Consider the following 144,179-nt stretch of genomic DNA (forward strand, 5'->3'; position numbering starts at 1 on the left):
GTAGCGCATGCGGGTGACATGTGAGTATTTACCCCGATGGGGATGTGGGCTGATAATTAATATGGGGGGGGGGGGGCTAGGAATTACCGTTATATACCGTGGAACCGCCAAAAGTTTAAAAAATAACATGATACACACATTTGGTCATACCGCCCAGCCCTAATAACTAGAGTTGAGCGAACTTACAGTAAATTCGATTTGTCACGAACTTCTCGGCTCGGCAGTTGATGACTTATCCTGCATAAATGAGTTCAGCTTTCCGGTGCTCCGGTGGGCTGGAAAAGGTGGAGACTCTTTCCTAGGACTGTATCCACCTTTTCCAGCCCACCGGAGCACCTGAAGGCGGAACTAATTTACGCAGGATAAGTCATCAACTGCCGAGCCGGGAAGTTTGTGCCGAATCGAATTTACTGTAAGTTCGCTCATCTCTACTAATAACAACAAAGATTATCATTCAATACATATTAGATGTGCACATGTTCTGCATAGGGGGGTGGCCCAAAGATTGATGTTCTCTTATTGGGACCAAGCCACCTCAGTCTGATGCTGGTGTTGACTATTATATATTGTAGATATAAATCATTTATTTGTGTCTTTGTCTTTTTTGGCAAAGCAGTTAAAAGAAACTCTATGGGTGGTCTGAAGTAAGACAACAACCGGGTGTGAACTGATACAGCAACTCCTCATGAAAACAGGTGATGTCTACACGTGCATTTCATAAGTCTCGACCACGAAACGGAGCATGATGTTCTATAAAGCCACAATGATACCTTAAAAGGAAAATTCTTTAGTAGAAATCATTTTGTTCTGTATTTTCTATATTTTCTAGAACCAATTTTTAAATCTACATAGAAACCTAGGTATAAAAGTATTATGGAAAATAGCATTAATATCCTAAATAAGCCCCCAAAAATTGATCAGTACAAACTTAAAGGGGTTCTCCACCATAAGGTGATTTTAGTAGGTACCTGGCAGACAGTAATGGACATGCTTAGGAAGGATCTGCGCTTGTCTTGGGGATAAATGGCTATGTTGTGAGATTACCATAACACTGTGGCTAGCTTTTTGTGAACTTGTATTTCCTGTTTGACTTTTCTTTTTTTTTTACTGCAAATCCCACAATTCCATTTTCCTCCCTCCCACACATCAGCCACCCCACCCATTAAAACATAAATGAGCTGCATCCATTCAAATCAGTGTGGTTTTCAATCAGGGTGCCTACGGCTGTTGCAGATTGATCTCTCTCCCACCAAGCGATCGCTCCACCCATTGAAGCGGACAGGCTCCCTGTCATCAGCGGACTAGTGATGTCAGGTCTCGGCTGCATTGCAAGCTGGGAAAAATCTGAGACAACAGTCATTTTGTATGCTGGTAAAAATAAATATTGGGGTGAAAATCACAGAAGAATTGTGAGAAAACCGTCACACACAGGTACAGACACTATATTATGAACTACACTAACTTCACAGCCCCTGTAGCATAGTCAAATAAAAAAGATTCCTGGAATACCCCTTTAAGCTCTATTAAGCAAAAAGAAGATGGTGTTACAGCAATGTATCCACAGCACCTCTCTTATCAATGTGGCTGTGTATGATACTGCAGCTCTTTGCCAGCTCATCCATATTCATGTGTCAGGACCAGGGCTGTTTGAAGGAATTTGGGGGCCCCAAGCAAAATAGACATGAGCCCCCCCCCCTCCTTCTTATTCCCCTCCCCTGTGTCCTTCTTACTCCCTCCTCCCCTTCCCCCTCCCCGTGTCCTTCCTATTCCCCTCCCCCGTGACCTTCTTAATCCCCCCCTCCCCCTCCCTGTGTCCTTCTTCCTCCCCCTCCCTATGTTTTTTTTACTCTTCTCCTCTGTTTTTATCCCCTCCCTACCCTACCTAAGTTCTCTAGCGTGGCCGAGCTCCTCTACCTCCTGGCTGTCACTCAGTGAGGCCGGGTACCACGTGGTACAGGAGATTCAGTTTCCTGTTCTCGGCCAGACTGAAAGGAAGTGAGCACTCAGTATACACTTCCTGTCCGTCCAGACGGGAACAGGAAACTGAATCTCCTGTTCCTGTACCGCGCGGTACCCGGCTGGACAGACAGCCAGGAGGAAGAGGAGCTCGGCCACACTACAGGGAAGGGGAGGAAAGTGGAGGAGCAAACTTCACGCAGTCCCGGATGACTGGAGATGCGGGGTGGAGGCTCGTGACATCATGGCCACACTCCCTCAATGCAAGTCTATGGGAGGGGGCATGACAGATGTCACGGCCCTCTCATAGACTTGCATTGAGGGGGCGTGGCCATTACATCACAAGTGAGGCATAGCCGTGATGTCACGAGCCTCCAGCACTGCACCCGATGCTCTAAACGAACGCCGGGTGCAGCAGAGAGAACGCGGAGGTCCCCAGCGGCGGGACCCCAGCAATCAGACATCTTATCCCCTATCCTTTGGATAGGGGATAAGATGTCTAGGGGCAGAGTACCCTTTGATCTATTATGGTCATGTTTAGTTTTTATTTTGCTCTGATCACATAATTTCAAATGAAAATGCCCTACCCATTGGAGTTCTAGTCTTGCAAAAGGAAGCGGGCGATGGTAGATGTGCAAGTGGGTGATAGATGTGCGGGCGGGTGGGAGAAAGGCTGTGGAGCGCTCCTCTGGCTGCACTCCACAGTCTCTCTTAGCAGCGGAGAGATGTGCAGAGAAACTGTGTCCCTGTCCCTTGAGAGAGGGTAGTGGGGATGGAGTTATTTTCAGCCCCAATTTGTACTATTTTTTGTATCACTATTCAAAAGAAAGTTGATAAGTAAGTTATGGGAAGTGTGCTGGGATCCCCATTGATCACAAGAATGGGGGGGTCCTGAATGTGAGTGCTTATCTTTTAATGAAGTGACTGTCGACTGTTAAATATAGCTGAGAACTGTACTTGACTATCTTTGTCAGTCCTATAGAATTTGAGTCCATACAGACAGGGGATCTTCTGTTCTTGTGATCAGTGGTGGTCCAAGCGCTCAGACCGGCCACCAACCAGACATCTTTTACCTTTGGGTGCTATAACATGGAGCAATTATCAGCCAAACAGGCCGATATCACCCCGTGTATTAGGGCCAGCAACAGCCAACAAACAAGTAAATGCACAGTCATTGGCTAATAGGGTCTTAACCCGTTAAAAATGTGTCAGCCGCACATCTCCCCATGAAAGAAGGGATGTGTGGCACACAACTTATGGCATAAAAAGGGCCACGTGAACGATCCAGCAATCATGTAATGCAGTGGAAAGGCCTGTATAGATGTCAGCATGACATTGGGCCATCTAATAGGGCCATAACTGAGGACAGGACCGAGGTAACTAGTCATCACGTCTCCGTGGCTTCTTACCGCCCTGCTGCCCCTGAGTGATGTGTATCTCCCTATTGATAGTGAGGGAGAGGAGTGTCACTCATCACTTGCAGGGTGGAGAGCAGCCGCAGGGACCCACCCTGGGTTACCCATCAGCAGTTTTAAACTATGATTTCTCTAAAACACCCGAGCATTTCAGAGTAGATCATTGGATGTCTGGATTGCTGTGCCTGCACCAGTTTTTTGCTGTGATTTGGGCAAATTCTCCTTTAACTGATAGTGAGGGGATATGCAACAACCCCCTAAAGGGGTTGTCCACCATAAGGTAATTTTAGTACTTACCTATCAAACAGTAATGGACATGCTTAAGAAGGATCTGTGCTTTTCTTGGGGCTAAACGGTTGTGTTCTGAATCAACCATAATGCTGTGACTATGTTTTTGTGAACTTGCTATTTCCTGTTGGAGTTCCCTCCCTCAAACTGCATGTCCTATAATTCCTTCTTTGTCAGTGTGAGGTCATTTTTCTTCCTCCCACACATCACCCACCCCACCCATTGAAACACACCTGTGCTCCCTTCAATGCAATAGACCAGTGTTTTCTAACCAGGGTACCCGCAGGCTGGCTGTCTCTGGCTCCCTCTTTCAGTTCCTAATCCTGCCCCCACTATTTGCGCTGCGCTCACGTGACCTGTGACTCCACGTCACTAAGACGTGGAGTTGAAGAAAATTAATATTCAAATAGTGGGGGCGGGATTAGGACCTGACAGAGCGAGGCAGAGGCAGCCAGCCAGCAGGGCCCCACCTCCAGCGCGCAACTCCCTGGATTGAGCAACGGAACTTCAAAAGTACAGATCTCAGGACCTACTGGATCAATTGAAATAAGTGACCCCTCTATGGAATCCTGTTCACCTGCACTATAACCCAGTGTATTAGTTTTTTCTTTAAGTAATGTCAATGATAGTCATGTGCACTAAACATCGTTAATAACTTTAAAATGAACCTGGATGTGTGATTCTTCCTTATAAAATGACTCTAACAGTGAATCACAACCAGGTGTTAGATGATAAAAATCACTCCTTTGTAGTGTAATGTTTTTATGTGTACCATGCTCTGTTTACAGTCTACTGAACCTTGTTTGCATTGTACTTTAATATGTCTGTTTATGGTAAAATTAGGCCTTTATTGTACACCCACTACAGTTCTCATTCTGCTCCAAGCGATATTGGAACATTTATTTTACTGTCTTTGTAAGTATCCCATATACAGTATCTTACATAAGTGAGTACACCCCTCAAAATGTTGTAAATATTGTGACGACACTGAAGAAATGCCCCTCTGCTACAATGTAAAGTAGTGAGTGCACGGCCTGTATAACAGTGTTTAAAGGGATATTCCAGGAAAAAACTTTTTTTTTTATCTATGTATATAAAACTCAATGTGTGTGTGTATGTATGTATATATGTATGTATGTGTGTATGTATGTGTGTATGTATGTATGTGTGTATGTATGTGTGTATGTATGTATGTATGTATGTGTGTATGTATGTGTGTATGTATGTATATATGTATGTATGTGTGTATGTATGTGTGTATGTATGTGTGTATGTATGTGTGTATGTATGTATGTATGTATGTGTGTATGTATGTGTGTATGTATGTGTGTATGTATGTATATATGTATGTATGTGTGTATGCATGTATGTATGTATGTATGTATGTATATATGTATGTATGTGTGTATGTATGTGTGTATGTATGTATGTATGTGTGTATGTATGTGTGTATGTATGTATGTATGTATGTATGTGTATATGTATGTGTGTATGTATGTGTGTATGTATGTATATATGTATGTATGTGTGTATGTATGTGTGTATGTATGTGTGTATGTATGTATATATGTATGTATGTGTGTATGTATGTGTGTATGTATGTGTGTATGTATGTATGTATGTATATATGTATGTATGTATGTGTGTATGTATGTATGTAAGTATATATGTATGTGTGTATGTATGTATGCATGTAAGTATATATGTATGTATGTAAGTATATATGTATGTGTGTATGTGTGTATGTATATATGTATGTGTGTATGTTCCACAAAAACTTTCAAACGGCTAAAGATATTAACATGAAACTTGGCACACATGTTACTTATATGTCAGCAACAAACATAGGATAGGTGATTTAACCCTTACTCACCCCCATTTGACAGGGGCGGGGCTTATGTTTAAAGTCCCATACAAGTCTATGGGAAATATATGTTACTGCATAACTTCCAAACGGCTGGAGATATTTCGATAATACTTGGTCACATGTTACTTATATATCCACTTAAAATATAGCATAGTTAATTTAATACTTAACTACCCCCATTTGTGAGGGTCAGGGTTTTTTTTTTTAAAGTCCCATGCAAATCAATGGGAAATGTATGTTCCCAGATAACTTATGTACGGCTGTAGATATTTCATTACCTGGTACATATATTACAGGTCGGGATATGAGGAAGGGATGGGAGGTCGGGATAGGAGGACAGGATATGAGGACGAGATATGAGGTCGGGATAGGAGGTCGGGTAGGAGCTCGGGATAGGATGTCGGAATAGGAGGTTGGGATAGTAGGATGGGATAGGAGGTCAAGATAGGAGGTCGAGATATGAGGATGGGAAAGGAGGTCGGGATAGGAGGTCGGGATAGGAGGACGGGATAGGAGGTCAAGATAGGAGGTCAGGATAGGATGTCAGGATAGGAGGTAGGGATAGGAGGACAAGATAGGAGGACAGGATATGAGGACAGGATAGGAGGTCTGGATAGGAAGTTGGGATAGGAGGTTGAGATAGGAGGACGGGATTGGAGGTCAAGATAGGAGGTCGAGATCCGCCGCTGAGGACCCCCCTGTGATCTTGGCTGCGGCACCCCAGACATCCGGTGCACGGAGTGAACATCGATGACTGGCGATGAGGGATGGAGGCTTGTGATGTCATGGTCATGCCCGCTCGTGATGTTATGGCCACGCCCCCTCAGTGCAAGTCTATAGGATTGGGCGTGTCGGCAGTCACAAGCCCTCCCATAGACTTGCATTGAGGGGGCATGGCCATGACGTAACGAGCCTCCGACGAAACACCCGACGCTCTAAATGAACGCCGGGTGCAGCAGGGAGATCTGAGGATCAGACAAAGGATAGGGGATAAGATGTTTAGGGGCAGAATACCACTTTAATGTCCAAACCTTGGCAACAAAAGGGAGTACAGCCCCCCCCAGTGTCATGTGACTTTTTGTGTTACAAGGTCTTAGGTGTGAATAGAGAGCAGGTGTGTTATCACTCTTTCACTTTCCAATACTGGTCACTGGAAGTAAAACATTGCACCTCATAGCAAAGAACTCTCTGAGGATCGGAAAAAAAGAATTGTAGCTCTGTATAAAGGCCTATAAAGGCTATAAGAAGATTGCCAAGACCATAAAATTTAGCTGCAGCCTGTTGGGCAAGACCATACAGCAGTTGCACAGGACTTGCACTCAGAACAGACCTCACCATGGTTGACCAAAGAAGCTGAGTGAAAGTGCTCAGTGTCATATCCAGAGGTTGTCTTTGGGAAATAGACCTATAAGTGCTGCCAGCATTGCTGCAGAGGTTGAAGGTGTGGGGGTTCAGCCTGTCAGTGCTCAGACCATATGCCGCATACTGAATTAAATTGGTCTGCATGGCTGTCATCCCAGAAGGAAGTCTCTTCTAAAGATCATGCACAAGAAAGGCCACAAACAGTTTACTGAAGACAAGCAGACTAAGGACATGGAGTACTGGAACCATGTCCTGTGGTCTGATGAGACCAAGATAAACTTATTTAATTCAGATGGTGTCAAGTGTGCATGACGGCAACCTGAGGATTTGTTTAAAGACAAGTGTGTCTTGTCTACAATCAAGCATGGTGCTGGGAGTGTTATGGTCTGGGGCTGCATGAGCACTGCTGGCACTGCGGTGATACAGATCATTGAGGGAACCATGAATGTCAACATGTCCTGTGACCTACTGAAGCAGAAGATGATCCCCTCTCTTTGGAGACTGGGTCACAGGGCAGTATTCCAACATGATGACAATCCCAAACACCTCCAAGACCACCACTGCCTTGCTAAAGAAGCGGAGGGTAAAGGAATGGATAGCCCAAGCATGTACCCAGACTGAAACCCTATTGAGCATCTGTGGGGCATCCTTAAAGGGGTATTCCGGTGCTTAAACATCTTATCCCCTATCCAAAGGATAGGGGATAAGATGCCTGATCGCAGGAGTCCCGCAGCTGGGGACCCCCTGGGATCATGCACGTGGCACTCCCTTTGTAATCAGTGCCCGGAGCGTGTTCGCTCCGGGTCTGATTATGGTCGACCGCAGGGCGGGCGGCGTGTGACGTCAAGCCTCCGCCCCTGTGTGATGTCACGCTCCGCCCCTCAATGCAAGCCTACGGGAGGGGGCGTGATAGATATCACGCCCCCTCCCGTCGGCTTGCATTGAGGGGCAGAGCGTGACGTCACACGGGGCGGAGGCGTGACGTCACACGCCGCCGGCCCTGCGGTCGCCGGTAATCAGTCCCGGAGCGAACACGCTCCGGGCACTGATTACAAAGGGGGTGCTGCATGCATGATCCCGGGGGTCCCCAGCTGCTGGACTCCCGCGATCAGGCATCTTATCCCCTAACCTTTGGATAGGGGATAAAATGTTTAAGCACCGGAGAACCCCTTTAAATGGAAGGTGGGGGAGCTCATGGTCTTTAACATCTGCCAGCTCTGTGACGTCATCATGGAAAAGTTGAAGAGGCCTCCAGTGGCAACCTGTGAAGCTCTGGGGAATTCCATGCCCAAGAAGCTTAAAGGGGCATTCCGGCTTTATACATCTACACAGCATTCTGTGCCGGGCGCTGCCTCTAAGGTGGGGGACGTGACGTTGGGCCACGACCCTCCGTTCATGTCTTATTAAGACAATATATTGAACAGAGCAGATTATAAGATTAAGTTATATAATTACATTCATTTGCTATTTAGTGTTTCAGTCATCAATTGGGGGCAGATGTACTGTTGAAACAGGGTTTGTAGGGTGCCATTCAGATCCATCCTATGGCATATCATGCAAAACATTGTGACTTCTGTTATAAAGGAAGGATCTAACACTATAAGTAAGCTCACATTGGGTAAGCTTCTGTGACATCGCATCACAATTGTTTCCATTATGTAAGCTATTATAACATCACAAGTGGGTTTCAGTCAATAAAGCTAATGGGGCATCACAACTGTTTTAGTCCGGTAAGCTATTGCAACTTTACATGTAGGTTTGAACCAGATAAACAGCTGTGACATCACAAGAAGATTTATAGAGTACCTCTCATGATCTTGTAAAATGTTATAATCCTCCCAGTTCCCTGCCCCCATCATGATAAACCACCCTCTGCCTTTATTTTTTTTTTTTTTTTTAGTTTTCTACCTTGATATTGCTCTGTATTTTCTGCTCATTCTCAGTCAGATCCACAGACTGGGAAGGGGCGTTCCCCAGCAGGCTGTGACATCATCTGAAGCCCTACAGGGGAGAACTTCTTCCCTCACTCTGCTACACACAGCCCAGAGCAGTTCAGTGTGAGATGAGCTATGATTGTCTCGAGCTGAATCCCCCCCCCCCCCCCCCTCAGCACTCCAGACTGCATTTCCTGATTTTGGACTTCTGCTAAGCCAGCAGGAGTCCAAAGTCTGTGCAAAAGATGGGAGAAAATGTGCTCTGGACAAGTAGGGAGACACCTAGTGGCAGCTTTTTTTAAACACAAATAAAACATAGAAAACTTCATTTTTTTAACCGTTTAATGATTCAAGACAATTTTCATTTTTGCGCTTTCGTTTTTTTTCCTCCTCCCCTTCTAAAAATCATAAAACTTTCAATTTTGCATCTACAGACCCATATAAGGGCTTTTTTTTTTTTGCATCACCAATTGTACTTTGTAATGACATCACTTATTTTATAACATAATCGTCGGGAAAACACACAAAAAAAATATTTGTGGGATGAAATAAAAAAAATAATGCCATTTTGCAACTTTTGGGGGATTTCGTTTCTACGCAGTGCATTTTTTGTCAAAATGGCACATCATCTTTATTTTGTAGGTCCATATAGTTACAAGGATACCAAATTCATGTAGGTTTTATTTTATTTAACTACTTTAGAAGTTTGTTTAAAATTATCATCTTCTGACCCCTATAACTTTCTTATTTTTCCACATATCGGCTATATGAGGGCTAATTTTTTGCGTTGTGGTCTGTAGTTTTTATCGGTACCATTTTTGTTTTGATGGGACTTTTTGATAGCTTTTTATTAATATTTTTATGGCACCGTATATGAAGTGACCAAAAATGCACAATTTTGGACTTTGGTATTTTTTATGTGTACGCCATCGACCGTGCAGTTTAGTTAACTTTATATTTTAATAGTTTGGACATTTACACAAACGGCAGTACCACATATGATTATTTTTATTCTTTATTACATAATTTTATTTGAAAAATGGGAAAAAGGGGGGTGATTTAAACTTTTAATACAGAAGGGGTTAATTTACTTTTATTAACTTTTTTTTCCTAGCCCCTATAAAGGACTTCAACATATGCTGATCAATGCTATGCCAGTGATCAGTGTGGAGTGTGACGAGGAGAAAGGTGAGGACCCTCCTGTCGTCCAATAAGCTGATTGTGACAATCCAATTATGTCGCGATAGTCCCAATCAGCTCCGCTGGGCTGCCGAAGTGCTTTTGGTTTAGTTTTAGATGCCGCGGTCAACTTTGATTGCGGCATCTAAAGGGTTATTGCCCAGCATCGGCCCCACCGGCCGTGCCCGGCATTAGCCGTGGGTCCTGGCTGTCCTTAGCAACCGGGACCCACTGGGTTTGACCCACTCTCCGCTGGTGAAAATGATTTAAACCCCGTTAACAGGATCAGAGCGTACAGGTATGCCCTGAGTACTCAAAGATTTGGGAACGGGGCGAACGCGTATGCCCTGCGTCCCCAAGGTGTTAAACAAAGTACATGAAAAAGATTTTTTATTTACCGTAAGGAGTTTTTGTTTTAATGATAGTGACTATTTAAGTAATTTTGTGATGTCACTAAAGAGCTTTGAGTGCCACAGCATGACTCAGCTCCTCTCCTCCCAGCCTCTTCTTGATTGTAATCCAAGCCCTATACATCAATCAAGGAAGGTCTGGGAGATTGGGGTGAGCAAGGAAGCATGGCAGGCTGTGGCCCTTTAGCAGTCAGCCCTGCCTCTTTGACACTTGCCAGTGAAATAAGTTTGACAAACACCATCAGCTCCAGTAAAGGTACAGTTTGCTTTTATACCCTAACAGCTATCCTCCGGTGTCTGCAGCTCTTAGCAATAAATACCCATCCCCAGAGAACCCTACTATGACATCACAACCAAGTTTCTGCCAGCTAAGCTTCTGTGACATCACAGGTGTCTTAATTTAAATGTCATGAGCTGCTGTGACATCACAACTATTTAAAGAGGTGCTTCGCCCACAGACATCCAAAGGAAAGGGGATAAGATTACTGTTTGCTGGGGTCCTGTGGATGAGACCCCCCCCCAGCGATCTCCGTCCAGTGCCCCTGCCGCACCTGGCATTCTAAAGATGATGTTTAGAACGCTGGGTATTGGTGGCCGGTGACATGACATCACGCCACACCCCCTCGATTCATGTCTATTGGAGGGGCGTGAAGGCCGTCCCATAGACATGAATGGAGGGGGCGGGGTGTGACATCACAAGGGGGTGTGATGTGACGTCACGTCTCTGGCCGCCCAAACCCAGCGTTCTAAACATCCTGTTTAGAATGCCGGGTGTGGCAGGGGTGCTGCACAGAGATCGATGGGGTCCCAGCCCCAGAACCCTGCAGTCAGACATCTTATCCCCTATCCAAAGGACATCTTATCCCCTATCCAAGACGTCTGTGGGCGGAGTACCCCTTTAGGACATGGGGACACAACTAGTTTTGGTCCAGTAAGCTATCCTAATAGTATAAAAGAGGCGTGACATCACAATTAGGTTTCAGGGGTCAGTCCCTAGTTCATTATGAGGTGATATTTTATACAGGGTTGTTATAACCCCAGTATGTGGAGGAGATGGACTTTCCATTATTATTTCATGATATTGTCGAGGATTTTTGTATTTTAGGAATAGATTAACACTTCCAGAATGTCATAATAGAGATTCAGAAAAAAAAAAAAATAAATAACAGGTTATTACAGTATATTACGTAGATCAAAATAGTGCGTTACTCATAATAAGATAATCCTGTTTTACTAGGATGCGAATGAATGTAGAAAACACTACTGGCTCCTGTGGGCCATGAGCAATGGGACAGATATGTGTGAGGGACTCCGTCATCCCATGATGGCTTATGATGTGCGGGATGATGTGAGAAGCAGGAATTACTGGCACAGGATCTCACCTACCATGGTGTGTGGAGATGTTTTACAAGGCACATAAAACGGAGGCTGTCATGACAGAGTTGTCCATTTTTTGCAGAGTTATTAAGATATGACTGTAAATGAGCATTCAATGTTCTTATGGCTTGAAAATGATGAGTGACAATTTATATGCTTGTTTTTCTCTTTACTGAAGACCGACCACACCAAACACAGGGATTTTTAATAGTGGTGTAAAAAGGGGCGACATACAGAAATTCGAACTCCAAAAACATGCTCCATCACTGAGCTACTGTTCAACCCTCTACTCAATCCTTACATAGTTACATAGTTAGTATTGTTGAAAAAAGACATACGTCCATCAAGTCCAACCAGGTAATTGAAGTGAAGGGTGTAAGGGGATAAGGGGAAGGGATGTAGTTTTATAATTCTGCATAAGCATTAATGTTATTTTGTTCCATGAATGTATCTAACCCTGTTTTAAAGCTGTTAATTGTTCCTGCTGTGACCAGTTCCTGAGGTAGACCGTTCCACAAATTCACAGTCCTCACGGTAAAGAAGGCGTGTCGCCCCTTTAGACTAAACCTTTTCTTCTCCAGACGGAGGGAGTGCCCCCTCGTCCTTTGGGGGGGGGGGGGTTAACCTGGAAGAGTTTTTCTCCATATTTTTTGTATGGTCCACTTATATACTTATATACGTTTATCATATCCCCCCTTAAACATCTCTTCTCAAGACTAAACAATTGTAACTCCTTTAATCGCTCCTCCTTTAATCCTTCAAAACAATACAACTATATGTAATTCCTAAGGATACCCATACACCGGCATATATTATTTGTCTGACACCTATCTATTACCATCTCCCCCACCCTTAGACAAAAATGAACATCTTAGCCTAATGTTTGTGTGCTCTGTATGGAAAGAAAAGAGAAGGAGGCTTGTCTCTCTTACACTCAACCTGGCTCTCTTTTTTTGGTAGAAAGCAGCCACATTTTTCTTGTTCTGAACAACCCTTTAAAGGGGTACTCCGCCCCTAGACATCTCTTCCCCTATCCAAAGCATAGGGGATAAGATGTCTGATTGCGGGGGTCTCGCCGCTTAGAGCGGCGGGTGCATCGCCGGAGGCTCATGAAGTCATAGTCACGCCTTGCTCGTGATGTCAAGGTCACGCTCTCAATGAATGTCTATGAGAGGGGGCGTGGTTTACTATTTTGTTCCTGTTAAAGTCTTAAGGGCCTACATACTGTGAAAGGCCAGCCAAAAGTACACACCGGCTGGTGTTGTACACAAATACTGTTTTAAGCGTACTGGAGCGAATTGTCCTCCCCTCATAAGTTCATACCACATACCTATATATAAGTAGTGTACTATTTTGTTCCTGATAAATTCTTAAGGGCCTAGATACTGTGAAAGGCCAGCAAAAAGTAGACACCGGCTGGTGTTGTACACAAATACTGTTTTAAGCTTAGTGGAGCGCATTGTACTCTCCTCATATATGCACTATGTCAGGCAGAGAAATGCCAGGACATGCTCAGAGGAGTGGCAGAGGCCTAAGTTCATCAGGCAGAGGTCGCAGTAGACTAGGGGCGAGTGGCAGCAGGAGTCACAGTGACAGGCCTGAGCTCCCGGTATCAGCTACCGGTCGTGTCTCGACCAGTAACCCATCTGCCGTCATCGATTGGTTAACATGGTCATCCACTTCATCACAAGTGACATCTGATACCCCCAATCAACAGTTGGTGGGTTTCTCTGACACAACCCTCAGTTGGCATGGCCCGGAAGCAGTCCCTGTCCTCCCATTGCCTCTGTCCTATGCTGTTCCATCCCCCACAGAAGTATCTTATGCTGTGGGTTCAGCTCTACTATTTAGTGAGGCCGATCAAGAGGACAGTCAGCAGCTACTGACCAGCCAAGAAGTGGAGGAGATATCCGCCGCTTCCTCCCCTAGGCGGGCAAGTAGTGATGAGGAGAGTGGCTTGGGAGGTGGTGTTGCAATGGTTCAGGGTCCTAAAGCAGACACTATTGAGGAACCTGAGGAGGACATCAGGGACGTGCAGACACAACTTGATGATGATAAAGCCGATTGCACTTGGGAGCCAGGTGCAGAAGGGGCTTCATCATCATCAGGAGAAGATTGTTGCAGGTTGCCCATGAGGCAGCAACTGAGCCAGCAAGGTGGTAGCATGGTTGGCAGTCAGCATTGTGGCAGAGGTGAAAAGTCTGGATCCAAACATGCCAGGGTAGACCACCTGCTTCGCGGAAGCCTACCTTCCTGGGAGGTAGTGGAACAGGGGTTCCTGGAATCGGCGGCAGTAGCAGTCAATTAATGTGGACTGTTGGGGGCAAAATCAGCTACTCGGCGGTGTGGCAATTTTTCACGAAGCATCTGGAGGAGGTTAACATGGCCACATGCAAGATGTGTCAGCAGAATGTGAAGCTTTGCCGGGGTCCCAATGTTGGCACCACGGCCCTGCGTTAACATATGCAGCATCCCCATACAGCGGCCTGGGAGAACAGTGGCTCCGATGTGGTTGTCCAGCTTGCTGCATCACCCAGTGGCAGCAAGTGGCCGCTCCCTGTTTCAGCCAGCCAAGGCTCCACCACCTCAGCCGAAGGGTACTGTGTGTCATACTCATCTTCTGTCACTCCAGATGCTCCTGCTCCTCCTAATTCCGCCAGCAATCCATCGGCGAAGCCATATCCAAGAGACAACAGTGTGCACCCACTCTGCACTCTGCACCTTTCAGAGAACTGATGCCTTGTGCCAAGCTGAGGCGGAGAGTCCCAAGCCTTCATTTATTTGCAAAGAAGGCAGTACCAGCCCTTCAAAATTTTGTGGAACAGAAGGTGGGTCAGTCCTTGGTCAGGGGCAATACATGTCCTTTACGGCTCACTGTGTGAATGTGGTGTGACAGTGTGTGATTCCACCTCCTCATCCTCCACTGCATGGACAAGTCTCAGTGCCCCTCAGCATACAATGCGTGCAGGGTACGGCGGTGTCACGCTGTTCTTCACATGGTTTGCCTTGGCGAACGGAGTCACACAGGGGAGGAACTGCTAAAAGTCATTCATGAAGAAATTGAATCGTGGCTTACTCCACGAAAACTGGAAATGGGAACCATGGTGACCGACAACAGGAGGAAAATCTTGCCGGCGCTGCGACAAGGAAGCCTGAGCCATGCGTTTGCTCAGGCCCTTTGAGGAAGCCACATTATTAGTCAGAGCCCAGGATTACAGGATGAACGACATCATTCCACTGCTTCATCTACTAAGACATGTGTTGGAAACACTTGCTGGTCAGGGCACTGGAGACGTGGCGCTTACATCTCACGGCCACATGAGCCTATGGTGGCTGAACTGCAGGAGGAGGAAGAGGGGGAGGGGCACAGTAGAGTACAGTTTAGGTTTCGCAAGATGGCCGGTGTTTCTAGTCATTTGACAGGAGAGGAGGAGCAGGAGCAGATAGAGGATCTAGAGGGTTATGAGGAAGGCGAGACAAAGGACCCAGACACACCGTGGCAGTATGCAGTGGAGATGGACGCAGGGAGACCCCCTCCAGTCACTTGCAAAAATGGCACGATGCATGCTCAGTTGCTTGCGTAGTGACCGCTGAATTGTCACCATTCGACAGCGGGATGACTGCTGGCTCTCCACCTTATTGGACCCTCGCTACCGCCACAAAATGGGGGCCTTTTTTACACCCACTGAGAGGGAGGACAAACTGACCTACTACAGAGACATTCTATGTAGTCAGTTGGCTGATGCCTATATGCGCCATCGTCCATCCTCTCATAGGTCTGACTCAGGGGGCCCTCTGCGCTCACCTTCCACTTCCATGGCTGCTGGGGAGGGGTGGGGTGGCAGGAGCAGTACCAGCTCCATCAGCAGCAGCCTAAGTCTACAGTCGCTGATGAGTAGCTTTCTTCACCCGCCTAGTGAAGCAACTCATCAGCAGCAGGTAGACCTGGAGCAGAAACTGATCCAGCAGGTGGTGGCATACCTTGACATGACCATGCCAACACACCTTGAAGATCGGCTGGACTTCTGGGCAGCCAAACTTGATTTGTGGCCGCAACTATCACAGTTTGCCCTGAAAAAGCTGTCCTGCCCGGCCAGTAGTGTGCCATAAGAGTGGGTGTTTAGTGCGGCGGGGGCCATAGTCACCCCAAGGAGAACTCTTCTGTCCACGAAAAATGTGGAGAAACTGACCTTTGTGAAGATGAATCAGGGATGGATCAGCCAGGATTTCCACCCACCAATGCCTGATGCCTCAGAGTAGATTGACCATGGTGCCACATCAACACTTCACAAATATGGATAGTGCAAAACAAATTTAAGGTGCTGCTCCCCAGTTACAAACATTCCTCCGCATCAGATCTCACGTAAGTATTGAGGATATGCATTAGCTAGAACTTTACTTTTAATAATATGTTTATTATTAACTTCCCCGTAATTACGTTTCCCCGTAAGCTTAATAACTTCCCCTGTAAGGCCCTACATGGACAGAGGTGTCAGCAGAGAGCACTGTGGTCAGACAGGAAAGAACAACACAACTTCCTCTGGAACACACAACAGCTGATAAGTACTGGAAGGATTAAGATTTTTTAATAAAAGTAATTTACAAATCTGTTTAACTTTCTGGCGCCAGTTGATTTGAAATAAAAATTGTCTTCCACCGGAGTTTTCCACCCTTTAATACACTTTCTATATACTTGCCTTTAGAATGTGAGTAAATAAGGAGGATAGATTGTATGCTCTACAGATGATAACAATGGATGGAAATGATAATAGTCTATAAGGATGTAAGGGTAAATGTAAAAAATTTAAATATAGATATTTCATCTACTGTTGGATTCAGTGTACAGCCATTTAATTATCTGGAAAGATTTTAGTGTTGAGGCTTGAAATTATACTGTAAAGTGAAATAAATAATTTACCCTATTTTTCGCTCTATAGGACGCACCGGCATATAAGACGCACCCATTTTTAAAGGTGCAAAATCTAGAAAAAAAAGATTCTGCACCCAACAGTGATCTTCAACCTGCAGACCTCCAGATGTTGCAAAACTACAACTCCCAGCATGCCCGGACAGCCGTTGGCTGTCCGGGCATGCTGGGAGTTGTAGTTTTGCAACTTCTGGAGGTCCGCAGGTTGAAGACCACTGGATAGGCGGTAATACTCACATGTCTTCTTCCCCGGGATCCACGCTCTCCGTCGCCGCCATCACGTAACTACGCACGCCGCGCCTATTGGATGACGGGATGGTGTGCACGACGACGTGATGACGTCGAAGGAGAGCGCCGGCCATGCAGGGGATCCCGGCACGGAGCAGACACCGAGGAGGCAGGTAAGGTCCCTCCCAGTGTCCTGTAAGCTGTTCGGGACGCCGCAATTTCACCGTGGCGGTCCCGAACAGCCCGACTGAACTTTCCCTTCAGACGCGGCGGTCAGCTTTGATCGCCGTGTCTGAAGGGTTAATACAGGGCATCACCGCGATCGGTGATGTCCTATATTAGCCGCGGGTCCCGGCCGTTGATGGCTGCAGGGACCGCCGCGATAGGGGTGTATTTGCCGTATAAGACGCACCAACTCCCCCCCCCCCCAGTTTTGTGGAAGAAAAAGTGCGTCTTATACGGCAAAAAATACGGTATATCCTGAGTTAAACACAGGTCCTGTGTGCCCGACAGCTAATTCTACAAAACAGGCAGGTCCCTCATCTCTTATTTATAGGGTGGCATGTGTGATTGTAGGTGGGCATGATGGGTCATTTACACTCAAACTATACAAACTATAGAGGTAGGCTTAGTCTGAGGTAAAGAGGTGATCACCTGAAGAGGTACGGCTGCTTATGTTGACTGGTATTACTTAAAACGTACCCGTCAGATCTAACAAAAAAACATGTTTTTAATATATCACTCAGTACCTAATCCTGACCATGCACATCTAATTTTTATGTGTCTAGCACCTTTATTTATTTTTTTATTACACTTTTAATTTAGCTCACTAGTCTGAATTCCTATCAAAGGGAGGGGGCGTGGCCTCACTGTGCAGGTCTCCGCCCCCTCCCTCAGGATGCTGTCTGCTCACATCTCCCCTAGCATTAGCAAAACTACAACTCCCAGCATGTCCTCACTGACAGTAGCAGGACACAAGCTGACAGTGGGAGGAGCCCTGCACTCACAGCTGTCAATCAAGGAAGTGTGTCCATGACATAGGGGATGACTCATGGACACAGCAGGACTAGTATGTGTCCAAGCAGGCAGGGGGGGCAGTTGTTTGACTGGCTTTTTCAGTATGAAATACTGAACATTTTCTAATGAAAGCAATTGCAAAACTTATTGGTTATACATGCTTTACAACATATCAAAAGTTTTTGTATCCGACAGTGCCCATTTAAGGGCAAATTCAGATGTTCAGTAGGAGAGAAGACAATAAAGCCAAAGATTAAACTTAGCAGAGTTAAAGAAGCACTCTTGAAAAAAATATATATACTCTATGGGGGGAGATTTATCAAACCTGTTTAGAGGAAGAGTGGTGCAGTTGCCCATAGCAACCAATCAGATTGCTTCTTAAATTTTTCACAGGCCTCCCTTAAGGACCAGGCCCATTTTGGCTTTAAGGACCAGGACAATTTTATTTTAGCATTTTTGTTTTTTCCTCCTCATCTTCTATAAATCATAACTCTTTTATATTTCCATCCACAGACCCATATGAGAGCTTGTTTTTCGGGACACCAATTTTACTTTGTAATGACATCACTTATTTTACCATAAAATGTACGTCATTTTTTTACCATAAAATGTACGGAAAATGATAGCAGCCTGGACCTGCCGCGCATGACGAGATCACCGGCCCGGTGCTCACGGTCATGACGAAGCATAAATGTATGTCATAGTGCGTTAAGTACCCCGGCACCATGACGTACATTTATGTCCATTGTCATTAAGGGGTTAAAAATGAAAGAAGCATGCTGATTGGTTGCTATGGGCAACTGCACCACTCTTCCTCTGCACTGGTTTTGATAAATCTCCCCCATATGTGATGTCTCCAGCAAGGGCCAATGTGGAGGTGCATGACACAGGGATTTAGAAAACATCAGGGAATCTCTGGGTAGTTCCAATAAAGTGATGGTATATGGCTAGGATGATGGGACTTTGTGACTAGTACTGAGAACAAAGGGACTGCAGTAATGATTTAGAGATGTGTCCCTTTATTAGGACCCTTTTCCATAGGCCAATAATCAGATGAATAAACGTTCATGGAAACAATTGCCACGTGTATTACCTGATGAACAAGAAGAGGCTGATTTGTCTCTTGTACAGCCAATAAAATCATTGTCATTGGCCTTATGGGCCACCCCAACTATTCAGTGATTCTTCATGTGGCCCAGTTAAGGCTCAGTAAATGAATGCTGATCACCGAGATCATTGCCCATTATGGGGGGGGGGGGGGGGAAGGGGTCTCCACCAGCCTGTCTAAATGGCCCTTAAAGGGGTACTCCACCCCTAGACATCTTATCCCCTATCCAAAGAATAGGGAATAAGTTGTCTGATCATGGGGGTCCCGCCGCTGGGGACCCCCGCGATCTTGGCTGTGGCACCCCAGACTTTCGATTTCCACAACCACATGTGATGGTGCCAAACGTGGCACCTCTCCACCCTTCTTGTAGCACAGGGCTCCCAAGCCAAGCCTAAGCACAACACACCCTATTAGCATGGCATCCAGAACAGAAGCTTTCCTAATGTCTTGTGGTTCAACCACAATGAAGCACAACTGTCAGCTATTACATAAATCAACATAAACAACTATAGATATACATATACATATATATATATATATATATATATATATATATATATATATATATACTGTATCTCAAAATGTGTAGTATGTATTCATGTAAGTATTTATGTACTGTATGTTTCAGTATAACTTCCAAACGGCTTGAGATATTTCAGCTGATACACTTGTTACTTATATGTCAACTAAAAATAATAGAGTTAAATTAACCCTAACCCACTCCCATTTGCGAGGGTGGGGTGTGTGTCTGAAGTCCCATGCAAGTCTATGGGACCTCTGATGCATCTTCTGTCCAGCAGGCAGGTGCAGAGAATAGTTAGTGCGAGGGTTGGGATATGAGGTCTAAATATGAGGACAGGATATGAGGTCAAGATATGAGGTGAGGATATGAGGTCAGGATAGGATATGAGGATGGGATATGAGGTCTAAATATGAGGACAGGATATGAGGTCAAGATATGAGGTCAGGATATGAGGTCAGGATAGGATATGAGGATGGGATATGAGGTCTAAATATGAGGACAGGATATGAGGTCTAAATATGAGAACAAGATATGAGGTCAAAATATGAGGATGGGATATGAGGTCAAGCTATAAGGTCAGGATATGAGAATGGGATATGAGGACAGGATATGAAGTCAGTATATGAGGATAGGAAATGAGGTTGGGATATAGGGGGCATGAGGACAGAATGTGAGGATGGGATATAAGGATTAGTGTTGCTCGCGAATATTCGCAATGCGAATATTATTCACTAATATCGCATATTCGCGAATTCGCGAATTTCGCGAATATAGCGCTATATATTCGTAATTACGAATATTCGTTTTTTTTTTTTCACAGTACTCATCACAGTGATCATCCCTCTCTGCTTCCAGCTTGTGTGGTGTAAAGAAGGCTGTAATACCACTGTATGAGACTGGCGTGCGAAAATTCGCATATGCCAAAATTAGCATATGTTAATATTCGCATATGCGAATTGTCACATATGTTAATTTTCGCATACGCGTATTTTCGCATATGCGAAAATAAAACGAGAATATAACGAATATGCGAATATTCGCGAATATATGACGAATATTCGTCCATATATTCGCGAATATTCGCGAATTCGAATATGGCCTATGCCGCTCAACACTAATAAGGATGCAACATGAGGATAGTATATGAGGATAGAACATAAGGACGGGATATGAGGTCAGCATACAAGGATTTGACGTGAGTACAAGATTTGAGGACAGGATATGAGGACGAGACATGAGGACGGGATATAAGATCAGGATCAGAGGGAGACAAGATATAACAACAAGATGTGGACAGGATATGAGGATGGGCTATGAGGACGGGATATAAAGTGGGGATCAGAGGGCGGGATATGAAGACGATATATAAGGACAAGATATGAGGACAGGATATGAGAATGGGCTATGAGGACGGGATATAAAGTGGGGATCAGAGGGTGGGATATGACGACGATATATAAGGACAAGACATGAGGACAAGATGTGTGAGGACAGGATATGAGGATGGGCTATGAGGACGGGATATAAAGTGGGGATCAGAGGGTGGGATATGACGACAGGATATGAAGACGATATATAAGGACAAGATATGAGGACAAGATGTGAGGACAGGATATGAGGATGGGATATGATGTTAGGTTATGAGGACAGGATATAAAGTCAGGATCAGAGGATGTGATTTCGGGATATAAGCATGAAAGAGTTAATTGAACTACTGCTGGAGAAATCTGGGCAGTCTATTCCTTGCCTCCCTTAAACACGTCCATATAGAGTATTTACAATACAACAATGAAGCACATTAACATAAGCATTGCTATAAAAAATAATGCTCATGATTTAATGCTAGAAAGTTTTAAAGAGTCCACTACTGACAGACGAAATGCAGGTACAGGTGCATGGGAATCGCTATAAAATCTAATTGTCACATGACAAATTTTACAAGTTACACATGTTTTCTAGAGCTCTGTCCAAACAAGCTCGAGTTTTCTTACATAAATTCTTACACACTGAACGTAGTGAAATTGTAAAATGGCGCAGTTTAATCACATGATCTACCTAGCAATTACTCCATAGTTCCTATAGATACAAACCATCCTAATGTAAACAAATCTGAAGTCATCCTATTCAATGCTTTCGATTATATAACATTTTGTTTTGTAGTGATGTCTGACATTTCCCAGGCTTAGGCTCGGTTCGCACTATGATTTCACAGTACGCTGCATGTCTATGTCATCAACCTGTCAACACGTGATAAGTACATGTATACATGAACGTACTGGCATGGGTCCTGTTACTAGTTACTATGTTCGGGTTATGTCCTGAACGAATATATGTATCGTCTGGGATGCAAAAGCAGTGACCGCAACTGGACCCACAGAAGAAGAGGGGCACGTCTGGTGATTTTGGACACATGTCCCAAATCTTAGACCGAGCTTGACTTTCAACTGTGTATGCATCTTCAGTAGGCACACATAGTTGCATTGTTCTATCACCTCAGCCAGGGGGCCTACTACTCAAAGGGGCCAATGTGGGGGCCTATTACTATATGGAGGCAGAATGTGAATCTATTACTATATAGGGGCAGTATGGAGGTCTGTTACTGTATAAGAGGGCAGTATGAGTGTCTACTACTAAATGGGAGCGGTATGGGAGCCTACTACTATGTAGGGGCAGAGAGGATGAGCTGTGGGAGAAGCAGAGTGACAGGGGCTATGGGTAAATGATGGGATAGGGGAGTGATATTTTTTTCCTATGGGGCTTCGACTATATAGGGCACTATCAGGGTCTAATACTACATCAAGGCAGTATGGGGCCTACTATTTAAAGAGACCAATATATACTATATAGGGGCAGAGAGGATGAGCTATGGGAGAAGCAGAGTGACAGAAGCTATGGGGAAATGATGGGATAGGGGAGTGATATTTTTTTCTATGGGGCTACTACTATATAGGGCACTATCAGGGTCTAATACTGCATCAAGGCAGTATGGGGGCCTACTATTTAAAGAGACCAATATGGGGGCCTATTACTATATGGAAGCAATATATTGACCGATTACTATATAGGTGCAGCATGGAGGCTTCTACTAAATGAGGGGGCAGTATGAGGGTCTACTACTAAATGGGGACAATATGGGAGCCTTCTACTTTATGGGGGCAGTAATGGGGGCATAATAATATGCATGGAGAGTTTGTAAAGAGGTGGAGATTGTGCTGGAGAAAGAAGATTAACATTTTGGCCCGTAGAAGTTTTTATGGTGGTCTGGGCACATTAGAGAAAAAAAAAGTAAACATCTCCAGTCAGAAAAGACATCACATGATATCACGTGAGTCAGTGGATGTAGCTGCACTGTAATCACTTATACGGTCTGCAGGGCGCTAGCGCACATGTGGTATCTTGTCACTGTATGTGGGAATATTGGTCTTTATGTAGTGGATTTAATTCAGTACTCCACTACACAGAAGGAAGGTTTTTCGTCTGAGGGATGACGAAGTTTCGGATGAGGGAGCTTCGGACGACGGAGGAGGGAGTTGAGGCTGACACCTGTTGGAGATTGGTCCGATAGAGGAGGCGGGACGCTGTTTTGCCTGACGGAGTTATGGCTGACGACTGATGATGTCCTAAAATTGACACCGTACACCCGATACTACCCAATACTGTCACCACTGATTGGACAATGTCAAACTGTGTAGGGACAGACTCATTGGACTAGGAGAATGGTAATATATTTATGAATATGCAGTAGGAATAATAGAGGAATGATGCAATGAAGACTGGTTAGCCAAAAATGCTTCAGAATTGTTACTGCATGAGGAATACAAGTATTTACTACGACAGACATGTCAGGAATGTTGACGGCTCCTCTTGAAACCCGCCACAACCTTACCGTCTAATTTTACAGTGTAGAACCCAAACCTGAGTCCTACTAAATGCCTACCAAGAGCCTTTTAATGCCACCATGTAATATTTTGATTGTTTCTCTATTTTTGTTGCTCCTTTACATACTTCTTCAGCTGCCACTTGGCATTGAGAGCTGCTTCGTAACTGGTAAAACTTACACTAAAATATCTGACTTTTTCTGTTATCTTTACTATGACTTCCTCTTTCACGCACTAAATTTATCAACATTAAATAATATGACTGCCGGCTTGTTGAGATCTTTCTGATATACAACTACGCTGAGCACAAAGTCATTAATAAAAAACACATTAAGAAGAACTTGGCCCAGCAGGGAATCTTGAGGAATTCCACAGCTAATTTTAGTCCATCAGTAAATAGCATGGAGCAAATGTTCCCATACATTCCCTCCGTAATGTTCCTACTCTTTCTTTCCTATATAATAGGGCATTGCCCGATACTTAAGGTGACCATATACCTTCCTTAAAGGGGTATTCCAGGCAAAACCTTTTTTTTATATATATATATATATATATCAACTGGCTCCGGAAAGTTAAACAGATTTGTAAATTAATTCTATTAAAAAATCTTAATCCTTCCAATAGTTATTAGCTTCTGAAGTTTTCTGTCTAACTGCTCAATGATGATGTCACGTCCCGGGAGCTGTGCATGATGGGAAAATATCCCCATAGGAACTGCACAGCTCCAGGGACGTGAGTCATCAGAAAGCAGTTCGACAGAAAACAACAACTCAACTTCAGAAGCTAATAACTATTGGAAGGATTAAGATTTTTTAATAGAAGTAATTTACAAATCTGTTTATCTTTCCGGAGCCAGTTGATATATAAAAAAAAGTTTTGGCCTGGAATACCCCTTTAACCGTCAGTTAAAGGGGTACTCCACTGCTCAGCATTTGGAACAAACTGGAATCAGCACCGGGAGCTCGTGACATCATAACCCCTCCCCCTCATGATGTCATGCCACCCCCTCAATGCAAGTCTATGGGAGGGGGCGTGACGGCTGTCACGCCCCCTCCCATAGACTTGCATTGAGGGGGCGGGACGTGATGTCATGAGGGGGCGGGTTATGATGTCACAAGCTCCTCAGCGGCTTCAGCATTCGCAACAGCTTGTTCCAAACACTGGAGTACCCCTTTAAGTGTTCAGTTGGCTGATAGCTATCTCTACTGATCTCCCCATACATTCTTACAAGTTTCTGTATGGCCAAATGTTTATGTATTCTCTATAAAGAGAGGAGGGGTAAGCCTCTGCCAGGCAGCTTGTTGAAATCCAACATCCCCTACCCTTGTCTCCTCAACATCATCTGTTGGGCAGGGAAATCAGGAGGGCTCCATACACTTTAGACAGTTGGCTAGTATGCCAATGTCTCTATATCTATTCTTAAAATGGATGCTCTTGTGAAGTCAACACCTTAAAAAAAAAGGCATCCCAGTGATCTACTGATCCCATTGATATGGCACCATTTGTATGGCATCACCAAGCTTTTTTTGTCTCTATGGGAAGCTCTGGTTGGCCACTCTGGGGCTTTTACTTAGTAGCTTTTCACTGTGGCTTGTAGAAGATTTCCATGACAAATGGACTTCTACGTCAACTTACATTTATATTATGGCATGCCAGGTCTTTAAACAAGATTAGAATTTCAGACAGAAGTGTTAATAACAGGTATAGGACTAAGACTACCCTCTCTCAACCTCTAGGATTAAAGGGGTAGTCCAGTGGTAAAAAAAACTTATCCCCTATCCTAAGGATAGGGGATAAGTTTGAGATCGCGGGGGGTCCGACCACTGGGGCCCCCTGCGATCTCTCTGTACCGGGGACAGGCTCTCCGGTCAGATAGCGGGTGTCGACCCCCGTACGAAGCGGCGGCCGACACGCCCCCTCAATACAACTCCATGGCAGAGCCGGAGATTGCCGAAGGCAGCGCTTCGGCTCTGCCATAGAGTTGTTTTGAGGGGGCGTGTCGGCCGCCACTTCGTGCGGACGTCCACACGCCCCCTTCCCGTGGGCTGTCGGGGCCCCGTACAGGAGATCGCAGGGGGCCCCAGCGGTCAGACCCCCCGCGATCTCAAACTTATGCCCTATCCTTAGGATAGGGGATAAGTTGTTCACCACTGGGTCACCACTGGACTACTCCTTTAAAGGGGTACTCCGATGGAAAACTTTTTTTTTTTAAATCACCTGTGCCAGAAAGTTAAACCGATTTATAAATTACTTCTATTTAAAAAATATTAATCCTTCCAGTAATTATTAGCTGCTGAATACTACAGAGGAAATTATTTTCTTTTTTGAACACAGAGCTCTCTGCTGACATCTCTGTCCATTTTAAGAACTGCCCAGATTAGGAGAAAATCCCGATAGCAAACATATGCTGCTCTGGACAGTTCCTAAAATGGATGTCAGCAGAGACCTCTGTGTTCCAAAAAGAAAAGAATTTCCTCTGTAGTATTCAGCAGCTAATAAGTTCTGGAAGGATTAAGATTTTTTAATAGAAGTAATTTACAAATCTGTTTAGTGCTATAATCATGAAACATGTTGTCCATCAATTGTATAACAAATCACTATTTATTATTTTTTACACTATTTGTTATTTATCCGTACCTGCTCACTGGCGCCATCCAGCATCCTCTTCCACAGTTCTTCTGCATCACATCTGCTTCTCGGATGGTTATACCGCTCCTAATCTGGGCTTCAGAACAGATGCAGGCAGTTCCGGGATCTTTGCATATTGAAAAGCGTATACTGGTGTTGTGCCCCTAGCGCAACACCTAAAGGTAAGCACAATATCCCTGTTCCAACACCACTATTGAATTATGCAAAAATGTATTGGTACAATAGCATGCATTCTAGATTAATAGGGTGAATTGGAGTCTCTAGGCCAGATAACAAAAAATATCTTACAGCTCTCATGTTACTTGTGTCTGCTTATGTAGCCGCGGGGGTTGTGGAGGGTGGAAGGCTGCTTCCAGACTTTTATTATGGTGGCATATCTTCCAGAGGAACAAAAGGATAAGGCAAAATAAATAAATAAAAACTAAATAAATCCAACATGTGTGATCCTTATCGCCCCTCTTTCTTCCATCAGGGGGAAGTTGGGAGATAACCATACCAGAATTGGTGGATTTGGCTGTCTAATGTGTGTGACCAGTTTACGTGTGACTGTTGCCTTTGCATCTCTTTTGGTTATAATGGAGATGCATACACATCATCTACATAATAATAATAATGAAGTTATTGAAGTTATAAGAAGACAAGACTGCAGGAATACAAGCTGCTCTGCATTGCCCAGTGGGTCAGTCCGTAGAACATAGTCCTTCCTTTATGGCATGTTTGTCTGCTGTGCACCATGGAGGGGACTCGAGGATCCTTGGAATTATCTCCTCTGGAGGACCCAAGGATCTCTTGCCCAATACTGAACAGCCCATTATGCACAGAACAGGCCAATATTTTCCCCTGTTATAGAACCAGTGACCAGCTGCCGAACGAGCAATGTCCATTGGCCGCACATCTCCCCAAATCACAGGGGGAATAATGGCAGCAAAGGGCTACGGGGATGATCCAGTGATCATTTCTGTGGCCCGGTCCATGTGGCAGTCAAGTCTTGTAATTGTAGCAAACAAGACAGGGCAAAGAGTGGGTCCGGCACTGCAAGCCACCTGAACCCCGTTCCGGGGAATGCCTATTCCGCAACAAAGCCCTGCGGAGCAACACTGAGGGTGCACTCTAAAATGAACAGTATGCGATGTGCAATAAGGAAGAAAGAAAGCAGATGCACTCACTCAGATATTCGTGCCAAATGGAGTCTTTATTCGGTATCCGTAGCAAGGTACAGCGGGTAGACGCAGAGGAGCAGCCTCGCGGCTGCGAGGCTGCTCCTCTGCGTCTACCCGCTGTACCTTGCTACGGATACCGAATAAAGACTCCGTTTGGCACGAATACCTGGGTGAGTGCATCTGCTTTCTTTCTTCCTTATTGCACATAAGTCTTGTAATTGACTTACAAAATAAGATCTGCGCCCATTTAGAGTGTGAATTCGGGTAGAAAACAGACATGGTCGCACATTTACAATCTTGTATAATGATCTGATTGCTTCTCAGCATAATATCAAAAACTTACAGGTTGTTAGTATACATCTTTGATCAAAAAGTAAAAGCCCATTCGCCACGTTAAGGCCACCTATTTAGAGTGGGTCCCTAACGTCCCTAGCATAAAATGGCGTAGCACTGGGCGGCGACCACCACCGCCGCGACACCAGTGCCCATGGGGGGGGAACGACCCACCGGCAGAGCGGCCCCAATGCCACTCAAACCAGTCTATGGGTCGCACCTCCCCACAGACACGGCGCCACGGCAGCAACGGACGCCGCACAGCACCACACCAGTGTTAGAGTGTGCATAGGAGCTAGGGCCCTAACTCAATACCATCATATAGAATTGAAGGCACAATCTTAACCGTAGGCACTGAACAGTTACAGTTCTTGTTCTCTACAGGTGTTATCTTGTGGTTATTACTATACAGAACTATTAAAATGGTTCTTTAGTAAAGCAACTTCTACAGTAAACCATCGAGTCTCCCTGGGGTATGTCTCATGCAAGAACATCCATGGAGAATAGGGCTTTACTTTTATATTTTTAATTTTATTTAATTTTGCAGATATGAATTTTCCGAAGAATGTCGTAGTCCAGAGAGTGCTCTATTTTACTCACGTTCTCTTTTAGATTCTAAGTGGCAAAAATGTTTCCCAAGGCTTCTCCTTAGGGTATATGAGATGACATATTTCTGTAGCCTTGGTGCTAAATACTTTTTATGGTAGCTAAGAGAACTAGAGATGAGCGAACTTACAGTAAATTAGATTTGTCACAAACTTTTCGGCTCGGCAGTTGATGACTTATCCTGCGTAAATTAGTTCAGTCTTCAGGTGCTCCGGTGGGCTGGAAAAGGTGGATACAGTCCTAGGAAAGAGTCTCCTAGGACTGTATCCACCTTTTCCAGCCCACCGGAGCACCAGAAAGCTGAACTCATTTATGCAAGAAAAGTCATCAACTGCCGAGCCGAGAAGTTCGTGACAAATCGAATTTACTGCAAGTTCGCTCATCTCTAAAGAGAACCTTACGTAAACATATGACATTGAATGATAGTGGTGAATCCTGCACTCACCACTAGTGTTGAGCGCAAATATTCGCAGTTCTAATATTTATTGCGATGTTTTGCTTATTCGCGAATATGATAAATATAGCACTATATATTCGCAACTACGAATATTCGTAATTTTTTTCCCCCCAAAGAACACATCACAGTGATCTCGTCCCTCCCTGCTTCCAGCTTGTGGTCTAAAGAAGGCTCCTATACTATTTATGGCCGAAACGCGTCATTTCCGACTTGTACCTGTTGCTTTGGGCGTGATGTTGAAATATCTGGTATATTTGGTCTGCATTTGAGCTGGATTCCGTTCTATTTTTTCATTGTGCTTAAGTGCAAGTCCGCACTTTTCCGTGCTCAATATCCGGACCAGGAGTGAGTTGGCTTTGCCTTAAAGTTACTTCTATACTATTTACCGTATTAGACTGGAGAGAGAATATTCGCGAATATGAGAATATGCAAATATACTCATATTCGCAAATATCGTCACTAAAGAATATTGGGAGATTGATAGATGGATAAATGGATAGATATATAGTATAGATAGAAAGGTAGATAGTTATCCGCATGCGCACATACTCATGTGCATACGCACATGCGAAAATAACCGCAAATATATAGTATACTATATACTCACCGCGTCCATCGCTGCATAATATGAGGCTCCATGGAGGGAGAAGGATGTAGATGGGGGCACAGAGTCAACGGCCGGTGGTTTTGTGCTAATTAGCACTTCCTCCGGCCTCCTCATATTCGCGAATATCGTCACTAAAGAATATTAGGAGATAGGTAGATAGATAGATGGAGATATAGATAGATAGATAATATAGATAGATAATATAGATAGATATGTAGATAGTTATCCGCATGTGCATACGCGAATGCGAAAATCACCACGAATATATAGTATGTTGGAATTTCGCGAATATAGGACGAATATTCGTCCATATATTTGTGAAATATCGTGAATTGGAATATGGCATATGCTGCTCATCACTACTCTTTGTGTCCATCGCTGCATCAAAAGAGGCTCCATGGAGGGAGAAGGATTGTAGACGGGGGCTCAGAGGCAACGGCCGGTGGTTTCGTGCTAATAAGCACTTCATCTGGCCTCCTCATATTCGCGAATATCGTCACTAAAGAATATTAGGAGATAGATAGATGGATAAATAGATAGATAGATAATATATATAGATAGATAATATAGATAAATATGTAGATAGTTATCCACATGTGCACACGCGCATGCGCATACGCACATGCGAAAATAACCACCCCATATATAGTATGTGCGAATTTCAGGAATATTCGTCCATATATTCACAAAATATCGCAAATTCGAATATGGCATATGCTGCTCATCACTACTCACCGCGTCCATCACTGCATCAAACGAGACTCCATGGAGCTAGAAGGATGGTAGACGGGGGCTCAGAGGCAACGATCGGTGGTTTTGTGCCAATTAGCACTTCATCCGGCCTCCTCTGGAGGCCGGATGAAGTGCTAATTAGCACGAAACCACCAGTCGTTGCCTCTGAGCCCCCATCTACAATCCTTCTCCCTCCATGGAGCCTCGTTTGATGCAGCGATGGACGCGGTGAGTGCAGGACTCACCACTATCATTTAATTTATTTTACTCTGCTTTATCCATGCACCACCCATACCATCCTAATATTTTTATGTAGAAGGCTGCATTCACTGGGGACCTCCTCCAACGTGCTGGACTAATTTATCCGTTTGCTTGGAAACGTTGCCTCCTTCTCTTGTTTATGATAGTATTTACGTAAACATATGTTCAGACTGGAAGAAAAAGAAGAGCCCTCATGAGGGTAAGTGTTTCTATACTAAACTTTATTCAGACACCTTTATATCATATTCTTCTGCCTATTTTCAGTGCGGATGAACCTCTTGCATGTTAGTTCTAGTAGACAAGGAGTTAACACCTTTAGACGTGTAATTGTACTCTAGAGTCTGGAGAGCTGCTGCCGAGTTACTTGTGGTAGGTTTCTCAGTGCTGCAAGGATACTGTACTCGTACATGATTCGAGACTTGGCAGAACAGCCTCCACCTCTGACACACCTTGTTGGTATAATGTGAATAAGGGTTAAAAAAAAAAAAAGGAGCGAGTTGTTATTCAAAATAATAACACCAGGGATTGAGCAATGGGAAACGTACTTAATGAGATGACACAACCCTATTTGCCTTGCTAAGCAACTCCCACTCCGAGAGACATAAAGTAGACTAGCGAAGATTGTCTCCTGCTAGAGAGCAGCCGGTTGATGAGAGTTGATCTGTGTTAAAGGTCCTCAACTGATGTGAACATGAGCCACTACACTAGCAGCTTCCTATCGTCATCCCCCTTAGTCAATGGAGGCCTGGGGGGGTCCCATAGCTCTTCATCGTACAGCATTGGTGGAGGAAGTCAGGTCTCAGTATCCAGATCCAGCTCCTTTTCTTCTGGGATCGGAAGCTACAACTACTCCAAGGATTATGGTGAACATCTACTGTCCGGAAATGGCAAGGCGACCATGAAGAATCTAAATGACCGCCTTGCTTCTTACTTGGAAAAGGTTCGATCTCTGGAGGAAGAAAATGCCGATTTAGAGAATAAAATCCAGGAATGGCACAGCAAGAGATCACAGACCAAGAAAAAAGACTACAGTGCATATGAGAAGACCATTGCAGAACTTCAGTCCCAGGTATGAGATGCAAAATGTGCTTTTAAAACATGACCATAGCGGTGGGCCTTTATGATGTAACATACCAGGTATACTGTCTGCATGGTACCATGCTGCGCCTGGTTGGTGTTGTAGGGATACCGGAGGAGTCATGTGTCACTGCTTAACTATGCAAAATAGACATTCAGGTGTCTAGGAAAGCTAAGTAGCAATATATGTGGAAGTCTTGATAATGTCCATGTCAGTTGTTACCAGGCTTTCTAAGAACCAGGCATATCTTATAAACAGCACGTAGAATTTGTGTTTACTAGTTATTCAAGAGCTTTATGCAGCTTTATTCTCGTAAGATGCCTTCTCAGAATCTTACACTGTGATGTCTTGTTGTGTCTGACCCCCTCACTATGCTCAGAATGATGTATTCATGACATCAATCCATTGCCTAATCTCTTAAGATGTGAAAGCTTCTCTTACAGTCTGTCTTTCTGCTCTCATTCTTTTATCTTTCTCATCCATAATCCATAGGTTCATGCAGTCGTTTCAGCAAAGGTTACATATTCATAAATATAGATCTCCTAAAAGGGACAATAAGAGTTTTAGTAGCTTGGAATACAGTTGTTAAAATATTATTCTTCGGTAAATTTATTGTTAGAGAGGCTCGGTGACAACAAACTTGGCGCCATCAATGTTCTACAAAGGTTGTCACCTACTCGATGACTTGACACTTATGAGCAGGAGGATTGGAAGGTGCTAACTAGAAGACCCTCCGCGGAGCACACCTAGGCACTATTACATAGTTTTCTATATATGTTAATGAGGATATGTTGTAAGATGTTAATGATTAGCGTTTATCACGAATATTCGTAATGCGAAATGTTATCGCGAATATCGGCACTTTGCGATTTTAAGAATATTTAGAATATAGTACTATATATTTGTAACAAATTTTCACATGAAAAAAAAAGTGAACGAACATAGCGAATATGGGAATTTCGCAAAAATTGGACGAATAATCGTCAATATATTCGGGAAATATCACAAATTTGAATATGGCCCCTGCCGCTCATCACTCTTAATGATGTGTTCTCCTTAAATATTATAATTCGTAGGCCCAAGTCATACATACTGGTTGTGTTGCTGCACAACTTCTTCCATGTTGGATTCAGTCATAGTTTTGACATACTGTACTGCCCTAGCTTGAGTATCTCAAGGATAAGGTCCAAAAAAAGGACTGTTCTAGTATCACAAACAAAACCAAATGTTGTCCATTGACGTTTGTGAAAATACATGGTAGAAAACCATTGCTTGACTGGACAAAGCTACCTTAAAGGTTTAACAGTTTATATACATATACTTGTTTCTAGATATGGGATTTGTCTAAATGGGGTCCAAATGGAATTAGTACATATACGTGTGAAAAGTATTTGAAACTCAGTTCATATCAGATAAATAACCTAAGGGATATGTTTACTTTCCGGCATAACGGTACCGGTCTATCTCAGTGTACCTGAAATTAACTGAACGTAATCACATACAATCCATTGAAATCAATGAACAAGACACCATTATGCTGGTATGCCAAGTTATCTAGGTATCTTCTCTATGTAGGCTACTTATCTGATGCGAACATCAGGTCCATAAAACAGAACATGCCATAGAACGTATCCCTATTCTTCCTCACATAAAATGTGAAAATTTCCACAGGTCATATATCTAATGAATGGAAAACCAGATAATCTAACATGCAATGATGTAATATATACTGTAATCTTTCATGAAACTCAAAGACAGGGTAAAATGGACAAATATAGAGCATCTGTAGGTAGAACTAAGGCTGGTCATTGGCACCGATAATACCACCAATGGTGGGCGACTGTCCCAATAGTCTGTAGTAGCAATGGATTCCAACTTATGTCTATTTGGCTCACAATGGCCAGATAAACTTTCTAAATACTGTCCGGACCTGATTAACATGTTCTGTAGGAGTGAAGCTTTACAAACGTGACGTGTTCATAAATAGAAACGTAAATTATAATAGGCATGATAAATAAAGCATTCAGTACTTAATACAATGATTAATAAACTGACACCCTGCATTTTTGCGCTAACAAACGTGGTTAAACCTCCTATTAGTCACTACAGGGAACAGTTGCAGGACATGACATAAAATGACAACCTAAAGTACGCCATAAATACATATCAAACTAGCATAATGTCTACTGTACATTATGATCTAAACCCTTTGGAGTAAATCAGTTGACCGTTTTTTGTTCTTATTTCATCTCTTATCCATATTGTTGGTCATGGTGGAAGTCATCAGTAGTCTGGCCATACACATTAGATAGCTGACAGCCAAACGCTGGGTTGGCCAACATCTTTCCCGATCCCCCAATGCTCATGCACACTTGGCTCGGGCTAGTGGGGAAAGGGGAATTAAACTTCTTCCAGACTAATATGGTGGTGGCTTATCTTCTCACAAAAAGAATAAGGTAGTTGAAAAAAATAAGTGGGACCAATCTTCATACACCATTATAAAGCCATTTTAAAAACCATTAAGTTTGTCAATTCTGGATCATAAAATAAAGTTTATAATTGACTAGAGTTATTGAATTTTAGATTTTGGTAGCTTTAAGGAGAACTCCAGCAAAGACTATCTACAGGAAAATGGGATAAGTAGTTGACTGAAGGGGAACCGACTTCAGGGACCCCCAAAAATCTTTAGAAAGTACCCTGGCTCTCTCAGTGAGGATCTACTGGTAGACGACACTGTCACGATTCGGCTTCCAGGTAGTGGATCCTCTGTGTCAGCGAGGGATTGGCGTGGACCGTGCTAGTGGACCGGTTCTAAGAGGCTACTGGTTTTCACCAGAGCCCGCCGCAAAGCGGGATGGTCTTGCTGCGGCAGTAGCAACCAGGTCGTATCCACTAGCAACGGCTCTACCTCGCTGACTGCTGAGAAGGCGTGGGACAGAAGGACTAGGCAGAGGCAAGGTCAGACGTAGCAGAAGGTCGGGGGCAGGCGGCAAGGTTCGTAGTCAGGATGGGTAGCAGAAGTTCAGGTACACAGGCTTTGGACACACTAAACGCTTTCACTGGCACAAGGCAACAAGATCCGGCAAGGGAGTGCATGGGAGGAGGTCAGATAAAGGCAGGGAGCAGGTGGAAGCCAATTAAGCTAATTGGGCCAGGCACCAATCATTGGTGCACTGGCCCTTTAAGTCTCAGAGAGCTGGCGCGCGCGCGCCCTAGAGAGCGGAGCCGCGCGCGCCAGCACATGACAGCAGGGGACCGGGACGGGTAAGTGACCTGGGATGCGATTCGCGAGCGGGCGCGTCCCGCTGTGCGAATCGCATCCCCAACGGCCATGACAGTGCAGCGCTCCCGGTCAGCGGGACTGACCGGGGCGCTGCAGGGAGAAAGACGCCGTGAGCGCTCCGGGGAGGAGCGGGGACCCGGAGCGCTAGGCGTAACAGTACCCCCCCCCTTAGGTCTCCCCTTCTCTTTGTCCGGTAACTGCCTCCCCTGGGATGAGGACACCGGGAAGGAATGGAGGGTTTCCTCAACGGCAGGCAGTACAGCAGGAGTGGGAATGGGGAGGGAGGGCAGAGGGCGAGGCCTGGCACGGGGCAGTGTGACACCAGGACGGGGGCCATGGGGAGGCACAGAGGCTTGCCTGACGGGACTGGGAGGGGGGGAGAGGCACTTCCTGTGGCAGGCAAAGTCCCAGTTCCTGATCTCCCCGGTGGTCCAATCAATGGTGGGGGAATGAAGCCGGAGCCAAGGCAGACCGAGGAGGACCTCAGAGGTACAGTTGGGGAGAATGAAGAACTCAATCCTCTCAAGGTGGGGTCCAATAGACATGAGGAGGGGCTCTGTGCGGTAACGCACGGTGCAGTCCAATCTGGCTCCGTTGACCGCGGAAATGTAGAGCGGCTTAACGAGACGGGTCACCGGGATGCCGAATTTATTAACAAACGACTCCAAAATAAAATTTCCAGAGGCACCGGAGTCCAAGCAGGCCACGGCTGAGAGGGAGGAGTTGGCTGAAGAAGAAATCCGCACGGGTACCGTGAGACGTGGAGGAGCAGACTTGGAACCAAGAGACGCCACACCCACGTGAGCTGGGTGCGTGCGTGCGTTTCCCAGGCGTGGAGGACGGATAGGGCAATCCACCAAGAAATGCTCGGTACTGGCACAGTAAAGACAGAGATTTTCTTCTCTACGGCGATTCCTCTCTTCCTGGGTCAGGCGAGACCGATCCACTTGCATGGCCTCCTCGGCGGGAGGCCCAGGCGAAGACTGCAAAGGATGCTGTGGGAGAGGTGCCCAGAGATCTAAGTCTTTTTCCTGGCGGAGCTCTTGGTGTCGCTCAGAAAAACGCATGTCAATGCGGGTAGCCAAATGGATGAGTTCTTGGAGGTTGGCAGGAATCTCTCGTGCGGCCAGCACATCCTTGATGCGACTGGATAGGCCTTTTTTAAAGGTCGCGCAGAGAGCCTCATTATTCCAGGATAGTTCAGAAGCAAAAGTACGGAATTGTATGGCGTACTCGCCAACGGAAGAATTACCCTGGACCAGGTTCAGCAGGGCAGTCTCGGCAGAAGAAGCTCGGGCTGGCTCCTCGAAGACACTCCGGAGTTCAGCGAAGAAGGCCTGGACTGTGGCTGTGGCAGGATCATTGCGGTCCCAGAGCGGTGTGGCCCAAGACAAGGCCTTTCCTGAAAGAAGGCTTACTACGAACGCCACCTTAGACCGTTCTGAAGGAAACAAGTCCGACAACATCTCCATATGCAGGGAACACTGAGACAAAAATCCACGGCAGAGTTTAGAGTCCCCATCAAATTTGTCCGGCAGGGACAAGCGGAGGTTAGGAGCGGCCACTCGCTGCGGAGGAGGTGCAGGAGCTGGCGGAGGAGATGGTTGCTACTGTAGCAGAGGCAGAAGTTGCTGTAACATGGCGGTCAACTGCGACAGCTGCTGTCCTTGTTGGGCAATCTGCTGCGATTGCTGAGCGACCACCGTGGGAAGATCAGCGAGACTTGGCAGCGGCACCTCAGCGGGATCCATGGCCGGATCTACTGTCACGATTCGGCTTCCAGGTAGTGGATCCTCTGTGTCAGCGAGGGATTGGCGTGGACCGTGCTAGTGGACCGGTTCTAAGAGGCTACTGGTTTTCACCAGAGCCCGCCGCAAAGCGGGATGGTCTTGCTGCGGCCGTAGCAACCAGGTCGTATCCACTAGCAACGGCTCTACCTCGCTGACTGCTGAGAAGGCGTGGGACAGAAGGACTAGGCAGAGGCAAGGTCAGACGTAGCAGAAGGTCGGGGGCAGGCGGCAAGGTTCGTAGTCAGGATGGGTAGCAGAAGTTCAGGTACACAGGCTTTGGACACACTAAACGCTTTCACTGGCACAAGGCAACAAGATCCGGCAAGGGAGTGCATGGGAGGAGGTCAGATAAAGGCAGGGAGCAGGTGGAAGCCAATTAAGCTAATTGGGCCAGGCACCAATCATTGGTGCACTGGCCCTTTAAGTCTCAGAGAGCTGGCGCGCGCGCCCTAGAGAGCGGAGCCGCGCGCGCCAGCACATGACAGCAGGGGACCGGGACGGGTAAGTGACCTGGGATGCGATTCGCGAGCGGGCGCGTCCCGCTGTGCGAATCGCATCCCCAACGGCCATGACAGTGCAGCGCTCCCGGTCAGCGGGACTGACCGGGGCGCTGCAGGGAGAAAGACGCCGTGAGCGCTCCGGGGAGGAGCGGGGACCCGGAGCGCTAGGCGTAACAGACACATGCTTCATTTATTTCTATGGAACTGCCGAAGAGACCCTAGTACAGCACTCGGGCATCATCAGCGTTCCCATAGAAATTATTACCACTGGTAGACAGCACACGCTCCTTCACTGACAGCCAGGGTCTCATTCTGTAGACCACGGGGTGGGGGGAGGGCATTTATTTTATGCCTTTAAATGTTTAAATTTCTTTCTTTCCATGTAAAATAGGGACACCAGGGAAAGAAAGAAAATGGGCATCAGCAAACTTTGTCTTAGTAAACATTGATAAGTATTATTAGATATACTACAGGTGATCTGCTTTGGTTGACATTTGAGCTCTTGGGAAATCTGATCCTATAGAACAAATGTACTTAAACAAATTAATGTAAAGTATCAAAATGACTAAATCCCTCTAACAAGTCTCTTTCAATGATGGAGAACCCTGGGCAGCCAGAAGAGGTAATGGAAAGACATCAAGTGCCAATCATTGGGCAAATGGTCGTGCCTATGAAAGTATTTCCCAGACACTGTCCAGTATAAACACAAATGGAGTGGCCACCAATTGACATCCTTTATCATTGTTGGGTGACCATTTTGGTCACTTACCTGCTCACATAAAAGGATCCTTAGATGTATAATAAAAGATCTTACCAGATTTAAGTCAAAATGCAAAGACTGGATTCACATATTCCTACTTTCTAAAGAGCTTGACTGAAGACGATGATGGCGAGTCTATAAATAGGATTAAGAATTGAGCTCCTAAGGCTCATTAGGAAGTACATGTACATTTTTAGGTTTCATTTTTGTTTCATGTGTCCACCAATGATGGAGGATCATCTTTCCCTTATAACAGTTGCAAAGGTGAAGAATCATGGATAGCCAAAAAAAGATGTTTTAAAAGGCCAAGTGTACACACCCTAGCAATTGGCTTCAAATCAATTAGGGTCCAAGACGTTGGCCCCTATATCAGATCTGATCCTTCTTCTTCTCTTGTCCATATTCCATGTTTTTAGTATAACACCGATGTAGGTCAGATATTCACAAACTGTATTTTAATGAATACATTACCGTATTTTTCGCACTATAAGACGCACCTGACCATAAGACGCACCTAGGTTTTAGAGGAGGAGAACAAGAAAATAAATATTCTGAACCAAACGGGTACTAAAATAATTAGGACCCCCTTGTGGCCAGCAGAACCCCCCTTGTAAACAGCAGGACCCCCCCTTGTGGCCAGCAGAACCCCCCTTGTAGCCAGCAAGCCCCCCCTTGTGGCCATCAGGACCCCCCTTGTAGCCAGCAGAACCCCCCTCGTAAACAGCAGGACCCCCCCTTGTGGCAAGCAGGACCCCTCTTGTGGCCATAAGGACCCCCATGTAGCCAGCAGAACCCCTCTTGTGGCCAGCAGGACCTCCCTTGTAGTTGCTTACCGGTACCGCTGTCCTGTTCTGCCATCCGCATAATGGAGTCTATGAAGGAGCATGTGACAAACACGTCACTCTGCTTCCTCCGTAGCGTTACGCCATTATGCGGACAGGAGAACGGGACAGCGGCATAGCAGAACGGGACAGTGGCATGGCAGTACGGGACAGCGGCATGGAAGTACGGGACAGCAGCATGGCAGAACGGGACAGCGGCATGGCAGAATGGGACAGTGGCATGGCATTACAGGACAGCAGCATGGCAGAACGGGACAGCGGCATGGCAGAACGGGACACCGGCATGGCAGAATGGGACAGTGGCATGGCATTACAGGACAGCAGCATGGCAGAACGGGACAGCGGCATGGCAGGTAAGCTTACCTCTTTGGCAGCCTCCCCTCTGCAGCCTTCCCTGCACTTCGGCACACACACATTCCCTCCATAAGACGCACAGACATTTCCTTCCCACTTTTGGGGGAGAAAAGTGTGTCTTATGGAGCGAAAAATATGGTATATAATAGATTATTATAAAATGCATAGAGGATCCCAGATATTTGATGTTTCATGTAATCCTGGTTGTCAAGAAAACATGTGTAGATGACATGCCTGACAATCTAAAATAAGAAGCTACGTTCTGAAGATATCAAGATAACATTATACTCACAAGAAAATCCTTTTGACATTCGAGTGACTAGGACTACCCCTGAGTTTATCGGAATGTGATCAGTCAGTTTTTTCCAAAAACAAGGTTGTAATGTAGCCGTTCACAGGTATCTATGGTTCCTTGTGTGTGAAAGTTCCTCCTGATGGGGATGTAATTTCAGATGTGCAGAAATTCATAGAACAATGACCCAGCACAATGGTATCGTGTTGACATAGCTTCTTCATTTTCCTACACAGACAATTACTTCTGCTCCAGGCAGAAAGCCAGAGACTTAAGTTGACAATAAAAAGGTCAATGAAGAAAATATGGCTCCTGTATCCTAACACCTCATGAACATGGGCAAACTTTAGATCCATATCGTACAGATCTGTAATAGGCCACTTACAAATTGCTCTAGAGGTTTGCTCTTTGCCCTTCACAGAGAGGACTCCAGAGAAGAATGAAGTCTTGTCAAGGCCACATTAATTGACACATGGAATGCCTATGAGTCGGTACTAAAAGTCCATCGGAACCCAATGTTACACCTTACAGGGCTTGCACATGGGGCTTTGTTGTGTCTTGAGATTTAAAGGGGTACTCCGTAACTCAGCATTTGGAACACACTTTTCCGAACACTAGAGCTGGCGCCGGGAGCTCGTGATGTCATAGCCCGCCCCCTCATGATGTCATGCCCCACCCCCTCAATGCAAGTCTATGGGAGGGGGCGTGACGACTGTCACGCCCCCTCCCTTAGACTTGCATTGTGGGGGCGGGGCGTGACGTCAGGAGGGGGCGAGTCTATGATGTCACAAGCTCCCGGCGCCGGCTCCAGCGTTCGGAACAGTTTGTTTCAAACGATGAGCACCGGAGTACCCCTTTAAGACTCTTTTCTAGTGATTTTATTACATTATAGGAGACACATAGGGTCGTAAAAGGGGGCAGAGATAGCAGTCTTACCCAAGATATGGCACCTGAATGGGTCCTAAGGTAGCTATCGACCTTTAGCTATATCTACCAAAAATAGAGGCTAAATGGAAAGAGCTGTTGGGTTGAAAAACCTTATCAATGGTAGATGATCAACCACCAGGTCACTCAAGCTTTAGTAGTGCCAATTTTTGCTTCAACTTTTTGTAGTCACATCATTTGGAATTTGGATGCCATACAATTTCAAAATGCTAAATCTGCCCAGGTGTCTACTTATAAAACAGATGGCAAACCTGAATAGTTATTAATTGTAGCTCGTATGGAGTTCCTTAGTGTGGAGTTCTCTGGATTTTCTCGAGACTAGAGAAGTAGCAGATAAAAAGGCAAATGTGCATAAAATTTTCAAAAATATAAATCAAATATAATGAGATTAGACAGCACTATATCTTAACAATTAAAAAGTAACCAAAAAGTACTAAAAGTAGACTAAAACCCTAATAAGTTGATCATTCCTAAGACATATTAAATGTCAGACTACTTCCAATCCAGAGTTAATGCTTAAAGGGGTACTCCCGTGGAAAAAAAGTGTTTTTTTAATCAACTGGTGCCAGAAAGTTAAAAAGATTAGTAAATGACTTCTATTAAAAAATCTTGATCCTTCCAGTACTTATTAGCTGCTGAATACTACAGAGGAAATGGTTTTCTTTTTGGAACACAGAGCTCTCTGCTGACATCATGACCACAGTGCTCTCTGCTGACATCTCTGTCCATTTTAAGAACTGTCCAGAGTAGGAGAAAATCCCAATAGAAAACATATGCTGCTCTGGACAGTTCCTAAAATGGACAGAGATGTCAGCAGAGAGCACTGTGGTCATAATGTCAGCAGAGAGCTCTGTGTTCCAAAAAGAAAATAATTTCCTCTGTAGTATTCAGCAGCTAATAAGTACTGGAAGGATCAAGATTTTTTAATAGAAGTCATTTACTAATCTGTTTAACTTTCTGGCACCAGTTAATTAAAAAAAACAAAAAAAGTTTTCCACGGTAATACCCCTTTAAAATGTACAGAAAAGATGAAAATGCAACTAATAAAAAATGTATAAATAGAATAAAGATTGCACAAAAACAAACCCTAGCCATAAACTGATTTATACAAAGAATAACAGAATATAACAGAGTCCATATTGTGTGTCAGACAAGCTAGCCAAGAAAGAAAATTGTAAAGAAAATTGTCTCCAAAATGTGAATAGAGTAGCAGAGAAGATGATTCCTACAAGTCCCTTGCTTAAAGGGGTACTCCGGTGAAAACCTTTTTTCTTTTAAATCAACTGGTGGCAGAAAGTTAAACATATTTGTAAATTACTTCTATTAAAAAATCTTAATCCTTCCAGTACTTATTAGTGGCTGAATGCTACAGAGGAAATTCCTTTCTTCTTGGAACACTGATGACATCACGAGCACAGTGCTCTCTGCTGACATCTCTGTCCATTTTAGCAACCATGCATAGCAGATGCATAGCAGATGTATGCTAAGGGCAGCATGGTGGCTCAGTGGTTAGCACTGAACTTGGGTTCAAATCCCACTAAGGACAACAATAAATAAAGCGTTATTATTATTATAATAACATCAGCAGAGAGAACTGTGCTCGTGATGTCATCAGAGAGCATTCCAAAAAGAAAAGAATTTCCTCTGTAGTGTTCAGCAGCTAATAAGTACAGAAAGGATTAAGATTTTTTAATAGAAGTAATTTACAAATATGTTTAACTTTCTGCCACCAGTTGATTTAAAAGAAAAAAGGTTTTCCCCGGAGTACCCCTTTAATCTGGCAATACACATTAAATTAAAGTCAACCGAACTAGTGATGAGCGGCAGGGGCCATATTCGAATTTGCGATTTTTCACTAATATATGGACGATTTTTTCGTCCAATGTTCGCAAAATTTGCATATTCGCTATGTTCGTTCACTTTTTTTTCCATGTGAACAACAAACAAAATAAAAAAAACAATATTCCTCATTACAAATATATAGCACTATATTCAAAATATTTGCGAAATCGCATTACAAATATTCGTGTTCAACACTAAACCGAACCAGACAATGTTGATTGGATTGGCTAACAATCTAATAACAGATATGTATGACCAGCTTTAGGGCCACTAAACTGAACGTTCCTCAGGATGTCTGATGTCGGTGATAATATATATCTTATTAATAGTAGTCACCAAAATAAGCGGGGTCTACCAATGATATGCCAATAAAAGAGATTTTTAAATGACTTCTATATAAAAATCGTAATCCTTTCAGTACTTATCAGCTGCTGTATGCTCCACAGGAAGTTCTTTTCTTTTTGGATTTCCTTTCTGCCTGACCACAGTGCTCTCTGCTGACACCTCTGCCCATGTCCGGAACTGTCCAGAGTAGGAGCAAATCTCCTGCTCTGGACAGTTCCTGATATGGACAGAGGTGTCAGCAGAGAGCACTGTGGTCAGACAGAAAGGAAATTCAAAAAGAAAATAATTTTCAGTGTAGTATACAGCAGCTGATAAGTACTGGAAGGTTTGAAATTTTTAAATAGAAGTCATTTACAAATCTGTTTAACTTTCTGCCACCAGTTGATTTAAATGGGCACTGTCACCAACTTTATTTTTTGATATGTTGCAGTACTTATGTACTACAACATATCTCTAATATACTTTTATTATTATTATTTTTTTTTTATTAAAAAGGTTTTATTTACATTTAAAAACCGGCCACTGAAAAAGGACTGATTTTGGAGTGGCAATCAGTCCTTTTTCAGTTAGGCTGCACTCGCTCCCTGCCTGTCAATCAGACAGGCGGGAGCGAGCGCATTGGCTCCCCGGCCACTGGCTGGGAGGCCACTTCTCACTGCCGCCGCCTCGTTGCCGCCGCTGTCCCTGCACGCCTGCTGCCGGACTCTGCAGTAACTGCAAGTGTAATGAGGGAACGGGGTATGCAGGGCAGGGGGTTGGGGATTGAGGAGTGTACGGGCTAGTGCCGTAGCGGGGGGGGGGGGGGAACGGGCTAGCAAAAAAAAAAAAAATATGATGGTGGGAGCTACCCTTTAAAGAAAAATAAAAAGTACAAGTGATTGCTTCCAAAGTCTGCTCCAAATGGGGTTGTCTTCTACTTGACCTTTTGGACTTATCATGGTGTTAGGGTCTATTCACATAGCAGAATTTCCACTTGCTGGAAATTTAAGCCCATTGACTTCTATGGGATTCCGCACTCCCATTCACACTTCTGAATTTCCGCTTGCGGAAATTCAGAAGTGTGAATGGGAGTGCGGAATCCCATAGAAGTCTATGGGCTTTAATTTGAGGCGGAATTCCGCAAGCGGAAATTCTGCCGTGTGAATAGACCCTTAAGGCTAGGTTCACACTGCAGAATTTCTGAGCAGAATTTCTGCCGGAGATCGAGGCTGCGGCGATAGGACCGAGCAGACTGCATTGCTGATCCCATAGACTCCTATACATTTCTGGGTGGATCTTTTGGGAGATCTGCTCAGAAATGCATTGCCATCTATGGGGACAGCAATGTAGTCCACGCGGTCCTAGTGCCGCCGACTCGATCTCCGGCAGAAATTCTGCCCAGAAATTCCACAGTGTGAACCTAGCCTAAGAGTCTGTACCAACCTGGGACTACTAGATGGGTGAGTCCAACCCCCTGGTCTTGTGATAATGTACCAAAGAGTGATCCTAGTTCTATGCAGCTAAATATAGAAGATCTATGGGGGAGATTTATCAAAACCTGTCCAGAGGAAAAGGATTGGACAACTGAAATCCGACATGAACAAATCGTCTCTTCCGCAACCATCATTTGTCATAAAATGGGGACATAAAAGAAGATCTAAGGGGAGATTGATCAAAACTTGTCCAGAGGAAAAGTTGCCCAGTTGCCCATAGCAACCAATCAGATTTCTTCTTTCATTTTGCAGAGGCCTTGTTAAAAATGAAAGAAGCGAGCTGATTGGTTGCTATGGGCAACTGGGCAACTTTTCCTCTGGACAGGTTTTAATAAATCACCCCCCCTAAAGTCTATATTAGATGTTAGATCTTCTCTTATTTGTATAGGAGCCTGAAAGCCTTCACTTTGTAGAAGCGGCCACCTTAAAGGGGTACTCCGCTGCTCAGCGTTTGGAACAATCTGTTTCGAATGCTGGAGCCGGCGTTGGGAGCTTGTGACGTCATAGACCCACCCCTTCATGACATTTTGCCCTGCCCCCTCAATGCAAGTCTATGGGAGGGGGCGTGACATCCGTCACGCCCCCTCCCATAGACTTGCTTTGAGGGGGCGGGGTGTGACGTCATAAGGGGACAGGGCTGTGACTTCACCAGCTCCCGGCTCCAGTGTTCGGAACAGTTTGCTCCAAATGCTTTAAGTTGTTGGGTCTGACATGTAAATGTGCATATGACTTCTTCATCGTAGATTTTAATGCATACTGCCTCCGGGATAGAATCGAGTAGATTAGCTCATCTTTGTCGAAATGAATACCTAGCCTTCCCTAATTGGTTAATAAAAACATTTCTATGAATGATGGTATGGATGATATCGGAGATGTGTAAGGTATGATCTAGCCCATCATGGAATGCTGCTAAACACTAGGCATTCCCCGGTGTTACCGCATACATCTATATGTTGACCGTGCCTTGTAATTACCCTAATTGTATACACTTCTAAAAGGCCAAAATAGAAGATTAGTCATAATTACGCTTTTACGAGTTTGTGAACTGTGTGGTTTTGTTGTTCATAGGCTCCCATGGATTATACTATAGCTATGGTACAAAAAGCAGCAAAGCTCCCGGCCCCATTGGGATATACTGCTAAGCTGCTACCATTTGTTTGCATAATAAAGCTGCTTATTTTTTCTATTTAAAATTTTTCTAAAACCGTACCACGCCTGGGTGATTTTCTTCTTAAAATGGTAACTAAACCTAAACTAAATGACTAGTGGAAGTTCAAGTTCAAGAGATTACTTTAATAAGACATATCTACTGTATTTAGATGTATGTCAGTTCATTCTTCACTTTGTAGTAGTTCAAATGTATTGACCTTGCGCCATATTTGGGAGACTCACTCTTACTACTAGCAATACCCTTTATGTAAATATGCTCCATGATATTAAATAAGGGCAATTCTTGTCCCCACATAGTAGCTAGATGCCCTCTGTGCACTGTATAGTAGTCAGGCCTCCTCTGTTCCCCATATAGTATAAGCCCTCTATGTGCTCCATATACAATAGTAGTAAGGTCCCATCTGGACCCTCACATAGTGGTTAGACCCCCTTTGTACCCCCCATATTGTAGTTAGCCCCAACATGGTAAGCCCCCATACTGTGCCTATAGAGTAGTAAGCCTCCCTTGGCCCTCCCACATGGTAGGCCCCCACACTGTTCCCATAGAACAGATACCCCTCTTTTGTTCCCATGTATACTAGTTAGACCTCCTTCTGTGCCCCTACATGGTAGGTCTCCACACTGTGCCTCCATATAGTAGTTAGGCCCTCTCTGTTCCCTCAAATGGTAGGTTCCCACACTGTGCCCCATATACTAGTTAGACTCCCCTCCTGTTCCCCTATATGGTAGGTCTCCACAATGTGCCCCGTATAGTAGTTAGAACCCCTCTGTGACCCCACATGGTAGACCCCACACTGTGTATATAGTAGTTAGATCCCCTCAGTGCCCCTAGCCCCCCCCCCCCACACTGTTCCCATATAGTAGATAGACCCCCTCTGTGCTCCACATGGTAGGCCCCCACACTGTGCCCCCATATAGTAGTAGGGTCCCTTGAAAAAAAAAATCCACATCTCTTTTCTCCACTCCCCTGCAGTTCCTCTCCTCTCTGTGCCCCTAAAGCAGGCAATGTGGTACAATGCTGCTGCCTTTACTAGGAAGTAGAAGTCCCCAGCTGCCTCTTAAATGACTGCACAGGGAGTCCCTCATTCTCTGTCACATCGCTTTTCTCTTATCAACTGTGTGCATGTCCTGAGGATGCGCAAACAGTTATAAGGTGCACTTGCCCCGGAATTCAGGGCATGTGACTCGTTTCCACAAATGGGCCCCCACTTCCCTTTGGGCCCAATTGCAGTTATACCCCCTGCAATTGTTATTGTTATTGTGTATTTTTACGCAATTCATTCTGGTTATAGTAGAAGATGTGTACGGATCTCATTTCAAACATAGACCCTTATTTATTAAGAGTGTTAGTCTTTGTGGGTTTTAATTCCCTAAATTTTTTTTCCACGGTATTTACTAAGATTTCCTTACATTTTCCACTTTCCCTACATTTTGCTTCTTTTACACATGCTCTGATCTGTTGGGTTTTCCTCAGCTGAAATCCACCACATTTTCTGTGGAAACCTTAGTAAATATGTTGTTTTTTTGTGAAAATGTCGGGAACATGCCCCTTTCCGATGACCATGCCCCCTTTTCTCGACGGCCACCCCCTGGGTTTTCTTGGGAAAATGGAGAGTTAGTCAGGGTTTTTTTCAATTCTGGCACTAATTCTGGCGCAGACGGGATTTCTGGAGCATATACAAAAATTAGCATAAACGAAAATTTGCATCTGCGAAAATTAGCATATACAAAAATTAACCTTAACGAAAATTCGCATATGCAAAAATTTGCATATGCGAAAAATCAGCACATGCGAAAATTAGCATATAAAAAAATTAGCATAAACGAAAATTCGCATATGCGAAAATTAGCATATGCGAAAATTTGTACGCCAGTCTCACACAGTAGTATTAGAGCCTTCTTTACACCACACAAGCTGGAAGCAGAGAGGAGTGATCAGTGTGATGTGCACTGTGAAAAAAAAAAAACGAATATTCGTAATTACGAATATATAGTGCTATATTTGCAAATATTCGCGAATATGCGATATTCGCGAATAAAATTTGCATTGCGAATATTCGCGAGCAACACTAGTTAGAATACATTAAATTGGAAACAAATGATAATTTAGCTTTTGGGCACAGTTCTAGTAATCGACCTCATACTGTCGGCTGGTTGAAGCTTCGCGCTTATTCTTCTCTTGCTCAATGTCACTACATGTTTGGAGTTTGCTCATCAGGCAATTATGATCATGTCAATGGCATGTCAGAGATAATTTGGATCTAGGTATTATTCTATAACTTCTTAAACAATGTGAAGACCATCTAGGGAAACTGAGCCAAACTTGAACTTCTTAGCAGTGTCTTAGTTTTTGGATGACTTCTGATGCCAGTCATGGGAAGTAACGTGTGTAATTGGATGTAAGAGACAGCTTTTTTGGGTGTGTCTCTTGCTGAGTGACAGCAGGTATGTAAACAATCGGATGACTGGACACAAATGTAGTATAAGTAATCGACTTGTAAGACTTTGCAAGCAATGTACTGTATATGGAATGAGTTGTCATTTGGCTCGACCATTGTTGGACTGGGCCCGTAAGAGGAGTCAACTCCTGGATTCACAATAGGGGGGTTTACAAAACGAGTCATACTAGGGGGGTTTACAAAATCAAGTTATTGGCCCACATTTATCATTGTAGGTGTAAGTGAAGCATTTTTTTTACACATTTTTTTTGTGTGCTGATAATGTGTACGAACACCAAATTTATTAAATGTTCACAGAGCATTTGATAAATTTTGTGCAGGTTAACATTTTCTAAAATTTCTCTCTTCACATACACTAAAAAGCTACGCCAGGTCTGGGATGGTGTTGTTTTAGAGACTTTTCTGTGGCTTTGCGTCTTTTTTGTGCCTTTTTACAAAAGGCGCAGTTCATAAATCCCTTCTATATCATGTGTATTGCCAAAATCAGTGGATCGCAACTCAAAATCAGTGGATTGCAACTCAAAATCAGCAGAAATGTGTAAACAAAAAGGCGCAAAAATGCGCAAATAAACTCTGCTTGCGCCTTTTTGCGCCTCTTGTAGACACAAAAAACAGTCTAAAGACAATGATAAATGTCGGCCATTGTCTATAACAAACAGATTCCAGCCCTATTTTTTTTCCAGTTTTTCTTCTTCCCATGTGCACAGCAATCTGATTCCGAACGCTGGAGCCGGCGCCAGGAGCTCATGACATCATAGCCCTGCCCCCTCACGATGTTACGCCCCACCCCCTCAATGCAAGTCTATGGGAGGGGGCGTGACGAATGTCACGCCCCATCCCATAGACTTGCATTGAGGGGGCAGGGCATGATGTAATAAGGGGTGGAGCTATGACATCATGATCTCCCGGTGCCGGCTCCAGTGTTCAGAATAGTTTGTTCCAACGGTGAGCAGCAGAGTACTCCTTTAAAGGGGTTGTCCTATTAAGAAAAATAGGTCTGAATTAGCTGCCACGCCCCCTCCCATAGACTTGCATTGAGGGGGCGGGGTGTGACGTAATGAGGGGGCAGGGCTATGATATCACGAGCTCCCAGGTCCAGCGTTCGGAACAGTTTGTTCCAAACGCTGAGCAGTGGAGTACCCAATTAATATCTCTATCTAGTTTGCTTACGCAGATCCGCACCTCAGTCATCTCCGATATACATACTTGACAGAATGGGTTTTGGCTATAAATTATGTTTTAATGTCTAACGCTATTTTGAGATTAAGATAGGATTTATATTGTTGGAGGGAGTCTCCTCGGCTGCACTCAAGAAAACATTAAGAAAAAGCTAAGCCAGTAGTCTTGTAAAGATGGAAGAGCGAATAGTGAGTGTCTAGACCAAATAAACCTCACTGTGGATTATTCAGATTTGTTTGGAGACAGGTCAGACTTCACTTTATTACAAGTTTTTCTTTATAGGTTTTAAAATCTTGTTATCTAAATGAAAGGGGTTTTTCAACTTTTTGTAATAATTTTTAGTAAGGGTCCACCAAAAATAGTCTGTTCTGCTGGGAACCCAAGAGATCAGGTCTAATGCGGCACTCCGATGCTCAGGGTTTGGAAGAAACTGTTCTGAACGCTGGAGTCGGTGCCGGGAGCTCGTGACATCATAACCCCGCCCCCTCATGATGTCACACCCCACCCCCTCAATGCAAGTCTATGGGAGGGGGCGTGACAGCCGTCACGCCCCCTCTTATAGACTTGCATTGAGGGGGCGTGGTGGGGGCGGGGCAATGACATCACAAGCTCCCGGCGCCAGCTCCAGTGTTCGGAACAGTTTGTTCCAAAGGCTGAGCAGCGGAGTACCCCTTTAATCTCTTTGCAAACTCAGCAGCAGCAAGTGTTTAAATTCCCTGCAGCGCCCCCGCAGGGAAAATAAAGTATCACATTGAGCCTATTATTATTATTATTATTAGTATCCACAGTGGATCAGTGACATGGCTCTTCCTCTAATTACCCAGAATTATCTAATAGGCTGAAGTAGTCTAAACAGGCTACACATTTAAAGGGGTAGTATCAACTTGGCATTTAAGGCATGTCCAAAGAACGTATCATAAATGTCTAAGATATAAGCATCCCACCTATGGGACCAACACCTATCTCAAGATCAAGGACCTCCTGGCCTGGTCGGGAAGCTGTATATAGCCAAACGAGAGGTTTTATGGCATTTATGTAACTTTCATTGACTTTTCAGTGTTTACTTAAAGGGGTTCTCCGGTGTTTACACATCTTATCCCCTATCCAAAGGATAGGGGATAAGATGCCTGATCGCGGGAGTCCCGCAGCTGGGGACGCCCGCGATCATGCACACGGCACCCTGTTTGTAATCAGTCCCCGGAGCGTGTTCGCTCCGGGTCTGATTACGGGCGACTACAGGGACGGCGGTGTGTGACATCACACCTCCGCGGTGTGTGACGTCACGCTCTGCCCCTCAATGCAAGCCTACGGGAGGGGGCGTGATAGCTATCACGCCCCCTCCCGTCGGCTTGCATTGAGGGGCGGAGCTTGACGTCACACGGGGGGGGAGGCGTGACATCACACGCCGCTGGCCCTGTAGTCGCCCGTAATCAGACCGGGAGTAAAAACGCTTCGGGGACTGATTATAAATGGGGTGCCGCATGCATGATCGCGGGCGTCCCCAGCTGCGGGACTCCCGTGATCAGGCATCTTATCCCCTATCCTTTGGATATGGGATAAGATGTGTAAGCACTGGAGAACCCCTTTAACTCTTACTAAAGACAATAGGTGTTATGCTAATTGTCAGCAGAACCAAGCTGGAAAGCCCTCGATATGTATAATATCTATTTATAATATAAACAAAATACTTTCCACCATGCCTACCAGTTATGGTTTAAGAAGCCCATGTTCAGATACATATGACCCCACCAGATGCCCCACATCCAAGAATCAGAACGGCTCTTAATTTATAGGTAATATCTGATTCCATTGCTCTTCTTATTGGAATTTTAGCAGTTAAAGGGGTATTCCAGGCCAAAACTTTTTTTTTATATATCAACTGGCTCCGGAAAGTGAAACAGATTTGTAAATTACTTCTATTAAAAAATCTTAATCCTTCCAATAGTTATTAGCTTCTGAAGTTGAGTTGTTGTTTTCTGTCTAACTGCTCTCTGATGACTCACGTCCCGGTAGCTGTGCAGTTCCTATGGGGATATTCTCCCATCATGCACAGCTCCCGGGATGTGACATCATCATTGAGCAGTTAGACAGAAAACTTCAGAAGCTAATAACTATTGAAAAGATTAAGATTTTTTAATAGAAGTAATTCACAAATCTGTTTAACTTTCCGGAGCCAGTTGATAGATATAAAAAAAAAAAGGTTTTGCCTGGAATACCCCTTTAAGACTTGGTTCCCCATCGGCAATAATAGCAGGAAAAAAAACGAAGAAAATTGAACTTTTCAAAGTACCAGACCCCGTCAAGTAGTCAGTCCAACAAAATGTGAACCAGATACATAAAATGGCGTTTATTCAGAGCACATATCAACGCGTTTCTGGCCCGGAGTGGGCCCTTCGTCAGGACGAAGGGCCCACTCCGGGGCAGAAATGCGTTGATATGTGCTCTGAATAAATGCCATTTTATGTATCTGGTTCACACTTTGTTGGACTGACTACCTGACGGGGTCTGGCACTTGGAAAAAGTTCAATTTTCGTCGTTTTTTTCCTCCTACTCCATTACCGAACCAGTAGGCTCCTGGGATCTGAGGGAACCAAGCTGCAGGACCCCACTGTACCCTCTATACGCTAATAGATGTTGTGCTCTCAGAGCAACATCACAGGGTGAGTGTTTCTATCATAGGCGTGTGCAGCCTATTGCATTAGGGTGTGCACCCTAAAGCACACTCTTGCTTGCATGCACACATACATAAACAGACCTGCACTCATATAGGTGCAGTATAAGTCCCCGCATCTTAGGTTGGCAGTATAGTTCCCCCACATTAGGTTGGCAGTATAGTTCCCCCACATTATGTTGGCAGTATAGTTCCCCCATATTAGGTTGGCAGTGTAGTTTCCCCCCACATTAGGTTGGCAGTGTAGTTTCCCCCCACATTAGGTTGACAGTACAGTTCCCCCCACATTAGGTTGGCAGTACAGTTCCCCCCACATTAGGTTGGCAGTACAGTTCCCCCCACATTAGGTGCAGTACAGTTCCCCCACATTAGGTGCAGTACATTTCCCCCACATTAGGTGCAGTACAGTTCCTCTACATTAGGTGCAGTGCATTTCCCCCACATTAGGTGCCATATAGTTCCCCCACAGACATACAGCCTTCAGCCATATACAGTGTATGGCTGGAGGCTGTATGTCCGTGTACTGCCCCACTTCAGTGTTCCGACCACTGCTCCACCGGTCCGGGGTCACGATCTACTGCTATGGCCTATAGATCATAACAGTTGGTCCCGGGACCGGAGGATCGGTGGTCGATCACTGAAGATGACGTGCTGCCACCTGGTGCTGGTGACTTACCATGCCTGCCGGCACACGTCCTCCTCGTCTATGCTCCGCTCCCCCGTTGCTATGGGCGCACGCACGGGACGTCAGTGATGTCCCTGCGTGCGCTACCTCCCAGCGGCCCATGCGTTTTTAAAGTTAACGCGGGGGCCGCCGCAGAAAGGTAACCGAGACATCCTTGTGTCCGGAAAACATCTTTCGGGACACAGGGATGTCCAGAATGTGACGGGGGCCCCTGCGGGTTGCTCAGTGGTGGCCGCGAATCCCCCCCCCCCCCATGGCTTGATTAGGGTGCGCCCAGAAACACCCGGCACACCCCGTGAGCACGCCTATGGTTTCTATCCTGCAATACCATACATGTGCCTGACTTACTTCACCAGGGGTGCTTTTGTGTCTTTCTTTTCTTTTTTCCCCCATGGGCAATAATGGCACAATCAAAGGAAGCCACAATGATCACTGGTGTTCAATGTTATGCACTCTTCTATGTTTATGTGACATGGACTTAATTATATGCTGCTCCACCTACGGTATGCTATTCTAGAAATTTCCCTCTCCTAATAGACCAATCAGTAACCACATTCTCAGTTAATGGAAATTATGTAACCACAGTTTATGTATAGATGGAGCCAGAGGCTTACCTTGGGCCCCAATAAAAGATCTGTAAGAGGCCCACACAGTACCAGGTACCATGTAAAATCCAGGTGTCTTCCACAATGGAAGAACATTGAGCCTTCTCCTTTACACAAAGCCTTGATTCAATTGCTACTTCTGCACCACATGTTCACACTGAGTATTTTAGAATTTCCTCGTGCGGAATTTGTGAACATTACCATTGGTGTAAATGGTGTAAATACCCATTCATATTGCGGAGAATTCTGCCGCTGAAATTGATCTGTGCAAATAATGAACCTGTTCATTCTTGTGCGGAATTCTATAAACACTGCAGTGCTGTCAATGGTGACAGCGTAGAGTGGCGCGGCCCTACCACCTAAAGCTTTCCACGGTGCCCGTTAAATGGAATCTCTGCTGGTGGAATTCTGCGGGCGGAGATTCCGATAAAGTTACTCAATGTGAACGTACCCTGACTCTCCTGGATATAGCAGATCTGATATGGAACATATCACCATGATATAACATTTCAGGACTCTAGCTAATGTTGCTAAATTATTTTATTGGAAGAAGCACCCCCAAGGCGTTAGGTAAAAACTTGAACTTTGCTACATCTGAAAATAGAAACCGGAAGAAGCCATCAGTTGGCGAAACTTCGGGTGGTGACTAGTGTTGGGTGGGAATATTTGCGTTTAGAATTTTTATCGCGAATTCGCGAATATTGCGAATATATTCGCTAGATATTTGAAATTACGAATATTGACTTTTTTCCGCATATTCCTTCTTTTCACTTGTGGGCCAATTAGAATTATGCAAATACACTTGTCAGAGGTTATCAACAACATCCCTAGCAACCAATAGTAAAGTTGCCCACCCCCTCACTCTTTTCTTCCTTGAATACGCGAATATAACAAATACGCAAAATTCTCGAATATAGGACGAATATTCGTCTATATATTCGCGAAATATGGCGAATTCAAATTGGGCCAATGTCGCTCATCACTAGGGGTGACGGGTCACATTTCGCTACTCTCCTAACCACTTGGTAATTATCATTTAGACACTTGTTTTGCCGATAGCACTCTGTTTGCTTATTATTGATCCTATTAGCCACATCCTTTTGGCTGCACTTGCACGTGTTTATGTGTTGCTATTATTTTCTTAGCATATACTACCTATGTGAGCCCTCACTTTTTCGTCAGTTTTTTCAGGCTGGCGTCTCTCCTTTTTGTGCTCCTTCTTTGTAGGGAGCTTATATGTATGTTCCGTATATATATTTTTTATATGTTTTTAACATGATGTATCAAAGTATTTTTTAGATTCCTAACACGCCAATTTCTCTTGTTATTTAGTTTATCTGAAAATATGCAAGAGCATTTGGTTTGTGTTGTTGTTGCTATATTTGAGGTCTTTGGAAACATGATTGCCACATGCACAGTCTTTATATTGCATAATATGGAGTCACTCTAGATTTTACTTGTCTACAATACAGATTCCCATGGGAGGCGTTACGGCTAGTACAAAGCCGTCACGCCTCCTCCCATAGACATGATCGGAGGGTGTGTGACGGTTGTGGTCGCCAGTCATCCGGCACGGAGCGGAGTTTGCTTCGTGCAACGGATAAGTGGGGTGAGGTACCAGAGATCACGTGGGGTCCCAGCAGCCTTATCCCCGCAATCAGACATGGTATCCCCTATCCTTTGAATAGGGGATAAGATGTTTAGGGGAGGAGTACCCCTTTAACAACGGTCCCTGCACCTGAATGTACAGAGTAGCACATCACAGTTGTATTTGATAGCTACATCTGTATGTAATAAATGATAAAAGTGGTTTCACATGGCTATAAATACTTCCGCATTTTAGTATATGTATCACCACAATACCCTGTATTTTCATCTACTTGCTTCTCAGCATAAATTCAAACACTAACAGGTTGTTAGTGTACATTTTGATCAAAAAGTACAAGCCCACTCGCCACGTCAAGGCCACCTATTTAGAGTGGGTCCCCAACCCAACATTGGCGTAGCGTCGAGTGCGACGGCCACCACCACTGTAACGCCATGCCCACAGGGGGAGCGATCCAGTGGTCAGGCAGCCCCACTGCTGCCCGACCAAGCCTCTGGCTCCGGGCCACACCACCCCACAGACAAAGCATCACAGTGACAATGGCCGCCGCAGTGCAACCACACCAATGTGAATACCTACCAAGTGCTCCCTGACAGAGGGCTAGGAGAATGCTGGGAGGAAACCCTATTGCAGTCTCCTACTAATTAATAAATAAATATATATATATATATATATATATATATATATATATATATATATATATCTATATATATATATATATATATATATATATCATACTGTCATAGAAGCCTATGGTAATTTCGAGTTCAAAGCTTAAAGGAGAAATGCGGCAAAAATAAACTCAACCTTTATCCACAGGATTGGGGATAAGTAGCTGATGTCGGGTGGTCCGAGCACTGGGACCCCACGTGATCACTGGGATCGGACCCGGCGCTTAGTGAGAGGCGCGTGCTGCAGATGGCACATGCTCCATTCATCTCTATGGGAGCACCGAAAAGATGCCCCAAGCTCTCGGGCATCATCAGCGCTCCCATAGAAGTGAATGGAGGGCGTGTCGTCACTGAGAAACCCTGAGGGAGCCGTGGTCCTGTCCAGGAGATCACGGGGAGGGAGGGGGGGGGGGGTCTTGGGTCCTAGTGGATGGACCCCCCACGATCACCTACTTATCCACGATCCTGTGGATAGGGGGTACACTTACTTTCGCCATAGCTCTCCTTTAAGCTGCAAGGTAACTGAGAGTTAAACATGACAGATGGTAGAATATAGTGTTTCTATTTCAGTCATCCATTGTCTTTTTTTTCCTCTTCACAGCTTATCAATGGGCAGCTAAATGGCGCCAAATTAACACTACAGATGGAAAATGCCAAACTGGCCTCTGATGACTTCAAGCGCAAGTAAGTAACTTGGTTCCATGTGTAGGTATAATGCCATATTTACTTTATTTTGTTACTTCAGTTTAATAAGATACCTATCATATATGCTACCTCATCCATGCAAATGGCAACGATAACGACTCATGGTATTTGTGAATCAACCTGTAAAATAGAATCCTTAAAGGAGTACTCTGCTGCTCGGCGTTTGGAACAAACTGTTCCGAATGCTGGAGCCGGCGCCGGGAGCTTGTGACTTCATAACCCCACCCTCTCCTGGCATAATAGACCCACCCCCTCAATGCAAGTCTATTGGAGGGGGCATGACTACCGCCACGCCCCCTCCCATAGACTAGGCAGGGCTATGACGTCACAAGCTCCCGGCACTGGCTCCAGTGTTCGGAAGAGTTTGTTCCAAACACTGAGCAGCGGAGTACCCCTTTAATGGCCATCTACTCGGCCATTGAGGCCCACGGTAGTCACGCCCCCTCCCATGGACTTGCATTGAGGGGGCAGGGCTATGACATCATGAGGGGGCAGGGCTATGACGTCACAATCTCCCGGCACTGGCTCCAGCATTCGGAAGAGTTTGTTCCAAACACTGAGCAGCGGAGTACCCCTTTAATGGCCATCTGCCATCTACTCGGCCATTGAGGCCCATTATTGAGTCAGAGCCTGGGCCCACTGAAGAATCTTATGGTACTTTGCAATATGCATATGCAAGTCTAAAAATCTTGTATAGACTCCTATAGACCGTACATAATCTTGTTATATCTGTAACACTGAGACATTTTTAATGCAAAGTTTGATATAGCTGAGCAAACAAAACAACCGGCAGAGCAAGGTAACACACCCTTCTTATATTTAGTCCACTTAGAGTCTAAAGTAGTAGTAATAAGGCTCATCTTGTAATATTGCACATGTCCTTTCAGCCAGTTTTCTACTAAACGCTACAGTAATCTCCCGTCTGGTCACATACTTTAGTGTACTGTACTTATTGCTCACTTTACAGTCATGATCATGTTGTTGAATGTGTTTCATCAAAATAGAACCAAGTTCTCTTAAAGGGGAACTCCGCCCCTAGACATCTTGTCCCCTATCCAAAGGATGGGGGTCCTGCCGCTAGGGTCCCCTGCGATCTCGGCTGCGACACCCCAGTGCATGGATCGAACTTCGCTCTGTGCTGGATGACCGGTGATGTGGAGGCTTTTGACATCACGGTAAAGCCCCCTCAATGCAAGTCTATGGGAGAGGGCGTGACGTCCGTCACGCCCCCTCCCATAGACTTGCATTGAGGGGGCGTGGCCGTGACGTCACGAGATGGGTGCGGCCGTGACGTCACGAGCCTTCGGCGCTTCACTCGATGCTCTGAACGCCAGGTGCAGCGGAGTCTCAAGCGGCGGGATCAGACATCTTTAATCCCCTATCCTTTGGATAGGGGATAAGATGTCTATGGGCGGAGTACATCTTTAAGCCTTGTAGGTGAACATTTTGACCGGGTGTCTGATGCCAAGTGCGGGCCTAAAGAGTTTTTGTGTCATGCCACACCTCCTCAGGCCCTTCACTTAGTGGTCTGCCTATCATGCAGTAAATGGGTCAATATCATTGTAATATGTAACGCACTATATACGGTGCTATGCAATGTGCATCGTGTAGAGTTACCATGTTTATGCCTAGTTACCATGTTTGTACATAACACTGACATCACATGATAGCAAACAGAACTAAACTCCCTCAGGCCTGTTGCTGAAACTTTAGTCTTATTAACCTATTACCGTTCATTTTGTGTAGTTTTCTGCTTAAGATCTTTAACCCCTTGGTGATATATGCCGTACATGTATGGCACAGTTGCCTGGGCTTTGTGGGCGCATGACATGTATGTGTGTCATGCTTTTGCTATTAGACTATAAAGCGAGCTCAGGAGCTGAGCTAGCTTCATAGATGGTGGGTGCCAGCTGCTATCAGCAGCCTGACACTCACCGTTAGGGATGCAATCATGCTGATGTTGGCTATTAACCCCCTTACAGGGGTACTCCGCCCCTAGACATCTTATCCCCAATCTAAAGGATAGGGGATAAGATTTCTGATCACGTGGGGGTCCTGCCTCTGGGACCTCCACTATCTCTGTGCAGCACCCAGTGTTGATTTAGAACACTAGGTGCAGGCGGCTGGGGTCATGACATCACGGGCACGCCCCTCGTGACGTCACACCACACCCCTTAATGAAAGTGTATGGGAGGGGCCGTGGCGGCATTTTGCCCCCATCCACCCTGCTCCCATATGTCTTTCCACCTTAAATATTCATAGACTCTTCAACCATGTGAATATACAAAAAAGTGTGTGTGTGTGTGGGGGGGGGGTCGGGTTAAATGGAAAAATGGGTTTGTATTTACATAGTACCCCCAAAAAAAAGAAAGAAATAAACACTATAAATGGTGCACACCATATCAGTACCATGCAGAATCTTTATTGAAATACAAAACATGTGACAGATAAACATTTAAAATTGGGCATAAAAAAAACAGAGCAAAGTCCACAATCTAAAGGGTAGAGGCCATGAATCCAACCCCAGGGGCACTCACCCTTCACAATAACCAATTAGTATAACCAATTAGAAGGCCTTTGTGCTGGTGATCAGGTAATCTGTTAATAGAGTCTGCTCCAGGCAGACTAACTAGCAGAGTACCAATCTGACTTATCAAAAGTATGCAATAGCATTGCACTGATCAGTATAAGGCTACATTCACACTGCCGTTTGTCTCTGGCAGTGTGGAGCCCATTATTTTAGGATTGAAAAAAATAGTGCTTGCATCTTCTTTTTATCCCGCTATTCTCTCTGAAAATAGCGGCGCCCAACCGACCCCATTGACTATAATGGGGTCCATCGGGACTTGTTATGAGGCGTCAAAATGACGGCCGTCAAACTCCCCCCCCCCCCAAAAAAAAGAGAGTTTGATGGCCGTAATTGACAGGGCATAATGGTAGTGTGAATGGGGCCTAAGCAATCTAATTATTTATTAAAAAAAACATTTTTTATAAAAAGTCCCCTAGGGAAAGTGAATAAAAAGTTTTTACAATTTTTTTAAAGGGTCCTTTCCCAATTTAAAAAAAAAATCAAGTCACCTCCCTTTAACCATAAAAAATAAAAAAATAATAAAAAAAAATACGGTAATATATATATATATATAAAATAAAATAAATAAATGAATTTGGTATCATAGCGCGTGGATAAAATAAAATAAAAATGTTATGGCTCTTAGAAGGAGAGGACAAAAAAAGGGAAGATGCAAACATGAAAATTGACTGTGTTCACAAGCCCAAAATCCACTGTATCCTTAAAGGGGTACTCCACTGGCCCAGCGTTCGGAACATTTCGTTGGGCTGTGGGGATTGTGACATCACGGCCACGCCCCCTCCATAGACTTCCATTGAGGGGGCATGGGCGTGAATGTATCGGTTATCACGCTGCTTGTTAAAGGGGTACTCCGCTGCTCAGCATGTGGAACAAACTGTTCCGAACGCTGGAGCCGGTGCCAGGAGCTTGGGATGTCATAGCCCCGCCCCTCATTATGTCACGCCCCGTCCCCTCAATGCAAGTCTATGGGAGGGGGCGGGGCAGATGCCACGCCCCCTCCCATAGACTTGCATTGAGGGGGTGGGGCGTGACATCATGAGGGGGCGGGCTATGACATCACAAGCTCCCGGCTCCAGCATTTGGAACAGTTTGTTCCAAACACTGAGCAGCGGAGTACCCCTTTAAATGGGCCTCTAACTTTTTGAGACTGTACATGCTTGAGATGTAATGGTCTGTGGATAATTATTTCAGATAAGGAAAAATAAATATAACCTTGGGGCACACATTGTCATTCTGCCAAATTCCTACTTGTGAAATGTTACACCAAGGTTTCGAATGTGACGTTATACTCATAAATGGTCTCACCCAAGGAGTAAAGGAATTCCCAGAATACACTTGCTAAGAAATGGACTCGTTGGGTTTGTCGTTGTTGTGGATACAAAAGAAATGTGGTCATTTTCAGAACCTGGTTTAAGATGCTGGACAGGATTAGAAAATCTTGAAACAGCGCCACACCTGTCAATGGGTTGTGTCTGGTACTGCAGCTCAGCTCCATAGAAATAAATAGGGATCAGTTGCAATACCGTACACAACCTGTGGATAAGTAAAGCACTGTTTTTAGTTGGAACTTGGAAGCAACCATGTCAAGAAGACCAAATTTCCCCTTTTGTTGGTAACTACTATGTATAATTCTCATGGTGCCCTGGTTCTACTGCACAGCTCTCCAGGAGTTACCCATGTAGCCAACCAGTGTCTGAGTGGGGCACTGCTGCAGCCACTCATTGGTTGAGGGGGCAATTCTTAAAGGGGTACTCTGGTGGAAAACTTTTTTTTTAAATCAACTGGTGCCAGAAAGTTGAACAGATTTGTAAATTACTTCTATTAAAAAATCTTAAACCTTCCAGTACTTATTAGCTGCTGAAAACTACAGAGGAAATTATTTTCTTTTTGGAACACAGTGCTCTCTGCTGACATCTCTGTCCATTTTAGGAACTGTCCAGAGCAGCCTATGTTTGCTATGGGGATTTTCTCCTACTCTGGACAGTTCTTAAAATGGACAGAGATGTCAGCAGAGAGCACTGTGCTTGTGATTTAGCAGAGAGCACTGTGTTCCAAAAAGAGAATTTCCTCTGCAGTGTTCAGCAGCTAATAAGTACTGGAAAGCTTAAGATTTTTTAATAGAAGTAATATACAAATCTGTTTAACTTTCTGGCACAGTTGATAAAAAAAACAAAAACAAAAAAAAAAACCTTTTCCACTGGAGTACCCCTTTAATGCTGACCCTGACTATGAAAGTACTGTGTAGCAGTACAGGGCAACATAAGAACAGTGTCTGGGGGGTGGGGAGGGTGTTTTTGCGGAAAGTAGAAATAGGTCACTCCCTAGGGGACAGTCTGAAAACTACGATTCATGTTATATGGTCCACTCATTCTCCTGAAATCTTAAAGGGGTACTCCGCCCCTAGACATCTTATCCCCGATCTGGAGGATCGTGACGTCCTGCCCCCTCGTGACTTGCATTAAGGGGGCGTGACGTCACGAGGGGGGCGGGACTTCACGATCCTCCGGCCCCTGCATGGCCAGTCATCAGGCACCGAGCGAAGCTCGCTCCGTGCACCAGATGACAGGGGTGCTTCAGGAGAGATCACGGGGGTCTGAACGAACGCCGGGTGCAGCAGGGAGATTGCGGGGGTCCTATCCTTTGGATACGGGATAAGATGTTTAGGGGCGGAGTACCCCTTTAAGTTCAGTTGACTTTAAAGGGGTACTCCGCTGCTCGGTGTTTGGAACAAACTGTTCCGAATGCTGGAGCCGGCGCCGGGAGCTCATGAGGTCATATCCCCGCCCCCTCATGACATCACGCCCCGCCCCCTCAATGCAAGTCTATGGGAGGGGGCGTGACGGCCGTCACGCCCCCTCCCAAAGACTTGCATTGAGGGGGCAGGGCGTGATGTCATGAGGGGGCGTGGCAATGATGTCACGAGCTCCCGACTCCACCGTTCTGAACAGTTTGTTCCAAATGCTGAGCAGCGGAGTACCCCTTTAATGAGTACGGTAAGTTTCAGCTTCAATACCAGACACAGCCAACGGACAGGAGTGGAACTATTCCTGAATAGCAAATGGATTTTTACTAATCTAACATAACCCCGATAGGTTCATTTACGTCCCCACTCAAGATTTTTTTTTATTTTGCGTCCCTAGGTATGACACAGAAAAGGCCCTCGGCGCAGCCTTGGAAGTAGACTTGGAAGGTCTTCGGAAAGTCATGGATAATCTCACTATTGTCAGAACAGACCTGGAGATGGAGATCGAAGGGATGAGGAAGCAGCTGATCTACATGAGGAAGAGCCACGAGGAGGTATTGTCTGATTCCATATAACTTCTGTACAGATGTGTTCTCTCTGCTAAGGTGTGGACTCAATAAAATGCTTTGGGTTAAGCCTCACCTAAAAGAACAAAGAAGAAAAAGACACCGAGCTCATGAGTAAGTTCTATATAAACCCGAATGGACAAAAGCAAGTGAACAATTCATAAGACAATATGGCTGAAAGAAGACAAAATAATGATACTACACTTGTGTACACTGAGTCTGGTTTCTATCCATTATCAAGAGGGATAGGATAGAAAAAACAATAGAAGTAATATTATAAGAGAGAAATTAGCTAGTTATGTATTCGATAACTATGGGTCAATTATACCTCCCATGCATATAATGGATTAAAGGGGTACTCCGGTGGAAAACGTTATTATTATTATTATTATTATTATTTTTATTTATTTTTTTAATCAACTGGTGCCAGAAAGTTAAACGGATATGTAAATGACTTCTATTAAAAAAAAAAAAATCTTAATCCTTCCAGTACTTATTAGCTGCTGAATGCTACAGAGAAATGATTTTCTTTGTGGAACACAGAGCTCTCTGCTGACATCACGAGCACAGTGCTCTCTGCTGACCTCTCTGTCCATTTTAAGAACTGTCCAGAGTAGGAGAAAATCCCCATAGAAAACATATGCCGCTCTGGACAGTTCCTAATCTGTTTAACTTATCTGTTTAACTTTCTGGAACCAGTTGATTTTGAAAAAAAAAAAAAAAGTAAACATTTTTTTCCACCAGAGTACCCCTTTAAGAGCCAAGCAGTGTTGGACTTGGGTTTTTGAAGCCAACATATGAAGTGATTCTAAAGGTCCACCTTCCAGTGATAGAGAACATGTTTACACTTAAAGGGGTACTCCTCCCCTAGACATCTTATCGGGGATGTCTGATCGTGGGGGTCCCGCCGCTTGGTACCCCCACGATCTCCGTGCTGCACCCGTCGTTCGTTTAGAAAGTCGGGTTCAGTATTGGAGGCTCATGACGTCACAGCCACGCCCCCTCAATGCAAGTCTATGGGAGGGGGCGTGACGGATGTCACGCCCCCCTCCCATAGACTTGCATTGAGGGGGAGTGGTCGTGATGTCACGAGCCTCCGCCCCCATTGCCAGTCATCGTTCCGTGCATCGGATGTCTGTGTGGCCGCAGCTGAGATCAGACATCTTTGGATAGAGGATAAGATGTCTAGGGATGGAGCACCCCTTTAACTAATCTCATTGGACACACAGGAAATATCAATAAAGTCTAATCGGGTATTTGCAAATAATCAATAAGAAATAGATAATTATGGCAACTGATTAGGTCTAAAGTCACCTCTAAAAGCTCTACAATAAGCCCTTACTGTAGTGCTTGTGCCTACTGGAAACTCCCAGTAACTCTCGGGGGTTTGTCCAACCCTGGCGCTAAGGAACAACAGACAGGACTACCAGGTCTTTAATGCAGTCAGTATTTTTTATTTTAATACTACTTGTTCCTTTTTTAGTAACAGATAATAGTTTTATAAATTTATATATTGAGCGCGAATATTGGAAATGCAAATTTTTACCGCGAATATTGGAACTTCGCGATTTCGCGAATATTTAGAATAGAGTAATATATTTGTAATGACAAATATTAAATTTTTTTTTTTTTGCAAATAGGCGACTTGGAGGGGCACGCTGTGCATAACTAGCTTGCCCCCTGACTGGTGAGCAGTTAAGGGGTTAAGAAATATACAGGCAAGGTTTTTAGCCCCCTCCCCCACCCGTAAAACTTGTTGGTAACTATAGTGGTATGTCCCATGGGTGGGGGGGAAGGAGTGCACCAATCAGGGGTTTAATAGTTTCCTGGGCTTTCAGGGGCCCTCCCCTGGGTATTTATAGCTGTGGTGCCTCCCTTCCCCCCTCAATCTGCCCAGGACCCGGAGTTTTGCCCTCCCTCCCTCCCTTTTTTGTATCTCTGTTTATTGTAAGTCACAGCTTGGCGGTAAGAAGACGGTGAAAGCGGGGTCAACCCGGGGTAGACCTCCACACAGGACAGAGTGGCAGCACCTCTCGGGTTGGCAAGAAGCCAATCGGTGTCTTTGTTACAGTTAAATTGTTATTTATATAAGTAATTTTATAAATAAAGCTGTGGCCGATCCCCACCCATGGAAAAGTTGAATTGTTGTTGTGTCAGTTATTATTTAATTAATTATTGCAAAAAGGGGGAGGGGTAGTTATAGCCGCTAGGAGCTAATTGGGTCTCAACAGTCATGCAAATATTCGCGATTATTGGCACTTCCAGTCGGAGGACACTGATCCCTCCCTTTTTCCCTTTAGGTGACAGATATAATCGGGCATGTGCACTATGCGAATATGCGAATTTCGCGAATATAGGACGAATGTTCGTCCATATACAGTGATCCCTCAACATACGATGGTAATTTGTTCCAAATGAACCATCGTTACTTGAATCCATCGTATGTTGAGGGATCCGTGCAATAATAATATACAAAGTTATACTCACGTGTCCCCACCACTCCGGACCGTCACTGCTGCCCTGGATCGTCGCTGTCCTCACGTCCCCGGGGTGTCCTGGATCGACGCTCTCCATTGCCGTCATCACGTCGCTATGCACGCCACTCCTATTGGATGATGGGACAGCGTGCACAGCGACGTGATGACGACGAAGTAGAGCAACGGCTATGCAGCGGGGTCCGAAGAAGACGGTCCGGAACGTCAGGGACAGGTGACACTCACCAGAGCACACGGGGCACCTTAAACGGCTATTCGGCAACAGCTGAAGCAGTCTGCGCTGCCGGATAGCCGTTTATGCGATGTCCCCGTCATACAAAAGCATCGTATGTTGATGCTGCCTCTAAGAGGCCATCGGATGTTGAAATGATCGTATGTCGGGGCCATCGTAGGTCGGGGGGTCACTGTATTCATGAAATATCGCAAATTCGAATATAGATGTAGTAAAATACATTGGCTCATCTTTCAATTAACCCTTTTATTTCACAGCTAAAGAGCATAAAATGTGTTTTTTATTGATACAGGATATGAGAAGGGCCCAAGCTCGGAAGCAGGGGTCATCAGTCAACGTGGAAGTCGATGCCCCAAAAGGAGCCGATTTAGCCAAAATCATAGCTGATATGAGAAAAGAATATGAAGCCATAATAGATAAAAACCGCAGAGAAGTTGAAGAGTGGTACAAACAACAGGTACGAAAGGGTTAAACATCAGGTGCATACAAAATGGAAGCATTTAGTAGTATAGGCCCTTTGTGTCTCCCCTTTCATCTAAATGTATCCATTCTTCCACTTGCAAACATTGCATGAAAAATGTTGGTATTATTTAGAACTGTGACTGCGTCTGAGGATAGACACTGCAGTTGTTGTGGACTACATGGCCTTTTGTCCTCTTGGGGACATTTTATCTGGTTGTTCTCATTTTTTGCAAGAAGATTGTGGGTATGAGCAGGGCTCAAGTCCTGCAGGAATGCAAGGGAACGGAGTTCCTGCACTTTTTCTATTGAAGGCACACTGTTCCCACTAGCAGGGGTCCTACAGGACCAGCCCTTGAGTGAAAATCATGGGTGAGTTCCCACACTTTTTTTTCTCAGGACCTGACCCCTGAGTATGGATCCTGACCCCTGAGTATGGATCCTGACCCCTGAGTATGGATCCTGACCCCTGAGTATGGATCCTGACCCCTGAGTATGGATCCTGACCCATGAGTATGGATCCTGACCCCTGAGTATGGGACATTTTGGATCCAACCCAACATCTCTCTAAGAAATAAACCTTCCAAATCCAGTTGTGTTACTAGGACTCTCCAAGGCAAAGACCTTGTTTGTACTTTTTTTTCTGGAAAGTATAAGGAGGCTTGATAACCTCATTCCCATTCACTTGATTGACCGATATGCCTCTCAGAAAAATAACCTCTTTCCTTTAAAGGGGTACTCCACTGGTCAGCGTTCGGAAGTAAACGTTCCAAACGCTGTTTTCGTGCTGCTGGGGTCGGCCACGCCCCCCAGTGACATCATAACATGAGAATAAATCCAAACATGCAAAATGAAGAATTGTAGACGGCACTCACCCAGATGGAAGCTTCCAAATATTCTTTATTGAGCAGACAGAGTGGGGGTGTCAGACAGGTAAAGAAACAGGAACGCCGAGGACCTCAGCCTGCAGGCTGAGGTCCTCGGCGTTCCTGTTTCTTTACCTGTCTGACACCCCCACTCTGTCTGCTCAATAAAGAATATTTTGAAGCTTCCATCTGGGTGAGTGCCGTCTACAATTCTTCATTTTGCATGTTTTAATTTACAAATCTGTTTAACTTTTCTGGCACCAGTTGATTTAAAAAAAAAAAAAAAGTTTTCCACGGGAGTACCCCTTTAAGACTTTTCCAATTTATGTAAATAATAATCTTGTTCCCTTAAGTTTATTGGCTTCTTGTTGAAAGCCTGTTAATTGTCATCCAGCACAGTTGGCACCTGAGTGAAGAGAGCCCAGTATTTATCTATAATCTGTGGCATGCATCTACCTGCTCTCCGCATACATTACATTTGTCTTAGCTCCTGTGAAATATCCACTATAGAATTCTCTTCACTTGGCACCAGCTCTGTGCCAACACATGCCGCTCTGATGATTTCGATAGGAAAAAATGTTGTGTTTGTTCCACTTTTAAGGCTTTTCCAATTTAATTCTGACTATAGTTATTTTGGCTTATCGTCAAATTGGAACGCGTTCACTCGCTTGTATTTTACCTGTAGCGATTCAGACACATAACTAATACTATTGTTAATGGAGGAAAAAAAATGTACCGAAAGCCTGTCTTTCATTTCCTCTACATAGATATACATGACATTATAATTAGACAAGACGATGTGATGTCTTATGGTACATCTTCAATGAATGTTACCTGTAAACTAGTCCTTAAAGGGGTACTCCGCTGCTCAGCATTTGGAACAAACTGTTCCGAACGCTGGAGACGGCGCCGGGAGCTCTTGATGTTATATCCCCGTCCCCAAATGAGGTCACACCCCACCCCCTCAATGCAAGTCTATGGGAGGGGGCGTGACAGCTGCCACGCCCCCTCCCATAGACTTGCATTGAGGGGGCGGGGTGTGACATCATGAGGGGACGAGGATATGGCGTCACGAGCTCCAGGTGCCGGCTCCAGCATTCGGAACAGTTTGTTCCAAATGCTGAGCAGCAGAGTACCCCTTAAATTTTTTGAAAAATTCAAGGATAGTTTAAGAAAGGAAATAGAATAGGAAGAGTCTCATAGGAAAGATCAAAATGGTTCCCCTCCATACCCTTTCTATGACCCGCAAAGTCCATGTTTCCCGACCAATGCTATTCTTTTAGAGCAGAGTCCTGCAGAGTCCCTTTCCATATCACTTGACCAATGCTAATTTGCCAGAGAGGGGAATCTCTTGTCACACAATAACAAAAGGGGATGATGTCCACCAGGGCTTGACCCTATCTCACCAGGAACCCCATAACAATTGCATGGGCTGTATGTATAATATGTACACTTGGTTATGTCCTTTAATAAAGTTATCTGGTACAATATTTATAATTTTAATATTGAGGGTGTGTGACCGTGACGTCACGAGCCTCCGCCCTGCATCATCCGGCACGGAGCAAAGTTCGCTCCATGCACCAAATGTCTGGGATGCCGTAGCCAAGATCGCAGGGGGTCCCAAGGGGTAGGACCCCCATAATCAGACATCTTATCCCCTATCCTTAGGATAGGGCATAAGATGTCCAGGGGCGGAGTACCCCTTTAAATATTTGGTAAAAAACAACAACCTGGTCTCTGAGGCGAGTTCCTTACTCCATGTCTATAGGATTGACCTCAGTACCTTATAGATATGTTCAAGAGTGTTCTGACAACGCCTCTATATGTGCCAGCCAATTCCATTATCTGCGATAAACCAACCTGTCTCAGTGCCCGGCTGTGTATCTGGTCATGAAGGAACAACCGCTTGCAGTCACCAACTCAACATGGTAGTGAAAACCCTAACTGGATACATATAGACCCACAATATCACCATATTTCTTGTCTAAACTAGTCATACATATTATATCCTATAACATATTAGAATATCAATGTGGCAAAGAGAAAATGAAAACCGCCCACTCACCATTTCTTGTCTTCAAACTTCTTTATTTGGAGGAAAAGATACTCATAGAGCGTACAAGGGAGAGGGACAAAGTCCAGCAACAGATAGGCAACAAGCTCCGTTTGTTGCCTATCTGTTGCCTATCTGTACCCCCCGGACTTTGTCCCTCTCCCTTGTACGTTATGTAAGTATCTTTTCGTCCAAATAAAGAAGTTTGAAGACAAGAAATGGTGAGTTGTCAGCTTTCATTTTCTCTTTACCACGTTGATATTCTATTATTTTATAGGATATAATATGTATGACTAGCTTAGACAAGAAATATGGTGATATAGGAGATGAATATGCTCTGTGGGTCTATATGTATCCAGTTAGTGGTTATGCTGTGAATTGCAGCCTGCTTAGAATATCAATGTGGCAAAGAGAAAATGAAAACTGGCCACTCACCATTTCTTGTCTTCAAACTTCTTTATTTGGACGAAAAGATACTCATAGAGCGTACAAGGGAGAGGGACAAAGTCCGGCAACAGATAGGCAACAAGCTCCGTTTTGGAGAAGTGGTTCTTTTTACCACTATCAAGAAGCACTTGAGTGCAAAACGGAGCTCGTTGCCTATCTGTTGCCTATCTGTACCCCCACCCCCAGACTTTGTCCCTCTCCCCTGTACGTTATGTGAGTATCTTTTCCTCCAAATAAAGAAGTTTGAAGACAAGAAATGGTGAGTGGCCGGCTTTCATTTTCTCTTTGCCACGTTGATATTCTAATATGTTATAGGATATAATATGTATGATTAGCTTAGACAAGAAATATGGTGATATAGGAGATGAATATGCTATGTGGGTCTATATGTATCCAGTTAGTGGTTATGCTGTGAATTGCAGCCTGCTTAGGGTTTTCACCACCATGTTGAGTTGGTGACTGCAAGAGGTTGGTCCTTCATGACCAGATACACAGCCGGGCACTGAGAGAGGTTGGTTTATCGCAGATAATGTAATTGGCTGGCACATATAGAGGTGTTGTCAGAACACTCTAGAACACATCTATAAGGTACTGAGGTCAATCCTATAGACATGGAGTAAGGAACTCACCTCAGAGACCAGGTTGTTGTTTTTTTTTTTAACCAAATATTTAAAGGAGTACTCCACCCCTGGACATCTTATCCCCTATCCAAAGGATAGGGGATAAGATGTCTGATTTCGGGAGTCCCACCATTGGGGACCCCCTACGATCTTGGCTACGGCACCCCAGACATCTGGTGCACGGTGTGAACTTTGCTCCGTGCCACGTTGCTATTTGTACTCTATCTTTAGCCTGAGCACCGCCATACGTCTATTCTTCAGTGTAAGTTCTAGCTCCAATACCGGATTCCTCGCATTACCGCAGTGCCGAACTAATCTACTTGCTGACATACTAGAATATGTCAGGCCATGAGGAAAGGTAAGGAAAGACATGTGTGGTAGTAGCTTGTTTCGGTAAGAACAGTCAAGCCTCATCCTACTCGACAATATAAATATTGTGTACTACAACCAGGAGAAAAGTACAGAAGTGAACTGTTAGAGGATTGGCACTGGATGAAATACTATACAGGTATGCAATGATCATATATAAGCATTAGGCGGAGAGGTGGTAAAAGTGTCCCGGTATGGATGTGTTGAGTTGTATCACGTCTAAAACAGTATTCAACTAATCGTGACAAAGTGAAGAAAAGGAAAACGGAGCGCTCACAGGATCTGTATCCTTCGGGCTAGGCTCTCAGGTAAGGTCCCCGATAGGGGACCTTACCTGAGAGCCTAGCCCGAAGGATACAGATCGTGTGAGCGTTCCGTTTTCCTTTTCTTCACTTTGTCACGAATATAAATATTGGGCTTTCAAGACAAATACCCAGAAACAGACAAAATGTCTTAAGACTCCTATAATTCGTGATTGATATAATTTGTCCAATTATTTTTCCAGTCATCAACAGTCCAACAGGAAGTAAGTACAAACACCGAAGCCTTACAAAGTAGCAAAAACCAGATCAAGGAGTTAAGGAGGACTCTGCAGGAGCTGGAAATTGAGTTGCAAGCAGAAATCAGTAGGGTAAGTGTCATTGTTTGGTCTATTCTGCCATTTCTCACTAAGCATCTATTTGCCTGTAATGGTCAAGGCCATGACTAACTTGTACGAAATTGCTTATGGAAACCTGTCATAATTTTCATGCTGCCTGAATCACAGATTATTAGGGTGGTTCTCAGCAGTTTCTCCCTGCCCCAGTCTTGAAATCTGATAGATTTCTCCCTGTTTTAGTATAAGAAGAGATAGGGGTTATCCACCATAAGGTGATTTTAGTAGGTACCTGGCAGACAGTAATGGACATGCTTAGGAAGGATCTGCGCTTGTCTTGGGGCTAAATGGCTATGTTGTGAGATTACCATAACACTGTGGCTAGCTTTTTGTGAACTGGTATTTCCTGTTTGAGTTTTCTTCTTTTGCCTACAAATCCCATAATTCCATTTTCCTGCCTCCCACACATCAGCCACCCCACCCATTGAAACATTAATGAGCTGCATCGATTCAAAAGACCTGGGGTTTTCAATCAGGGTGCCTACAGCTGTTGCATTAGTTGCAGATTGATCTCTCTCCCACCAACCGATCCCTCCACCCATTGAAGCGGACAGGCTCCCTGTCATCAGCTGACTAGTGATGTCAGGTCTCGGCTGCATTGCAACCTGGGAAAAATCTGAGACAACAGTAATTTTGTATGCTGTTAAAAATAAATATTGGGGTGAAAATCACAGAAGAATTGTGAGAAAACAGTCACACACAGGTACAGACACTATATTATGAACTACACTAACTTTACGGCCCCTGTAGCATAGTCAAATAAAAAAAATTCTGGCATAGCCCTTTAAGGTCGACAAGGAAGGCTAAAGCCCACTAGCAAATGTCCAGATGATTTGTCGTTCGGGCAGCATAAATTGACAGGTTTCCTTGACATATAACAGACTTGGGTTACAGATAAAATATTTTATATGATCATAATTTCAAAAGCAATTTTTGAAACAAGATAAATCAAATCACCTAAATGGCCACCATAAGGCTGGCTGTGGCATCATTGGGCAAAATCTACTATTTGGCAGGGATGTCAGTAGCTAGAATTTCAACAGTTGCACAGAGTTGGCTCCTATAGGGAAGTGTTTGTTCTTGATGAGACAACACCTTTAAAGGGGTACTCCACTGGCCAGTATTCGGAATGCTGTTTTCACGCTGCCGGGATCGGCCTTGCCCCTCATGACATCATGGCCATGGCCCCTCAATGCAAGTCTATGGGAGGGGGCGTGACGGCCGTCACGCCCCCTCCCATGGACTTGCATTGAGGGGGCATGGCCGTGATGTTATGAGGGGCAAGGCCGACCCCGGCAGCGTGAAAACAGCATTCAAAACATTTCCTTCCGAACGCTGGCCAGTGTAGTACCCCTTTAAGGAAAGAATATCTTAAAATCAATTTGCAAGGTTAAAGGTACAGGAGAAATGTTAGAGATTTTAGCACAAAGTGATTTACAAAAGTAAGGGCATATTTTCTAACATATTACTCCAGAAATTGATTAGACTGTCAACAGCCTTAACTGTTCTACCATCACTTCATACATTTAAAGGGGTACTCCAGGGAAAACATTGTGTTTTTTAATCAACTGGTGCCAGGAAGTTAAACATATTTGTAAAAGACTTCTATTTAAAAATCTTAATCCTTCAAGTACGTATCTGCTGCTAAATGCTCCACAGGAAGTTCTTTTCTTTTTTGAATTTCCTTTCTGTCTGATCACAGTGCTCTCTGCTGACACCTCTGTCCATTTTAGGAACTGTCCAAGGTAGGAGCAAATCCCCATAGCAAACCTATTCTGCTCTGGACAGCTCCTAAAACGAACAGAGGTGTCAGCAGAAAGCACTGTGGTCAGACAGAAAGGAAATTCAAAAAGAAAATAACTTCCTGTGGAACACTTAGCAGTAGATAAGTACTGGAAGGGTTAAGATTTTTAAATAGAAGTCACTTACAAATCTGTTTATAGGGGGTATTCCACTGAAAAACTTTTTCTTTTTTTAAATCATCCATACAGTACTTATCAGCTGCTGTATGCTCCAGAGGTAGTTGTTTAGTTCTTTCCAGTCTGACCACTGTCACGATGCCGGCTGGCAGGTAGTGGACCCTCTGTGCCAGAGAGGGATTGGCGTGGACCGTGCTAGTGGACCGGTTCTAAGCCACTACTGGTTTTCACCAGAGCCCGCCGCAAAGCGGGATGGTCTTGCTGCGGCGGTAGTGACCAGGTCGTATCCACTAGCAACGGCTCACCTCTCTGGCTGCTGAAGATAGGCGCGGTACAAGGGAGTAGGCAGAAGCAAGGTCGGACGTAGCAGAAGGTCGGGGCAGGCAGCAAGGATCGTAGTCAGGGGCAACGGCAGAAGGTCTGGAAACACTGGCAAGGGACACACAAGGAACGCTTTCACTGGCACTAAGGCAACAAGATCCGGCAAGGGAGTGCAAGGGAAGTGAGGTAATATAGGGAGTGCACAGGTGATAACTCTAATTGGAACCACTGCGCCAATCAGCGGCGCAGTGGCCCTTTAAATCGCAGAGACCCGGCGCGCGCGCGCCCTAGGGAGCGGGGCCGCGCGCGCCGGGACAGAACAGACGGGGAGCGAGTCAGGTAGGAGAGCCGGGGTGCGCATCGCGAGCGGGCGCTACCCGCATCGCGAATCGCATCCCGGCTAGCAGCAGGATCGCAGCGCCCCGGGTCAGAGGACGTGACCGGGGCGCTGCAGCGGAGGAGGTGAAGCGAGCGCTCCGGGGAGGAGCGGGAACCCGGAGCGCTCGGCGTAACAGTACCCCCCCCCTTGGGTCTCCCCCTCTTCTTGGAGCCTGAGAACCTGAGGAGCAGACTTTTGTCAAGGATGTTGTCCTCAGGTTCCCAGGATCTCTCTTCAGGACCACAACCCTCCCAGTCTACTAAAAAAAAATTTTTTCCTCTGACCTTTTTGGCAGCCAAAATCTCCTTGACCGAGAAGACGTCCGAGGAGCCGGAAACAGGAGTGGGAGGAACAGATTTGGGAGAAAAACGGTTGAGGATGAGTGGTTTGAGAAGAGAGACGTGAAAGGCATTAGGGATACGAAGAGAAGGAGGAAGAAGAAGTTTATAAGAGACAGGATTAATTTGACACAGAATTTTGAAAGGACCAAGATAGCGTGGTCCCAACTTGTAGCTAGGGACACGGAAGCGGACATATTTAGCGGAGAGCCATACCTTGTCTCCAGGGGAAAAAACGGGGGGAGCTCTTCTTTTCTTATCCGCGAACCTCTTCATGCGTGAAGAAGCCTGTAAGAGAGAATTTTGGGTCTCTCTCCATATAATGGAAAGGTCACGAGAAATTTCATCCACAGCGGGCAGACCAGAGGGCAAGGGGGTAGGGAGGGGGGGAAGAGGGTGACGGCCGTACACCACGAAAAATGGGGATTTGGAGGAAGATTCAGAGACCCTGAAGTTATACGAGAATTCGGCCCATGGAAGGAGATCTGCCCAGTCATCCTGGCGGGAGGAAACAAAATGTCGCAAATAATCACCCAGGATCTGGTTAATTCTTTCTACTTGTCCATTGGACTGGGGATGATATGCAGAGGAAAAATTTAATTTAATCTTGAGTTGTTTACAGAGAGCTCTCCAGAATTTAGACACGAATTGGACCCCTCTATCCGAGACAATCTGCGTAGGCAACCCGTGAAGACGAAAAATGTGTACAAAAAATTGTTTAGCCAACTGAGGCGCAGAAGGAAGACCAGGAAGAGGAATGAAATGTGCCATTTTGGAGAATCGATCAACGACCACCCAAATAACGGTGTTGCCACGGGAAGGGGGTAAATCAGTAATAAAATCCATACCAATCAGAGACCAAGGCTGTTCGGGGACAGGCAGAGGATGAAGAAAACCAGCGGGCTTCTGGCGAGGAGTCTTATCCCGGGCACAGATAGTGCAGGCTCGCACAAAGTCCCCAACATCCGTCTCCAGAGTTGGCCACCAATAGAAGCGGGAGATGAGTTGCACAGATTTCTTGATGCCCGCATGACCTGCGAGATGGGAGGAGTGACCCCATTTGAGGATTCCGAGGCGTTGGCGTGGAGAAACAAAGGTCTTTCCTGGAGGAGTCTGTCTGATGGAGGCAGGAGAAGTGGAGATCAGGCAGTCAGGTGGAATGATGTGTTGCGGAGGGAGATCAACTTCTGAGGCATCCGAGGAACGAGAGAGAGCATCGGCTCTAATGTTCTTATCGGCAGGACGAAAGTGGATCTCAAAATTAAATCGGGCAAAGAACAGAGACCACCGGGCCTGGCGAGGATTCAGCCGTTGGGCCGACTGGAGGTAGGAGAGGTTCTTGTGGTCGGTGTAGATAATAACAGGAAATCTTGATCCCTCCAGCAGATGCCTCCATTCCTCAAGTGCTAATTTAATGGCTAGAAGTTCTCGATCCCCGATGGAGTAGTTCCTCTCCGCTGGAGAGAAGGTCCTAGAGAAAAAACCACAAGTGACAGCATGCCCGGAAGGATTTTTTTGTAGAAGAACAGCTCCAGCTCCTACTGAGGAGGCATCAACCTCCAATAGGAAGGGTTTGGAAGGGTCAGGTCTGGAGAGCACGGGAGCCGAAGAAAAGGCAGACTTGAGTTGTTTAAAGGAGTCTTCTGCTTGAGGAGGCCAGGACTTGGGATCAGCATTTTTCTTGGTTAAAGCCACGATAGGAGCCACAATGGTAGAAAAATGTGGAATAAATTGCCTGTAATAATTGGCGAACCCCAAAAAGCGTTGGATAGCACGGAGTCCGGAGGGGCGTGGCCAATTTAAGACGGCAGAGAGTTTGTCTGGATCCATCTGTAGTCCCTGGCCAGAGACCAAATATCCTAGAAAAGGAAGAGATTGGCATTCAAACAGACATTTCTCAATTTTGGCATAGAGTTGGTTGTCACGAAGTCTCTGAAGAACCATACGGACATGCCGGCGGTGTTCCTCTAGATTGGCAGAAAAAATTAGGATATCGTCCAGATATACCACAACACAGGAGTATAATAGATCACGAAAAATTTCATTGACAAAGTCTTGGAAGACGGCAGGGGCATTGCACAGTCCAAAGGGCATGACCAGATACTCAAAGTGTCCATCTCTGGTGTTAAATGCCGTTTTCCACTCGTCCCCCTCTCTGATGCGGATGAGGTTATAGGCGCCTCTTAAGTCCAATTTAGTGAAGATGTGGGCACCTTGGAGGCGATCAAAGAGTTCAGAGATGAGGGGTAAGGGGTAGCGGTTCTTAACCGTGATTTTATTAAGACCGCGGTAGTCAATGCAAGGACGTAGGGAGCCATCCTTTTTGGAGACAAAGAAAAATCCGGCTCCGGCAGGAGAGGAGGATTTACGGATAAAGCCCCTTTTTAGATTCTCCTGGACGTATTCGGACATGGCAAGAGTCTCTGGGGCAGAGAGAGGATAAATTCTGCCCCGGGGTGGAGTAGTACCCGGGAGGAGGTCGATAGGGCAATCATAAGGCCTGTGAGGAGGTAGAGTCTCAGCTTGTTTTTTGCAGAAAACATCCGCGAAGTCCATATAGGCCTTGGGGAGACCGGTTACTGGAGGAACCACAGAGTTACGGCAAGGGTTACTGGGAACCGGTTTTAGACAGTTCTTGGAACAAGAGGACCCCCAACTCTTGATCTCCCCAGTGGACCAATCCAGGGTTGGGGAATGAAGTTGAAGCCAGGGAAGTCCAAGGAGAATCTCCGAGGTGCAATTGGGGAGGACCAAAAGTTCAATCCTCTCATGATGAGATCCGATGCTCATAAGAAGGGGCTCCGTGCGGAAACGTATGGTACAGTCCAATCTTTCATTATTTACACAATTGATGTAGAGGGGTCTGGCGAGACTGGTCACTGGGATGTTGAACCTGTTGACGAGAGAGGCCAAAATAAAATTTCCTGCAGAACCAGAGTCCAAGAAGGCCACTGTAGAGAAGGAGAAGGCAGAAGCAGACATCCGCACAGGCACAGTAAGACGTGGAGAAGCAGAGTAGACATCAAGGACTGTCTCACCTTTGTGCGGAGTCAGCGTACGTCTTTCCAGGCGGGGAGGACGGATAGGACAATCCCTCAGGAAGTGTTCGGTACTAGCACAGTACAGGCAGAGGTTCTCCATACGGCGTCGTGTCCTCTCTTGAGGTGTCAGGCGAGACCGGTCGACCTGCATAGCCTCCACGGCGGGAGGCACAGGAACAGATTGCAGGGGACCAGAGGAGAGAGGAGCCGAGGAGACGAAACGCCTCGTGCGAACAGAGTCCATATCTTGGCGGAGTTCCTGACGCCTTTCAGAAAAACGCATGTCAATGCGAGTGGCTAGGTGAATAAGTTCATGTAGATTAGCAGGAATTTCTCGTGCGGCCAGAACATCTTTAATGTTGCTGGATAGGCCTTTTTTGAAGGTCGCGCAGAGGGCCTCATTATTCCAGGACAATTCTGAAGCAAGTGTACGGAATTGTACGGCATACTCGCCAACGGAAGAATTACCCTGGACCAGGTTCAACAGGGCAGTCTCAGCAGAAGAGGCTCGGGCAGGTTCCTCAAAGACACTTCGGATTTCCGAGAAGAAGGAGTGTACTGAGGCAGTGACGGGGTCATTGCGGTCCCAGAGCGGTGTGGCCCATGACAGGGCTTTTCCGGACAGAAGACTGACTACGAACGCCACCTTAGACCTTTCAGTGGGAAACAGGTCCGACATCATCTCCAGATGCAGGGAACATTGGGAAAGGAAGCCACGGCAAAACTTAGAGTCCCCATCAAACTTATCCGGCAAGGATAAGCGTATCCCAGGAGCGGCCACTCGCTGCGGAGGAGGTGCAGGAGCTGGCGGAGGAGATGACTGCTGAAGCTGTGGTAGCAACTGTTGTAGCATAACGGTCAGTTGAGACAGCTGTTGGCCTTGTTGCGCAATCTGTTGTGACTGCTGGGCGACCACCGTGGTGAGGTCAGCGACAACTGGCAGAGGAACTTCAGCGGGATCCATGGCCGGATCTACTGTCACGATGCCGGCTGGCAGGTAGTGGACCCTCTGTGCCAGAGAGGGATTGGCGTGGACCGTGCTAGTGGACCGGTTCTAAGCCACTACTGGTTTTCACCAGAGCCCGCCGCAAAGCGGGATGGTCTTGCTGCGGCGGTAGTGACCAGGTCGTATCCACTAGCAACGGCTCACCTCTCTGGCTGCTGAAGATAGGCGCGGTACAAGGGAGTAGGCAGAAGCAAGGTCGGACGTAGCAGAAGGTCGGGGCAGGCAGCAAGGATCGTAGTCAGGGGCAACGGCAGAAGGTCTGGAAACACTGGCAAGGGACACACAAGGAACGCTTTCACTGGCACTAAGGCAACAAGATCCGGCAAGGGAGTGCAAGGGAAGTGAGGTAATATAGGGAGTGCACAGGTGATAACTCTAATTGGAACCACTGCGCCAATCAGCGGCGCAGTGGCCCTTTAAATCGCAGAGACCCGGCGCGCGCGCGCCCTAGGGAGCGGGGCCGCGCGCGCCGGGACAGAACAGACGGGGAGCGAGTCAGGTAGGAGAGCCGGGGTGCGCATCGCGAGCGGGCGCTACCCGCATCGCGAATCGCATCCCGGCTAGCAGCAGGATCGCAGCGCCCCGGGTCAGAGGACGTGACCGGGGCGCTGCAGCGGAGGAGGTGAAGCGAGCGCTCCGGGGAGGAGCGGGAACCCGGAGCGCTCGGCGTAACAACCACAATGCTCTCTGCTGGCACCTCTGTCCATATCAGGAACTGTCCAGAGCAGGAGAGGTTTGCTATGGGGATTTGCTCCTACTCTGGGCAGTTCCTGACATGGACAGAGGTGTCAGCATAGAGCACTGTGGTCAGACTCTAAAGAACTAACCAACTTCCTCTGGAGCATACAGCAGCTCATATGTACTGGAAGGATGAAGATTTTTCAGTAGAAGTCATTTACAAATCTGTTTAACTATCTGGCATAAGTTGATTAACATTTTTTTTTTCTTTTCACCGGAGTACCCCTTTAATACCCAGTCAGGAGCACTAGAATTATAGGACATGCTGTATCCAGTTAATGTTTGCCACATCTTTAACCCCTTGACCCCAAACATGACCCCGATAGATTTGGAGCTTCAGACAAGAATTCCTCACATCTCCTTCTACCGTAAAACATAGAGGGAGATTTATCAAAACCTGTCCAGAGGAAAAGTGGCTGAGTTGCCCATAGCAACCAATCAGATCGCTTCTTTCGTTTTTGGAAAGTCCTCTACAAAATGAAAGGAGCTATGGGATTGGTTGCTATGGGAAACTGGTCAACTTTTCCTCTGGACAGGTTTTGATAAATCTCCCCCGTTGGGGGAGATTTATCAAGACCTGTCCAGAGGAAAAGTTGCTGAGTTGCCCATAGCAACCAATCAGATGGCTTCTTTCATTTTGCAGAGGCCTTTTCAAAAACGAACGAAGCGATCTGATTGGTTGCTATGGGCAACTCAGCCACTTTTCCTCTGGACAGGTCTTGATAAATCTCCCCCAACGGGGGAGATTTATCAAAACCTGTCCAGAGGAAAAGTTGACCAGTTACCCATAGCAACCAATCAGATCGCTCCTTTCATTTTGTAGAGGACTTTTCAAAAACGAAAGAAGCGATCTGATTGGTTGCTATGGGCAACTCAGCCACTTTTCCTCCGGACGGGTTTTGATAAATCTCCCATTTTTTCCCCTATTTCTATTTTCTCTTCCCTTGACTATTCTTGGCAGTAAACTCTCTGTTATGTGTTTTTTTTTTGTAGAAACATGGATTGGAGAAATCCTTACAAGAAACTCAGTGTCACTCGGCAGAACATCTTGAGAAGATCCAGATACTTATCTGCCAGTTTGAGGGCGATTTGAGCAAAGTCAGATATGACCTGGAACGGCAGAACAATGACTATAAGGTTCTTCTGGATATAAAGAGTCGTCTAGAGAACGAAATTAACACATACCGGCGCCTGATTGACGGAAGCAGGTATGACGTGACTCTAAAAAAAAAAAAAAAAGGAATATTAACCCCTTAAGGACCGGGGTTTTTTCCGTTTTTGCATTTTCGTTTTTTGCTCCTTGCCTTTAAAAAATCATAACTCTTTCAATTTTGCACCTAAAAATCCATATGATGGTTTATTGTTTGCGCCACCAATTCTACTTTGTAATGACATCAGTCATTTTGCCCAAAAATCTACGGTGAAACGGGAAACAAAATCATTGTGAGACAAAATTGGAAAAAAAAAACGCCGTAAATTTTGGGGGCTTCCGTTTCTACACAGTGCATTTTTCGGTAAAAATGACACCTGATATTTATTCTGTAGGTCCATACGGTTAAAATGATCCCCTACTTATATAGGTTGGATATTGTCGTACTTCTGGAAAAAATCATAACTTCATGCAGGAAAATTAATACGTTTAAAATTGTAATTTCTGACCCCTATAACTTTTTGATTTTTAGGTGTATGTGGCGGTATGAGGGCTAATTTTTTGCACAATGATCTGAACTTTTTAACGGTACCATTTTTGCATTGATAGGACTTATTGATGGATTGATTGATTGATTTTTTCATGATTATGGGAAAAGGGGGGTGATTCAAACTTTTAATAGGGAAGGGGTTAAATGATATTTATTCACTTTTTTTTCCACTTTTTTTTTGCAGTGTTATAGCTCCCATAGGGACCTATAACACTGCACACACTGATCATTGTTATCCCATAGGGACCTATAACACTGCACACACTGATCTTTGTTATCCCATAGGGACCTATAACACTGCACACACTGATCATTGTTATCCCATAGGGACCTATAACACTGCACACACTGATCTTTTACATTGATCAGTGGTTTCTCATAAGAAACCAGTGATCGATGATTCTGCCGCTTGACTGCTCATGCCTGAATCTCAGGCACTGATCAGTCATTCGGCAATCGGACAGCGAGGAGGCAGGCAAGGGCCCTCCCGCTGTCCTGTAAGCTGTTCGGGATGCCGCAAGTTCGCCGCAGCTATCCCGAACAGCCCACTGAGCTAACTGGCATGGTTTCAGTTTCACTTTAGACGCGGCTTTCAACTTTGAAGTGATCAATGCCGCGCGCTATTAGCCGGGCCCGTACCGCTATGACGAGGGGCCACGTCGTGGCCCCGCGTTATAGATCGGGAGCGGACACATGACGTTCCAGTACGTCATGTGTCCTTAAGGGGTTAAAGGTGTACTCCACTGCCATAGCGTTTGGAACGTTTTGTTCCGAATGCTTGGAGCAGGCGGCGGGGGTCATGACTAGTGTCGAGCACGAATATTCGGAATGCAAATTTTTATTGCGAATATTTAGAATATAGTGATATACAGTGGTCCCTCAAGTTACAATATTAATTGGTTCCAGGACGACCATTGTATGTTGAAACCATTGTATGTTGAGACCAGAACTCTATGGAAACCTGGTAATTGGTTCTGAAGCCACCAAAATGTCATCCAAAAATAGGAAAAAAGTGAGGATTAAATAAAAATAAGTAGATAACTAATACAGATAAAGCAAATCCTTCCATATAAAATTAAGAAAGATCTTCTGGGAGCTGTAAGGGCAGAGTAGGAGCAAATCCCTACTTGCTCTGGACAGTTCCTGCCATGGACAGAGGTGTCAGCAGAGAGCACTGGCTGATCAATAGTGAATTAGAGACAAAGGATTTATGTTTTTTCCGGAAAAATTGCCCCTCTTGTCCAACGGTTGTCTCTGGTATCACAGATCATCTACATTAAAGTAAATGGGCCAAGCTAAAATACAAAGCGTAGGCCATGTAGTGTGGATTCTGATATTTGCATGCAACCATTTGATGAACTAAAAGGGGTACTACAGTGCTCCAGCGTTCTGAACATTTTGTTCAGATTGCTCGCAGCTGAAGGCCGTGAAATCATGGCCACGCCCCCTCATGATGCCAGACCACGCCCCCTCCTTTCATGTCAGGGGGCGTGTCGGCCAACACGCCCCCTCCCATAAACATGAATGGAGAGGAGTGGCGTGGCATCATGAGGGGGTGTGATGTCACAACCACTGCCGCAGGAACCCGGCGATCAGACATCTTATGCCCTATACTTTGAATAGGGGATAAGATGTCTAGCAGCGGAGAACCCCTTTAAAGAGGTTCTCTAGTTTGAACAGTCACTACTTTCAGAAGGGTCTCGTGACAATAAGCTGATCATCAATGATCCATGCTTGGTGGACCACCAGTATTCAGATGTAAACTGTGAAGGAACTTGTCAGTAAAGTGTTTAGTTTTACTGCAGCGCCATCACAGGAGAACTGTAGCATTACACAGTGGCCATTTGAATTAGTGTTGTCTGTGTAATGTAGGACAGAGCAGGTCCTCCACAGCGAGACATGCTCCTTGCACCCGCTAGAAGCAGGATGATCGGGGGATTTAAAGGGGTAGTCTGGTGGAAAACTATATATTTTTTTTAAATAAACTGGTGCCATGAAGTAAAACAGATTTGTAAATTACTTCTATTTAAAAATCTCAATCCTTCCAGTACTTATCAGCTGCTGTATGATCCACAGGAAGTTGTACTTCTTTCTGGAGTTCTTTTCAGTCTGACCACAGTGCTCTCTGCTGACACTTCTGTCCGTATCAGGAACTGTCCAGAACAGGAAAAGTTTGCTCTGGGGATTTGCTTGTACTCTGGACAGTTCCTGACATGTCAGCAGAGAGCACTGTGGTCAGGCAGAAAATGATTCCAGAAAGAAATACAACTTCCTGTGGAGCATATAGCAGCTGATAAGCCCTGTAAGAATTAAGATATTTAAAAAAAAAGTAATTTACAAATCTGTTCAGCTTTCTGGCACCAGTTGTTTTTAATAAAAATATTTTCCACCGGAGTACCCCTTAAAAACAGGGAACCTAACTTTATTGACTCAGAGTTCCCTAACAGTGTAAATAAAAATAGGAAACACAGCTGCTTTCTTTCAAAAAACAGCTCCCTGTCTGTCTCCAGGTTGGGTGTGGTTCTGCAGCTCAGTTCCATTGAAGTAAATGGAGCCAAGTTGTAAAACCACACCCAACCTGGGGACAGACAGGGAGCTGTTTTTAAAAAGAAATTAGCAGTGTTTTTCTATTCCGGATAACCCAATTTAAACGGAACAATCATATTTATTTTGTTTATTTTCTAACTATATTTATATATTTTTAAAACCATATTTATAACTGAAATTGTATTCACCTTTTTTTTTTATTTCTTATTTTAGTGAGAAGTCTACTCAATCTACAGGTAATTTATTTATTTATTTATTTTTTTGTATCCCCCTAAACTAATACAGCGTTGTGCATGATGGTGGTAGGTTTCTAAAAATGTCTAAAATGTCACTTGCAGCAAAAAAGGGAACAATGAAGTTCTAAGTAGCGAGCTCTATCTGTGAATAGTCATGTGGGCGGCCCAGATCTCCTTAGGAGTCAAGCAGTCATGGCTAGACTGACCTACCACAGGTCAACCTACACCACCATGTATGTCATTTGTTGTACCCACTAAAGATGATACTGTAATGACATTTCATGGTCTGTCGGAAATCAATAAAGCCAAGATGGATGGCTTCTCTGAATGCTGGGGTTACCCATATGACTGTTTAAATGGGTACTCCGCTGCTCAGCGTTTGGAACAGTTTGCGCCAGGAGCTCGTGACGTCATAGCCCCCTCCCATAAGCTTGCATTGAGGGCGCGGGGCGCTGGAGCCAGTGCCGGGAGCTCTTGATGCCATAGTCCCGCCCCCTCATTACATCACGCCCCGCCCCCTCAATGCAAGTCTATGGGAGGGGGCGTGACAGCCGTCACGCCCCCTCCCATAGACTTGCATTGAGGGGGTGGGGTGTGACATCCTGAGGAGACGAGGATATGGCGTCACGAGCTCCCGGTGCCAGCTCCAACGTTCGGGACAGTTTGTTCCAAACGCTGAGCAGCAGAGTACCCCTTTAATGTTTAGAAAAATTCAAGGATAGTTTAAGAAAGGAAATAGAAGGGCGGAGCTATGACGTCACAAGCTCCCGTCGCCGGCTCCAGCTTTCGGAACAGTTTGTTCCAAACGCTGAGCAGCGGAGTACCCCAATAAAGGGAATGTGTCATCAGAAAATGGCATATCGTTTAAAGTGAATCTGTCATTATAAAGAAGTTTTAATATGTCATAGAGTGTTGAGACCCCAGTAGAATGATGCAGGAGACATGTTTGCTTAGCGCATTCTCTCCAAGCTTTGTGCCACGTGACCAGGACGGACTCATAATGTAAGTCTATGGGACCATCCTGCTCACATAGAAACAGAGCAGGAAGAGAAGCAGGCAGTAGCGTGGTTCTTAAAGGAGTAGTCCAGTCCTGAAAAACGTATCCCCTATCCTAAGTATAGGGTATGAGTTTCAAATCACGGGGGGTCCGACCGCTGGGGCCCCCTGCAATCTTCTGTATAGGGCGCCAGCCGCTAAAAGCGGCTGCCGACACCCCCCTCAGTACAGCGCTATGGCAGAGCCGGAGATTGCTGAAGACAGGGCTCCGGCTTTTCCATAGAGTTGCATTGAGGGGGAGTGTCAGCCGCCACTTCGTGCAGTGGTCGACACGCCCCCTTCCCGCGGGCTGCCAGGGGCCCGTACGGGAGATTGCGGGGGTCCCAGTGGTCAGACCCCCCGCGACTTGAAACTTATCCCCTATCCTTGGGATAGGGGATACGTTTTTCAAGACTGGAGCTCTCCTTTAATTGATAGATCAGGGTCTGAAAACGCATAACCCAACTGATAAAATTGTTTCACATGTTCCTAGGACATGTCAAAAGTTTATCATGACAGCTACATAGTATACTTCACATAAAGTTTTAATGTTAACTACAAGAATCATTGGTTTTGTTTTGTTTTTTTCGAATTCCGAAATTTCCATTTTGATATATCTATCTATATATATGTATATATATATATATATATATATATATATATATATATATATATATACGGTATATTGAAAATAAAATCCTGAAATCTTGCAATTTCAATTCTGGCCCCTAGGCCAAAGACAAAGCTGAGACTTCCTGTTCTGTATACGTCACTTTACATGTTACTGTACACGTCTCGTCCTTATCAACACAGTATATAGATAAAAGAGGTGCACACAAATAGCTGTTGCTCACAGCTCAGCCTCCCCTACCTCTAGAATGACCATTGCAAAGGTCAACAAGCACACCCAGACACCTTTCCCATTTATAACAATGGGACAGTTTCACTCTATTGTTGCCTATGTCCATAGGGCTTGCTGTAAAGCATATCACTAAATGCTGTTTTAAAAAAAACTTCGTCCAGATGGCTGACCCCCCATAATATTGTACTAAAAAAGAAATAGAAAAACAACAAAATACAATCAGAAAATAGAAACATATTAGAAAAAAAGAACATGTTTTAGTATTTAGCATTTAGCAAGGGTACCAAGTTTCATCCAAATTTTTTTAAATATATTATAGATTAATATATGCAGAATAACTTTCCAATTGCATGTTATTAAAAAAATATGCTTCTTTCTATTTAATTTTCTAATTTGAAAAAAATGACCACTAGGGGTCTCCCTACCAGTCCTGGCTGCAAGCCTTTTTTTTTTATTTTTTTATAGATTTCAGACTCATGTTGGAGTCCTAAATCTCAGATTGCAGCCGGGACACAGACAAGCTCAGCACTGCTCCCTGCTATTGGAAAGTCATTCTGCATATATTAATCTATAATATATCAAAAGTTTTTTTGATGAAAGGTACCCTTTTATCAGTCAAAAAATCTAGGTAATACATTCCCTTTTAAGGCAATAAGTGTATTTTTATAGCCACTATATATTCCCTTTATGCTATACCAAGATCTTTTTTCTCCCGCATAAGATAAGGGTTCTATGGGTCTGACTGCTGGGACCAAAAAAACAGTGTCCCAAGTCTGAATGGAGTGCTGGAGTGCATGTACAATGTTCAAATGGGGAACTCAGTATTCCAGTTCTCTTGCTTTCTCTGGGCCATATCCTGTGGATAGGGGATACATGTGGTTGGTTAAAGAGAAGGTTGATCCACTTGGGACCCACGGGGGTCAAGTCCAAGGGCTGGTTCTGCAGGACTCCTGCTAATGGGAACAGTGTTCTTGCTGTGAAAAAAGTGCAGGAACTCCGTTCCCATGGGCCAGAATGGACAGAATCATTCCAACATTGATGCCACAATAACTCTGTTTCTTCTATTTTAGATACAAACCGAAAGGTCAAGACCATCGTTCAAGACATGGTGAATGGAAGAGTGGTGAACGCCAGAATTTCCGAAATCCCACAGAAACTGTGATAGCCATGAAGACTTAAATCTTGGGATGCAACAAATGTTTTACAGAAGAAGCGGATGACAGATACCCTGTTTACATGTGCCAATATTTATCATTAATGTACAGAGGGACTATTCTAATATGTACCTGTCCAGAGAGATATTTATTGATGAGAACACAGGAGAACCATGTACAGTGTGTCTGCTTAATGCAATAACACAATGATGCCAGACCTTCCCATATTATTATGGTCACATCAACTAGGTTACATTTTTTTAAACATATGCTGGGTCCTTTAGTAAGAGTATCATTTAGGAGCATGTTCCCGGAAATGTGATGATTTTCCTTTTTTTTTTTTCTTTTTTTTTGTTTTGCTTATATCTAAAGCTGGTCTTTCATACTTGTAATATAAACCCCAAGGAGAATAGGTGGAAGTACTTATTATTTTCTATTGAATCGTCTCCTTTTGGAATAGGGGTGTCTGCTTCCGCCACTTTGAAGTACCTTATAAGAGTGTTTTAGTTCAATAGTTGAAGACCCTTACCTCTTAAAGGGGTACTCCACCCCTAGATATCTGATCACCACAGTATAGCAAATATATTGTATATGTCACCTGTTCACACTTGGGCGGGTGTCTTGGGTTTTTCAATAGTGACCCCCACAGTATAGCATGCGGCACCCACCTGTTTCTTGTCTGGAAGCGCTGGAGGGTCTGGGTCGCGACCACGGGAACGGACGTCTGTGACGTCATGACTCCGCCCCCGTGTGACATCATGCCCCGTCTCCTCAATGCAAGTCTATGGGAGAGTCTGGGTCGCGACCACGGGAACGGTAGTCCGTTACGTCATGACTACGCCCCCGTGTGACGTCACGCCCCGTCTCCTCAATGCAAGTCTATGGGAGGGGGCGTGACGGCCGTCACGCCCCCTCCCATAGACTTGCATTGAGGGGACGGGGTGTGACGTCACACGGGGGCGGAGTAATGACATCACGGACTTCCGTTCCCGTGGTCGCGACCCAGACCCTCCAGCGCTTCCTGACAAGAAACAGGTGGGTGCCGCATGCTATACTGCGGGGGTTCCCAGCGGCGGGACCCCCGCGATCAGACATTTTATCCCCTATCCTTTGGATAGGGGATAAGATGTCTAGGGGTGGAGTACACCTTTAAACAAAGAGTGACGATAAAGAGCGTCTATCTCCCTGGAGGACTGAAGAAGGAAGCGCATTGTGTATTGCACAGCTTGCCTACTTGCCTGACTTTAATGGGCACTGTGTAATACCTCATTTCCCCTGTGGGGGAGCTGCAGGGGAACTGAACACTTGCTGACAATTTCCCCACCAGATCACAGCTTATTCCTCGCTGTCCCAGTAGCAGAAAACCCTATGATCAGCTTAGTTTATGGAGACCCTTATAAAACGGAGGTATTATTCAAAGTGGGCTGGCCCTTTAATCTACAATAGCATTGAACCCTAATAAGAAGTATTGACATGACATTCCATGTAAATATATTATTAAAGGGGATGTTTGGGATTAGAAAGCCATGGCTGCGTTCTACCTAAAACAGTGCCACCCCTGTTTGCAGGTGGTGTGTTGTATTACACTGTATCTCTATTTATTTAAAGGGGTGCATAGCCTGTAGAAAGTGCCACACACCTGTCCACAGGCTATGTCTTGTATTGCAGCTCAAATCTATTTAAAGGGGTACTCCAGTGGAAAACGTGTTTTTTTTTTTTTTTAACAGTTAAACAGATTTGTAAATTGCTTCTATTAAAAAATCTCAATCCTTCCAGTACTTATTAGCAGCTGAATACTACAGAGGAAATGGTTTTCTTTTTGGAACACAGAGCTCTCTGCTGACATCACAAGCACAGTGCTCTCTGCTGACATCTCTGTCCATTTTAAGAACTGTCCAGAGTAGGAGAAAATATCCATATGCTGCTCTGGACAGTTCCTAAAATGGACAGAGATGTCATCAGAGAGCACTGTGCTTGTGATGTCAGCAGAGAGCTCTGTGTTCCGAAAAGAAAATAATTTCCTCTGTAGTATTCAGCAGCTAATAAGTACTGGAAGGATTAAGATTTTTTTTATAGAAGTTATTTAAAAATCTGTTTAACTTTCTGACATCAGTTGATTTAAAAAAAAAAAAGGTTTCCACCAGAGTACCCTTTTATATACCGTAGATTTGAGCTGCAATACCAGACATAGCCTGTGGATAGTTGTGTGGCACTGTTTTCGGAAAAAAGTAGCCAAGGGTTTCTAATTTGAGATAGCCCTTTACATATGTATCGATGAATGGATACCGCCAGTATCTGACAGACTCTATTGGTTTATAATGGGATTAGTCAGACTCTGTCCATTATTTTTACAGATCAAAAAGTATTGCATGCAGCATTATTTTCCAAGACTAGGATAAATATATATATATATATATATATATATATATATATATATATATAAAATGTGTTCTCAGACTATTTAAGTGTTAAATGTATCATTTATAGATAGAAACCATAGTTTATAGAATTGTATTTTAATCTGAATTTTTGCTGAATGTTTGATATGTAGAAATACATAAGGCGAGGTGGAGCCACTCATAATAAGAACCATTTAGATTCCACGGCCATTGTTTGGTGATTAAATTTAATTTCCAATAATATTTTTCTATTCATCCATAGCAACCATTTTGGATTTGTGACAGGAAGTGCAGCCATATTGGTTGCCAGGGACTCAGAAAGTGATGGTAAATTATGGGGGAGATTTATCAAAACCCGTCCAGAGGAAAAGTTGCTGAGTTGCCCATAGCAACCAATCAGATCGCTTCTTTCATTTTTGAAAACGCCTCTGAAAAATGAAAGAAGCGATCTGTTTGGTTGCTATGGGCAACTCAGCAACTTTTCCTCTGGACAGGTTTTGATAAATCTCCCCCTATAATTCTGTCATCAAGTTCGATCTATGAAAAGTGTCAGATTTACCATTTCTTTCTATAGAGGTAATTCAAAAGTGACGACCAATATGACAGCACTTCCTGTTGTTCCTTGTTTACAAAATGGCTGCCAAAACCAAACAGGAAATGACCAATATCTCTGGAAGGAAATAAAACAAATGCACCAGACTTTGTCTGCCATTCTAACCTGATAAAGGGGGCACTCCACTGGCCAGCGTTCGGAAGTAAATGTTCCGAACGTTGTTTTCACGCTGCTGGGGTCGGCCACGTGCCTGTGACGTCATGCCCACGCCCCCTGAATGCAAGTCAATGGGAGGGGGCGTGACGGCCGTCACGCCCCCTCCCATTGACTTGCATTCAGGGGGCGTGGACATGACATCACAGGCACGTGGCCGACCCCCAAAACGAATGCTGGCCAGTGGAGTACCCCTTTAACATTTTAGATGGAGGTCCTCAGAAAGGTGCCTTGGTGGAAGACATGGCCGCCAACCATCACTCATTCTCTAGTTGTCATAGTTAAGGTCCATATTGTATCTTATTTTACATTAATATCTCTATTATTTTCATTTTCACGTACTCAACTGCAATTTTTCATATTTTCTTATTTATATTTTCTTAATATTTTAATCAAGTTGATTTTTTAATTTACAAAAAAAAAGTATTTTTCCTCCTATGATTAATTTTTTCTTAGAAATACCGAGATCACTGACTCGGTCTGAAAGTAGTTTAGATAATAGAGTAAATGACATCTAAAATGCTTATTAACCCATGAAGCAGAGCTGAATGTGTCATTTAAGGGTTAATACCATGTTCCTATGGATCACGAGATGACAAATCTTTATGACTAATAGAAAAAGACATTCTGCTCTGCTACATATGTATCCTCCCTGTTTCGCCCATGTGGTATAACATGGATTTTATAAATGCATCCTATGTAAAAAAAATGATTTCAGAATTAGATTAGCCTATTATGGTAAAGCTTAAAGGGGTACTCCGGTGGAAAACGTAATTTTTTTTTTTTTTAAACCAACTGGTGCCAGAAAGTTAAAAAAAAATTGTAAATTACTTCTATTAAAATATCTTAATCCTTCCAGTACTTATTAGCTGCTGAATACTACAGAGGAAATTAATTTTCTTTTTGGAACACAGTGCTCTCTGCTGACACCTCTGTCCATTTTAGGAACTGTCCAGAAAAGGAGAAAATCCCCATAGCAAACATATGCTGCTCTGGGCAGTTCCTAAAATGGACAGAGATGTCAGCAGAGAGCACTGTGTGGTCATGATGTCAGCAGAGAGCACTGTGTTCCAAAAAGAAAAAATAATTTCCTCTGTAGTATTCAGCAGCTAATAAGTACTGGAAGGATTAAGATTTTTTTTTTTTAATAGAAGTCATTTACAAATCTGTTTAACTTTCTGGCACCAGTTGATTTAAAAAAAATAAAAATAAAAGTTTTCCACCGGAGTACTCCTTTAAAGGAGTTGTTCAGGCTTCCCGAAAAAAAAAAAACAGCCCACACCTTTCCCCTGCGTGTCATTGCAGCTCAGCTCTGTTACTTCAATTAAACTAAGGTGCAGTACCAGGCATAAGCTATGGAAGGTGTGGCGCTGTTTATGGGAAAAAGGCAATTCTGAAAAATTCCTTTAGGATTAGACTAAGTCAAACCATGAGGTGTCTATTGGAGACTGCTAAACGTGAGGCCCAAAAATGTATTTTATTTTTTTTACTTTTTTTGTAATTTATATGTGAGGTATACGTTTTATGCTTGGTGAGTCCTTCACCCCCTCTTTTTAATAATTCTATTTACAGATAAAAATGGAGGGTAAGAGTCAAGAATTGTTCTAGAATGTTTAAGCAGACCTACCAAATTCATGCTGACTAGAGATGAGCGGCATTGCCCATATTCAAATTCACGATATTTCGCGAAAATATAGACGAATATCCGTCCTATATTCACGAATTTCGTGTATTCGTTATATTTGCGTATTCGAGGAAGAAAACAGTGAGGGTGGACAACTTTACTATTCGTTGCTAGGGATGTTGTTGACAACCTCTAACAAGTGTATTTTCATCATTCTAATTGGCCTACAAGTGAAAAGAAGGAATATTCGACTATGTGCATATGCGGAAAAAGTGAATATTCGCTATTTCGAATATATAGTGAATATATTCGCAATATTTGCAAATTCGCAAATTTGCAATAAAAATTTGAAATGCGAAAATTCCAACACTAATGCTGATTATGCTGCACTCAGGGATATGTAGCATTCCCATGGTCCCCAGGACCCAAAAAGAGAGCCTGTGAGTCCTGTCCCCAATGGTAAAGAGGGCCTGTGAGTCCTGTCCCCAATGGTAAAGAGGGCCTGTGAGTCCCGTCCCCAATGGTAAAGAGGGCCTGTGAGTCCCGTCCCCAATGGTAAAGAGGGCCTGTGAGTCCCGTCCCCAATGGTAAAGAGGGTCTGTGAGTCCCGTCCCCAATGTTAAAGAGGGCCTGTGAGTCCCGTCCCCAATGGTAAAGAGGGCCTGTGAGTCCCATCCCCTATGGTAAAGAGGGCCTGTGAGTCCTGTCCCCAATGGTAAAGAGGGCCTGTGAGTCCTGTCCCCAATGGTAAAGAGGGCCTGTGAGTCCTCTCTCCATTATGCCTGTAAATAGTGTTTGTCAACTCTCTCAGCATACAACCCAATACAAGAAAAGTTGTTAATTTTTATTTTTCGACTCACAAGCTTCATCTATGAGTGGGTGGAGAAAGCAGGACTCACAGGCTTTGTCTATGAGTGGGCAGAAGAAGCGGGACTTGTAGGCTTTGTCTACCGGTAGGGAGAGGATTTGGAACTCATAAGCTTTTGGGTCTATTCACACGTCATAATTTCCGCACATCTGCACCAATTCCGTTTCCGCATTCATTTGGGTGGTTTCTGCTTTGTGTGGATTTTGTACAGAAAATAACGTAGCGCGCCACTTGCGGTGAAAAATGAGTTCGTTTTTATTCAAGCAATCCAATAATCAAAGTGACGTTTCGGTCAATTAAAGCCCTTCCTCAGACCGAGTGCAGCGGAGGAAACAGGAGTCAAGGGACAGATGACGGTCAGGTACCGTGATGAAGGTAAGTGGCCCTTGTGACATCGGTCGCCTACCACTTACCTCCATCACAGTACCTGACCGTCATCTGTCGGTCTGAGGAAGGTCTTTAATTGACCGAAACGTCACTCTGATTATTGGAATTGTTTGAATAAAAACAAACTAATTTTTCACCGCAAGTGGCGCGCTACGTTATTTTCTCTCTTGAATTAGGGACGGCTAGGGACCCTAACCTAACCACAGTATTTGTGTGGATTTGGTGCGGAATTGGTGCGGAATCCGCATGCGGAAATTCAGAAGTGTGAATGGGAGTGCGGAATCCTGTAGAAGTCTATTAGGCTTTAATTTTTCACATGCCTCTGTGGATAGACTTAAAGAGGTACTCCGCTACTCAGCGTTTGGAACAAACTGTTCCAAACGCTGGAGCTGGCGCCTGGAGCTCGCGATGTCATAGCCCCGCCCCATCATTGTGTCCCACCCCGCCCCCTCAATGCAAGTCTATGGGAGGGGGCGTGACGTCACGCCCCCTCCCATAGACTTGCATTGAGGGGCCGGGCGGTGACATCATGAGGGGGCTATGACATCCCGAGCTCACGGCTCCAGTGTTCGGAACATTTTGTTCCGAAACCTGAGCAGCGGAGTACCCCTTTAAGATCACATGATGTCTTTGTCCTCTTTTTTTTATTTTTCTCCCTGTAATAGATTGATGAACGTTGTCCGGTTTGTAAAGGTTATGATAAAGATCCTTCGTGGAATAGTTTGTATATTTGCAGGTGTAAGAGAGCTGTTCTAAATGTATGTGAGAATTAGAGATGAGCGAACTTACAGTAAATTTGATTCGTCACAAACTTCTCGGCTCGGCAGTTGATGACTTATCCTGCGTAAATTAGTTCAGCTTTCAGGTGCTCCGGTGGGCTGGAAAAGGTGGATACATTCCTAGGAAAGAGTGTTCCAGCCCACCGGAGCACCTGAAAGCTGAACTAATTTATGCAGGAAAAGTAATCAACTGCCGAGCCGAGAAGTTCGTGACGAATCAAATTTACTGTAAGTCCGCTCATCTCTAGTGAGAATGATAAAAAATACATAAACATAAGTATAAATGTGCAAAATATCTGTTGTACTCCATTGGTTTATGTGTATTTATGGATTGCGGTAGATGGATTGAGAATTCAGATCTGTTAAGTTATGTGGACTTTAAGCACTTACCTGTCATCTGTGAATATCTGTCAATATGTCTATGTTCCCCTTTCTCCTCATTTTACTATCTGTAATTCCAAATAAAATCTTATTCTAACAAATTGCTTGAGCTTATTTTAATGGTAATGTGTCATCAGAAAATGACCTATTGGTTACATCAGGCTTTTATGTTAAAGGGGTACTCCGGCCCTAAGACATCTTATCCCCTATCCACCGGCGGGACCCCCGCAATATTTTATGCAGCAAAACAGAGCGAACATGAAGGATGAATCACAATCACGGGGCCGGAGTATCGTGACGTCACAACTCCGTCCCATGTGACTCCATGGCTGTCACACCCCCTCCCATAGGCTTGCATTGAGGGGGCGGAGCCGTGACGTCACGATACTCCGGCCCCGTGATCATGATTCATCAGACCCGGAGTGATGTTCGCTCCAGAGGCTGATGATAGCGGGGTGCTGCATGAAAGATTGCGGGGGACCCCAGCGGCGGGACCCCCACGATCAGGCATCTTATCCCCTATCCTTTGGATAGGGGATAAGATGTCTTAGGGCCAGAGTACCACTTTAAAGGGGTATTCCGGCCATAGACATCCTATCCCCTATCCGAGAATAGGGGAAAAGATGTCTGATCGCAGGGGGCCAGCAGTGGGCCCCCTGCAGTCAGACATATTATCCTCTAAGCTTTGGATAGGAGGTAAGATGTCTATGGCTGGAATACCCCTTTAACGATATTTTTAAAGAGTTTGTTGTGATTTTTTTTCTACCTTTCCATTTTACAATCTATATTAGTGTTCCCAACCAGTCTGCCTCCAGCTGTTGTAAAACTATTACTCCCAGCGTGCCCAGACAGCTATTGACACCGGTACAAAGATAATGTTGGATCTACCACCATTCACGGCAAAGATCAGCCTCCACTTCTGAAAAGGTCATAGAGAATGCTCAGTAATCTGCAATTTATGTTAATGGGTAAGGTCCTGTCTATTGTTGTCTATGTCCATGGGTCCTGCGGTAAAGCATATCACACAATGCTGTTAAAAACAGCTCATGCTAAATGGCAGCCAGGGAAAATACTAGTGTTCCGGGATCTCACTCCCTGCACCTGTTTGGATAACATTAAGCAGGTGACCGGTTCACGATCACCAATGGCCTACAAGCCTGGATACATCTTCTCTAGGATGTACCCTTAAAGAGGTTATATTGGATTAGGTTTCTTTCACACAGCAGTTGTGCCTCGACAAGAATGGCCGTCAAACTCTTTTTTTTTTCTCCCGAGTTTGACGGCCGTCATTTTGACAGGGCGCAACGAGCAACAGCAACAGTCAATAGAGTCCGTTGTGCGCCTCTGTTTTTCAGGGGAGTAGCGGGAGAAAAATACGGCGCAAGCTGTATTATTTCTCCTTATATTTTCCCCAAAGGTCGTCACACTACCATGTCAATGGTACACAATGGTAGTGTGAAAGAGGCCTTAGAGAAACGGAGCTTATAAAACATTGCTCTGTGCCGGATAACTGGCGATGGGGGGGGGGGGGGGGGGCAGATGCTCGTCACATCATGGTCAGTCACGGCCATGCCCCCTCAATGCAAGTCTATGGGAGGGGGCATGACGGCCATCATGCCCCCTCCCATAGACTTGCACTGAGGGGGTGCGGCCGTGACGTTACGAGCCTCCCACACTGTACCCGATGCTCTAAATGAACGCCAAGTGCAGCAGGGAGATCGCAGGGGTCCCCAGTGGCGGGACCCCGTGATCAGACATCTTATCCCTTATCCTTTAGATAGAAGATAAGATATCTAGGGGTGGAGTACCTCTTTAAGGTCTCTTTATTGCTCAGGGGTGTAGCCTACATAAAGGGGGTGGGTCCAATTGGAGCTCTACTTATGGTGCAGGCCGAATCGTACCATCCTTAACCCAAACTATATTTAATTTATTACACTATTCACACTATGCAGGACTTTAGTATTACAACTATTTAGAGATGCAGACGACTTTAAGTTCCTTTCTGATATTACATTTTTATTTTAGGTCACCCTACTGCCTATAGGCTTATAGGCTACTGGCTTTGAACAATTCTATTTATTAGAAGGGTCCCTTGTTGTCAATAAGATAATCACATATTGTTATCTTTTCTGGGACCCAAGCAATTTCTGAGGGGGGGGGGGGGACTTGGCAGTAAACATTAAATTTTCGAGCAGTGCCTCCACAGGGGAAGTCAAACATTACACAGTGTTCATTTAAATAAATGGGTTGTCTGTATAATTCGGGACAGGACTAGCCAAGAGGTGATGAACCTCAATTACATACAGTATGATTCATTTTAGAAGTTTAGGAGTATTGGTGTCAGGGTGCGGACTAGCGGCTGGTGAAGACACTGGAGGTGGATCCTCTGTGCCAGAGAGGCGATGACGCGGGCCGTACTGGGGAATCGGTTCTAAGCAGTTACTGGTGTTCACCAGAGCCCGCCGCAAAGCAGGATGGACTTGCTGCGGCAGTAACTACCAGGTCGTGTTCCCCAGTAGCGACTCGACCTCTCTGGCAGCTGAGACTGGCTCGGTACACAAGGACTAGACAGAGGCGAGGTCAGACGTAGCAGAAGGTCAGGGCAGGCAGCGAGGTTCGTAGTCAGGGGCAACAGCAGAAGGTCTAGGTACACAGGCTTGGGACACACTATAACGCTTTCTCAGGGCACAAGGCAACAAGATCCGGCAAGGAGAGGAAGGGGAAGTGGGTTTTTATATGTTAGGGAGTGATTGGAAGTGATTGGGCCAGGCACCAATTAGTGGTGCACTGGCCCTTTAAATCTAAGCAAGCCGGCACGCGCGCGCCCTAGGGAGCGGGGCCGCGCGCGTCGGGAGGAAGCAGACGGGGGCGAGAGGTGAGTGAGATGGGCGCGAGGGCGGGCACCAGGGAGCAGCGCTCGCGGTCGGCAATGCCGACCGGAGCGCTGCAGACAGAGGCACGCCGTGAGCGCTCCGGGGAGGCAGCGGGACCCGCTGCACAATTGGTGTGCTGTACCGGATGCTAAAAAGAAGGTATATGGAGTTATTGTTTCAAAAACATTTGTTTTACTTTTTTCCTTCTATACATTGAATAGGGTCCAGTGTATGTGTATATATATCTGGGTGTGTGTGTATATATATCAGCAGCTGACATATCTGGTGACCTTATACAGATGTGACATTAAGAAGTGAATCTGTTCTCCCCCTCTAGATTTAAAGCATTAGTGTCAGAAATATAAACTTTCGACAAGTCTTGAGTACTAGCCGGCTAAAGTACAGGCAGTGCACTTCATTCACCCGATCCAACTCTTTAACTCATGCAGTGAAAGGGTCGGATTTGACTGACAGCAGGAGACTGAGACCTGGTCTAGACGAAATGTCAAATGTTTATATTAATGACACAAACGTTTTAAAGTTGCGAGTTAGGGTGGTGTCCTGATGGTTGAGGACCATGTATGGTTCACAATAGAGTCTAGATTCTTGAAGGGAAAAACCCTGAAAAGAGGGTCCTGTGCATGTGGTATTTAGGAGATATAGTCCAGTAGCTTTAAGCTGTTGCCCGGAAGGATTGTAGTGAGGCTGTAGGGGTACTCCCACCCCTAGACATCTTATCCCTATCCAAAGGTTGGGGATAAGATGTCTGATAGCGGGGGGGGTTTCCAGCAACTGGGACCCCCCTATGATCTCTGGGTCGTTGCCACACGTTCTGAACACAGAAGCTTGGAGCTTCGGTGTTCGTGATGTCACGCCACACCCCCTCCATTCATGTCTACGGGAGGGGGTGGGACGGCTAGTACATGCCTCCCGCCATAGACATGAATAGAGGGGGCGTGATGGCTGTCGTCATTCGGCAAGGAGAGGAGTTTGCTCCATGCACCGGATGACTGGAGTGCCGCGGACCAGACCCCCGCAATTAGACATCTTTATGTCTAGGTTTAGGGGCAGAGTACCCCTTAAGGCTCAGCAAAATTTATAGCAGTGACAAGAGTGTTTTTCAGACTTTTTTTTTTTTCTGAAAAAGGGGGCTCACTTCATTATCTCAGATAGACATGTTGGTCTGCCAGCCAGACCTTAGTGTGTGCAAGGTTGTGTGAATGAGATAATGAGGAAAATAATACAAGAAAATTACAGTTACATTATTATTATTATTTTAGTTTTTTGTTTATTTCTTCCCCCCCTTCCCCTGATCTGTCTGCCTATGTCTCTACCCTCGCTCTCATTTTAAGAGTATAGTAAATGCATAATCTTCAATTTAAGATTGTAAAGTTATGAGGATGGATGTTGCATTTAATGGTATTGCAATTATGCTCTGAAAAATTATTGAAGATTATTAAAAAGAAAAAAAGAAGAAAAAAGAAAAAAAAAAGCTATGGTAGGCAAACCTGGTGCACACACTGGGGAGATTTATCAAAACCTGTGCAGAGAAAGAGTGGTGCAGTTGCCCATAGCAACCAATCAGATTGCTTCTTTCATTTTCCACAGGCCTCTTTAGAGGCCTGTGGAAAATGAAAGAAGCAATCTGATTGGTTGCTATGGGCAACTGCACCACTCTTCCTCTGCACAGGTTTTGATAAAATCTCCCCCACTGTTCCCAATATGGTTCCTTAAAGGGGTAGTCCAGTGGTGAAAAACGTATCCCCTATCCTAAGGATAGGGGATAAGTTTGAGATCGCGGGGGGGGGGCCGACCGCTGGGGCCCCCTGCGATCTCTCTTTACGGGGGCCAGGCTCTCCGGCCAGATATCGGGTGTCGACCCCCGGCTGACACGCCCCCTCAATACATCGCTATGGCAGAGCCGGAGATTGCCGAAGGCAGCGCTCCGGCTCTGCCATAGAGTTGTATTGAGGGGGCGTGTCGGCCGCCGCTTCGTGCGGGGGTCGACACGCCCCCTTCGCGCGGGCTGCCGGGGCCCCGTACAGGAGATCGCGTGGGGCCCCAGCGGTCGGACCCCCCCCCCCCCCCCCCCCCCCCCCGCGATCTGCAACTTATCCCCTATCCTTAGGATAGGGGATAAGTGTTCACCACTTGTTCACTGCTGGACTACTCCTTTAAATTTTGTAGTTATTTATTGTCCTTTCTATACCCACATGGACCTGCTTTATACATTATATAGACCTGATATGCTGCATAAAGAAGGGATTATTCCTTTACAATGGGTGTCTTTGCCTGAGAACTATAACAGTTGCCCAACAGATATATGAGAATAAAATGGGGGTTGAATGGATTTAGGGGGGGGGGGGGCAGGGCCGTTTGACCTTATGAAGCCAAATTATTTCTGATACTCTGAACCTAAATTGCTTTTGGAAAACTGATTGCCCGTTCGTCCTTGGGCCAGAAAAGTGAATAATATGTGCTAAAGACAGTATGATGGTAATTATTTATAATTTCTTAATTTGTGTCAAATGAAATGTAACAAATTATGGGATTTTATTTTAATTGACATTTAAGTTTATTTGATTGAATTAATTATTCTGTATCCTAAAACAATTATCCCGTACACAAGGCAAAAGTGATTCACAAGCTTTAAAGGTTCACAGGAACATAGTGTTCTGGAATATTATGGAAGAACAAATTCATATAGTTATTTATTTATTTATTTATTTTTACTTACCACATTAGGAATCATTAGGTTCACTTTCTTCCCTATTGGATCCAAATAGAGTGGTTTTCCCATCTCCTAATTTCACCTTCCTGTCCCCCACCAGGCTGTGTGCAACTCCCATTAAAGGGGTACTCCCCTGGAATTTTTTTTTTTTTTAAATCAACTGGTGCCAGAAAGTTAAACATATTTGTAAATTAGAATAAAAAATAATAAGTGCAGCTCACGATTAATTGGCCGAGGTATAATATGATTGGGACACCTACACCTTAGGCGAGAGATAAATTTGTAAAGGGAATAACATTTTTTATTATAAACCTCAAGGTCAATATCAGATAAACCGATACATGATGGATATCAATGAACCGTGCTTCAAATGAATGATGAAAAAAAATATAAAATGTATTAAAATACATATAATAATCCAAAAATTTTTAATTATAAGCCTCCTTTCACAGGGCCCTTGTGAGGAGGTAAACGTAATATATATATATATATGACAGAATAATCAAATAATATTGCTAAAATCACGCCACTGCATATATTGTTGTATAATTCGTTAGTCCAGCATTTGCTGGTTCAGAATAGTAATAATCTCACAGTCCACAAGTCTAAAGGGGTACTCCAGTGAAAAACTATTTTTTTTTTATATCAACTGGTGCCAGAAAGTTAAACAGATTTGTAAATGACTTCTTTTAAAAAATCCATAATCCTTAATCCTTCCAGTACTTATTAGCTGCTGAATACTACAGTGGAAATTATTTTCCGTTTGAAACACAGAGCTGTCTGCTGACATCATGACCACAGTGCTCTCTGCTGACATCTCTGTCCATTTTAGGAACTGTCCAGAGTAAAAGGAAATCCCCATAGCAAACATATGCTGTTCTGGACAGTTCCTAAAAATGGACAGAGATGTCAGCAGAGAGCACTATGCTTGTGATGTCAACAGAGAGCTCTGTGTTTCAAAAAGAAAATCATTTCCGCTGTAGTATTCAGCAGCTAATAAGTACAGGAAGGATTAAGATTTTTTAATAGAAGTAATTTACAAATCTGTTTAACTTTCTTGCACCAGTTGATTTAAAAAAAAAAAAAAAAAAGTTTTTCACCGCAGTACCCCTTTAACCTCTTCAGGACGCAGGGCGTATCCATACACCCTGCATCCCGAGTCCTTAAGGACGCAGGGCATATGCATACGGCCATGGGAATTCTGGTCCCCGCTGCTAGCCGGTTGGGGACCAGATCGGCACATCGCCCAGGGGGGTCCTGAGACCCCCCATTTCGGCGAACGGAGAAAATCGCATGTCAATTCAGACATGCGATTTTCTCCAATTCCGGGCTGATCAGGTCTCTGGTGACACGATCACCCAGAAAATAGGGCTGTTGTCAGCGACAGCACCGATCAGCCTAAGGGATAGGAGTGAGGTCGCAGAGCTGCGATCTCCTCCTATCCCCTGCCATTAGGCAGCATGGAGTTCTGACCAATGGCAGTCCAGGACAGGGGGTTGCCATTGCAACCCCCCGTTCTGCCTGCCCCTGGATGTCGAGGGGATCGTGGGAAGAAGAAGGAGGCTGTACCTGCAGGAGAAGATGCCTGGGGACCGGGATCTTCGCTGGAGACTGCTGGATACTGGATCAGGTAGGGAATCGACGGTGGGGGGGGGGATTGAATGTGAAAGTAAAACGATCTTTACTGTGTCAACCACTAGGAAGGCCAAACTGCAACTCCCAGCATGCCCAGACAGCCTGCTGGGAGTTGTAGTTCTGTAACATCTGTCCCTTCAGATTTAGCAATTTTCATGATTTTTTTTTGAAAATTGCTGCTCTACTTTGAAGTCCGCAAATTTAAAAAAAAAGCAAAAATATGTCCATTTTATGAGGCCAACATAAAGTGGACATATTGTATTTGTGAAGAAAAATAAAATTTATTTGGAATATCCATTTTCCTTACAAGTAGAGAGCTTCAAAGTTAGGAAAATGCAAAATTTTCATGACATTTTGGGATTTTTCACCAAAAAAGGATGCAAGTAACGACAAAATTTACCACCAAAATAAAGTAGAATATGTCACGAAAAAACAATCTCAGAATCAGAATATTCGGTAAAAGCGTTTTTGCGTTATTAATTCGTAAAGTGACGGTGGTCAGAATTGCGAAAAACGGCTCAGTCCTTAAGGTGAAAAAGGGCTGCGTCCTTAAGGGGTTAAGAACCGGAGATCCCCTTTAAGCAGCATGGGCATATATACCCAAGTCCATGAGTTAGACACCAATAGTGAAGGTATATTTACCAGCCAGATGTAGTTAGACAATAGTGATGAGCGGCATTGGCCATATTCGAATTTGCAATATTTCCCTAATATATAGACGAATATTCGTCCTATATTCACGAATTTCGCGTATTCGTTATATTCGCATATGTGAATATTTGCACATTTGCATATTCGAGGAAGAAAACAGTGAGGGGTGAGCAACTTTACTATTGGTTTCTAGGGATGTTGTTGATAACCTCTGACAAGTGTATTTTCATCATTCTAATTGGCCACAAGTGAAAAGAAGGAATATCAGAATATTCACATATGTGAATATGCGAATATTCACATATGCAAATATGCGAATATTCATATTTGCAAATATGCGCATATGCGGGAAAACAAATATTCACAATTTTGAATATATAGCGAATATATTCGCAATATTCGCGAATTCGCGATATTCGCGATAATAATTTGAAATGTGAATATTCGCGCCCAACACTATCACAGATATGTTGCTCCAAAGAAACTGGTACCGGCAAGCACCAGTCCGAGCTGGGGTCTGAGTGTGCTGAGTGCAAGCGCTGGCTGCCACAGACCCGATGAATGCCGCTGTGATGTTGGAAGAGGCGGCTGACAGATTCCCGGTGGCCGGACCTCGTGGAGTTTCTTGGTGTCTGACGTCAGTAGCAGAAAAGGTCAGCTGGATAGGTGAAGACTGCGGCTGTTGTAAGCAGTGGATGTCGGACTTTCAGTTTTCACTGGTGGACATCTCCGACGGATCCTAGACGCATTCCAGGGTACTTATGTATATCAACGACCCTTTCCTCAGTAGAAATATATATATCAATGAAGCCAATGGTTCCTTTTATACATGTGTAGTTACAATAAGAACAAATGAAAACAAGCTGTCACATCGTAAAAAGTAAAAGCAGAGATGGATTACCGTATATACTCGAGTATAAGCCGACCCGAATATAAGCCGAGGCCCCTAATTTCACCACAAAATCCCAGGAAAAGTTATTGACTCGAGTATAAGCCTAGGGTGGGAAATACATCATCCCCCCTGTCATCATCCAGACCCCCGTCATTAACACCCTCATCATCATCACCTGTCATCATCCCCCATTCATCATCATCACTCGGTCATCATCCCCTTGTCATCATCCCACACCCCTCCTTCATCATCCCCTTGTCATCATTCCACACCCTCCCTTCATCATCCCCTTGTCATCATCCCACACCCCTCCTTCATCATCCCCTTGTCATCATCCCACACCCCCCTTCATCATCCCCTTGTCATCATCCCACACCCCCCTTCATCATCCCCTTGTCATCATCCCACACCCCCCTTCATCATCCCCTTGTCATCATCCCACACCCCCCTTCATCATCCCCGCCATCATCCCACACACCCCCTTCATCATCCCCTTGTCATCATCCCACACCCCCCTTCATCATCCCCTTGTCATCATCCCACACCCCCCTTCATCATCCCCTTGTCATCATCCCACACCCCCCTTCATCATCCCCTTGTCATCATCCCACACCCCCCTTCATCATCCCCTTGTCATCATCCCACACCCCCCTTCATCATCCCCTTGTCATCATCCCACACCCCCCTTCATCATCCCCTTGTCATCATCCCACACCCCCCTTCATCATCCCCTTGTCATCATCCCACACCCCCCTTCATCATCCCCTTGTCATCATCCCACACCCCCCTTCATCATCCCCTTGTCATCATCCCACACCCCCCTTCATCATCCCCTTGTCATCATCCCACACCCCCCTTCATCATCCCCTTGTCATCATCCCACACCCCCCTTCATCATCCCCTTGTCGTCATCCCACACACCCCCCCTTCATCATCCCCTTGTCATCATCCCACACCCCCCCCTTCATCATCACCTTGTCATCATCCCACCCCCCCTTCATCATCCCCTTGTCATGATCACCACATGTCATCAGCCCCCCCCCCCCCCTTCATCATCACCGCTTGTCAATGTCTGATACAGTGGTCTTCAACCTGCGGACCTCCAGATGTTTCAAAACTACAACTCCCAGCAAGCCCGGGCAGCCATCGGCTGTCCGGGCTTGCTGGGAGTTGTAGTTTTGAAACATCTGGAGGTCCGCAGGTTGAAGACCACTGAGGATGGAGAGTTCATTCAAGTATAAGCCGAGGGGGGTGTTTTCAGAACAGAAAATCGGGATGAAAAACTCGGCTTATACTCGAGTATATACGGTAGCTGTATAATACTGATATGTCTTAAATCTTGATATATACTAAATTGTTTGTGCGATCTATCTAACAAACATATTAGGCAACATAAATATAAAGATCAGTCAAATACATAAACATTATATAGATAAATGAGTTGACACTATATTTTACAACTGTAGCACAAAATGGAATAGAATACAATAATGTCTAAATATACCTGGAAATAGATATAAAAATAAATTAATATTGTAAATAAACATCAAAATAAATTAAAATAATAATAATAATAATCAAATAATAATAAAAATGATAATAAAAATAAAAAAAACATTGACCATTGTTTGTTTTAATTACATGTATGCCTGATGAAGAGCCTGGTCCAGGCTGGAAACGCTATGTTGTATGCAGTGAAATATCTTTCTAAATCAACTTTTGTTATTATTCCTTGAAGTCTTGACTTCAGCGCACCGATAGACGTCCCATGTTCTGGGCATATATTGTCATTTTACGCACGTGAATAATCAGTCACAGGGTTAATCGAGCGACTGACGTGTGGAGGATGTGAGTCTACTGTTCCCTCTATGAGCTGAATGCTGCCATACAATGTGCTGCTGAATATTATACTGCCACACACTATTCATCTAAGTATAAAACTGTTGCACACCGTGCTCTTGAATCTAATACTGCTACACACTGTGCCCCTGAATTTAAAACTGCCTCACACTGTGTCCCTGAATATTATACTGCCACACACTGTGTCCCTGAATATTATACTGCCACACACTGTGTCCCTGAATATTATACTGCCTCACACTGTGTCCCTGAATATTATACTGCCACACACTGTGTCCCTGAATATTATACTGCCACACACTGTGCCCTTGAATATAACACTGCTACACACTGTGTCTCTGAATCTAAAACTGCCACATACTCTCCCCTAAATATAATACTGCTATACACTATACCCCTGAATATCATGCTGCTGCACACTGTTCACCTGAGTATAATACTGACACACACCGTGCTTATGAATCTAATACTGCTACACACTGTGCCCCTGAATTTAAACTGCCTCACACTGTGCCCCTGAATTTAAAACTGCCTCACATTGTGTCCCTGAATATTATACTGCCTCACACTGTGTCCCTGAATATGATACTGCCACACACTGAGTCCCTGAATATTATACCGCCACACACTTTGCCCCTGAATTTAAAACTGCCTCACACTGTGTCCCTGAATATTTTACTGCCACACACTGTGTCCCTGAATATTATACTGCCACACACTGTGCCCTTGAATATAACACTGCTACACACTGTGTCTCTGAATCTAAAACTGCCACATACCTTCCCCCTAAATATAATACTGCTATACACCAAGCCCCTGAATATCATGCTGCTGCACACTGTTCACCTGAGTATAATACTGACACACACCGTGCTTATGAATCTAATACTGCCACATACTGTGCCTCTGGATATAATACTATCACATGTTCCCCTTAAAAAATAAATGATGCCACTTCCCTACTAATAAACTGGCCACTGTGACCCATAATGAACAGTGCCATTGTGCCCCCTAATATACTGTGCTACCCCTAATGTACTGTGCCCCTCCTAATGTACTTTTTCACTGTACATCCCTGAATGTACTGTGCACTTGTGTCCCCTTAATGTACTGTGCCACTGTACACCCCTTAATGTACTGTGCCACTGTACCCCTAATGTACTGTGCACTTGTGTCCTGCTAATGTTTTGTGCCAATGTACACCCCTTAATGTACTGTGCCACTCTGTCCCCCTAATGTACTGTGCCCCTCTTAATGTACTAAGCCACTGTGTCCCCTTATCTACTGTGCCCCCTAATGTACTAAGCCACTGTGCCCTCTAATATACTGTGCCCCCTAATGTACTAAGCCACTGTGCCCTCTAATATACTGTGTCCCCTAATGTACTCCACTACTGTGTCCCCTAATGTACTCTGCCCTCTAATATACTGTGCCCCCTAATGTACTGTGCCACTGTGTCCCCTTATGCACTGTGCCCCCTAATGTGCTGTGCCACTGTGCCCTCTAATATACTGTGTCCCCTAATGTACTGTTCCCCTTTAATATACTTGCACTTTTAGATCATTGTTTCCCAACCTGTGACTCTCCCGGTGTTGCAAACTACAACTTCCATCATGCACAGGTCATGATGGGAGCTGTAGTGCTGCAACAACTGGAGAGCTACAGGTTGAGGAACACGACTATTTATCTGAGAATGCTCCCCTGTACCAGATCCTGCACTGATTCTCTGCTCTGGATTCGTCTAGTCAGGCCTGGCCAGAACAGAAGGATGTAAGCAGTGCTAATCACATGGTCAGCATCATGGCTGGGCAGGGAGAGGAGTGTTTCCTCACTACAGCACTCGGCTATTCACTTATATTGGTGTCCGGGCGATTGGAAGCTGCTGTGAAAGTGTAGAAGTTAGGGTCTACTCACGCGGCGGAACTTCGGAAATTCTAACTGCAGAATAGCGGGATTTCCGAGGTGTCAACGGGAGTGCGGAATCCCATAGAAGTTTATTGGGCTTTCATTTCAGGTAGAATTCAGCCGGTGAATAGACCCTTATAGTCCCAACTAGCCCCTTGGCACTTGAAGTGTCCTACAGGCTCCTTTGCCACCGTGTTATAAATGACACATTTATGGTAGATGTTACAGATTTTGCGCTGGGCCCAGGAGCTTCAAGTTATGCCCTGAAGTTCTTCAATAATAATCAGCCATCTGAGATCACAAGCTGTTCCTCCTAGGTAAACATCATGACCTGCACTTTCTTGTTACACCGGATAATAAAAGTGTCAAGAAGTGAATTATAACAACATATACACTCGAATAATCACACAACCTCATTTCCATACATGAATCCCGAATCCCACCCTCAGCGGAGTAAACTAGATCTGTTAACAAGTGAAGTGTCTGTAACAATGCCAGGAGGCAGCTTAAAGTAAAGATTTATATCAGATTTACTGCATTAATCAGCCCATCCTGGAAAAAACTTCATTGGAGGCCATGGAACAAGTTGGAGGAGATAGGTGGTATTGGCAACCACATGTTTTCTTTGAGGGGGCAAATATAGGGGAACTCACCGTACCATGTATTAGCTGGTGCACAGTCTAAGGAATAGATAACCTTGTAATATATGGTGCGGCCAAGTCCTTAAAGGGGTACTCTGCTGCTCAGCGTTTGGAACAAACTGTTCCGTACGCTGCAGCTGGCGCCGGGAGCTCGTGACGCCATAGCCTTGCATCATCATGACATCACGCCACGCCCCCTCAATGCATGTCTATGGGAGGGGGCGTGACGACTGTCACGCCCCCTCCCATAGACTTGCATTGAGGGGGCAGGGCATGATGTCATGAGAGGGCGGGGCAATGACATCACAAGCTCATGGCGCCGGCTCCAGCATTCGTAACAGTTTGTTCCAAACGCTGAAGAGCGGAGTATATCTCCTATCCATAGATTGTTGGGGGTCTGACCGCTGGGACCCCCCCGTGATCTACTGAACAGGGCCCCAGCAGTCTGCTGGAAGCAGCCATTCCGACCCCCGCAGGAAGCCTCGTCTGACACGCCCCCTCCATGTATCTCAATGGGATACATGGAGGGGGCGTGTCAGCTGTCGCTCCGTGAGGGAGTTGGCATGCCCCCTTTCAGCAGACTGCCGGGGGGCCCGTTCAGGAGATTGCAGGGGATCCCAGTGTGCCTTTGAATAGGGGATAAGGTATATTTCACTACAGAATTCATTTAAGACTTTAAAGGGGTTATCCAGGAAAAAACTTTTTTTTATATATATATATATATATATATCAACTGGCTCCAGAAAGTTAAACAGATTTGTAAATTACTTCTATTAAAAAATCTTAATCCTTTCAGTACTTATGAGCTTCTGAAGTTAAGGTTGTTCTTTTCTGTCTAAGTGCTCTCTGATGACACCTGTCTTGGGAACCGCCCAGTTTAGAAGCAAATCCCCATAGCAAACCTCTTCTAAACTGGGCAGTTCCCGAGACACGTGTCATCAGAGAGCACTTAGGCAGAAAAGAATAACTCAACTTCAGAAGCTCATAAGTACTGAAAGGATTAAGATTTTCTTAAACAAATCTGTTTAACTTTCTGGAGCCAGTTGATATATATAAAAAAAAGTTTTTTCCTGGAATATCCCTTTCATTCTTTTTAAGTAGCTCTACAATCTGGCTAAAGCTGCCCATACAACATAAGTTCACGCTCAGCCAGTCGTGATTTTCGCAGGACCAGCCAAACATCTAATGTATATTACAAAAGTTTGTGTAGATACAGCAGGTTTCAGATGTCTTCTCCAGATACAATAACCACAGAAACGCTAAAAAGATGATGCCCACGCACCACTTATGTTATGAGTAAACAATCTGTGGAGACAGACCATGCGGCTACTGTGGGGCCCTTGGACAGAGGGGTCCACACCTGGTTGGTCCTATTTGTTTTGCTACTGGAAAAAAAACTGTGCAGCATTTCTCTCTTAAAGGGGTACTCCGGTTCTTAGACATCTTATCCCCTATTCAAAGGAAAGGGAATAAGATGCCTGATCGCGGGAGTCCCGCCGCTTGGGACCCCTGGGATCTTGCACGCGGCACCCCGTTTGTATTCAGTCCCCGGAGCGTGTTCGCTCCGGGTCTGATTACCGGCGACCACACGGCCGGCGGCTTTCACGCCCCCTCCCGTAGGCTTGCATTGAGGGGCGGAGCGTGACATCATACGCCGCCGGCCGTGTGGTCGGCGGTAATCAGACCCGGAGCGAACACGCTCTGGGGACTGAATACAAACGGGGTGCTGCGTGCAAGATTCCGGGGGTCCCCAGCAGCGGGACTCCCGCGATCAGGCATCTTATCCCCTATCCTTTGGATAGGGGATAAGATGTCTAAGCACCGGAGTACCCATTTAAGGGAATTACATTGGCAGCAAATGAAGTGATAGACGTACTGATCTTAGGATCATAGAGAGCAATAAGAAATAAACACAAGGCCTTACTGTTCGAGAGGCAAAATTGGTCACCATCTTGACTATGGGGCCCCCCTATCAGCTGGTTACTCCTCTGTCTTGTTCAATATTGCAACCTGTAATAGTACTAGCACAGTTTAGCCAGTAAGTACATGTAAGAGTGGTAAGTGCCGCTGGACTTTCTAACATTAGGATTGGGGCCTCCTGAATCTCTCACAGCAGATGTTGGGGAAAAGAGGGTCAGACATGTTAGATTTCAACTCCTCAATCCTTTAGTACTAGGCTTTCTCCCCGTTTCTTATGAAGAACACGTGCACACTCGGTGGACCATGTATGTGTATGGGGGGATCGAGAGGTTTAACTGCTCATGATGGAATGGTCTCTAAACAGGCCTGGGACCAGCCTGCTACAGTTCTGGACAATGTGAGAGGGGATATGATAGAGACTTTTATATACATAAAAGGAGTCAACACGGTAAAGGAGGAGAGGAGATTTAAAAGAAGAAAAACTACCACAAGAGGATGTAGTTTTAAATTAGAGGGGAAAAGGTTTCTGCAGTAATATCAGGAAGTATTACTTTACTGAGAGAGTAGTGGATGCATGGAATAGCCTTCCTGCAGAAGTGGTCGCTGCAAATACAGTGAAGGAGTTTAAACATGCATGGGATAGGCATAAGGCTATCCTTCATATAAGATAGAGATAGGCATAAGGCTATCCTTCATATAAGATAGAGATAGGTATAAGGCTATCCTTCATATAAGATAGGGATAGGCATAAGGCTATTCTTCATATAAGATAGAGATAGGTATAAGACTATCCTTCATATAAGATAGAGATAGGCATAAGACTATCCTTCATATAAGATAGAGATAGGTATAAGGCTATCCTTCATATAAGATAGGGATAGGCATAAGGCTATCCTTCATATAAGATAGAGATAGGCATAAGACTATCCTTCATATAAGATAGAGATAGGTATAAGACTATCCTTCATATAAGATAGGGATAGGCATAAGGCTATCCTTCATATAAGATAGGGATAGGCATAAGGCTATTCTTCATATAAGATAGGGATAGGCATAAGGCTATAATTCATATAAGATAGAGATAGGCATAAGACTATCCTTCATATAAGATAGAGATAGGTATAAGGCTATCCTTCATATAAGATAGGGATAGGCATAAGGCTATCCTTCATATAAGATAGAGATAGGCATAAGACTATCCTTCATATAAGATAGAGATAGGTATAAGACTATCCTTCATATAAGATAGGGATAGGCATAAGGCTATCCTTCATATAAGATAGAGATAGGCATAAGACAATCCTTCATATAAGATAGAGATAAGCATAAGGCTATCCTTCATATAAGATAGGGATAGGCATAAGGCTATTCTTCATATAAGATAGGGATAGGTATAAGGCTATCCTTCATATAAGATAGGGATAGGCATAAGGCTATTCTTCATATAAGATAGGGATAGGTATAAGGCTATTCTTCATATAAGATAGGGATAGGCATAAGGCTATTCTTCATATAAGATAGGGATAGGTATAAGGCTATCCTTCATATAAGATAGAGATAGGCATAAGACTATCCTTCATATAAGATAGGGATAAGCATAAGGCTATCCTTCATATAAGATAGAGATAAGCATAACACTATCCTTCATATAAGATAGTGATAAGCATACGACTATCCTTCATATAAGATAGAGATAAGCATAAGACTATCCTTCATATAAGATAGGGATAGGTATAAGGCTATCCTTCATATAAGATAGGGATAAGCATAAGGCTGTCCTTCATATAAGATACAGATGGGCATAAGGCTATCCTTCATATAAGATAGGGATAGGTATAAGGCTATCCTTCATATAAGATAGAGATAGGTATAAGGCTATCCTTCATATAAGATAGGGATATGTATAAGGCTATCCTTCATATAAGATAGAGATAGGCATAAGGCTATCCTTCATATAAGATAGAGATAAGCATAAGACTATACTTCATATAAGATAGGGATAGGCATAAGACTTTACTTCATATAAGATAGTGATAGGCATAAGACTTCATATAAGATAGGGATAGGCATAAGACTATACTTCATATAAGATAGTGATAGGCATAAGACTATACTTCATATAAGATAGAGATAAGCATAAGACTATACTTCATATAAGATAGTGATAGGCATAAGACTATACTTCATATAAGATAGAGATAAGCATAAGGCTATCCTTCATATAAGATAGTGATAGGCATAAGACTATCCTTCATTTAAGATAGGGATAGGCATAAGACTATACTTCATATAAGATAGAGATAAGCATAAGACTATACTTCATATAAGATAGTGATAGGCATAAGACTTCATATAAGATAGGGATAGGCATAAGACTATACTTCATATAAGATAGTGATAGGCATAAGACTATACTTCATATAAGATAGAGATAAGCATAAGACTATACTTCATATAAGATAGTGATAGGCATAAGACTATACTTCATATAAGATAGAGATAAGCATAAGGCTATAATTCATATAAGATAGTGATAGGCATAAGACTATCCTTCATATAAGATAGGGATAGGCATAAGACTATACTTCATATAAGATAGAGATAAGCATAAGACTATACTTCATATAAGATAGAGATAAGCATAAGACTATACTTCATATAAGATAGTGATAGGCATAAGACTATCCTTCATATAAGATAGGGATAGGCATAAGACTATACTTCATATAAGATAGAGATAAGCATAAGGCTATCCTTCATATAAGATAGTGATAGGCATAAGACTATCCTTCATATAAGATAGGGATAGGCATAAGACTATACTTCATATAAGATAGAGATAAGCATAAGGCTATCCTTCATATAAGATAGTGATAGGCATAAGACTATCCTTCATATAAGATAGGGATAGGCATAAGACTATACTTCATATAAGATAGTGATAGGCATAAGGCTATCCTTCATATAAGATAGTGATAGGCATAAGACTATACTTCATATAAGATAGAGATAAGCATAAGGCTATCCTTCATATAAGATAGGGATAGGCATAAGACTACACTTCATATAAGATAGTGATAGGCATAAGGCTATCCTTCATATAAGATAGGGCCAGGGACTATTGATAGGGTTACATTTATCGGGCAGACTAGATGGGCCAAATGGTTCTTATCTGCTGACAGATCTTCTTCCACTTCATAGCAAGACACTTTATGGCAAGCCGCAAAGTGTTCTTATAACAGTCCATAAGGTGCCAGGCCTCTTGGATAGCCCCAGCTTCATGATCCTCGGGAAATAGTCTATAAAGCAAAGAGTAATGTGATAGACTGCTCCTCAGGACAATTACTCTAAATTAATTTTCCAGGATGCGCAACATGGCTTGAGCAAATGGGCACTGCCAGGAGAGTTGACAGAGTGTTTCCTCAATACGCAGGCATAGAGTATATGACATTTTTCAGGGGCAGCCAACCCCCAATCAAATGGCGTTCCCTACCAGGTTTTCCACACAGTTTCACCAGCGGCTGCAGAGAGTTCTGGTATAGAATCTAAGGGAGAGACTTATCAAAACCCGTCCAGAGGAAAAGTTGCTGAGTTGCATATAGCAACCAATCAGATCGCTTCTTTTATTTTTATCAAGGCCTCTGATTGGTTGCTATGGGCAACTGGTCAACTTTTCCTCTGCACAGGTTTTGATAAATCTCCCAATAAGTCCTTTGCTCTTTGCACCTTTACTCTTTGTACATGATGATCTGTTTTACTTTGTCTATTTTGGTGTCCCAAAATGAACAGAAAGATGGTCCTGGTAATGGACTTTATAATGGTGGAGTGAGGGTATTTAAGGGGTACTCCATCCTTAGACATCTTATCCCCTATCCAAATGATAGGGGATAAGATGTCTCATCATGGGGGTCCTGCAGCTGGGACCGCCGCAATCTCTGTGCAACACCCAGCGTTTGTATAGAATGCTGGGTGCCGGCAGCAGGGGTCGTGATGTCACGACCACGCCCCTCGTGACGTCACACCACGCCCCCTCAATGCAAGTCTATGGGAGGGGGCGTGGCAGTTGCCACTGATCCCCGCCACCTACTCCAAGCATTCTCTAACAAAATGTTCCAAACGATGGGGTAGCGGAGTAACCCTTTAAGTTTGCCCTTTGTACATAAGCACCTGTAGGGATCTCTTCATTCCCTCAATGGTAACTTGTCTGAGGCTCCATAGACAGCTCTTTTTGAGTTTACGCTCCTCCATCAATACGGAGCGGGGTGCTGGCAGATTAGTCATTGATGGGGGTCTTAGAAGGTAGTGTTTCCTGGAGAAGACCACACGCTGGTTTACGGAGTCTCATAGGTCATGCAAAAATTTTTAGGAAAAACATATGCAAAGTAGCTCTCCTACAAAAGGAAATGATCCACCTTGTACATATCACCTATTGAAAGTAGTTTGCATGGGAAAAAGAGTCTGTCTCCATCAGAAGCAATATAACTTACAATGGCAAGAGACAAATATCTACTACAGCTAAATGAAACTAAAGAATTAAAGGGCAGCTGTCATTTAAAAGCTTTTTGAAAAACCTGCCTTTGCTTGGTAACATTAAAGGAGTCCGACTGCTGAGATCCACAGCGATCTCAAGAACATGGGATACTGGAATACAGCACAGTTGTGTATCTCCGGTGCTCCCATAGAGAATGCATGGAGTGTGTGCTGACACACTGCTCCATGCACAGGGAGAGACGGTCACCCATTCAGGAGATGGTGGGGGGTCTCAGCAACAGGACCCCCATGGGGATACGGGATAAGATTTAAAGTACTGAAGTACCTCTTTAATTCTTCAGAGTGTTGACAAGGTGATTTTAGTGCTTTCATTGCTGTTATTGAGCCCCTGAGAGTCCCTACCATGGTGCACAGCTATTTTTATTTCTCTCCATTTCAGGGGGTGGCACTAGAACTGGGCTCTTTGCCAGTAGTTCACACACAAACACACACACAGGGACTTCCTGCCTCACTTCTCTGGCCAAACACAAAGCAGCACATACTCCCCTCTGCTATGACAAAGTGCTGGAGAAAGTGCACTGTACTGAACAGACTGAAACTGTGCTGGTGGATGATTTACACAGTACACTACTATAGATGGCATGTAAAGGGAGAAAGGGTTATTGATGCTCTAGATCTGCAAGGCAGTTTGAGAGCAGAAATAAAAGAAACAACAGCACAGCAGGAAAGGGGTTACACTAAGCACTGGCCTGCTGCAGATGCACAGCAAGGTTTACTCTCTTTGTCTCTCCCACTCTCCTGCACAAGCACATGCTAAGCCCCAGCCCCACTTCCTGTATTCCATCTTGTTGTCTCTGTTACTAGAGACAGATTTTCCCTAACAACAGGCAGTTAACACGAACAGCAAAGTTTAGGGAAGAGAGGCACCCAGTGGCCAAAAATTTTGGGTGTTTTGTTTCCGGAGCAAGGAGTAATTTTTGGTAAAGTAAGTGATTTACAAATATGTTAAGAATCAAATACACTTGAAGGGAAGTGGTTTGAAATGGCAGTGACAATTTAAAGGGGCAAGGGCAGGCAATTTTGTCAAAGGGGACAGAAAATTCCTTCCTTTAACTTTTATATATTTTTTTTTTTGTTTGGTTGTTTTTTTATGACTGCTCAGCGTAAGCCATTTGAGCAGAATGTAATATAATATTCTCCCACACTTGTATGAGCATAATTTCACCTCCCAGTAAATAATAAAAGACGTTCCCACATTGCATAAACAGTTTCTCCAGGGTGAGGGAGAGATGAAGTCATTGTACTAATCCAACATCTAGCGCTGGACAAACTGGATCTGCCAGCTCTGGGATTATTCCTGCCACCTGACATGAATCAGATAATACATTCTACGTCTACAAGCGTTAACCCTTGTTTATTTATAATCAGTTAATATTCTTTATTTCTCAATAAACCTCGCCCACTAAAAAAAATAATTCCATAGAATTTCTTTAAAAATTATTTAGAATAATAGCCATGCAATAGACACTTTTATTGCTTAATAAAATAGAAATAAAATAATAAAAATCTTTCCAAGGTCAAATGATGGACACACAGGTGCAGGGTGGTACCTAGAGTATTTGGCACCTGGGGATGTCTCCCACAGCAGTTATGTAGTCATCCTAGTAGGTAGGTAGCCTCCTCAGTAAACCCCCATGAGGTAGGTAGTCCCCCTAGTTAGCACATATGCCCCCCCAATTAGCCAGGAGCTCCCCCAGTAGACAGTTATTGCCCCCCCCCCCCAGTGGCCAGTAAATCCCCCCCCCCCAATAACCAATAATCTCCCACCAGTAGGAAGTAATTCCTCCCTAGTAGGTATTATTCCCCTCATAGTAGCCATTAATCCCTCCCAGTAGCCAGTAATCCTTCCCAGTAGCCAGTAATTCCTTACCAGTAGCCAGTTATCCCTCCCAGTAGCCAGTAATCCCCCCACCAGTAGGAAGTAATTCCCCCATAGTAGGGAGACATCCCCCAATAGACAGTTATCCCCGCTAATAGGCAGTAATCCTTCCACCCCAATAGGCTGTACTCCCCCTAATATGCAGTAATTTCCCCCAATAGGCAGTTACCCCCCCCCACCACCAATAGAAAGTAATTTTCCCCTTAAATTCCTCCTCCTCATAGACAGTAATCTCCCCTAGGCAGCAATTACTTCAAAAAGGCAGTAATTCCTCCTAGTAGGTAGTACCCCCTCCCCCCCCCATAGGTAGTAAATCCCTCCTAAGCCCTCCTAAGTGAAACCCCTTGTCAGTGGCACCAATGGACGAAACCCCATGCCTCCCTATAAGTACGCCACTGCATAGCTGCACAGCTCAGATACACATCCCATAACTGTATTCAGCCTCGTACACAAGGTTTATGTTACGCCGAGCGCTCCGGGTCCCTGCTCCTTCCCGGAGCGGTCGCGGCATTCTCCTCTCTGCAGCGCCCCGGTCAGACCCACTGACCGGGAGCGCTGCACTGTCACTGCCAGCGGGGATGCGATCCGCGTAGTGGGACGTGCCTGCTCGCGGGTCGCATCCCAATCTACTCACTTGTCCCGTTCCCCGGCTGTCACGTCCTGGCACGCGCGGCTCCGCTCTCTAGGGCGCGCGCGCCGGCTCTCTAAGATTTAAAGGGCCAGTGCACCACTAATTGGTGCCTGGCCCAATCAGTGTCAATTAGCTTCCTGCTCCATGTGTATTTAAACCCACTTCCCCTTCCTGTCCTTGCCGGATCTTGTTGCCTCAGTGCCTAGTGAAAGCGTTTTGTGAGTGCCCTTACCAGTGTTACCTGACCTCCTGCCGTTGCCCTTGACTACGAACCTTGCCGCCTGCCCTGACCTTCTGCTACATCTGACCTTGCCTCTGCCTAGTCCTTCTGTCCCACGCCTTCTCAGCAGTCAGTGAGGTTGAGCCGTTACCGGTGGACACGACCTGGTTGCTACCGCCGCAGCAAGACCATCCCGCTTTGCGGCGGGCTCTGGTGAAAACCAGTAGCAACTTAGAACCGGTCCACCGGTACGGTCCACACAATCCCTCTCTGACACAGAGGATCCACCATCAGCCTGCCGAATCCTGACAGTTTATTTGTAGTCTGTTACCATGGAGACACATACATATGCATAGGACCTCAAAATAGTAGGAAAATGTTAATAAAAGTTACAGGCACAGCTGCTTTATTTTAGTTGCAAAGTACAAGTGTGGGCTCATGATTTTTACTTCCAAATTGTCCTAAATGTATAAAAAAAAAAATAATGAGAAGTTGATATCAGTTTCCATGAGATTTTTTCTCTATTTTTCGATCCAGCCCCCATTGTCAGAAAATGGATGAGGAAAGAAAGGGCCTTTTTATGTATAACCCAAAACATACTATAGGGAAGCGTGAATGCAGCCTTAAATGTACTGTGTAGCCTGTGGAGAAAATCTTCTTGTGATGATGATGTTTGTACCAGTCCAGGCCAGTAGAGGGCGTTGCAGGGCACATTCTGCACTTGAAGGGGTTAAATTAATCTTATCAGCAGAGACTATGGTGCAGATTTATGAAGAGTGCTGTCAGGTAATAGAACACTTCAGTGTTGGCTTTCTTGAAATAAAATCTGTCCTTAGTAAAGCAAAGTTTTTTTAGCTCATCTCCGTTGGGGCAGAGCTATGACCTGTGACTACCTTTTGTCTATAGCACCTACAGGAAGTCTACAGTAATCCCCCCCTAAATAGCCATTTATCCCCCTCAGTAGCCAGTTATGCCTTTCAGTAGCCAGTTATGCCTCCCCAGTAGCCAGTAATCCCCCCCCCCCCCAGTAGCCAATAATTTCTCCCAAAGGGCAGCAACCCCCCCAATAGGACATAACCCTCTTAGTAGGCAGTAATCCTCCTCCCTCAAGTAGGAACTAATCCCCCCCAGTAGCCAATAATTTCCCCCAATAAGCAGCAATACCCCCAATAGGCAGTAATCCTCTTAGTAGGAAGTAATCCAACTCCCTCCAGTAGTAAGAAATCCCCCTCCCTCCAGTAGGAAGTAATTCCCCACTTCCCAATAGGCAGTAATCCCACTCCCATCGCCAGTTAATAAAATGCCTTGTTGTTGGCTTTCAGCAAATTAAGATCTGTCCTTAGTAGTGTTGCTCGTGAATATTCGCGAATATAGCACTATATATTCGTAATTACGAATATTCTTTTTTTTTCACAATACACATCACAGTGATCATCCCTCTCTGCTTCCAGCTTGTGTGGTGTAAAGAAAGCTCTAATGCTACTGTGTGAGACTAGCGTGCAAATTTTCGCATGTGCGAAAATTTGCATACGCAAATCTTCGCTTATGCTAATTTTTGTATAAGCTAATTGTTACGCCGAGCGCTCCGGGTCCCTACTCGTCCCGCTGACCGGGAGCGCTGCACTGACATTGCCGGCGGGGATGCGATTTGCATAGCGAGACGCGCCCGCTCGCGAATCGCATCCCAAGTCACTTACCCGTCCCGGTCCCCGGCTGTCATGTTCTGGCGCGCGCGGCTCCGCTCTCTAAGGCGTGCGCGCGCCAGCTCTCTAAGATTTAAAGGGCCAGTGCACCAGTGATTGATGCCTGGCCCAATCAGCCTAATTAGCTTCCACCTGCTCCCTGTGTATATTACCTCACTTCCCCTGCACTTCCTTGCCGGATCTTGTTGCCTTGTGCCAGTGAAAGCGTTTAGTATTGTCCAAAGCCTGTGTTCCAGATCTCCTGCTATCCTCATTGACTACGAACCTTGCCGCCTGCCCCGACCTTCTGCTACGTCTGACCTTGCCTCTGCCTAGTCCTTCTGTCCCACGCCTTCTCAGCAGTCAGCGAGGTTGAGCCGTTGCCAGTGGATACGACCTGGTTGCTACCGCCACAGCAAGACCATCCCGCTTTGCGGGAAAACCAGTAGCAACCCTAGAACCGGTCCACCGACACGGTCCACGCCAATCCCTCGCTGACACAGAGGATCCACATCCAGCTAGCTGAATCCTAACAGTAGATCCGGCCATGGATCCCGCTGAGGTGCCGCTGCCAAGTCTCGCTGACCTACCCACGGTGGTCGCCCAGCAATCGCAGCAAATTGCCCAACAAGGACAGCAGCTGTCGCAGTTGACTGCCCTGCTGAACCTGGTCGAGGGTAATTCTTCAGTAGGCGAGTACGCCATCCAATTTCGTACTCTCGCTTCCGAATTATCTTGGAATAACGAGGCTCTCTGCGCGACCTTTAAAAAAGGCCTATCCAGTAACATCAAGGATGTGCTGGCCGCATGAGAGATTCCTGCCAACCTGCAAGAACTTATCCATTTGGCCACCCGCATTGACATGCGTTTTTCCGAAAGACACCAGGAGCTCCGCCAGGAAAAAGACCTTGATCCCTGGGCACCTCTCTCACAGTATCCTTTGCAATCTACCCCTGTGCCTCCCGCCGAGGAGGCTATGCAAGTGGATCGGTCTCGCCTGACCCATGAAGAGAGGACTCGCCGTAGGGATAAAAATGTATGTCTGTACTGCGCTAGTACCGAACACTTCTTGGTGGATTGCCCTCCACGTCTGGGAAAAGCACGCACGCACCCAGCTCACGTGGGTGTGGCGTCTCTTGGTACGAAGTCTGCTTCTCCACGTCTCACTGTGCCCGTGCGGATTTCTCCTTCTGCCAACTCCTCCTTCTCAGCCGCGGCCTTCTTGGTCTCTTGTTCTTCTGGAAATTTTATTCTGGCCTCCTTGGTGAATAAGTTCTGCATTCCGGTGACCCGTCTCGTCAAGCCGCTCTACATTTCTTCGGTCAACGGAGTGAAGTTGGACTGCACTGTGCGTTACCGCACAGAGCCCTTGCCTATGAGCATTGGACTGCATCACGAGAAAATTGAATTTTTCTTCCTTCACAACTGCACCTCTGAAGTCCTCCTCGGTCTGCCATGGCTCCAGCATCATTCTCCCACCCTTGACTGGACCACCGGGGAGATCAAGAATTGGGGTTCTGCTTGCCGCAAGAAATGCCTCACGTCTGCTCCCAGTCCCGTCTGTCGGGCCTCAGTGTCTCCTCCTGTGCCTGGTCTCCCCAAGGCCTATCAGGACTGTGCCGTGCCTCCTCATAGCCTCCGTCCTGGTGACACTCTGCCCAGTGACAAGCTTTCCCCTCTGCCCCCCCTTCCCATTCCCACTTCTTCTGAACTACCTGCCGCTGGTATAGCTACCCAGGACTTCTTTTTTCAGAAGGAGACTCAAGAGGCGTCCCCTATGTTCTCGTCTCTTTTGAAGGGACAAGGAGACAAAAAGAGGGGGAGACCTAAGGGGGGGGGGGGGGGTACTGTTACGCCGAGCGCTTGCGGCGTCTCTCTCTCTCTGCAGCGCCCCGGTCAGACCCGCTGACCGGGAGCACTGCACTGACATTGCCGGCGGGGATGCGATTCGCATAGCGGGACGCACCCGCTCGCGAATCGCATCCCAAGTCACTTACCCGTCCCAGTCCCCGGCTGTCATGTTCTGGCGCGCGCGGCTCCGCTCTCTAGGGTGCGCGCGCGCCAGCTCTCTAAGATTTAAAGGGCCAGTGCACCTGTGATTGGTGCCTGGCCCAATCAGCCTAATTAGCTTCCACCTGCTCCCTGTGTATATTACCTCACTTCCCCTGCACTTTCTTGCCGGATCTTGTTGCCTTGTGCCAGTGAAAGCGTTTAGTATTGTCCAAAGCCTATGTTCCAGATCTCCTGCTATCCTCATTGACTACGAACCTTGACGCCTGACCTTGCCTCTGCCTAGTCCTTCTGTCCCACGCCTTCTCAGCAGTCAGCGAGGTTGAGCCATTGCCGGTGGATACGACCTGGTTGCTACCGCTGCAGCAAGACCATCCCGCTTTGCGGCGGGCTCTGGTGAAAACCAGTAGCAACCCTAGAACCGGTCCACCGACACGGTCCACGCCAATCCCTCGCTGACACAGAGGATCCACATCCAGCTAGCCGAATCCTAACACTAATTTTCACATATGTTATTTTTCACATAAGCGAATTTTCGCATATGCGAAAATAAAAAGAGAATATTACGAATATGCAAATTTAGCGAATATATGACGAATATTCGTCCATATATTCCTGAATATTCGCGAATTCGAATATGGCCTATGCCGATAACACTAGTCCTTAGTAGTGACCTGGGGATTTCCTTTATTGGAGTTCCGGCTCTGTTCCATTGGGATCAATCCTCCTACATCTCCAGCAGATACCAGTTAGACTCTTAACTTGTTGGTACCGGGTACCGACTCGCCTCCACAAAATGTTCCCTGCCACTTCGCCTCTCTATTGAAGAGGGGCGGCCACACTGGATCCATCCTACATATGTCCTAAGAATCCCCATTGCTCTCCACTTGGAAGTTAATTTTGTCCTTTACAGACCACTTGTTGCCTTTTACCCCTCTCTTCTTCCTCCCTATCCTCTCCAATTTTCCACTCTGATCTTACCAACACCCTATCCTGCGTCACCTGGTCAATGCTGCCAGAGCTTGTAGTCCTGCCCTATGGAAGCGTCTGAAATGTACGAGTACTGCTCTGTCTCTTTCCCTGGTCTTTTGGGGATCCCTCTGCCCCTCCCCCTGTTATGGTCGTAGGTTTTGTCATTGTTATCCGCTGTGGTTCCTAGTGTTATTCTTCGCTTATTCTTTCCTCCCTTTTCCTTCTTCTCGACCTTTTTTCTCTCCTTTCACCTTCTTCCCTTTATTTCCTGACTTCTTTTCAGTGTGTTCTTCTGGCCTCGGTATTTGGCTCCTCTGACCGGTTTGCGTTGATCGCCCGGTTTTCCTTACTGGCCTTGCCTCACCATTGCTGTTTGCTGTGTAATGAAGACTAAATCAGGAAGTGCTGACCAGCGGAGTCCATCTGAATGGCTGCACTGAGGAATCTGGGCATGTAAGTATAATTTTTTTCATTTTTAAGCCAGCTTGTGAAAAAAAAGTCTGCAATGGACAACCGTTTTCACAAATTGTAATTCTGTATCCTTTTGTCAGTATTTTAGGATTGTTTCTTTCTCCCTGTATGGCACTCAACATGTAGTGCTAGCCAGGGGTGATTCCCGGGTGTGTGCAGCTTTGGGAGAAGTCTTAGCGGGGAGAAGTTGTCACAATGGCCTGATAGAAGACATCACCTTTAGTCACTGCATGTAACTGCACTGTAATGACTTATATGGTCTACAGAGCGATCCCTTACAGCTGCCTTCTTCAATACTGTCACTGTAAGGGAGAATATTGGTCTTAGTATAGTAGATTTTATACAGAATTAGTCAGCCATTAGTCAAATGTTGCCCCTGGAATGAATGCACCACATGTGTGTAGTCAGTGTTCCATTCATTCCCTATGGGGCTGCCAAAAATTCCTAAGTTCTGAACTCAGCAATATTTGATGGCCCAATAAAGAATGAAGTGATGCTGATCATACATGCACGATGTGCATCATTCATTCCAGGGACATATTGCTCCCCATTCTCAGGATGGGTCAAGGCTCCATCAGTTGCACTGATCAGCTTGATATCCCCTATCCTGCAAATGGGGGATAACTTCTTATCCTTGACAATTGCCCCCAGAGTTAGGAACCCTTCACTAGGACAGACTCCTTTACCTTAGGGTCAAAGGGTACCTATAAGTATAGGAAGCTTTTATTAGTGAGGGTCCATAGACTAGACCCCCAGAAATCACTTAAAGGGCTACTCAATACTTGCATCATTTCTTAGTGAAAAAATTCAAAAATTTTATGATTTTTTTTTACTTTGAAGCTCTCTGCTTATAAGGAAAATTTATATCCCAAATAAATTATATATTGATTCACATATACAATATGTCTACTTTATGTTTGCATAATAAAGTTGACATGTTTTTACTTTTGAAAGACACCAGAGGGCTTCAAAGTTCAGCAGCAATTTTCAATTTTTCACAAAATTTTCTAAATCGAAATTTTTAGGGACCAGTTCAGGTTTGAAGTAGATTTGGAGGGCCTTCATATAAGAAATACCCCATAAATTACCCCATTATAAAAACTGTACCCTCAAAGTATTCAAAATGATATTCAAAAAGTTTGTTAACCCTTTAGATGTTTCACAGGAATTGCAGCAAAATGAGAGAGAAAATTCAAAAACTTCATTTTTTACGCTCGCATGCTCTTGCAGACCCAGTTTTTAAATTTTTACAAAGGGTAAAAGGAGGAAAATCTCCCTAAAATGTATAACCCAATTTCTCTCGAGCAAGGAAATACCTCATATGTGCATGTCAAGTGTTCTGTGGGTGCACTACACTCAAGGCTCAGAAGAGAAGGAGAAACAATGGGATTTTGGCTTACTATTTTGGAAACTACACCTCTCAAGGAACGCAACAAGGGGTAAAGGGAGCCGTAACACCCAACAGGTGCTTGAAAACTTTTTGTTAAAGTTGAATGTGTAAATTATAAAAAAAATTTCACTAAAATGCTAATTTTCCCCCAAATGTTTAATTTTTGCAAGGGGTAATAGGAGAAAATGCCCCTCAAAATGTGTACCCAATCTCTTCTGAGTATGGAAATACCCCATGTGTGGACATCAAGTGCATTGCGGGCACACTACACTGCTCTGAAGAGAATGAGTCACATTTGGCTTTTGCTGAAATGGTTTTTGGGGGGCATGTCGCATTTAGGAAGCCCCTATGGTGCCAGAACAGCAAAAAAAAAAAAAAACATGGCATACTATTTTGGAAACTACACCCCTCAAGGAACGTAACAAGGGGTCCAGTGAGCCTTAACACCCCACAGGTGTTTGATGACTTTTCGTTAAAGTTGGATGTGTAAATCATCATTTTTTTTACACTAAAATGCACGTGTCCCCCCAAATTAATTTTTTTTACAAGGGGTAATAGGAGAAAATGCACCCCAAAATGTGTAACCCCATCTTTTCTGAGTATGGAAATACCCCATGTGTGTCCATTTTTAATGGGAGGGGTCTTGGGTGGGGACTTTAGGATTCAAATGCGCATGTGCAAAGTAAAAACGTATACTTTTTTCCCATATGGAACCGTATACATGTGCGTTTCCCATTGAAGTACATGTTAAAAAAAACATATGCGGTTGCAGTACGGTTTTTAAACCGGAGTCAAAACCGTGGTTGACCACGATTTTGTCTCCGGTTTAAAAACTGTACTGCAACCGCATACGTTTTTTTTAACTTGGACGTCAACGAGAAACACACATGTATACGGTTCCATACGGGAAAAATGCATACGCTATTACTTTGCACATGCGCATTTGAATCCTAAAGTCCCCACCCAAGACCCCTCCCATTAAAAATGGACAGAATTTTCTAAAACGTATGGGTTTTTTTTCTACAAAAACGGACGGAACAGTATGCACTTTTAAAAACAGTATACTGTTTAAAAACCCATACGGTTTACTTTTTCCCATACTGTTTCATCCGTTTTTTTCCCATACGGTTTTTGATAGAAAACGTATGCGGGAACCGTAGTTGAAAAACTTATTGTGAACCCAGCCTTATCAGTTTTTTTTTTTTATAAGAGTTTTTTGGACAATTTAGTGGTTATCTGAGGTTAACATTTGGAATGTACTCTGGACTTGGTACATTGGGGTCAAATTATGGGAAATTAAAATGAAAAGGGAAAATTTAGTACTCCATGGAAGTGTGATACTCCCTGAAGCAGTTTTTAATGCAGAGGCCCGGATGATCGAGCAAGTGTCACATTGATAGGTGGTGTCCTTCCGAATCCCCCTCTTGTAACACACTCTGCATCTTTTCTGGGTTCCTCCCTTCTTTGCAGTGTGGGGGACCTCACCTGGAAAGTGTTGGCCTGGGACTATCCTGGCACCTACATTTCCAGTTTCTTGGGAAACTGCCAACGTACTGGGACAGTACAAAAGAGTTGTACATGGCAACCTGTACCATGTAGACCGCAACTTTTTTGTACCATACCCGTGTTTTCGGCATGGCATTTTATGGCTTGAGGACTTCATCAGAGAGATTAACTCCCCCCATATACTGATTGTAGTCCAGAATACAATCGGGCTTGAGGACCGGTGTTGTGGTACCTCGCACAGGGACAGGTGAGCTGTCGTTACCATGAATTGTGGTCAGCATAAAGACATCCTTCTTATCCTTATACCTGACCAACAACAGGTTTTCATGGGTAAGGGCACGGGACTCACCTTTGGGCATAGGTGTCTGAACAAAATTTAGAGGGAGGCCTCTCTGGCTTTTCCGCACGGTCCCACAAGCGGACGTGGATCTGGCGGCAAGGGATGTAAACAGAGGGATGCTGGTGTGGTAGCCCTTGGGGTATAGTGTAGTTGGGGTGTTGCTATAGAATATAAGGGGTTAATTTAACCCCTGTCACTCGTGACGCCAGGGTGAGGGTTAATAAGCTGAGGTAAATGTCCGGCCGTGGTCCGTGTCAGCTGTCACTCACCGATACAAGGCATGGTTGGTGAACACGTCACGGGGACCTTCAAAGGTCCTAAAGCAAAAGCATAGAGTTTACCTGGTCACGTGACCCGCAGGTCCTGCTACACTCCGTACAGGTAAATAACCAATTATATACAGTTTCTATACCTATAGCTATATAAATATCAAATAGAATCACTATATATATATATATATATATATATATATATATATATATATATACTGACTAAGTGAGAGGTGACAAGGGGAAGACTAGACAAGAGGGACCCCGACGTCCTAGGGACTCTGACTATGGGGACCTCTATACAGGTAACGTATAGGATACGGTACCGGGATACCACACTGGTATAAAAGTTGTCCATGTACACGTGGTAACCCTTATCCAGCAATGGGTGCACAAGGTCCCAAACGAGTTTCCCGCTAACACCCAGAGTGGGGGGACATTCTGGGGGGTCAGTACGGGAATCTCATCCCTCATATACTCTAACCTTGTAAGTGTACCCGGAGGTACTCTCACAAAGTTCATAGAGTTTCATGCCATACCGCGCCCGCTTCGAGGGAATATACTGGCAGAAGATCAGTCTCCCCTTAAAACTGATAAGAGACTCATCTACAGAGAGCTCCCTGAGCGGTGCGTAGGCCTCCAAAAATGTGGCCCCAAAGTGATCTATGACCTGCCTCACTTTGTAAAGCCGGTCGTAGGCGGGATCAGCTGTGGGCAGACATGCCTCATTATCAGTGGAATGCAGGCATTTCCGAACGGCCTCGAACTGCTTCCGAGTCATGGCCATACTGTAAAGCGGGGTCTGGTAGAGGATGTCCCCGCTCCAGTACTGCCTGACACTGGGTTTTTTGACCAGGCCCATATGCAGCACGAGGCCCCAAAATGTCCTCATTTCGGCTGCATCAATGGCGCACCAAAGTTAAACCACACGGGGAAGTGTGCAGTGTGTGTGCTTGGTGTAACTTTTGTATATAAGGGTGTGTGATTATAAGTCGCAAACCGTTATAAAAAAAAGAAGAAGCAGCAACACTGTTGAGCAGCTGCCAATAATCTGGACAGAAGAAAGAGATTATAACAGGACTGGGACTGCATGAGAGAGCTGGGTGATTCCTGATTATGTCAGGGCTGTGAACTATTGAATACACTAGTATATGAGGCTTTATTATATTTAATATGCAATATAAGCCCAAATGCTTTGTCTGTGCTGTTTCGCCTTTCTGCACACACTGTGGTATTAGTTTGACTGTATTTACATGAGAGTATTGAAAAAGTCTGTACACTTCGTTTTTGCTATTTTGCCATTTTGCACACACTGTGGTATCAGTTTGACTGTATTTATATGAGGATATTGTAGATGTAGGAGTAGAGGGTTGGAATTCTGGATTTACGTCATTCTCTTCTGGAGTATCAGTCTATATCCACAATAAAATCTCATTTGAGGTAATTAAAGAAAAGGTGGATAGATGTCACGCCGAGCGCTCCGGGTCCCGCTGCCTCCCCGGAGTGCTCACGGCGTTCCTCTGGCTGCAGCGCTCCGGTCGGTATTGCTGACCGCGAGCGCTGCTCTCTGGTCCCCGGAGGGGACGCGATCCGAGGCACGGCTCGTGTCCGCCCTCGGGTCGCACCCCGTCTCACTCACCTCTCGCCCTCGTCTGCTTCCTCCCGGCGCGCGCGGCCCTGCTCCCTAGGGCGCGCGCGCGCCGACTTGCTTAAATTTAAAGGGCCAGTGCACCACTAATTGGTGACTGGCCCAATCACTTCCTATCACTCCCTAACCTATAAAAACCCACTTCCCCTTCCTCTCCTTGCCGGATCTTGTTGCCTTGTGCCCTGAGAAAGCGTTGTCCAGTTCCTAAAATGGACAGAGATGTCAGCAGAGAGCACTGTGGTCATGATGTCAACAGAGAGCACTGTGCTCGTGATGTCAGCAGAGAGCACTTTGTTCCAAAAAGAAAATAATTTCCTCTGTAGATTTCAGCAGCTAATAAGTACTGGAAAGATTACGTTTTTTTTTTTTTTATAGAAGTCATTTACAAATCTCGCTTCCAAATGTGCCCTTGAGGTTAAGTCACAAAAACATATTGAAAGCTTCCAATCAGATATTCAGGAGAGGAAACATCGCAAGTATATAAGAGACAAGAGAGATTTTGAATCCGGTTGTTACGCCGAGCGCTCCGGGTCCCCGCTCCTCCCCGGAGCGCTCGCTACACTCTCGCTACTGCAGCGCTCCGGTCAGATCCTCTGACCCGGTGCGCTGCGATACCGCCTCCAGCCGGGATGCGATTCGCGATGCGGGTGGCGCCCGCTCGCGATGCGCACCCCGGCTCCCGTACCTGACTCGCTCTCCGTCGGTCCTGTCTCGGCGCGCGCGGCCCCGCTCCCTAGGGCGCGCGCGCGCCGGGTCTCTGCGATTTAAAGGGCCACTGCGCCGCTGATTGGCACAGTGGTTCTAATCAGTGTGTTCACCTGTGCACTCCCTATTTATACCTCACTTCCCCTGCACTCCCTGGCCGGATCTTGTTGCCATTGTGCCAGTGAAAGCGTTTCCTTGTGTGTTCCTAGCCTGTGTTCCAGACCTCCTGCCGTTGCCCCTGACTACGATCCTTGCTGCCTGCCCCGACCTTCTGCTACGTCCGACCTTGCTTCTGTCTACTCCCTTGTACCGCGCCTATCTTCAGCAGTCAGAGAGGTTGAGCCGTTGCTAGTGGATACAACCTGGTCACTACCGCCGCAGCAAGACCATCCCGCTTTGCGGCGGGCTCTGGTGAAAACCAGTAGTGACTTAGAACCGGTCCACTAGCACGTTCCACGCCAATCCCTCTCTGGCACAGAGGATCCACCTCCTGCCAGCCGGCATCGTGACAGTAACAGCCTTGGTCTCTGATTGGTATGGACTTTATTACAGACTTACCCCCATCCCGTGGCAACACTGTTGTTTGGGTGGTCGTTGATCGATTCTCCAAAATGGCACATTTCATCCCTCTTCCTGGTCTTCCTTCAGCGCCTCAGTTGGCAAAACAATTTTTTGTACACATTTTTCGTCTTCACGGGTTGCCCACGCAGATCGTCTCGGATAGAGGCGTCCAATTCGTGTCTAAATTCTGGAGGGCTCTCTGTAAACAACTCAAGATTAAATTAAACTTTTCTTCTGCATATCATCGTCAATCCAATGGGCAAGTAGAAAGAATTAACCAGGTCTTGGGTGATTATTTACGGCATTTTGTTTCCTCCCGCCAGGATGACTGGGCAGATCTTCTACCATGGGCCGAATTCTCGTATAACTTCAGAATCTCTGAATCTTCCTCCAAATCCCCATTTTTCGTGGTGTACGGCCGTCACCCTCTTCCCCCCCTCCCTACTCCCTTGCCCTCTGGTTTGCCCGCTGTGGATGAAATATCTCGTGATCTTTCCACCATATGGAAAGAGACCCAAAATTCTCTCTTACAGGCTTCATCACGCATGAAGAAGTTTGCTGATAAAAAAAGAAGAGCTCCCCCCATTTTTTCTCCTGGAGACAAGGTATGGCTCTCCGCCAAATATGTCCGCTTCCGTGTCCCTAGCTACAAATTGGGACCACGCTATCTTGGTCCTTTCAAAATTTTGTGCCAGATTAATCCTGTCTCTTACAAACTTCTTCTTCCTCCTTCTCTTCGTATTCCTAATGCCTTTCACGTTTCTCTTCTTAAACCACTCATCATCAACCGTTTCTCTCCCAAACTTGTTTCTCCCACTCCTGTTTCCGGCTCCTCGGACATCTTCTCCGTAAAGGAGATACTGGCCTCCAAGAAGGTCAGAGGGAAAACTTTTTTTCTAGTCGATTGGGAGGGTTGTGGTCCTGAAGAGAGATCCTGGGAACCTGAGGACAATATCCTAGACAAAAGTCTGCTCCTCAGGTTCTCAGGCTCTAAGAAGAGGGGGAGACCCAAGGGGGGGGGGTACTGTTACGCCGAGCGCTCCGGGTCCCCGCTCCTCCCCGGAGCGCTCGCTACACTCTCGCTACTGCAGCGCTCCGGTCAGATCCTCTGACCCGGTGCGCTGCGATACCGCCTCCAGCCGGGATGCGATTCGCGATGCGGGTGGCGCCCGCTCGCGATGCGCACCCCGGCTCCCGTACCTGACTCGCTCTCCGTCGGTCCTGTCTCGGCGCGCGCGGCCCCGCTCCCTAGGGCGCGCGCGCGCCGGGTCTCTGCGATTTAAAGGGCCACTGCGCCGTTGATTGGCGCAGTGGTTCTAATCAGTGTGTTCACCTGTGCACTCCCTATTTATACCTCACTTCCCCTGCACTCCCTGGCCGGATCTTGTTGCCATTGTGCCAGTGAAAGCGTTTCCTTGTGTGTTCCTAGCCTGTGTTCCAGACCTCCTGCCGTTGCCCCTGACTACGATCCTTGCTGCCTGCCCCGACCTTCTGCTACGTCCGACCTTGCTTCTGTCTACTCCCTTGTACCGCGCCTATCTTCAGCAGTCAGAGAGGTTGAGCCGTTGCTAGTGGATACGACCTGGTCACTACCGCCGCAGCAAGACCATCCCGCTTTGCGGCGGGCTCTGGTGAAAACCAGTAGTGACTTAGAACCGGTCCACTAGCACGGTCCACGCCAATCCCTCTCTGGCACAGAGGATCCACCTCCTGCCAGCCGGCATCGTGACACCGGTCTCATATACAATAAACGTGGAGTTGAAAATTACAATCAGAACAATTAGTATACAGATATTTCTGAATCGGAGGTATCAGAATCCGACGAACAAACAGGATCAAGAGGACCCTATGCGAACCAGGATAGATTTAAAAATAAGAACAAACGTAGAGCCTATAGCAAAAAATCATATAACAAAGGTAATTACAACAAAGGAGGAGGACAGGGAGGAGGGTACACCCAAGTACAGAAAAGTGGATTTAATCAATATAATCAGAGTTATTAATACAATCAGAGTGACCAAGGTTTAAAAAGACAGGAAGTAAATCCAGTACAACAACAGAGAGAAGGGACTGGAATACAGAAGAATCACAATCCACAACAGCCAACATGGACGTCAAATGTGGCATTCCAACCTCAAAATCTGACTGGTATAAATATATCAGCACCCCCACTCCAACCCTTCTTTTCTGGATCACAATTATTACATATGTCGCAGGCCATACCACCAATACAACAACAGCAAAACACGATGACTATGCCTGCAACATCAATGGAAGCTGGGAATCAGGACTCTTCCCCTCTTTTTTTTTTAGGGGCTGGCATACAATTGAGGGACAGAGAGAAATGGGGATATCAGAACCCATTGCATCCAAGACAATAAAACAGGATCAAGAAATGCAGATCTGCAATTTAACATTGATGGAATTGACAGAGGAACAAATTAAAGTGCTAAAGATGGGTCTATCATACACACCAACACCAAGATATGACCCATTCATATGGATCAAAGATGTGAATTTGTTTGCAAGGAAACTTGCTTTACATAAAATGTATAAGAATAGAACACGGGATATAATTGAAGACCGTAGACGCGACGAACAAGTAATTGCAGATCTCTTGGAGGAGAATGAAACTGGGATTCGTACACCTGAATCCGCACCGTTCTCTAATTTAAAACCAAAATCGAAACTAACTCCCCCAATTAGCCAGTACAACAATATAGATACATTTGTTAAAATGGTTACTACTGACCTAGAAAAACTGTCCACCAAATCATATAATAGTAATATGACAAAAAGGGAAAAGGAAGCCCTGAAACAGCTAGAAGAGAATGAACATATAGAGATCAAGCCCTCCGATAAGGGGGGCAATATTGTGATCATGACAAAGTTGGATTATAAGAATATGGTACTACACCTTCTCAAGGATAAGGACACATATACCAAGCTAACCTCCAATCCAACAACAACCTACGTTAAAGAATTGAAAGAAATTTTGGTGGAAGCGAAATTAAATCAGATAATCTCTGAGGATGAATTTAGAGTGATGTTTAATGCAAAACCAACCTTGGCTACCTTTTATGCATTACCCAAACTGCATAAACAGAAACTCCCAATGCCAGGTCGCCCGATAGTTTCGAGTAATGATAATCTGACAGAAGGTATAAGCTTGTATGTAGATCAGGTATTAGCTCCTTTTGTGACCATTTTGCCTTCCTATATAAAAGATACAAGGGACGCTGTCTCCAAGCTCCAGGAGATCTCTTTTCCGCCAGATACACTGATTGCAAGTTTGGATGTAGAAGCACTCTACACCAATATCAAACATGAGTTCGGAATTATGGCGGTTGAATATTTTTTAAGCACTAGGGGAATACAATTCACTAGTCACAATAAATTTGTCACTACACTTTTACGTTTTCTTCTAACACACAATTATTTCACTTTTGATGAGCAATTTTATTTACAAACGAGAGGCACAGCAATGGGCACTTCTTGTGCACCAAATTTTGCAAATTTATTTTTAGGGTGGTGGGAGGACACGATAGTTTTTTCAGACACTCACAAGGAATTCACACAACACATTATGTTTTGGGGTCGTTATATTGACGACATACTATTGTTTTGGGGGAGCACTATCACCTCTTTTAATGAATTTGTTAAGGCACTGAACACTAATCAAATCGGGATGCACTTCACATCAGAGATAAGTACACAAAGACTCAATTTTTTAGATTTGGAGATCTCCTTTGGCCTTGGGGGCAGCGTCCAGACCAAGATTTATAGGAAACCTACTTCCACGAATAGCTTTCTTCAATGGGAAAGCTATCACCCTAGACCCCTAAGAAATGGAATCCCTGTTGGCCAATACCTCAGGGCCAAAAGGAATTGCTCAAGTGAACAGGCCTTCTTGGAATAATCCAATGTATTATATCAAAGGTTTACAGCTAGAGGCTACCCCAAGAAGGTCTTGCACAGGGCTTTCGCTAGGGCCCAAGCAACACCTAGGTCAGAACTATTAAGTGATAAATCACCAATACAGGAAGGAAAACAGGTGAGATGTATAGGTACATATGACCAAAATAACAAACAAGTTGTTGCGATACTGAAGAGGTACTGGCCAATCTTAGTAGCAGACAGTGACATCAGGGAAGTACTTACCCCTTACCCCAGCATCACGTATCGGCGAGGACGGAACATCAGGGAGCATGTGGTGAGAAGTCACTATCAAGAAAAACGGAGAGAGGCATCATGGTTAGAATCTGGTACCAAGGGATCATACCCGTGTGGTACGTGTACTTTTTGTAAATTCATACCAAAGAAAAAGAACTTTACAAACCCAGTAGACGGGCGAGTATTGGAAATCAGAGACTTCATAAATTGCCAAACGACAGGGGTTGTATACATTGCGGAATGTGGATGTCCCAAGCTGTATGTTGGCAAAACGATTCAGCAATTATGGAGGCGAGTGTCATAACATTTAAGCACAATTAGGACGGGTGCAGATACCCCATTAGCAAGACATATGAGGGACATCCACAAAGGAGACGTAACGTGCTTAAAATTCTGGGGTTTTATTAAACCCAGAATGGGTCCCAGAGGTGGTAACCTAGATAAAAAATTGCTAAAGGAAGAAGCAATCTGGATATACAGGCTCAAATCATTGAGCCCTCAAGGCCTGAATGAGGGATTTACCTTTTCAGCCTTTCTGTAAACCTGCCTTAGAATCAAAACTATCCAAATAAAATTACAACACGACATCGAATAATAGAGTGGAAACTGGATTAGAGGAAGAATTAACACTGAAAAACAAAAAATTATATAGACTACTTCGGAATGCAGATAACAAGTGGTCAGATCTACAGTGGACTAATAATTAATCAGTCGAGATAGAACATACAATAAGATATATCAATAAGACACTTACCTTGAGAGAGATCCATCCGGGCCATGAGTGGGAGTAGACGTGTATGAATTCTAAAAAATTCATTTTTGGGTTCCAAATAGGAATCTATGGGAAATAGAAAAAGACAGCTTTGGCGCAGCTCAGTGCAAATGTCCCATTCACACTGCGGTATCGCTCACCGCTAGGAAAACACAGTCCAATGGTCCTGATATAAAATGTCCGGTGAGTGTGAACTGTGTCCAGTATAGGTGGTGCTGCACGTGGTGATAGCATCAATATCAAACCTTCTTTAAAGAACAAAGAAACGGAGCACTCACCTCCAAATTGCGGACACAGATGCAACTTTTATTGAGACTCACAGATTACAGGACACATGAGGACAGCCCTCCCGCTGATGTCCTCATGTGTCCTGTAATCTGTGAGTCTCAATAAAAGTTGCATCTGTGTCCGCAATTTGGAGGTGAGTGCTCCGTTTCTTTGTTCTTTAGAGAAGGTTTCATTTACAAATCTGTTTAACTTTCTGGCACGAGTTGATTTAAAAAAAAAAAAAAATTCCACGGAAGTACCCCTTTAAGATTAAAGGGGTATTCCAGGGAAATTTTTTATTTTTTTTTTATATATCAACTGGCTCCAGAAAGTTAAACAGATTTGTAAATTACTTCTATTAAAAAAAATCTTAATCCTTTCAATAATTATCAGCTGCTGAAGTCGAGTTGTTCTTTTCTGTCTGGCAACAGTGCTCTCTGCTGACATCTCTGCTTGTCTCGGGAACTGCATGGAGTAGAAGAGGTTTGCTATGGGGATTTTCTTCTGAACTGGGCGGTCCCCGAGACAGGTGTCATCAGAGAGCACTTAGACAGAAAAGAACAACTCAACTTCATCAGCTCATAAGTACTGAAAGGATTAAGATTTTTTAATAGAAGTAATTTACAAATCTGTTTAACTTTCTGGAGCCAGTTGATATATATATATATATATATATATATATATATATATATATATATATAAAATTCCTGGATAACCCCTTTAATTCCCATTGGATACGGGTGGTTGGAGAAGAGGAGTGGTTTCTAAAATAATTGGAGGCTTTTTGGGAAATGATTTAAACTCGGCAAGTTTGTCGGTAGTATGGGACACAATGAATGCCTCCCTGAGAGGATTTTATAAAAATAATATTGGGGAGAAAAAAAGGGAGTATGCGATTGAGGGAACAAGGTTGAGTAAAAAAAAAGTGTCTTAGTGGGAAGCAGGAAAAGGAAATTTGGGGCAGGAGGAATATCTCAGCAGTCTTGGAATGGCGTAGGAGGAGTGCGCTGCATATATCTCCTAAGGAAAGCAAACAATAGAGTACAGTTTATGGGACAAGTGAATTATTTTGAGAAAGGGAAACCCAATAAAATGTTGGCGAACTTGTTGAAAAAACAAAAAGGGAAAAATGACATAATGGCCCTGAGGAAGATAGATGGCTCCATAACTACAGATAGAGAAAAGAAAGATTGAGACCTTACTATCTTCTTTTTATTCTGGCTTAAAGGGGTGCTCCACCGCTAGTCATGTTATCCCCTATCCAAAGGATAGGGAATAAGATGTTTGATTGCGGGGGTCCCAGCAGTGGGTGTCCGCGCAGCACCCGTCGTTCTGAATGAACACCGGTTTCCGGCAGAAGTGGTCGTGATGTAACGTCACGCCCCCTCGTGACGTCACGCCACGCCCCCTCCATGCATGTCTATGGGAGGGGGCGTGACGGCCGTCACGCCCCCTCCCATAGACATGCATGGAGGGGGCATGGCGTGACGTCACGATCACGGACGCCAGCACCTAGCGTGCTGAGCATAATATTTAGAACCCTGGGGCAGCGGAGTACCCCTTTAAATAGTACGGAGAGTAGAGATAGTGAGGAGGAAATAATGAAATTCTTAAAGGGGTACTCCGCTGCTCAGCGTTTGGAACAAACGCTTCCGAACGCTGGAAGATATGAGTAAAGCATTGGAGAATGGAGAATGCGCCATTATAGGCAATACATTTCCTGGATCTGACGGATTGCCCTTCCAGGTATATAGGAAATATGCAGCATTCCTGCTCCCCAGATTGTTAGCGACTCTTAATGAATCCTGGAGGGTGGGCACTCTCCCTAGATCCATGTGCAAGGCGAATATCATTCTGATCGTGGGGTTGTATAGACCCATATCTTTATTAAAGGGGTATTCCAGGAAAAAACTTTTTATATATATATATATCAACTGGCTCCAGAAAGTTAAACAGATTTGTAAATTACTTCCATTAAAAAATCTTAATCCTTTCAATAATTATCAGCTGCTGAAGTTGAGTTGTTCTTTTCTGTCTGACAACAGTGCTCTCTGCTGACATCTCTGCTTGTCTCGGGAACTGCACAGAGTAGAAGAGGTTTGCTATGGGGATTTGCTTCTAAACTGGGCAGTTCCCGAGACAGGTGTCATCAGAGAGCACTTAGACAGAAAAGAACAACTCAACTTCTGCAGCTCATATGTACTGAAAGGCTTAAGATTTTTTTTAATAGAAGTAATTTACAAATCTGCTTAACTTTCTGGAGCCAGTTGATTTATAAAAAAAAAAAATAATAAGTTTTTTCCTGGATAACCCCTTTAAATACAGATGTAAAATTAATAGCAAAAGGTTTGGCAAGGAGGTTAAATCAGGTGGTAACTAAAATAATAGGACCCGAACAGGGAGGGTTCATGCCGTGTCGGACAGTACATGATAATATTCAACAGGTATTCGAATCTATTCAATACAAGGGTAAGGGTCCCCGCTCTATCCTGTCATTAGATGCCACCAAGGCATGCGACAGGGTAGAGTGGGGGTACCTGTGGAAGGTTTTGAGCAAATTTGGTCTGGGTTCCAGATTGTGAGCTATGTTTAATTACTGTATAATAATTCGGAAGCAAGTGTTGCGAAGAACGGTATTCCCTCCGGGAGGTTTAAATTAAAGGGGTACGCCGGTGGAAAACTTTTATTTTTTTTTTATTTATTTATTTTTTTTTATCAACTGGTGCCAGAAAGTTAAACAGATTTGAAAATTACTTCTATTAAAAAAATCTTAATCCTTCCAGTACTTATTAGCTGCTGAATATTACAGAGGAAATTCTTTTCTTTTTGAACACAGTGCTCTCTGCTGACATCTCTGTCCATTTTAGGAACTGTCCAGAGCAGCATATGTTTTCTATGGGGATTTTCTCCTACTCTGGACAGTTCTTAAAATGGACAGAGATGTCAGCAGAGAGCACTGTGCACGTGATGTCAGCAGAGAGCTCTGTGTTCCAAAAAGAAAATAATTTCCTCTGTTGTATTCAGCAGCTAATAAGTACTGGAAGGATTAAGATTTTTTTAATAGGAGTCATTTACAAATCTGTTTAACTTTCTGGCACCAGTTGATTAAAAAAAAAAAAAAAAAGGTTTCCCCCTGAGTACCCTTTTAAGTAGGGGGGCTAGGCAGGGGGGCCCACTTTCACCATTATTATTTGCATTGTACATAGAGCCGTGAGCAGTATGGATCCGTGAGAACAATTTATTCAAGGGATACGGGAGCAGGGGAGGAAGCAACAAGATACTATTAATGCAGACTATGGGGGAGATTTATCAAAACCTGTGTAGAGGAAGAGTTGCCCAGTTGCCCATGGCAACCAATCAGCTTGCTTCTTTCATTTTTAACAAGGCCTCTGCAAAATGAAAGAAGCAATCTGATTGGTTGCTATGGGCAACTCAGCAACTCTTCCTCTGCACAGGTTTTGATAAATCTCCCCCTATATACTTTTGTTTGTCACTCGGCCTAAGGAAAAAATCCCTCACTTGATGGAGATGTTAGAAATACCGTATTTTTCGCCCTATAGGACGCACCGGCGTATAAGACGCACCCTATTTTTAGGTGCAAAATCTAAAAAATTAAAGATTTAGAACCCAATAGTGGTCTTCAACCTGCGGATGAAGCCGTTGGCTGTCCGGGCATGCTGGGAGTTGTAGTTTTGCAACATCTGGAGGTCCGCAGATTGAAGACCACTGCATAGGAGGTAATACTCACGTGTCCCCGCCACTCCGGACCCGTCACCGCTGCCCTGGATGTCGCTCCATCGCTGTGTCGCCGTGTTTCAAAACTACAACTCCCAGCAAGCCCGAACAGCCGATGGCTGCCCGGGCTTGCTGGGAGTTGTAGTTTTGAAACATCTGGAGGTCCGCAGGTTGAAGACCACTGTATCAGACATTGACAAGCGGTGATGATGAAGGGGGGGGGGGGGGGGCTGATGACATGTGGTGATGATGACAAGGGGATGATGAAGGGGGGGGTGGGAGGATGAAGGGGGGGTGGGATGATGAAGGGGGGGTGGGAGGATGAAGGGGGGGTGGGATGATGACAGGGGATGATGACAGGCGGTGATGCTGAAGGGGGGATGATGACAGGGTGATGATGAAGGGGGGATGATGACAGGGTGATGATGATGAGGGTGTTAATGACGGGGGTCTGGATGATGACAGGGGGGGATGATGTATTTCCCACCCTAGGCTTATACTCGAGTCAATAACTTTTCCTGGGATTTTGGGTTGAAATTAGGGGCCTCGGCTTATATTCAGGTCGGCTTATACTCGAGTATATACGGTAAGTTTATAGATGCACTGATTAAAATGGATAGTCTCATAAAAAATAAGGGAGCATCAATATTATGTAAAAATTTGAATGAAAATATAGGTATAAATGGAATGATTAATATATAAAAAAAAGTGGGCTAAGGATGTTGACCCCCTCCAGGAGGAAGCTTGGGAAAGAATTGGTAAAAATATAAAAAATATATAATGTAATATGCAGCATAAAATGACACAATTTAGAATCCTACATAAGATTTACTACTCACCGTTGTTTCTTCAGAAAATCGGAGCTAAGAATTCATCAAAATGTTTGAAATGTAGCCTAGAAAATGCAGATCTTTTACACAATTTTTGGGCATGTAACCACATAGCAAGTTATTGGGAACAAGTAATTGTTGAGATAGAAGGTAAAGTAGGGGAGAGAATCCCGAGGACTGTCCCAGTTGTATTACTGGAGAGAGGAAGGAAGGCGCCTCATGTGCGGGATCAGCAGGTCTTGTTAGTGGGGGAAGGTAATTCCCAAGCCGCTTACCAAAGTTGGTTGTGCGCCCACACACAACAAGGTAAAGTGTAGAATGAATATAAGTATAGGTCCACTGCAGCCCTCCTGGGTAGAAGTAGAATCAAAACAGGGTGACCGTAAGTTCTGGAGTTAGTCCGGCGCAGAGAGGAACCATCAGGGAGCCAGATAAAATCAATGGATTTATTAGATGCAACGCGTTTCGCTGCGCATGCCTGATGAAGCTGCGCATGCGCAGCGAAACGCGTTGCATCTAATAAATCCATTGATTTTATCTGGCTCCCTGATGGTTCCTCTCTGCGCCGGACTAACTCCAGAACTTACGGTCATCCTGTTTTGATTCTAGTTGTATTACTGGGGATACTGGGGGCCTGGAGAGAAGTAAAGAAATCATAGGTAGAGCCCTTTTTTATGCCAGGTTGGTGATATTGCGTAACTGGGTGAACCCGACTGGTCCATCTATTGAGGAATGGCGAAAAGAGATGAAGGTGTTGGATAAAGGGAAAAAAAGGATTACGAAACTGGGGGGAAAAATATGGAGTAATTGGTAGAAGAGTGCTGAAATTTTTTTTGTTTAATAAATTTCTTCTTTTTTTTTTTTTTTGCCAAGACTCTATAGGGGGGGGGGGGGGGGGGAGGGAAATAATAATAAAAATAATAACAAGGGGATGCGGTAAGAATCGAGCATATATTGTAAGAATATGTGACATTTTGTGAATGGAAATTAGAATGGAATTCTCATGATTTTGATATGTTTTTAAAGATTTTGTATGTGGAAAATATAATAAAGAATATCTATAAAAAAATACAAAAATAAAATAAACATTATGGCTAAAAGTTAGTGAGAATTTAAGAAAAACATGCAGGTGCCCCCCCCCCCCCCCCCACAATTTATCTCCACACAGGTTCTCATTTACAGCACTGTTAGAAAGCATGATCCATGATCCCTACTTTTTCTATTCTTCTGTGACATAAGTCTTTAAAGGACCTGCAAAACAGCAGAAAGGTTTGCCCCCTACAGGCTGTATTTAGTAATGCAACAAATGTGTCCAATCTATACTACCGTATTTTTCGCCCTATAAAACGCACCCAATTTATAGGTGCTAAATCTAAAAAATTAAAGATTTTGAACCCAATAGTGGTCTACAACCTGCGGACCTCCAGATGTTGCAAAACTACAACTCCCAGCATGCCCGGACAGCCGTTGGCTGTCCGGGCATGCTGGGAGTTGTAGTTTTGCAACATCTGGAGGTGCGCAGATTGAAGACCACTGCATAGGAGGTAATACTCACGTGTCCCCGCCGCTCCGGACCCGTCACCGCTGCCCTGGATGTCGCTCCATCGCTGTCGCCGTGTCCCCGTCGCTCCGGAACATCTCTGCTGCCGGCCGGGGTATCCTCGCTCTCCGTCGCTGTCATCACGTCGTTACGCACGCCAACGCACGTACGCGACGACGTGATGACGAGGAAGGAGAGCGCCGGCCATACAGGGGATCCCTGAACGGAGAAGACACCGAGGAGGCAGGTAAGGTCCCTCCTGGTGTCCTGTAAGCACTAACCCGGCTATTCAGTCGGGCTGTTCGGGACTGTCGCGGTGAAATTGCGGCGGTCCCGAAGCCGGGTTAGTGTCACTTTCCCTTCAGACGCGGCGGTCAGCTTTGATTGCCGCGTCTGAAGGGTTAATACAGGGCATCACCGCGATCAGTGATGTCCTGTATTAGCCGCGGGTCCCGACCGTTGATGGCCGCAGGGACCGCCGCGATAGGGGTGTATTCGCCGTATAAGACGCACCAACTTTTCCCCCCCTGTTTTGGGGAAGAAAAAGTGCGTCTTATACGGCAAAAAATACGGTATGTGTTTGGTAAAAAGAGCCACATATATTAAATATTAGTATATAAATATTAATAAATACATCCTCACACCCTCTGTCTTGCAATACTAACCTTGCATTGATTGTGAGTCCTATGCAGGATTATACAGTCCATAAGGGATGGGGATAAGGCATATTAATGGCACCATAGCAGCTGCATCGGAAAGGATTCTGAGTTTCATATCAAAAACAGTGTCAATCCTTCTATAGTGCAGGGGCATTATATGGAGACACTATTACTTAGTAAGGGGCACTATATGGAGACACTATTACTTAGTAAGGGGCATTATATGGAGACACTATTACTTAGTAAGGGGCACTACATGGAGACACTATTACTTAGTAAGGGGCATTACATGGAGACTAGAGATGAGCGAACTTACAGTAAATTCGATTTGTCACGAACTTCTCGGCTCGGCAGTTGATGACTTATCCTGCGTAAATTAGTTCAGCCTTCAGTTGCTCCGGTGGCTGGAGACTCTTTCCTAGGAATGTATCCACCTTTTCCAGCCCACCGGAGCACTTGAAGGCTGAACTAATTTACGCAGGATAAGTCATCAACTGCCGAGCCGAGAAGTTCGTGACAAATCGAATTTACTGTAAGTTCGCTCATCTCTAATGGAGACACTATTACTTAGTAAGGGGCATTATATGGAGACACTATTACTTAGTAAGGGGCACTATAAGGACACACTATTACTTAGTAAGGGGCACTATAAGGACACACTATTACTTAGTATGGGGCACTATAAGGACACACTATTACTTAGTAAGGGGCACTATAAGGACACACTATTACTTAGTAAGGGGTACTATAAGTGGGAAACCCATATAGAGGCACCATTAATGAGTGGGTGGTACTATAAAGAGGCACTGTTACTGGGCATAACTATTGAATGGGGGCTCAAAGGAGGTATCATTATTAAATGGTGGCACTAAGGCCAGGGGGCACCAACAACTGAATGGGGTGCACAAAGGTCTACTATTATTTAGTGGCTGATGCTACGGAGACATTTTTTCTTGGTGCGGGCACGATTACTGACAACGGGCACGATAATTGAGTGGAAAACAGTAAGGGTTATTATAACAGAGTGGGAGGCAATAAGAGGATATTAATTGCATTAATGGTATTAGTGGTTGCACTATGGGGACCCTAATCATGAGTGTAAGCATTACATGGCTGGGTTCGCATCACGTTTTAGGCAATACGGGACCGCAAACGGCTGGGGGAGCTAAAAAGGGGCGCTCACGTGACTGCTGTGACTATCAATTTAGGAACAGGGAAAACAGGAGGAAAAAACACTTGCATGACAATAATATAATTAAAAAACAAAACCAGTATCTTTTTTGTGGGTGGGGTAGGCCAGGGTTTTATTTAAATTTCAAAATAATTGTTACATGCAGCAGGACACGCAGCGTTTTGTACCCCGAGCCTGCAGTACAAGTCAGCCTACTTGTCGACAACAAATAATGTACAATTTCTCCGTAGTGGCTTAAATGAGAACTCCAGGATGGAAAAATTGTCCTCCATACTGCCGGCATTAAAAAAATAAAGATGTACATACCTTCCTTCGCTCCCCGGTGCCTCCGGTAACCCACTCCGGTCTCTGCTGCGATCCTCTTCCTGGTTGCTGGTGGTCGGTGAGTCATACTGCACTCAGCCAATCACCGGCCGCAGCGAAGTCCCGACTCGGCCGGCGATAGGCTGAGCGGCAGTGTGACGTTTTCGGCCCCGGCAGCATTGACGTTTTCGGCCCCGGCAGCATAAAACAGGCTTATAAACTGGGAGGGAGGGAAAATGATATGAGAAGAGGAAAAAGCCGGGAAAAAGCAGTCAGAGGCACCTTTCTTCTGCAGTATGGTGCCTGCCAATCCCTGCCGTATACGGCCAATATGTAATGAGCCAACCGGAGTGAAACGTTGACTTCGGTCGGCTAATTTTTGCCCCGTGTACGGTTTTCCCACCGGACCTAAAACCATGGTCTACCGGTCCCGTATTGCCTAAAACGTGATGTGAACCCAGCCTTACTGAGTAAGAGCATCAATACAAAGTGAGGGCACTAAGGGGTTACTGTGTGGGGGGAATCATTAGACAAGTCAATGCCGGAAGAAAGTATCATGGGCCTTCTTAGTCAGATAGGGAAGATAAAGGATAGTGAATGGCTCTAGTCAGGTAAGATGCCACCTGAGTCACTGGCTGCAACTGCACTGTAACAACTTATATAGGGTATAGAGTATGATCATGCTGTGCAAGACTGCAACATCTTAACTGTACATTGTGATGTTTGTAGAACCAAAAGGGAAGATGGGAGTAGTAGTGCCAGACCATACGGGAGTAACAGCAGGTGCTGACAGAGAAATGCAGAGAAATATTTATTACCAGGGCTCAAGTCCTGCAGGAACTCATGGGAACGGAGTTCCTGCACTTTTTCCACAGCAGGAACGCAGTCCCCATTTGCAGGAGTCCTGCAAGACCAGCCCTTAAAGGGGTACTCTGCGGCTAGACATCTTATCCCCTATACAAATTATAGGTGATAAGATGTCGACTCCGAATTTAGCTAGGTGCAGCAGGGAGGACGTGGGGGTCCTCAGCGGCGGGACCCCGGGATCAGACATCTTATCCCCTATCCTTTGGATAGGGTATAAGATGTCTAGTACCCCTTTAAGTGAAAATCTTGGGTGAGTTCCCACACTTTTTTTCCCAGGACTTGACCCCTGTTTATTACCCTAATACTGAAGTTTTTTTTTTAGAAATACCCCATATGTGGCCCTTTTACCATACCTAACTCAACCCCCAGCTTCGGACAAGAAGAAGCAACTAGTGAATTTTGGGTCCTTTTATATTTTACAAGGCATCATGTCAAGCTGCAGAGACCTTGTGGTGCCAAATTATTTGGCATTTTCATTAGTACTAGTCTGTTGTACATGTGTCTCTCTGATACTAATAAAGAAATTATTTCCGCTGTTCTTTTATATTTATTGCTCTCTATGTGGTATACATTAATTTTTTTCTGCAGGTCGGTCCAATTACGGCAATACATAGTTATATACTTTTTTATGGTCTGTTACATTGATCCTAAAAATAGCTATTTTTGTGAAAAAAATCATGTTAGTGCCTCCCCATATTTCGAAAGCCGTAATTTTTGTTATCCTTTCACAGACAGAGTTGTATGGGGGTTTGTTCTCTGTGGGGGTACATGTGACATTTTGCTTATTTTTTTATTTTATTTTTTACACAAGCAGGATTAAGAAAAAGCAGAAATGTTGGTGATTTTTATTTATTGTTTTTTCACATTTACATAATGTGGGGCAACTCTGCTGCCTATACCTAATGGTGGTGGTGGGCGACTGCTGCTTTGCTAATGTGGGGGATTATCTTTCTGCCTAGCTAATATGGAGACAAGCTATCAAACTAATAGGAGGACTACCTACTAACTACATAGGGGGTTTTCATACAGGTGCAGCTATCTGGGTAATTTACCTACAGGGGGCATGACTACCTACGGGGGGACATTAATTACCAGGGGGCATTACCTACTAGGGGCCACTACCTCCTGGGGCGCTACCTACCTGGGGATAATACCTACCTGTAACTTTCATAAGCAACACCTCATTTTCTGTCCACTAAAACAAAATACTCTGATAGTGCCCCTCCTAAAACTAGACTCTGGATCCGACACTGGGTGGAGGGGGATGCTTGCTACCTACTTGACTAACTACCTGGCAACCTAACTTTGTACATGAATGCCTAACTACCTACCTACATATATTGCTACCTACATACATACCTGGCTACCTAACTATTTACATACCTGGCCTTTATACATGGCTGCCTAACTACCTAGCTATCTACCTACCTGCCTGGCTACCCCTACCTACCTGGCTAGTCACCTACTTACAAATCTGGCTTCCTGATCTACCTATATAGTTACCAACCTACCTGGCTACCCATCTACTTGCTATTTTACTGTGCAGGATACCAAGTAGGGCATTATTACAGTTTGTGGGCCTATAGATGGGAAGATTTTGTAGAGTAGGGGAGGGCACTGGAAAAATGCAGAGTCTAACATGTTTGTCTTGCAGATGTTAAAAGATCGACATGGTGGTGTTATCCGGATGGAGAAGAAAAGGAATGAAGATGCCACCGATTAGAAAAGACGTAATTGTGAGTTCCAAGATGTAACTGTAATCACTTATATGGTATACAGATCCTGTGTACAGCTGATATCTACCACCATATGGTATATGGTATAATCACTTATATGGTATACAGATCTCTGTACAGCTGGTATCTACCGCTATATGGGCACTGTATATAATCACTTATATAGTATACAGTATACTATCTGTTGTGTATGACTAAGGCCTTGTTGTAAGGCCGAAACGCGTCACTGTACCTTGTGTTCCTGTTATGACCATCTGGTGAAATAAATATCATCCTCTGAGTTATCGGACGCTGGACTCCTCTCTCTTCTTGCTGCTAATTTTGGGCGAGGTCCACGCCCTGTCCGTGCGCACCTGGGGTGAGCTGAAGCACTGTTGTTTCTCTGTTCTACCTGTGTGGATCAGCCTCGCGCTCCCCCAGCTCCCGAAACTTTATTTACCTATCCCCCGATGATATACGGCACTGGACTTGCATTGTTCAATATGGCCACGGGTGGAGGTGAAGCTCTTCGAAACGGGAATTGAACTCGTGAGGAACGCATGCACTGCATTTTTAATGCCACCAGTACGGACACTCAGGAAACACTTGACCTTAATATTGCACTCCGAGAATTGGAGGAAGCTATGTTGTCTGAAACTAAGATTTGGTGGGATATGACCACGCTAAAAAATGATGTGGATCAAACAATGATTCCCAGGGGACTAAGAATTAAAAAGTTCCCCACTACCGTCTTTTGCCAGCAGTTTAAGCAAGAGTGGGAACTTCTGCAAGCTGATTCGTCATTGAAGTTCATTAAACTGATAATACAGTACGAAGAAAAAGCACTTGCAGAGGTGAATTAAAAAATTTCCACCATTAAATCCTCCTTGGAACAGCATGAACAGAACCCTATTTATTTGTAATATAACACAAAGATCACGGAACAGATAAAGAAAGCAGAGTCCTCAATCGCAAATGTAAAACAAAGAAAATTTCTACGAGATTTGGAGGACTATAAAACTAACTCCGTTTTCATCTGGCCCAATACCGGGAATAACATCACTCCCAGGTCGATCTTGAAGAAACATGGCAAGAAAAACGCATATAAAAAACACAATAAATCGCAGAATAAGAAGGATCTGAGAGCCAGTTTTTCCTCTATTGAATCAAGTGGAATGGATGATACTAGTGATCTGGGATCTCAAACTGGGACTGTGACCCCAAATGCTGCTTCTTCGCCTCTGCCAGCACCGCACAGGATGAAGATCCAAAATTAAGCGTCAAAAAATGCCATGCCGGCAAAAAACATCGTTCAAACCAGGCTAATGAAGCACAACCAGAAGAGGTAAAAAACTTGCATTCCCATTTTCAATTTATCTGCCACCATTCTTTCTTGTACACAACTTGAAGTTTTGCCCCGTGGACTTTCTTTTGCCCCCACTTGTAGATTTGATTTATTCCGGACTTTACTTGATTTAAACCGTTTTGTTCGTAACATCACTTTACGCAAACATTTTGTCAATATTGAGAAGAATGTTGTCTCTGATGTCATTAATATTCATACTAGTGATGATATTGTACCGGATGTGTCTAACATAAATATTTCTTTGCATTCATCTCATGTCTCTGGGTCCTCACATGTACCTTCATTGAGCTCCATGGCTAGTTTCAGTTTTACTGAACTTGCTCTGGCGTCCAATCTACAGGATCAGTGTGATACTAATTTTACAACTGACATCCCTGAGATCGCTACTTCTAATAGGGACTTTTATCCCATTATGTCCCGTACCCCAGTATTGGACAATTTTCAAGATGCTGTGGAGTCGGATTTGACTATGCTGTCCATGCAAAATCATTCTGTTAGATACAATTTATCATTTTTTTTTGTTTTTCCTGCAGACCACCGGGGCTTCGATGGGGGCGAAGTTCTCTTCGCCCCCAACAATCCCCACAGTCACGCCCTGATTTGGTATGGCCGCTACATTGACGATCTCCTCTTTATTTGGGGATCCAATGTAGCGGCCATACAGGACTTTTCAGAATATCTTAATCAGAATGAGTTGAACTTAAAATTTACTGT

At 44.8% G+C, this 144,179-nt stretch overlaps 1 protein-coding gene across 5 annotated transcripts; it reads left to right on the forward strand.

Annotated features, from left to right (window-relative positions):
• Positions 1-30,347: 30,347 nt before the first annotated feature.
• LOC130296614 (keratin, type I cytoskeletal 42-like) lies at positions 30,348-85,659 on the forward strand. Of its 5 annotated transcripts, XM_056548339.1 has the most exons (9): positions 30,348-30,473; positions 30,947-31,343; positions 55,425-55,507; positions 61,259-61,415; positions 64,447-64,611; positions 69,474-69,599; positions 78,359-78,573; positions 81,826-81,848; positions 84,816-85,659. In XM_056548339.1, exons 2-9 carry the CDS (start codon positions 30,966-30,968, stop codon positions 84,905-84,907), a joined length of 1,239 nt encoding a protein of 412 aa, XP_056404314.1. In that variant the 5' UTR covers positions 30,348-30,473; positions 30,947-30,965; the 3' UTR covers positions 84,908-85,659. The 5 variants fall into 5 exon arrangements, with proteins under 5 accessions (XP_056404314.1, XP_056404313.1, XP_056404316.1 ...); XM_056548338.1 differs by lacking the exon at positions 30,348-30,473 and having other exon boundaries at positions 30,500-31,343; XM_056548341.1 differs by lacking the exons at positions 30,348-30,473; positions 30,947-31,343 and adding an exon at positions 43,699-43,744.
• Positions 85,660-144,179: the final 58,520 nt, after the last annotated feature.

The sequence above is a fragment of the Hyla sarda genome, chromosome 12 (genome assembly GCF_029499605.1).
Source record: "Hyla sarda isolate aHylSar1 chromosome 12, aHylSar1.hap1, whole genome shotgun sequence".
NCBI classification, from domain to species: domain Eukaryota; kingdom Metazoa; phylum Chordata; class Amphibia; order Anura; family Hylidae; genus Hyla; species Hyla sarda.

Bases quoted from the DNA above. Each gene is read 5' to 3' on its own strand.
- LOC130296614 (XM_056548339.1), top strand. From the start codon at position 30,966: ATGAGCCACTACACTAGCAGCTTCCTATCGTCATCCCCCTTAGTCAAT. The intron at 64,612-69,473 runs GTACGAAAGGGT...TTATTTTTCCAG, and splicing joins AAGAGTGGTACAAACAACAG to TCATCAACAGTCCAACAGGA. The intron at 69,600-78,358 runs GTAAGTGTCATT...TTTTTTTTGTAG, and splicing joins TGCAAGCAGAAATCAGTAGG to AAACATGGATTGGAGAAATC.